This window comes from Durio zibethinus, chromosome 10, assembly GCF_047325235.1.
Source record: "Durio zibethinus cultivar Kanyao isolate XHJ-2024 chromosome 10, ASM4732523v1, whole genome shotgun sequence".
Lineage (NCBI taxonomy): Eukaryota > Viridiplantae > Streptophyta > Magnoliopsida > Malvales > Malvaceae > Durio > Durio zibethinus.
Window position 1 is genome coordinate 27778438 of NC_143171.1, and position 132522 is coordinate 27910959.

The 132522-nt window shown below is 32.8% G+C and overlaps 25 protein-coding genes, 3 long non-coding RNA genes and 2 pseudogenes across 44 annotated transcripts in view; 17 read left to right on the forward strand and 13 right to left on the reverse strand.

The window, feature by feature from the left end:
* Window positions 1-2235: 2235 nt before the first annotated feature.
* On the forward strand, window positions 2236-5530 carry LOC111293186 (E3 ubiquitin-protein ligase RGLG2-like). Its single transcript, XM_022885961.2, has 11 exons — window positions 2236-2865; window positions 3042-3126; window positions 3208-3348; window positions 3431-3544; window positions 3629-3726; window positions 3984-4063; window positions 4145-4250; window positions 4440-4567; window positions 4666-4897; window positions 5092-5148; window positions 5243-5530. The coding sequence occupies exons 1-11, from the start codon at window positions 2602-2604 to the stop codon at window positions 5324-5326; spliced, it is 1389 nt and encodes a 462-aa protein (XP_022741696.1). The 5' UTR covers window positions 2236-2601; the 3' UTR covers window positions 5327-5530.
* Window positions 5531-5802: 272 nt separating this feature from the next.
* On the forward strand, window positions 5803-7199 carry LOC149516634 (uncharacterized). The gene has a single exon (XM_089767099.1). The coding sequence runs from the start codon at window positions 6758-6760 to the stop codon at window positions 7136-7138; it is 381 nt and encodes a 126-aa protein (XP_089623225.1). The 5' UTR covers window positions 5803-6757; the 3' UTR covers window positions 7139-7199.
* Window positions 7200-8751: 1552 nt separating this feature from the next.
* On the forward strand, window positions 8752-12617 carry LOC111293445 (pentatricopeptide repeat-containing protein At4g35850, mitochondrial-like; annotated as a pseudogene). Its single transcript, XR_016345919.1, has 12 exons — window positions 8752-8890; window positions 9000-9120; window positions 9353-9515; window positions 9684-9749; window positions 9880-9977; window positions 10243-10360; window positions 10448-10651; window positions 11199-11275; window positions 11400-11493; window positions 11896-11961; window positions 12056-12133; window positions 12232-12617. The product of XR_016345919.1 is annotated as a pentatricopeptide repeat-containing protein At4g35850, mitochondrial-like (transcript).
* Window positions 12618-13268: 651 nt separating this feature from the next.
* Window positions 13269-15472, forward strand: LOC111291908 (RNA-binding (RRM/RBD/RNP motifs) family protein). The gene is made up of 7 exons (XM_022884038.2): window positions 13269-13821; window positions 13921-13990; window positions 14140-14207; window positions 14332-14421; window positions 14508-14638; window positions 14903-15049; window positions 15134-15472. Exons 1-7 carry the CDS (start codon window positions 13437-13439, stop codon window positions 15149-15151), a joined length of 909 nt encoding a protein of 302 aa, XP_022739773.2. The 5' UTR covers window positions 13269-13436; the 3' UTR covers window positions 15152-15472.
* A 129-nt stretch (window positions 15473-15601) lies between these two features.
* Window positions 15602-18324, reverse strand: LOC111291907 (ras-related protein RABB1b-like). Its single transcript, XM_022884037.2, has 6 exons — window positions 18071-18324; window positions 17827-17966; window positions 16995-17077; window positions 16480-16684; window positions 16281-16349; window positions 15602-15905 (listed from the first exon to the last, which is right to left on the reverse strand). The coding sequence occupies exons 1-6, from the start codon at window positions 18114-18116 to the stop codon at window positions 15813-15815; spliced, it is 636 nt and encodes a 211-aa protein (XP_022739772.1). The 5' UTR covers window positions 18117-18324; the 3' UTR covers window positions 15602-15812.
* A 1772-nt stretch (window positions 18325-20096) lies between these two features.
* On the reverse strand, window positions 20097-23383 carry LOC111292916 (proteasome subunit beta type-7-A-like). Its single transcript, XM_022885554.2, has 9 exons — window positions 23238-23383; window positions 22961-23147; window positions 21920-22061; window positions 21672-21768; window positions 21514-21583; window positions 21309-21413; window positions 20955-21053; window positions 20776-20863; window positions 20097-20389 (listed from the first exon to the last, which is right to left on the reverse strand). Exons 2-9 carry the CDS (start codon window positions 23102-23104, stop codon window positions 20313-20315), a joined length of 822 nt encoding a protein of 273 aa, XP_022741289.1. The 5' UTR covers window positions 23105-23147; window positions 23238-23383; the 3' UTR covers window positions 20097-20312.
* Window positions 23384-26531: 3148 nt separating this feature from the next.
* LOC111292725 (cytochrome P450 724B1-like) lies at window positions 26532-29478 on the reverse strand. Of its 2 annotated transcripts, XM_089767344.1 has the most exons (9): window positions 29019-29478; window positions 28562-28886; window positions 28313-28465; window positions 27956-28195; window positions 27765-27851; window positions 27580-27658; window positions 27350-27456; window positions 27010-27128; window positions 26532-26750 (listed from the first exon to the last, which is right to left on the reverse strand). In XM_089767344.1, exons 1-9 carry the CDS (start codon window positions 29219-29221, stop codon window positions 26639-26641), a joined length of 1425 nt encoding a protein of 474 aa, XP_089623470.1. In that variant the 5' UTR covers window positions 29222-29478; the 3' UTR covers window positions 26532-26638. The 2 variants fall into 2 exon arrangements, with proteins under 2 accessions (XP_089623470.1, XP_022740975.2); XM_022885240.2 differs by lacking the exons at window positions 26532-26750; window positions 27010-27128; window positions 27350-27456 and having other exon boundaries at window positions 27575-27658.
* Window positions 29479-34883: 5405 nt separating this feature from the next.
* Window positions 34884-36151, forward strand: LOC111292988 (S-adenosyl-L-methionine-dependent methyltransferases superfamily protein). The gene is made up of 2 exons (XM_022885664.2): window positions 34884-35667; window positions 35752-36151. The coding sequence occupies exons 1-2, from the start codon at window positions 35125-35127 to the stop codon at window positions 36070-36072; spliced, it is 864 nt and encodes a 287-aa protein (XP_022741399.2). The 5' UTR covers window positions 34884-35124; the 3' UTR covers window positions 36073-36151.
* A 253-nt stretch (window positions 36152-36404) lies between these two features.
* Window positions 36405-40751, reverse strand: LOC111292987 (uncharacterized). 3 transcript variants are annotated; one of them, XM_089767100.1, is made up of 7 exons: window positions 40230-40751; window positions 38989-39324; window positions 38014-38199; window positions 37488-37580; window positions 37285-37343; window positions 36956-37106; window positions 36405-36876 (listed from the first exon to the last, which is right to left on the reverse strand). In XM_089767100.1, exons 1-7 carry the CDS (start codon window positions 40233-40235, stop codon window positions 36778-36780), a joined length of 930 nt encoding a protein of 309 aa, XP_089623226.1. In that variant the 5' UTR covers window positions 40236-40751; the 3' UTR covers window positions 36405-36777. The 3 variants fall into 3 exon arrangements, with proteins under 3 accessions (XP_089623226.1, XP_089623227.1, XP_022741396.1); XM_089767101.1 differs by having other exon boundaries at window positions 38989-39319; window positions 39936-40751; XM_022885661.2 differs by having other exon boundaries at window positions 39936-40734.
* Window positions 40752-41099: 348 nt separating this feature from the next.
* On the forward strand, window positions 41100-45271 carry LOC111292730 (protein SIEVE ELEMENT OCCLUSION B-like). Its single transcript, XM_022885250.2, has 7 exons — window positions 41100-41776; window positions 42179-42277; window positions 42354-42802; window positions 43142-43251; window positions 43340-43482; window positions 43776-44267; window positions 44405-45271. The coding sequence occupies exons 1-7, from the start codon at window positions 41564-41566 to the stop codon at window positions 45020-45022; spliced, it is 2124 nt and encodes a 707-aa protein (XP_022740985.2). The 5' UTR covers window positions 41100-41563; the 3' UTR covers window positions 45023-45271.
* Window positions 45272-46139: 868 nt separating this feature from the next.
* Window positions 46140-50200, forward strand: SEOR1 (sieve element occlusion amino-terminus protein). Its single transcript, XM_022884422.2, has 8 exons — window positions 46140-46392; window positions 46533-47405; window positions 47479-47580; window positions 47705-48153; window positions 48255-48364; window positions 48459-48607; window positions 48711-49205; window positions 49356-50200. Exons 2-8 carry the CDS (start codon window positions 46905-46907, stop codon window positions 49995-49997), a joined length of 2448 nt encoding a protein of 815 aa, XP_022740157.1. The 5' UTR covers window positions 46140-46392; window positions 46533-46904; the 3' UTR covers window positions 49998-50200.
* A 3631-nt stretch (window positions 50201-53831) lies between these two features.
* LOC111292158 (uncharacterized) lies at window positions 53832-57962 on the forward strand. The gene is made up of 5 exons (XM_022884399.2): window positions 53832-54368; window positions 55089-55125; window positions 55252-55488; window positions 55598-55645; window positions 57320-57962. Exons 1-5 carry the CDS (start codon window positions 54067-54069, stop codon window positions 57800-57802), a joined length of 1107 nt encoding a protein of 368 aa, XP_022740134.2. The 5' UTR covers window positions 53832-54066; the 3' UTR covers window positions 57803-57962.
* A 418-nt stretch (window positions 57963-58380) lies between these two features.
* On the reverse strand, window positions 58381-61676 carry LOC111292716 (glycerol-3-phosphate dehydrogenase [NAD(+)]-like). The gene is made up of 11 exons (XM_022885231.2): window positions 61174-61676; window positions 60764-60840; window positions 60607-60679; window positions 60269-60486; window positions 60076-60183; window positions 59800-59863; window positions 59685-59722; window positions 59486-59606; window positions 59351-59405; window positions 59226-59274; window positions 58381-58972 (listed from the first exon to the last, which is right to left on the reverse strand). Exons 1-11 carry the CDS (start codon window positions 61385-61387, stop codon window positions 58790-58792), a joined length of 1200 nt encoding a protein of 399 aa, XP_022740966.2. The 5' UTR covers window positions 61388-61676; the 3' UTR covers window positions 58381-58789.
* Window positions 61677-62130: 454 nt separating this feature from the next.
* Window positions 62131-63980, reverse strand: LOC149516635 (uncharacterized). Its single transcript, XR_016345988.1, has 3 exons — window positions 63325-63980; window positions 62557-63241; window positions 62131-62147 (listed from the first exon to the last, which is right to left on the reverse strand). It is a non-coding gene; the product is annotated as an uncharacterized LOC149516635 (long non-coding RNA).
* Window positions 63981-64122: 142 nt separating this feature from the next.
* LOC111293446 (mitochondrial inner membrane protease ATP23-like) lies at window positions 64123-67957 on the reverse strand. Its single transcript, XM_022886179.2, has 5 exons — window positions 67879-67957; window positions 66140-66261; window positions 65742-65879; window positions 65539-65622; window positions 64123-64768 (listed from the first exon to the last, which is right to left on the reverse strand). Exons 1-5 carry the CDS (start codon window positions 67955-67957, stop codon window positions 64634-64636), a joined length of 558 nt encoding a protein of 185 aa, XP_022741914.2. The 3' UTR covers window positions 64123-64633.
* Window positions 67958-69468: 1511 nt separating this feature from the next.
* On the forward strand, window positions 69469-70337 carry LOC111293447 (uncharacterized). The gene has a single exon (XM_022886180.2). It carries the CDS (start codon window positions 69568-69570, stop codon window positions 70129-70131), a length of 564 nt encoding a protein of 187 aa, XP_022741915.2. The 5' UTR covers window positions 69469-69567; the 3' UTR covers window positions 70132-70337.
* Window positions 70338-71016: 679 nt separating this feature from the next.
* LOC149516636 (putative F-box/LRR-repeat/kelch-repeat protein At1g11620) lies at window positions 71017-72829 on the reverse strand. The gene is made up of 4 exons (XM_089766310.1): window positions 72779-72829; window positions 71813-71852; window positions 71517-71659; window positions 71017-71451 (listed from the first exon to the last, which is right to left on the reverse strand). Exons 1-4 carry the CDS (start codon window positions 72827-72829, stop codon window positions 71017-71019), a joined length of 669 nt encoding a protein of 222 aa, XP_089622436.1.
* An 885-nt stretch (window positions 72830-73714) lies between these two features.
* Window positions 73715-75374, reverse strand: LOC111291951 (pectate lyase-like). Its single transcript, XM_022884092.2, has 4 exons — window positions 75213-75374; window positions 74394-75134; window positions 74179-74317; window positions 73715-74081 (listed from the first exon to the last, which is right to left on the reverse strand). The coding sequence occupies exons 1-4, from the start codon at window positions 75326-75328 to the stop codon at window positions 73860-73862; spliced, it is 1218 nt and encodes a 405-aa protein (XP_022739827.2). The 5' UTR covers window positions 75329-75374; the 3' UTR covers window positions 73715-73859.
* A 7306-nt stretch (window positions 75375-82680) lies between these two features.
* Window positions 82681-85192, forward strand: LOC111292718 (uncharacterized). The gene is made up of 3 exons (XM_022885234.2): window positions 82681-83467; window positions 84544-84771; window positions 84930-85192. Exons 1-3 carry the CDS (start codon window positions 82730-82732, stop codon window positions 84951-84953), a joined length of 990 nt encoding a protein of 329 aa, XP_022740969.2. The 5' UTR covers window positions 82681-82729; the 3' UTR covers window positions 84954-85192.
* A 3084-nt stretch (window positions 85193-88276) lies between these two features.
* LOC149516637 (uncharacterized) lies at window positions 88277-90281 on the reverse strand. The gene is made up of 3 exons (XR_016345989.1): window positions 90176-90281; window positions 89244-89295; window positions 88277-89107 (listed from the first exon to the last, which is right to left on the reverse strand). It is a non-coding gene; the product is annotated as an uncharacterized LOC149516637 (long non-coding RNA).
* A 1789-nt stretch (window positions 90282-92070) lies between these two features.
* Window positions 92071-92853, forward strand: LOC111292851 (17.8 kDa class I heat shock protein-like; annotated as a pseudogene).
* Window positions 92854-93528: 675 nt separating this feature from the next.
* LOC111292870 (BAG family molecular chaperone regulator 2-like) lies at window positions 93529-94742 on the reverse strand. Its single transcript, XM_022885482.2, has 2 exons — window positions 94287-94742; window positions 93529-93999 (listed from the first exon to the last, which is right to left on the reverse strand). Exons 1-2 carry the CDS (start codon window positions 94552-94554, stop codon window positions 93773-93775), a joined length of 495 nt encoding a protein of 164 aa, XP_022741217.2. The 5' UTR covers window positions 94555-94742; the 3' UTR covers window positions 93529-93772.
* Window positions 94743-100154: 5412 nt separating this feature from the next.
* Window positions 100155-104593, forward strand: LOC111292187 (Pentatricopeptide repeat (PPR-like) superfamily protein). 2 transcript variants are annotated; one of them, XR_016345920.1, is made up of 3 exons: window positions 100155-102686; window positions 102830-102924; window positions 104476-104593. XR_016345920.1 is itself a non-coding variant. In XM_089767102.1 (2 exons), the coding sequence occupies exon 1, from the start codon at window positions 100456-100458 to the stop codon at window positions 102676-102678; it is 2223 nt and encodes a 740-aa protein (XP_089623228.1). In that variant the 5' UTR covers window positions 100167-100455; the 3' UTR covers window positions 102679-102686; window positions 102830-103042. The 2 variants fall into 2 exon arrangements, 1 of the variants encoding a protein (XP_089623228.1); XM_089767102.1 differs by lacking the exon at window positions 104476-104593 and having other exon boundaries at window positions 100167-102686; window positions 102830-103042.
* A 165-nt stretch (window positions 104594-104758) lies between these two features.
* On the forward strand, window positions 104759-109434 carry LOC111292189 (putative membrane protein At3g27390). Its single transcript, XM_022884443.2, has 11 exons — window positions 104759-104944; window positions 105077-105249; window positions 105572-105680; window positions 105771-105963; window positions 106065-106201; window positions 107111-107399; window positions 107959-108065; window positions 108146-108281; window positions 108398-108593; window positions 108727-108967; window positions 109051-109434. The coding sequence occupies exons 2-11, from the start codon at window positions 105156-105158 to the stop codon at window positions 109313-109315; spliced, it is 1767 nt and encodes a 588-aa protein (XP_022740178.2). The 5' UTR covers window positions 104759-104944; window positions 105077-105155; the 3' UTR covers window positions 109316-109434.
* Window positions 109435-111067: 1633 nt separating this feature from the next.
* LOC111292707 (zinc finger CCCH domain-containing protein 67-like) lies at window positions 111068-114460 on the forward strand. Of its 2 annotated transcripts, XM_022885214.2 has the most exons (8): window positions 111068-111540; window positions 111658-111714; window positions 111997-112113; window positions 112237-112299; window positions 112406-112540; window positions 112660-112965; window positions 113589-113840; window positions 114079-114460. In XM_022885214.2, the coding sequence occupies exons 1-8, from the start codon at window positions 111181-111183 to the stop codon at window positions 114196-114198; spliced, it is 1410 nt and encodes a 469-aa protein (XP_022740949.2). In that variant the 5' UTR covers window positions 111068-111180; the 3' UTR covers window positions 114199-114460. The 2 variants fall into 2 exon arrangements, with proteins under 2 accessions (XP_022740949.2, XP_022740950.2); XM_022885215.2 differs by lacking the exons at window positions 112237-112299; window positions 112406-112540.
* An 839-nt stretch (window positions 114461-115299) lies between these two features.
* LOC111292406 (succinate dehydrogenase [ubiquinone] iron-sulfur subunit 2, mitochondrial-like) lies at window positions 115300-117274 on the forward strand. Its single transcript, XM_022884792.2, has 2 exons — window positions 115300-116044; window positions 116932-117274. Exons 1-2 carry the CDS (start codon window positions 115362-115364, stop codon window positions 117107-117109), a joined length of 861 nt encoding a protein of 286 aa, XP_022740527.1. The 5' UTR covers window positions 115300-115361; the 3' UTR covers window positions 117110-117274.
* A 362-nt stretch (window positions 117275-117636) lies between these two features.
* Window positions 117637-120167, reverse strand: LOC111292407 (uncharacterized). 7 transcript variants are annotated; one of them, XM_089767106.1, is made up of 4 exons: window positions 119179-119605; window positions 118756-119033; window positions 118568-118624; window positions 117637-118044 (listed from the first exon to the last, which is right to left on the reverse strand). In XM_089767106.1, the coding sequence occupies exons 1-4, from the start codon at window positions 119249-119251 to the stop codon at window positions 118039-118041; spliced, it is 414 nt and encodes a 137-aa protein (XP_089623232.1). In that variant the 5' UTR covers window positions 119252-119605; the 3' UTR covers window positions 117637-118038. The 7 variants fall into 7 exon arrangements, 6 of the variants coding, with proteins under 6 accessions (XP_089623232.1, XP_089623230.1, XP_089623233.1 ...); XM_089767104.1 differs by lacking the exon at window positions 117637-118044 and adding an exon at window positions 119658-119799 and having other exon boundaries at window positions 118365-118624; window positions 119179-119296; XM_089767107.1 differs by lacking the exon at window positions 117637-118044 and adding an exon at window positions 119658-119672 and having other exon boundaries at window positions 118365-118624; window positions 119154-119296.
* Window positions 117697-118169, forward strand: LOC149516638 (uncharacterized). The gene is made up of 2 exons (XR_016345922.1): window positions 117697-117812; window positions 117972-118169. It is a non-coding gene; the product is annotated as an uncharacterized LOC149516638 (long non-coding RNA).
* A 3547-nt stretch (window positions 120168-123714) lies between the features above and the next one.
* Window positions 123715-127448, forward strand: LOC111291711 (protein FAR1-RELATED SEQUENCE 5-like). 2 transcript variants are annotated; one of them, XM_022883625.2, is made up of 2 exons: window positions 123715-123897; window positions 124762-127448. In XM_022883625.2, the coding sequence occupies exon 2, from the start codon at window positions 124772-124774 to the stop codon at window positions 127226-127228; it is 2457 nt and encodes an 818-aa protein (XP_022739360.2). In that variant the 5' UTR covers window positions 123715-123897; window positions 124762-124771; the 3' UTR covers window positions 127229-127448. The 2 variants fall into 2 exon arrangements, with proteins under 2 accessions (XP_022739360.2, XP_022739362.2); XM_022883627.2 differs by having other exon boundaries at window positions 123718-123994.
* A 141-nt stretch (window positions 127449-127589) lies between these two features.
* Window positions 127590-132522, reverse strand: part of LOC111291710 (peptidyl serine alpha-galactosyltransferase-like) — a 5607-nt gene continuing 674 nt past the window's right edge. Inside the window, exons 2-9 of one of the 4 annotated variants that reach the window (XM_089767108.1) lie at window positions 131690-131860; window positions 131200-131443; window positions 130870-131070; window positions 130135-130607; window positions 129405-129569; window positions 129019-129262; window positions 128227-128708; window positions 127590-128155 (exon numbers count right to left, since the gene is read on the reverse strand). In XM_089767108.1, the coding sequence (XP_089623234.1) occupies window positions 128149-128155; window positions 128227-128708; window positions 129019-129262; window positions 129405-129569; window positions 130135-130607; window positions 130870-131070; window positions 131200-131443; window positions 131690-131860 (1987 nt within the window). In that variant the 3' untranslated portion in view covers window positions 127590-128148. Of the gene's footprint in view, window positions 128709-129018; window positions 129263-129404; window positions 129570-130134; window positions 130608-130869; window positions 131071-131199; window positions 131444-131689; window positions 131861-132522 lie in introns of all 4 variants that reach the window. The other 3 variants (XM_022883623.2, XM_022883624.2, XM_089767109.1) reach the window with 3 other exon arrangements.

The following is a 132522-nucleotide window of genomic DNA, read 5'->3' on the forward strand; positions in this document are numbered from 1 at the left end:
TTCATTTTACATATTTATTTTTGAAATTTTATGTATTCAATAAAATGATTAAATAAAAAATTTGATAATGAATAATTTTATGAATTATTAATTATTATATATAAAATTATTGTGATTTATCTATTAAATAATAATAAGATCTACGAAAAATCAAAATAATACGAGAATAAAGGAGAATTTTGGTCTATCTTTACTAAATAACTCAAAATAACTTGTTAGTTATATCAAAATTGAGGATAGATAGTATTTTTAGCTTACGATGGGTAAGGATTAAGAGTGTAATGATATATTAGTACTCGTAAATTATTCGAGTTCGATTCAAAAAAAATTCAAATTTAGTTCGATTATTATCGAGTCAAACTCGAGCTCGAGTAGTTCGACTTATTGATTGAGTCGAATTCGAGTATTCTTATATCCGATTCGAGTAGATCACGAGTCTAATCGAATTTTTATATTTAGATATATTTTTATTATTTTAATTAATAAAATATTTTGAATTCGAGCTTGAGCATAAATAATCAAACTCTTATTAAGTATACGAATCGAACTTATTTTTACATATTAATCGAGCTTAATCGAACGAACTCGAGTAGCTCGAATTTGATTACGAATTGAGTTCGAACTTGAAAAATAAAATTCGATCGAGTCGAATCGAGTATCGAACCGCGAGTTGTAAGTTGAGCTCGAACTCGAGTTTATCATTGTATAAGTTAAACTCGACTCGATTACACCTCTAATAAAGATATTATTACAGACATAATAATTTTTATATAAAATATTTATATGAACAAAAAAGAAATGATTTGAATTGGATTTATTAATATTATTAAAATTATTGTTAAAATATTTTTACTGGAAGATTTTATCAATAATGTAAGGAAACATTAGGAAAGTAATAAATATTAGGACAGAACTGTATAAAATTATTTTAAATTTATGACAGATTAATTGATTTGATTTATCAATTTATTTTAATTATCAATAAATTCCTAAAATTTTTGGCGGAATGGGAATTATAATTCTTTTTATTTTTTGGGATATAATGATAGACCAATAGATTCAACTAAAAAAATCGATTTTGAAATTAAATTAAATTAATTTATATGATTATTTTTAAAAATAATATTTCATAAATTTAAATTTTAATATTTATTTTTTTATTTTTAAATTATAACTTTAAAAAAAAAAATTAACTACAAGCTCAAATGTGAGATTCTACAAGTTGGGTGAAATTTAGTAAATTATTATATATCAGATTGCTCTGTTTTTTTTTTTTGTAAATCCCCTATAAAACAAGTTATTGAGTAAATTCATAAAAAAATTATTATACAGTTGGATAAATAAAAAGTAGTTTTATTTATAGTATTTTTTTTAAGGAGGGGATAAAGAATTTCTGACGACAGGAGCAGGATTATATTTTGGCAAAAGACAGGAACACGATTGACATGAGCTTAGTTTGATCTGTTATCGGTGGTCACATGTGCAGACATGAACACCAATAACTCCCAAACTGCGCAGCTTTCATGTGATGCCCATTCGACAGTTTCATTAATTTAATAAAAAAAAATCACAAAAAGTTTACTTTTAATAAAACTAACATGGAAAAAGATTGTTTCATTTTCATTAAGTTGTTTATTATCAATACCTTATCTCATATTTCAAAAGCAAAAAAGATACCCACATCCTCCATTGAAGCTCTGCAAATTCCTCTGCTTCAATCAAAGGTATGGGAATTTCAATTTCCTTTGACCCAGTTTAAAAAGTTGTTTACCTTACGCTTTAGATCCTGGAAATGTGCTTTCTTTTTTTAGAGTATTAAGCAATTAACAGCCGCCAAGCTTAATGGATCTCTTTCAGAATCCATGGCTTTATTTTTGGTTTTGGGTTTGGCTGAAGTGGCAGTGTTTTTAAAGTTTTGTGGACTGCAGCGGCCCGTTTTACTTTTATTTTCTTTGGAGTGAATTTTTAGCTAATATATGGCGTGTTTGTTGATTCTTTAAGCCATTTAGATTGAGTCGTGGAAATAAAGATAATTTTAGTGTAATGATAGTTCCAAGGAAGTCATTATTGGAAGTATACTTAGCTGGCAAGGCTCTGTGTGCTGTTTTAAAGTCGCTAAAGGGGAAGTTTACGTTTGAGGATTGGTCTCTTAAAGGTTTTGGTAAAGCAGATAAATTTGAATTTTCTTGGAAAGTCTAAATAGCATATATATATCCTTGTAAGTTTTAATTTCTTGCTTGCTTGTATATATTTTTTGAATGCTTGCTTTGGTGGGTTTTTATTTTTTATTGGTTTGTGAAGGATAAAATATTATCTGCTTGTTTTGATTAGTCTAAGATAGATTTCGTGTGCTGAGTCGATATAGTGAAAAGAAGAGGTTTCTGGGAAAGGTTTCAGGAAGTTGTTTGGAGGTTTCATTCCTTAATTGTCATATTTAGTGGCTTCTTGTTCTTGTCGTCGTCGTCGTCTGCGTTTATATTGGGGCTTTTTGTTTTCAGTTATTCTTGTAGTTAACCTGTAGTTGTTGATTTTGATTGGTTTGTGGAGTAAGAAAAACAGTTGTTGTTAGGAACTGGAAATTTCTTGTAAATATTTGAGTTGATGGGGGGTAGTAATTCGAAGGAGGATTCGTCATATCATTCAAATTCATCTTCATGGGATTCTCATCACGGGTATCCTCAATCACCATATGGTCAAGAAAGCCAGAGTTATGCGCCTCAGCATAGCTATGCATCCCCACAGTATTATCCACCTTCGCAACAAGAGCCACAGGATTATCCATCTTCACAAGACCATGGCAGTGATAAAAGGGTACTACAGAGGAGGTATTCGAGAATTGCAGATAACTATAACTCCTTAGATCAGGTAAATATCTATATTGCTTTCTTCTGTTAGAAGTTTTTCATTTTTTTATGCTTTCGCCTTTTCCCTTCCACAATTGGTAAATGTTGCTTAATCTGTTCGGTAGTTTATTTTCTGTTGTTGTTGGTCAAGTTGACGAAGGAAATTGTAAGGTGACAGGAATTTTTCCTTGATTGCAGGTGACGGAGGCTCTTGCTAATGCTGGTCTTGAATCTTCCAATCTCATTGTTGGTATTGATTTCACGAAGAGCAATGAGTGGACAGGTTAAGATTTACTTCTTAATTGCTGGTAATGTGTGTTATTTTAGCCATAGTAGAACTTGCTGATTCTGGTTTGTTTTGTAGGGAAAAGATCATTCAATAGAAAAAGTTTGCACCACATTGGAGATGGTTTAAATCCCTATGAACAAGCAATATCGATCATTGGGAAAACCTTAGCTGCCTTTGATGAGGACAATTTAATTCCTTGTTTTGGATTTGGTGATGGTATGTATTTAGTTTGTTTTCCTTATAAGGATGCCTCTTTATTTAAATGCAGATGCTAACAATTACTTATATGTGTTGGCAGCATCAACACATGATCAAGATATCTTCAGTTTCTATCCAGATGGGAGATTTTGTAATGGATTTGAGGAAGTCTTAAGCCGCTATAGAGAAATTGTGCCTCATCTACGACTTGCAGGTTTTCATAAAACTTGTGTATTTCATCCTTGTTTTTAGTTACCTTTTGAAGTTTATCCAATTAATAATTATTACTTCTTGGCAGGACCTACATCATTTGCTTCTGTCATTGAAATGGCCATGACCATTGTTGAGCAGAGCGGTGGTCAGTACCATGTGTTAGTGATAATTGCTGACGGGCAGGTATTTTGCACTGTGTATGAGTTTACTTCACTAAAGTTTTAGATTAGCTTGAAAGCAAAAATGAGCGGAAAGGAAGCTTGTGTGAGGATGAGCATGGAATAAAATGATCAAAAAATGTTGACATGGTTTACTGTATCGTTTACGATTTTTCTTGCAACGCAATATTACCGTTTTTATTAATTTTTTTATGATGGTTCAGTATGATTTACTATAGTTTAATATATGTTTAATATCACGAGTACTGATGGTTGTTTCAGGTAACTAGAAGCATTGATACTCAGCATGGCCAGCTAAGTCCACAAGAGCAGAAGACTGTCAATGCGATAGTGCAAGCAAGGTAAACATGATGGAGCCTGTTTCATTCAATTTTTTTTTTCTGTGCAACAATTTTCTTTCTTACGCGTTTCTTATATTACAGCAAGCTTCCTCTGTCAATTATATTGGTTGGTGTTGGAGATGGACCTTGGGACATGATGAAGGAGTTTGATGATAACATTCCTGCTCGAGCATTTGATAATTTCCAGGTAAATCTGATTGCAATCAACATGTTTCATGTTAGATATCATCTGTCTTTTGTATGGTATTATCATCATGCTTCAGTTATTAAGGTTTTCTCCTCGTGTGTTTCATGTTAGATATCATCTGTCTTTTGTATGGTATTATCATCATGCTTCAGTTATTAAGGTTTTCTCCTCGTGCTTCACTTTCACCAGTTCGTGAATTTCACGGAGATTATGTCAAAGAATACACCTCCCCACCGAAAGGACACCGAATTTGCTCTATCTGCTTTAATGGAGATTCCTTCACAGTACAAAGCTACCGTTGAGCTTAATATTCTCGGGTAATAGTTAGTTCTCTATTGGTCACTTTAAAAGTTTTTTCTGTTACCCTTTTGCAACTCAAGTTTTGATGGCGATTTTCAATTTATATGTTCTGCAGTGGTCGAATGGGAAATGTTCCAGAGAGAGTTCCCCTACCTCCTCCTACATATGGTGCAGCATCTTTCAACAGCTCAAAATCCCATTCTACCAGTTTCCAATATGGTTCTGCATCTTTCAGCAGCTCAAAACCTTCCCATCCTACCAGTTTTGAACCAAGCGTCCCTCCTTATCCTGAAGATACAACTGTTGACTCAGCTCCCCCAGCTCCAACTTCTACGTATGATAGCCAGGTATGAGAATTTTGATTTTGTTGTTCACATGGTCCATATATCTTCTATCAATAACAAACTTCCTTAGCATTCAACTTTCGAACTGAAACCTGAAAGGAGCGAGACTTAAGATTGCGAACTCTGGGAGGCTCAACTTCCTCCTATTTGGTTATTTATCTTGAAGGCTAATATCCATTTGTGGTTGTTTTCAACAGCTTTGTCCTATTTGCCTTAGTAACTCTAAGGACATGGCATTTGGTTGCGGGCATCAGGTAAACGACTCGTGTGCTTTTTTTTGTCACTTCTTGGTGTAGATAATTGTATAGGAAGGTGCTGACTTGATGCTACCATTTTTTTCTCCCTCAGACCTGTGAAGAATGTGCAACAGACCTCCAAACCTGCCCGATATGTCGAAGTCCAATCCAAACCAAAATAAAGCTCTACTTCTGATTCTTCTTCTGTTTTAAAACTTATCTGTCCCATCATTCTTTGTAATTTGTTGTTGAGAAGATGCAAATAGTGATAGGCTGTTTCTGGTTCCTATGAACCAAAGGGATCTCATCATCCTTTGTACATTCTCTTTTGGCTTGAACCCTTTGTACATTTCTGAGATTTTGATTATTTCATTTATTCCTCCTTGTTGCCCTTTTAAAATCTGATAAATGCCCCTTTCATGTATTTGTCCACATGAAAAGTTATGAGAGAAGCTGATGGATATTTAATAATATCATTTTTTTTGTTGGTCATAAGTTAGGTATATCCGAGTTTTGTTTGGATTTAATCTCCTTCTTAAGCGATTTTAAAGATGTATTTTCTCATGTTGGTGTGTTTAGGATCTTACTTTCGGAGTGATTTTTACAAAAATCAAATCTTAATCGACAAATAAAGGGAGTTCCTTTCTTTACCAACTGGATTAACTCGTGAGTCTAAGATCGAACCCTAAACCTTGTTATTAAACTCTAATTCTTGTGGCCCCAAGTGTTTTTAAGTAAATTTAACCCTGTTAACAATGACTTAAGATGCAGCTGTGGCCCAATTCTGCTCTGCAGTGTAATTGTTTGAAGATAATCACATGCAAATGGTAATCAACCATGTCAATGGGCATATGCCCTTATGATATTATTAGTATAACCCTTTCTTTTTCATTTATTTGGGAATGTTAATTCTGGTTCCAAGAATATACAATCAATGAATCTAACAAATTTCAGTAATATGTTTTACATCAATGTAAAAGAACTCCCAAAATTACTAATGTATACATATCTCAAGATAGATCATAGATAAAAAGATTATAAATATTAAAATTAAAAATCAAGTTTCCCGTTTAATATATTTTAAGAGTGATTATATGAATAAATCAGAAAAAAATTTCAGACTTTTTGAGAGATTTCATCCACAAATGTAAAGTTTATGGCTGACTGACTTGCACACCATCATTTAGCCATTGCATTTCTTTTTCTCGTTGCTAGTCATTTGTATAGAACTAATTTCGGAATTGGTCACACTATAAAAATTCTTTTAGAAACACATATTCCTCCGAGAGAATAATTGGGGCGTGGGCATAAAGATCTTTATGACACAATCAATAATTGGATTCATTTTCAATTAAGCCTTGCTCTAGTCTTTTTAGTTACCTCCTTGGTAGCTCAACACATGTACTCTTTACTTGCTTGTGCGTTCAACTTTTGCATTTGCATTTAATGCACTCAACTGTTCGAGCAAAGCCAACCACTATATTTCACTCAAGATTAGAAGCTGAAAAGGCTAATTCCAATCAGATTCCTTATTCCATTCAAACAGGCTGCCCAACCTTAGTTGACGAACTTATCTGGTTCATTTTCTGTTCATTGTTTCTGCTTCTGAAACTCGTGTACTATTGAGATGGCCTCAGCTGCCAAGTTTTCTTACCAGAGATTGAGACATGAAGGTGATGAACTTGATGCTGATGAAATAGCAGAGAGACTGATTGGGAGATCAAGAACCTGGTACAGGCTTAAAAGGGTACCTGTTAGGAGGAGATTTAGGGTTAAGGTTCCAAGCTTGAAAAGATTCTTGAGGAGGAAAGTTAAGCTAGTCAGGCTTTCATTGGCCAAAGTTATGAACAGACTGAAACAAAGTCAGGCTCATTTTGGTGATCTTTTTACTGGAAACTATATGTTCATTCAAGTCAATCCTACCACCATGAAATGCTTTGAAAAATCTTGTAAAGGCCCTAGCCTTAATGCCTTGCCTACCAGGGACTCTCTCCCTAGGATTGCTTGATATTTTTTTCTATTGTCTTTAATGTAAAAGCTGAAGTTCAACTTTCTTTTTAGGCTTTGAATGTGCCTTCCCTATGTTTCCCTCCCCAGATCTTGACTGACATAGGGTAGATATTACTATTTGCAACCCTCTTTCTGCATTCTTTAAACAGAAGGATGATCAGTTACAGTATGAATCTGTGAAAATATGCAAAATAATTTAATCAAAGAAAAAAAAAGAAATTTCTGGAAAAGATTTCTATCTTAATTTCCTTGGTACAAATCAAAATTGCCTATGTTGTTGTTTATTCATGAATCAATTCCAATTCACAATTCTTTAAGCATTGGATGATGATCCTGAAAATTACTTGGAGCCAAGTAATTGGATAATGTTTAATCTCTTTTACCTGAAACAGAGGTATCGGTTACATATCAGTCATGTTACAATTCAATAACAGATATAAATTTTTTTAATTTTGAACTAGAGATGAGAAAGAAACGGTGCAAGAGATGAAAACAACCTGTGTTTCTTGTTGTTTGTGAGCATTGAAAAGATCGGTACGACTAAAGTAAATTTCAATATTATCAAGTGAGATGTTTCTGAAGTTCTGTCACAAACAAAAAGCATCAATCTCCATCTTCTCTAGCCGTAAAACGCAAGCAAATGAATGAATCATGTGGTCTGATTAGAGTTGGAGGATGGGAGTTAAACTGTTAGAAGTCAATGTCTACCCCAACAAAGTGTACTTAACATGTATTGTTTGTTCTGACACTTTGGCAACATTCATGTTTTTTGAGATGGAATTAGTGATGACAGTAATTAAATTATTTATTCATTTCTAAATTCCAATGCATGGTTTTCATTGAATTCAAGAGAAAATAACATATTAATTTGATCAATTTAAGGATTTACTTTTAAGTCCTTAAACAAAGATGGAACTGTCGACAAAGGGTAAGAATCCTTTTCTTGGTAATTGGATTAACCCATGAGAGCAAAGAAGAGCCATGTCTCTTTCACTAAAAATTCCCATTATTTACTGATCTTTCAAATTCCAACAAGGGCCACAAATTGTCTACTTGGTCTTATTTGCTCGCAAAACGTCTTAAACGAAGAGTAGACTTGAGTCACTTGGACCAAAATCAGACTCAAAACAACACCATCATTGAAACGCACCGGTTTAGCTCAGGAATGGCAACAAGAACGAGTATCTGCTATTTCTGAATTATCAAGATCTGAATTTGTTTATTATTTAAAATAAATGAATTTGTTTAAATATTTATTAAAATATTCATTTATTTAAAATTTTTGTAAAAATATAAAATAAATAAAAATTTAATTTACTCTTAATTAATAATAAATAAAATTATTTTTAAGTTCCAAAACTTTTTATAAGTATAAAATTTTATATTTTTTATATATAAAAATATATAATAAATTTATATATGAATTCAAATATATATTAATATTTATTAAAATTTAAACAAATTTAAAGATTAAAAATTCAAAAAATATTTTTCGTATTTGCTTTCAATCCGTCAAAAATAATAAATTTTTTATAAAATCTTTTAATTATTTATTTATAATTATCTGATTTGAATATGAATTAATTAAATAATATCATATATCTATTTATTTACTATTTATAATATAACAAATAAAAAGTAAAAACCAAAGGGGTTTTGTTTTTCTGGTTTTTTGAGCAAAGAAGAGCAAACCTTTCACTGTTCTTCACTCTGCTTTCACTAATGAAGTTCCTCTTTCGATCCATTGCTGGTAAAAAATTTCGAAACTTTACAAATACCGATTTCTTATTTTTACGAGATTCATCGATCTGAATGCTTATCTCGTTTCTTTTCTTCTTCTTTTTTGTTGTTCAAAACAGGCCCCAACAGGGCTCTACTTCGAGCTCTGGGTCGCCGCCAGTTTTCGGATTCAGCAGGAGTAAAAACCAAACGAAACTATGCTGAAAATGTCTCTGAATACAACACTGTCCTCAACTAAACGTTGGTTCTGTCATTTCACTTGTTTCTTTATCTGGTCTTTTTTAATCTATTTGTTTAGATATGCTTTAGCTTTTGCTTTTGCTGTTCTTTTTTTTTTTTTTTTTACATTTTTGTTATTTTTTCATTATTGATCAATTATGGTTTCGCTTCATAGCAACTTTTAAGGAAGCAAAATCAAGTGTAATAAAAAAACATTGCCTTATCTGTTTGTGAATTGAGTATGGTGATGCAGGCCTTTTTTGTTGAGAGATGTTTATGATGATATGATGGTGGATGGGGTGCAACCAACTGGAGATATTTTCGTGGCTTTGATTATGGGAACCATGAGAGGGGCACGTCTGCAAGATGCTTTCTTTTTCAGAGATGAAATGAGGGCCATGGGATTAGTCCCCGAGGTATGCTATGCTCTTTCCTGTCCTAACTAGGTGTTACTTTTGCAGTTATTGCTTCCCTTTTTTCATATTAACTTAACCATATCGAAATTGGCTATTTCAGTTCCCCGAATTTATCAAATAAAGTTGTTAATTATTTTAGAATGACTCTGAATTTTATTTATGTCATAGGTCGCGTTATAGAACTTTTTGATCTCAACCTGTGGGAAATGGAAGAATTCTATCCTGGCAATTCAGGTATGGCTCTCATGTGTTTGTAGAGATATTTTATTTGTTTAGTTTTTGTCTTCTTTTAGTAACATGACATTGGTATTTATCTTTTCTTTATAGCCTCTAATTATTCAACCTAGTTGTTGTCTCATGTAAGATAGTGGAAGAAATGAAGAGATATGACGTGAGGCCTAATGGACAAACTTATGTTTGTCTACTTAATGCTTGGGCAGCAGCTGGACGATTAGATCAAGCGTATGCTACTAGTTCTTTGGTGTAACTTTGCGTTTTAAAGTACAATGATTGTGCTCAGATTCCTTAGTCTATGGAATGCTTGTTCCTTAGCTGTGACAATATGTTGGTTCTTATGCTAAGAGGTAGTCAGAATGAATATTGACTTCTATATAATGAGAACTTCCAATATGTTCTTGCAAAATAACCATCTGTCTCTCGCTAACTGGCCAAAGAAGATTCCGCAATTTTGAAAATTATTAAACTAATCTACATGTAAATGCTGTAGGTTAGCAATAGTCCATGATATGACTGCTGCTGGTTTTGAACTGAATAAGTTCTGCTATGCTGGACTTATGGTTGCACATTTTAACAAGATGCCTAGAGCAGATGATGTAGCAGCCAGAGTAATTATCAAACATTTTTCTCTAATTTGACTTGTGCTTCATTCATTTCACTTTTGTAGTATTTTGCTATTTCTCTTGCCTCTCTAGATTATTGAGTTAGCCGAGCAGTCGAAAGGTTGGTCATCTCTTGAAGCAAGTGGAAATACTGGAAATGCTATGCTTGGCGTTTCTGAAGAAGAGTTATACAACTTACCTACTGCTGAATTTGTTCATAGGCCTTTTTTCTTATACAGGCAGTTTACCATATACCATGTTGCATTTCATGCTTCTGCAGACCTTAGGAATGTAGATGTACAGTTTCACATCCTCCAGAAATCCACCTTGTACCATCCTCTCTCTCTCTCTCTCTCTCTCTCTCTCTCTCTCTAAGTACATGTGCACAAGTTCTAAGGCATATGAAGTACTAGGTTATTGTTCTTGCTATTCATAATGCTGATAATATATGTATATATATATATATATATATATATTTTTCATCACAAGATGATGTTATTGTTTGCAATTCCCGATCCTTGGTTTGGATGTCGCTTGTTGACTTTGTTTTGGTAAAAAAATTTCAACTTTGGCCTCTATTATTTTAAATATTTAATTAATTAAAATTTACAAAATATATATTTAGGAAATATTCATTTATAAATTTTAACACAAAGAAGTCCAAATTTAAAATTTTTGACCCAAAAAAAGACAACAAGTGACAATTTTATGAGGATGGATTGAGTAGATTTTTTCCCACGACTTTTTAGTAAACCAAGAAGGAGCCTGACTTCGACCATTTTGTTTGCTGAAGCATGTTTTGTGTACTGTGTAACTGTTATATGTTAATCTTTGGTTGTGATAGGCGATTGAAACTTTACTAGAGATGCTCAAGAAGGATGGTAAAACTCCTGACACCTTTATCACCATGCAAACTATGAGGTATGCGTTATGTTTTTCATTTATTTGTTAATGATTTGGCCATTTCAACGGAAAAGGCTTTCAGGTTGTTGACAACTTCCCTTTGTTATTCCGTCTTTCTGTTTTTGCCCCCTTTCCTGGTTAGATGCTATCTGCATGCTGCGGACATCGACCGTGCAGTTCAACTTTTTGAAGAGTACTTAAATGAAGGGAAGCCCCCTGTAATGGAACTTTATGCAGTAAGCTTACAAGCAATATTCGTAACTTTCTAAGATATTCGTCTGTCAAATTTTTCTATGTTCTCAGTGCTGGCTGGATGCTTGCAAGTTGTCAGCTTGTTTCTTTTTCTCTATTTTGGAAAATTTTGAGGATTAATATTTTCTATCTAACATATGATTTTACTGCTTAGAGGGCATTATATATTTCACAATATTTGTGAAGTCAGTTTTTTGTATGGAAGTACAGATAATATGAGAGCATCTCCCTATATTTTTTGTAATATTATGCAGTTATCCTGCTGGCTGTTACCAGTGAGGATGTCTACTTGATAAAAGGGCTGGTTTTAATATGATTAATAGCATTCAGCTCAATATAGTTGAACTAGGATAGTCATTAAGTTATTGCAATTTATTTTGTTGTAGACACTAGTTGAGGGAGCTATGATTGGGCATACTCCCAGAGGAAGGCAACTCGCTCAAGAAACATTGGTATGTATGATGGGGCTTAGTTGATTCATTAACTTTCCGATATCATAATTGTCGTGGTCATGTTGAGTCATATGGTTTCCCTGGCTCAATTCAGGTCAATATGACTTCTAGGAAGTTTTTCTTGAACAATAAAGTAGGAAGTGATCTCCTCCTTGCAGCTGCTGGTGAGAAGGTAAGCAAATACTTAAGTCTAGACATTTTCCGGAAAATAGTGTTTATCTGTCCCTTTTCAATCTCCTTTTCTTAGAACTTTTATGTTTTGCGACACAGACCGGTGGATAAACAAATGCAAACTATATATGGGACACATGATGCAGGCTCGCGATGCGGTTCCTTCTCATGCTGCAGTGGAAGCTTATTACAATGGCCTAATCGAACGAGGAGGAAATACACTTTCTAATGCATCTCATGGTTAATCTTCAAGTACCCAATAATACTGCCATGTTGAAGTAGAAATGTGAGGCAAAATCTTCTTTGTAGTAATTGCTAAAGATGAAGGGATTTGGTTCCATAGAAGAAAAAGATGGATGAGTTAGGCATGTGACAGATATTGGTTGGTTCTCTATTGTATAACTGAAGTTTTGTTCTTAGGCCTTGGCTAATTCGGTTGACACTTCCATATTTCCGGAATAAAACCATTAATTTATTTTTCCCAATATTATTGCAGTGTATAATTCATCAATTGAAAAAAAAATGCAGGTTCTTATACCAGTAAAAGGTACCAAAAATAATAAAGTTCATTATATTTGATTCATTTATATTTTTAAATTAACCATCAATGCTTAGGAATGATAATGGCTTGAATTGGATTAAATTTGAGTCAGTTTTTTGGATAATGTATAAAATTATGAATTTTTAAAATTTGATTTGATTTTAAACTAAAATTTCATATGATTTGAATCGAATCGAATTGATATATAATAAAGATATATAATTTAGTTTGATTATTTTTTTATTCTTTATTTTTTCGAATTAAAATCCAAATAAAAATTAATATATATATATATTTAATATTCAAATTTAATTCAAATTGAATAAAACAATTAATCTAAATTAAATTAATGATTATGATTTCAAGTCGATTTTCGATTTTCTTGAATTTTTTGCTCCCTTCCTAATCATAGTTGCGGGTGAGTTTTTTATTTTATAATCACTAGATGTAATTTAATTTACGTTATAATAAGTTTATTAAAGGTTTTCCTTTTTTTTTTAATCTAACAAATATATTTGGAAATAGGTTAAAAATAATTAATATATATATATATAGCCTAAAGTTGGGCTTTAAAACTATTGAAACCCAATGGTGAGATGGGCCAATAATCTTAAAATTTTCTCTCTTTTGCTGCCATGGGAGTGCCCTTCTTTTTTTCCAAACCTTAGTTATTGTTCGTTGTCTTCCTCTTCCAAGCTGAGCCGACAAAGAGCCTAAAACTGCAGAAACACGTGAATTAGAGAACAACAACAAGGCGAAGAATATGAAAAAGGATAAAAGAGAGAAGCAAAAGTTAAAGGAAACTTCGAGTTTCAATCTCGAGGGGGAAGATGATGAACAACAAGATGAAGGGTATCTGAAATCTGATGATGGGTTTGCTGAAACTGACAGGGAAGCTGCAAAAGGTGAAGAAGAAAAACAAGAGGCTAATGATGATAAAGATTATGGCTTTGAAGATGAAAACAGTGTGCCCAACACAAAGCAGAAGAAGAATAAAAAGAAGGAGAAGTTGTTAAAGGAAGCAGCTGAGGCTGATAACCGTGGGGTTTGTTACTTGAGCAGGGTTCCACCTCATATGGATCATGTCAAACTACGTCAGTTGCTTTCTCGGTATGGGGAAATACTTAGGATTTATCTTACCCCTTCTGGTGAGTGATATCAGTGATTTTCAACTCAAAAATGGGTTGCTTTTTTTTTTGTTATTATCTTTGAAAAAGGATTAGTTTTTATTGGTTTTGTTAATGCAGGTCATCCACCCCAAGTAAAGGGTAAGCGTCCTAGACCCTCCAAGGTTCAAGAACAAGAATTTTCTGAAGGGTATGTCATGTATAGCTTAACAAAATTTGTTGTGAATTTTTAAAGATTTTCCCTTATAAATTTATAGTTCTTTCTTAAGTTTTGGCATTGTGAATTTCTGTAAGGTTGATGATATGGTTCAACAATTGCTATCATGTATTATTCTGTAGGTGGGTTGAATTTGCTAGGAAAGGGATTGCAAAGAGAGTTGCTAATATGTTAAATGGTGAACAAATTGGTATGGAAATTAATTGCAATATCTTTCTTCTTCTTTGTAATCTGTATTAATCTTTTGTCAGTAACATGGTGTGTCCTTTCCGAAGGTTTGTCCTTATATTTATGGTCTTTTTCACTCTGTTTAGGTGGGAGGAAGAGATCGTCGTTTTATTACGATCTTTGGAATATCAAATACTTAAGCAAATTCAAATGGGATGATCTTACCGAAGAAATTGGTAACTCATTGGATTATGTATCTGTTTTTCAATGATTGTGGTGCTATTTTTTTGTTGTGTCTAAGTTGATTTCTTTTCTCATGTAGCGTACAAGAGTGCAATTCGGGAGCAGAAGCTAGCTTTAGAAATTTCAGCTGCCAAGAGGGAACGGGATTTCTATCTCTCTAAAGTTGACAAATCTTGTGCGCTAAGTTCAATTGACGAGCGAATGAAGAAGGTAAACAACTACGTTTTCAATGTAACATGTTGCTTGTCATCAATGTAACTAGTTGTGGCTTAGCTACACCTGCAATTCTACATGATGCTTCATAGTTTATCTGAGTCATGTCACTCCAGTGCATGTTCCACCCTAGGTGATATAACTTTCTAGGCTGAATTTCATGTGCTGATGTGCATAGTTTACACAGTAATTTCCTAAACAAAAATGAGTACGTAATTCTGCATGCATGTTCGATCCCCTCATGTTTCTGACTTTGCACAGAAGCAAAAGGTGCAACAGGAGTCTGGAACAAATTCTGAGCCGCCTGGTAGCCAGAAAAAGGTGATTCGTCAATTCCTGCAGAAACAACCAGTTGCAGCTGATACATCTCGAAGCAAACCACGACTCTCTAAAGATATTCTTGCTGGGGTGAGTGTTACTTGACGAGCAACAACTATACTTGTCTTCTCTTCTAGCTTGTTCCCTGATGCTTTCTTCCAATGTTCGTTGCAGATTTTTGCTGGTTCTTAGTAATCAAGGTTTCCATCCACTACGTCAGCACTTAATGTCAGAAGAGTCATATTCTGAATGCAAGGATACGATTGCAATTGTGCAGGCACTCTCATGTTTGTCATTATTATTTTGTTTAATTAATTTAAAACTACTTTTTGCTCTTCTCTATTTGTTATCAAACAAATGCTTGCTTAGCTTAGCTCCATGGAACTTTTGTAGTCTTCATGCAGAGGTTGGACTGGAAGAAGTTTTAACCTGGATTGCACCAACGTAAACGACACTTTCCTTGTATTTTGGTATGATTTATCTCAATAAGAAACATTTTTGGTTGAGGACTCATCATGATGCACATCTGTTCTGTTTCAAGCATCACTGAAGAATTTTCAAGTAATGCTCAATAACAGATTACAGCTTCACCATAATTAGACTAACGAAACGACTCGAATGAGTCTCTTGGCAATAACTGGAAAACATAAAGGGATAGCAATCGTTTTATATATTACTGTGCAAATGGCTCGGATTAAATTAAAATGTGGTAACATATAAATTCCAAGTTCGGAACGAAGAAAAAGAAAAGACTAGTTTTTTACATTCAGTGTTCTTAATTCAACAACTTTAAGGATGTGTTCATCAAAGCAATGTGATGTAGAAATAAAGGCACAGATTGTTTCCATTCCTATTAACCACAACAGCCACCTCTCTGAGAGACGGCTCCATCTCTTGCACCTGATGGCCCTTGGGCACGTCCATAGCCGATCTTGATACCTGATGACTGCCATAATTTCAAAGAGAAGGCCTTTTAATACTTCCGAGTTCTAATGAAATGAAAATAATGAAGCTGAAACCACCTATCGATTAATGAAACATGCTTCTAGGTTCAAACCATATCACACAGGTTTATAAAGAAAAGCCAAATTTTCGGATGGCCAGATTGACCAATCAGTTAGCTAAGCAATGCCAAACTTCTATAGGAAGAGAGAGAGCCCATGTATAAGACACATTCGAAGCACGCACACTAAATCGTTACAATTATTATCATTGAGTTACTTTTCTAGTATGATGAATTAGAGAAAGAAACATCCATATTCAAGAGAAGGTTATGTCTTTGGTTCTAGACGTCCCGAAAATAAAGTGGCTTGATCATTACCTCATTGGATACATCAAAGACTCCTTCCTGGATGTTCTGAAGGATCTTTGCGGCAGTCCTTGTGAAGGCCTACAAGATAAGACAATATTTTAATTAGAACATTCATCAAAAGGAACAAAAAGAACATTAAGAATTCCAGCTAAACAGGTAACATCGGGTACAAAGCAATATGGTGTACCACTTAGGGGGTAATATTTACCTCCTCAACATTTTGAGCCGTTCTTGCAGATGCTTCCAAGAATAAAAGTCCATTTTCCTTTGCAAACTGTTCACCCTCTTCTTTGCTAACAGCTCTCCGGTGAGAAAGATCACACTTGTTTCCAATGAGCATGGTTGTCATGTTGGGATTTGCATGCTGTCGAGCATCCTCCAACCAACTTGCTAGATGATTAAATGTCTCTCTCCTGGTCAAGAGTACAACTTTGCAGTTCAGTTGAAGAGTTTTCAAATGTTCCAGAACTAGATTTGACCAGAAAAGATAGGCAGATGCGCACGGTAAGCTCTAAAAGTTGTAATAATAAAATAAAACAGTCAGTCTTAGCATTTTAATAATACAATTAAGCAGTTGCTAAAATGAAAGGAAAGGAAAAATGTAGAAGCAAAAGCTACAATGGTGAAATGCCACGCCAGTGGAATCTTCACCTCTTCCAAACCCATTATTTATGCATGCCTGCATGTCACAACCTTTGTTTTAACTGTTTCACTATCTCTCACCTAGTAATATCATAGACCAGAAGTGCTCCTGCTGCTCCTCTGTAGTAAGATCTGGTGATGGACCTGAAGGATTCTTGCCCGGCCTGAAATATAAGCAAACAAAAGCTCTTTGCTCAAATCCATCAATCATTGAATAATGGAACAAAAATGATCATAGACAACCAACAAAAAACATATTATTGAGATAACCTAAGCCATCAAATGCATTAATATGCCGTGTTTCATTGGTTCCACATTCCTTGAGAAGGAAGCAACTCACAAATTAATAACTAACTCATCTTTTCATGAAAGGAGTTACTAAGAAACAACTGAACAAATACCTAATGCATCCTATATTGCCGAATATACTTTTACTTACAAGATTGCTAAGTCCAAAAGCTTTGCCTTCTCTTATCTTCATTCTCACCAATCCCACAATACTCAAAACCATAAACCAACTCAATACCAATCAAACAAAAAACAACTGCACGCTTTTGGTCGTAAACTAAATTCAAATTCTTACAAAATTCTACTCTAAAATAAACTCGTATTCTCTGTCACCATCTTCTTTGGCTCCTAAACTAAATTCTTCCATGCCAAACAGCCAAAACTTCATTATTTTCAACAACCTTTTCTCTAAACAGCCAAAGGAAACAAAAATAGAAAAATTTAACATCAAAGTTGAGATTTTTACAAAATCCCAAATCTTTCCTGACACTCAATTTGGCCCCTATACCTATATCAAGTTATTCATACCCAATAGCTAAAAAACAAAACTTTATACCCTTTTCACCAAAAAACCAAGCAAAGAATCTACAAGGAAGAAAAAAGGATTAAAAGTGAATATTTTTACAGTATCCCAAATTTGAAGCTTGATGGGTCTGCCATCAATGGTGACCATCCGAGCACCAAATTCAACACCGATGGTTAGATCATGAACTGGTTGGAATCTCTTGTCTGTAAACTGCAAGAGCAAACATGATTTTCCAACGCCTGCACCACACCCAATTAAAACCCATAAAAATTATTAAAAAAACGAAATTATTCCTAAAAAAAAAAACCCAGATTGGGATTTTTAAGCAGAGAGATGGACTAACCAGTGTCACCGATGATTATGTACTTGAAAAGATAGTCGTAAGACATGGTTCTCTACGACGTCGTCTCAAGATTCTTCGCTTCCTTTGTAAATATTTTCAGACAAAGAAAGAAGAAAATTGGGGGAAGAGAGAAGGAGAGGAATGTAGAAGAAGGAAATACGTTGACGTTTGATTATCCGACAATACAAGTAATCTGTTTGTCGTTGCTTAGTTCAAGCTTTGGTTTGGTCGGAATTGATAGCTTTTTTTTTTCCTTTAATGGGGAAATTGGATAAGTATCTAACAGCATTTTTAACCTTTTCTTTCTTTAATTTAATACTCTAAGTAATCAATTAATCATGTTTTAATTACCATAATAATAATAATAATAATACAGAATTTATTTGTTATTATTTTTTGTTTTAATTTGGCGTGAGATTGTAAGATAATAATTTTTTTTTTTAATTTGTTAGATTTAGTACATATAAATTGCTTGAATTGATTGAAAAAAAGTGTAAATAAAATTTAAAAATCTTTATCGCACAAAAAAATTATGAGTTTTTGTAGTTTTTCTTGGCCTTATCTGGGCCCCACCTAATGCTTTTTTTTTTTAATTGTTTTAGACTTTTTGTAATTATGGATAAGCATGTTTACATTTATTGTTTTGGATTTGGTACATTAAACCCTTTTTTGATTAAAAAAATTAATATACAAAGATTTTATGTTTTATATATTTATATCATATAAAATAATAAATTTTATGTATTTATATTATATTTTTTATAAAAATTATATATTATAATTTATATTGATATAAAAATATAAAATATATTTTAATTTTATTAAATTAATATATAATTATTATTAAAATTATAAATCATATTATTTTTATATTATATTTATATTCTCATATCGTATTATTATATTATATTTTAAATTATAAGTTTAAATGTACATGATAAACTTAGGATTGCAAAATATAAATTTCATAATTGAGTGTATTTACAAGCAAAATATATTAATGTATATTTTTGACGTATAAAAGACATTGGCAATGGCTTGGAAGGGAATGAGATTGCCATTAATCTTGCCCTCCAAGGCATCCTTGTTCATATTTTTGAAGGTCAGATTCTTCAAGCTATGGCGAATGAATAGCCCAACAAGTTACAGCTTAGTAAGTATTGTCTTATGCTTTGATCCAATCCAGCCCCAATCCTAATCATCTTTGCCCGTATTACTTTTATATATCTCGTTGTCAAAATCAAGCACGGCTTTCCGTTGATCAAAGCTTCCCTAGAATAATCCTTATCCACCATCGAAGATTCTTTAGGGGGAAACCCCATGAAAGAGGATAACATGCCAAAAATGCCATCAATGAAGCAGGGAACAGAGAATAGAAAAGCCATATTAGTAGCATTGAAGAAAGTGATAACATCACTGTCCAGAATGTTAAAGATTTGACCTTTGGATTTTTATCCCTGGATATCGTAATCATATAATTAAACATTGGATTTATGAGTTTACAGGAGAAAGAGAGATTTGATTTGAAATCAAATCTTAATATTTTTTAAAAAAATTTTGTGATCACTAAATCACGAAACAAAAGACATTTATTTCATATTTAATTAATATAAAACACAAATTATCACATTAAAATTCATATAAAAATGTGAAACTCAAAATAAATTCTTAAGTTTTATCAATTTTATATATAAATTGTTATTAAAATTTCAAATTGTATAACTAAACTCGATAATTCATGTCATTATATCGTATATAATATTATATTTATATTATATTTTATATAAAAATCGCATGTCATAATTTGTATCGACATCAAAATATAAAATATAATTTTTTTAATTTTATTAAACCTATTTATGTTTTTTTTAAGTTTTAAATTATGTTATCTTCATATTTTTTATTCGTATCGTTTTCATATCATATTTCAAATTGTTAAATCTACATATAAACTTTCATATGGGGTCATTTTATCCTAGGTGTACTTGTTATAGCTAGTGTGAGACTAGGAAAACAAGAAAATAAGTAGAGAAGGAAATATTTGAGGGTGGTCTGAAATTCAGAACTGATAATTCCATGTGAATCACATATCAGTACTAAAATGTTAAGTCACTTCAAGAGGTTACCCAACAAAATCTTAGGTGAACAGATAACAATTGCAGAACACAGATCAGAAAATAGTTCTTTGACAGAGAACAAGCGGAGATAGAAAACTGATCTAGCAATCAGGTACATAAGTGCATCACTCTTCCATTGCATCTCCTCCTTCAATGATCTCCACTTTCTCCTTCAGTGGTGTGATTTTTGTTAAGAGGACCTCTGTAACCAAAGAAATTAAGGAAAAGAAAAAGGAAATCAAACAACATAACACAGTAACTTGGAACATGATACATAAACAACATACCACAGTAACTTGGAACATGATACATAATCTTGTTTGAAGATAAAAACTGTGCAGAGTTAAGGAGTAATTTCCATTCCTAGTTTATTAAAACAACTATCATGACCATTTGGATGGCCTTGCTGACATTCAAATTCTCTGCTATTTCATGTCGACCAAAAATGCTAGTCGCAAAGTTCAATCATGCTAAATCAAAACCTTTGCTAATAGAAACATAGCATGTTGTTCTATTACAGAAATGAAAACACAGAGAGATTGTTCTTCATAGTTAAAATGGATTGAAATTGTAAAGCACATTACTAACCCGTCTTCTTGGGAAAAGAATAGCCCTTGGAGCTGGTGTAAGTGCGAGGATTAGGTTGTAGATGGTTCCTCAAGTATTCTTTGCCACCCTGAGGCAAAATTCATTAAAATAAGAAACTTGCATCAAATGAACATAGGATGTTCCTTCTAACAAAAAGAGGCTGGTGAGTAACAACAAACCTTGGTTATTACACAAATATCAACATTGCTTCCACTTCCTAGGTCATTGAAGATACCAGAGCATATAGCCTCAGTGACAAGTTCTATTCCTTCATCTCTCTGCAAAGAGAAAAATTAGTGACCCAGATACAATGGATCAAAACAAGTGTAGTTGCTACAAATCGTATAACACTGATTTATTTTACTTTATACCGCAATCGCATGAAACGATTTCTTTTACATGGAAAACACATATCACAAAAGATTCTTACACTGCAAACAAACTCATAGCTGTAGAACATGCTGTAGAACATGTTAAAGTAGTCTATCTCTTCAGTCTACAAGATACCACAACAATGGAATAGGTGAACTTACAGCAAGACCTTCTCTGTATTTTGATTCAAATACTGCCATTGCTGCCAGAGAACCAGAACCCATTGTAGCAAATGGCAACGTGTCAGTTGATCCATGGGGGTATATCTGCAGAATTTATGCATTGTAGTGATAAGAAATCAGACTAATATAGAAGACAAAAAGCTACTGTCATTTTGGAAGTGCCAAACAGTTGAAAAAAACTCACAGTATGCAAATGAGGTCCAGTGACATCAACACCACCAAGTACCAAAGCAGCCGAAACATAGCCTTGATAGCTGGACAAATTGCTAAGCAGTTAGAATCACATATTCTCTACAGACTATGTAGAGGTATATTGAATATAAAAAACAGAAAAAACATTACTTGAAAAGGTGTCGCTTGAGAAGGGTCAATGCAGTAACAACCCTTGACTCTCTACCAGTATGATAGCGGTGTAACTGGAGCTGTGAGCTGACCATGTCTGAGGATAAGTATAACACCTTAACAATGGGTTAGTTACAGTAAAATGAGAATGTGAATATAACAGTTTACAGCTGATGCGTTCAAGCATGCAATTTGAAGAAACGACTGATGTTTGTAGAACCATATTAGACACCAATTTCAGAAATTACCAGTTACTGCCTCTGTATCAGCAGCAGTTCCAGCTCCACAACAGTAAATGTTTGGTGCCATGTAATGAATTTTCTCACAATTCTTATCACAAACTATAGGTCCTTCAGTTGCCCTTGTGTCTGCCCCAAGAATAACACCATCCTATACAAAATTTCAAGTTAGAACAATGGCATTGCATAACTAGCATCAGAACTAAGCTAGACAGGATAACCTAGTTATAAAAAACAAATAAGGAGAGATAAGCTGCAAAAGTCTGCATATGACATGTTTGAAGATGAAGAAAATAAGAAGGCAATTTGCAAGTTCACAATAATATGGTGCCAACTCTTGGTTTTTTAAGTTTTGCATCAGACATTAAAGAACAATCGTCATCTCAGTTTCTGTCTTAAGAGCTATATATCAACAATATAAAACACAAAGAACCATGACCACCATTGAACTTAAAATTGACCAAAAAGCCAATCACATCGGTACACATGCCTGCGAAATTTATTCATATATTCTCTGTATTTCAGCTTTTCAAGGGGCTCATTATTTGTTGCAATGATAAAAATCTCGAGCCTAAAACCTCGCTCGCACAGATACAAATCAAGAAAACAGTCACTTAAGCAAAAATCCTAAAGCCTACAACTATAACCAAACTGTTTCCAAATTCACCTTCACATAAACCCACTTGGAAGAATCAACTACTGGGTAGTGACTAACGACACTCTAAAAATTCAACTCTTCTATGTCTATGGCAAACTATCAGTAGTATAATTCTTCAATTCTTCTGCTCTTTAATCTAAAAATCAACAATAAAAACCACAAACAAAAAGTTGAAACTTCCCACTATCAACCACTCAAAAACCCAAATAAGTATCTAAACAATACACTAAATGTGGCTAAAAGAACCGACTTTTATTGGTAAGATAACAAAACGGATTTAAACCCAAACTGGAATCTAAATTGTAAACTAAAATCAGCTAGGAAGAACACATTTTATGGTGAAACAAGCAAAAAGATTAAAACCAGAGTTTAATTTCCCTCAAATTTAGTACCTGGAAGATCAAGCCAACAATTGTGGTGCCCGTTTTACGAAACGATGGCGGATTAACGCCTTGCTTTGCAAGCATCTCGTTTCTCTTACAAAGATCGAAGCTGAATCCACCCTTTGGAGGCATTTCAATCAACGATTTCGACATGTTTCGTTTTTTTTTTTTTTCCACAAAAAGGTTATTCTTTGACCTAAAAATAAAGGAGAAAATTGAAATTTGAATAAAATTTATGAAAAGTTAGGGATTTCGATTAGCAAAGATTATATGCGGGTGTGCTCACCGGAAAGCTGAGAGAGAACCCAATCGGAGAGCAGAAGTTGAAGTTCAGTGAAGAAGAAAAGTGATCGAACCAAGGTAACCTACATAAGAAGAAAACAATTTTTGTTTTTTTGCTAATAAGGGTCCCATTTATAACTTATTTGTATTTTACACCCGGCAGACGGAGAGATTAGTTAACCGTATATATGATCATTTTTAAAATGAATTAATTATGAAAAAAGCAAAACTTTTAATAAAAATTATATTACAGGGTGGTAAAAATAAAAAAAATATTTTGTGTTTTTATATCTCAAATAAATTATGACTTGTGTTGTTATAATTTCTATGTTATATATATATATATATATATATATATTTTTTGACATAAAATAAAATTAATATAAATAAATGAATTATATCTAATTAATCTAATTAATAATATTAATTTATAAATCAAAATATTATATAATTTAAAAATTCATCTATCAATTTATACAAATTTTTTTATTCAAATATTAATTTGTACATTAATATTATAAAAAAATATGCATAATGTAAGAGCGAAAAAACCCAAAAAATCAAACATGAGGAAAAGAGAAAATACTTACCTGAATAAAAAATTTGTAAAAAAAAAAAAAGAAAATTAAGAAGAATTGTTTGAGCTAAGAAGAACTCACCTAAAAACATATAGAAAAGAGCAAAAAGAAAGAGAGGCGAGAATAAGAGACAATGCAAAGTATTTTCAAATAAAAAAAATTTTTTTTTTTTATCATTTTTTTCTTCATTACGTAAGAAAAAAAAATTATTCAAAGAATAAGAAAAGGAGAAAAGCATATTGATTCATGTTTTTTGAGAAGCTTTTGAAGAAAACTTTTCTCAAAAATTACCCTTTAACTTTTTCTTTTACATTGCTAAGTTGTCATAATTTGAGATTTAAATAGCAGTGAAATAATGGTATAACGGTTGTTTTTTCGTAATAACATTATCATTCATCATTGTTATTGAATAAAAAATGAGAAAAAATTTGAATCTTCATTGTAGCGACGTATCATGATCTCAAATTATGACGTAACATTGAATAATAGTAATAACGATTCGTTATTACCGTTACTTCATTTTTCATTTAAAAATTTAGGAAAAATATTTTTATTTGACTCTAATTAAAAATATAAAATAGAAACAACAAATCAAAAAATAGACATTAATTCAAAAATTCAGCAAAAAAAAAACCTACAAAACTTAAGACTTTCAAGGCATCAATTCTCTCAAATTAAATTTCAATCAAAATCATATACATGCAGTTTAAGATAAAACAATTAATTCGATACTCAAATTATTTTTTTTTAATTTCAAATTTGCTAGAAAAGAGGTAGGAACTACTAAGATTTAAAATGAAAGATAAGAGATGACAGTGAGACTTAAGGTAAAGAGAGACAAGCAAAGAGCATACATTGAAAAAAAAAAAAAAAGGAGAGATGGAGATGAAGATGAAGATAAAAGCCTGGAGAGAAAAATTATTAAATGAAGGTTTAGGGAATGAGAAGTTGTGGGGTAAGTCCGTACAATTTAGTCAAGAGTCAAAAGAAATAAATTTGGAGGCTATTGTTGTTAAAGATTGTCCTTTGCATGAAGGCTAGCAAGTCTAATTTATTGTAAACCCATAAAAAGTAATTCTCTTAACCCATAAATAGTAATACTCTTGTTTAATTTATGAATATCTTAATTTATAAATACTTAATCACTTGTTAGCTGATTTATGCACAACATAAATTGGTAATAATTTGATAAATATGATAATTAAATAATTAAATATATCATTATTATGGTTATCTATTTTTTACATGTTTATTTATCTCTTGTTATTTTTTAATAATCATATGAGTAATTTTTTAAATATTAACATTTTACTATAAATATTTTTTTTAAATAGATAAAACACATGACATGATATAAATTACTTTAAAAATCATAAAATAAGAGTTTTTATGATTAATAATTAAAATTATTATATGTTATAACAAGTTGAACAAAATTAAAAAAAAATTGATGATTGCAATTATCGCAACGACCGTAAAGATCTCCGTTATATCTATAAAAACGATAAATACGATCTGACCGAAAATATAATTATCGTAATTTAAATCCTTGATCACAACAAAATTTAAGAGAATAGTTTTTATATATTGGAATACATAATAACACTATTATGAATCATGACTTCTTCAAGTAAATGAAAGAATGAGGAGACACTTAATTATAATGTTCTTCAAGTAGATTTGACGATTTGCATATTAATATTATATAAAATATTAAAATTCGTGTATTTTAATTTTATTTATATAAAAATTACATATTTAATATAAAAATATAAAAATATTCATTTGATTTTATTAAATTTATATATAATTATTACTAAACTTTTAAATTTATTATTTTTATAATTTTTTATTATATTCATGTCGTATTTTAATATATATATATATATATATTTATATAACGGCACTTGTCCCAACAAATTGCAAAACCATGGCGTCTTCAAGAAACAGAGACAAGCTGGAGTCGTAGTTCTTGACCCTGGAGACGACTATATCAAATCCTTCCGCAGCTCGTACCCAGGAGGTTATCAATGGAGTAACAGGGTTTAGAGTTTTGAGAGCAGAGTGCCAAAACCAACAACAACAGGAAGAATAAAAAAGAGTTAAAATCAATCCCTGATTTCCATTATCGTAAGGATTGAATTGAGTGGTTATATTTATCATGCATGGAAGACAGAAACAACAAGTTATATGGAAACTTACAGGGGTCTCTCATACAAGTTTTGGGTCATATTAAAGAGATTATTACAGGATTGACTTGTGTTATTATAAACAGATCAAATAATTTAAAATATGCTACAATGATATAATATAAAAATGATATGAATAAAATATATAAAAATAATATAATTTAAAATTTTAATAAAAAATCATAAAAATATTTAATAAAATAAAAAAATATTTAACATTTTCGTATCGACATGAATTATAATATATAATTTTCATGTAAAATATTATACAAATACATAAATTATAAGTTTACTTGATGTATAAATAACAATAACTGTGTAGCTTGAGGTTTACACGATACTATTCTTAATGAATGATTCTTTGAATTTGGGTTATATTGATTAGAATAGTTTTGATGTAATAATATTTTATTTTTCTCTAAATAAATAAAATCACTTAACAAAAAAAAGAGTTGAATATCAATATATATATAGTACACCATGGACTCCTACCATAAGGATATTACTGTTTGAGAAGAGAAAGGCTTTCCATACCACTGAACTTTAAATCTGAAATCTTCATTTTATAGCATAAAGATTACAACTATTTTATATATATGAATATATATATATATATATATATTTAAGTAGAACTACAGTCAGGTTTGTTTTCCAGCCATGGCTTCTATTGGCTTAATCTCCAAAAGCAAGCCTCTCCTGAACTCCACATAAGGGTAAGCAAGTGGGAAATCATCTGCCATTGTTTTCCAACTGGTGAACCAAAAAAACCAAATCCCAAATCAAATTATGATTCTGATAAGAAAGTATAGTGGATATATTAATAAATAGAGTAGGATGTAGCTTAAAGTCTATATATGCTGTCTAGCAAGATTAACGAACTATAATCTGAAACCTAAAAGGTAATTATTGTGCTGGTTCCTGAGTGGGGTACAATGGCCTTTCAGGATCCAATTAGCCCGACCAGTTGACATGTTATATATTAATGGGACTTTAGATGCTGAAATTTTACCTGTAATTCAGGACAAGATGATGAAGGAAGAAAGCAATCTCTACTTTAGCTAGCTCAGCCCCTGGACATAGCCGAGGACCACCACCAAATGGCATCACCTTTTTGCTTGTTGCTTTATCCTGTGCAAAATGGCCGACGATTGGATTATACCAGAGGAAGAAAACAAAGAAAATAGCATTGTTTTTGTGGGTTAATGCAGGGCTTTTCTATGTCAACCAAGCACATCAGGGCTATCTAATGCCTGCTTGATCTCTTTTTCCTTCATTTTTCCCCTTTTTGATATGTTCTTTTTAATGGATTAATTTTGCTACTGAGTGCTTTTGGGACATGGTTTACTTACAGTCCATCTCCAAGGATTGAACTCCATAGGATTTTCATGAAGAGATGGATCAAAGTGAGCTGCAGTGAAGACTGGAAGAATCTTCCATCCCGAGGGAATGAAATATCCTGGAATAGATATTTCATAACCAGAGCCATCTCCAAAATGTAAGAAAATCATTGTGAAGCAAATAGAAAATAGTGAAATGATCAACATGAAAAAGAAAACAAAGGGTTGTTGTTAAAGTTAACCTTTGAATTTGACATCTTGAAGGGCTATGCGGTGAACAAATTTGACAACATTTCCACACCTCATAGCTTCGTAAACAACCTAGATACAAACTAGAATTTAAGTTTCCTTTGACAGACAACCTTGTAGATAAGCTCTGAAACTGCAAGTTGCATAGGAAAGTTGGTTTTTCTCACTACTTTCTTACATTGCAGGTGAATTTCATTTTCTGGTAATCTTCCCAGCTCAAGGGTTCACCATCCTCTTTGCTTTTCCTTATTGCTTTATGTTCTTGCTGGCATAATTGTCAGAAAAAAAAATAAAAGAAAGAAAACTTTATTTAGTCAAGTAATATTCATGCATGCAAATGCATGGAAGAAAGAGAAAGAAGAGTATGACCTTTAAATTTTCTAAAGCATTTGGAGCATGGGCAAGAAAGTAGACAATCAAGGCTATGAGTGTTGCTGTTGTTTCATAGCCTCCAAGCAATATGTCCAACACAATGCTAACTGTTTCTTCATCACTCAGACTCCCTTTTGACAAAATTACATCCAAGAAATCTCCTTTTGAAAGCTCTAACTTCTCCTTTTTCCTTTCTTTTATAATCTCTCTAACAGTTGCAGAAAGCCTTGCTCTAGCCTGAAAAAGATAGTGATGAAATAGGAAAAGGGTACCTTTATTAGATGTCAGAATTAATTAGAGAATTTGAAGCATAGCAATTAGCCTAAGTTTGCTAAGTTTTCTTTATATCAGTACCTTCACTGCACTGGCATAAGGTGTTCCAGGGAGGTATACTGGCAAAGACACAAACCCTTTCATGTAAGTTAGAAAATCTTCCAGGATCTTGAAAGCCAGTGGCTCTTCTGGTTCAATACTTAAAAGATGCTTCACCATAAGATTGAGTGTAAACTGTTTACAAGAAAGCAAGATTGATGATTGATTTAAACATGCATGAGAGCTGAAACAAAGATTAATTCATATATGGTTTTCGATATCTGATCCAACCTTTTTAACTTCTTTATAGAAGCCAATTTCTTTACAATTTTCCCATGAATTCATCATTGAGATTGACATCTTTTCGACACAATTAAGGAAGTCTGGCTTTGATTTAGAGGCACTGATGAAGCTGGAGCCAATATTTCGTAGCATTTTGTGAACATCCCCAGAAACAATAAGCAAAGAGAACTTGCCAAGAATGCCATGCATGGCCTTGGGGTAGCTGACCTGAAATAGCTTCTCTTCATTTTGAAGAACAAACAAGTTAAGCTCATAGTCACAGGAAACTACTGTTGGGCAGCCAAACAAATGAGATTTGAACACTCTTCCATACCTGTCTAGCAGCAACAAGACAAGGATTAATTGTACAAATAACAATGCAAGGCTACTTATAGCATCCAAGAAATGAAAAATGACAATGATAACGACAATAACGACGGTGATTCTTGCTTGCATAGCTTGTTACCTAGAGCAATGTTCTTGCAAGAAATTTCCCATGGAGTTTGATTTGTGAGGCTGAAGGAAACCAGGAGTTTCCCCAAACAAAGGCCAGCCCATGCTCCCATGAGGTAAGTTTTCAGGCTCTTGTTTTGCAAAAACTTGTAGAAGTAAATAGAGCCCTAGTCCTAGCAAGAAAGCTGTTAACAGGAAAGGAAAGAGACCAACCATAATTTTTGTTTGTTTGATATGATCTCTTGCAACACATACAAGTGTGTAATAAAGCAAGTCTTGTCTGAGTTTATGTATTTAAACAAATTCCATTGGCTTTCTTTGTTTTAAATTCTGGCTCAGTTGTCTCTTCTAGTTTTATTTCTCAAAAAGTGGTGAAATAGTTAAACCTTTTGGAGACTTTTTTTGTTTTAAACCATGTGAGCTGGATATTGGATCTAAAGCCTTTTTAAGTGTTTTGCTCTAATGAAGACATTGATAAATAAAAAAAAAAAAATTATGTATAGGGAATATTTGTCTAGGATGACTATGAAGAATTTAATGTAGGAAAAAAAAAAGAAATATGAAATCGGGTTTAATCTTATTACTTTATATAATCATTTTTAAAAAATAAATTTAAATTTAAATCTCAATACCTATAATTTTTTTTTTTTTAAATTTTCAGAATGATTGGTAATATGACGGGTTGATTTGGAATGAAAAATTAACTTGGTTTTAATTGGATAATTTGTTTATGACAAGTGAAGAATGACATGAAATAAATCTCTTACCAAAAATGGAGGACAAAAATGTACTATTGTTTATACTTCTTCCAAAATTGTACTTGATCATGTTCTATTAGTATACATATTACCATAAACCAAGATATTAAAAAGAGTTTAAAATGAATTGATCTTTTGATATTTTATCATTAACCTTAGATATTATTATATATAGTAATTGATAAGAGGTCTCAAGGCAAGAGGAGCCCTATAATTATATTCCCTCTAAATTAATGAATTCAAAAGTATTGGCAAATGAGTCTCACCTAACCTTCCCTTATATCCAAAAAGTCACCTTAATGCAATGGAAACCCTTTTTTTTTTAATTTTTTTTTGTATTAAAATTGAAATTCGAGATATTCAATTTTAAAACAATTACAGTATTATTAAATTAACAGCTTATTGATAGAAAAACCATTATCGCTATCTTTCCAAATTACTTATGAATAATTTTCTTCCAAAATGTGACAAACTCTTCTAAAGAGCTTAGATGCTAACAAATTCTCTATTACGAAACACAGATCAAAGGCAGTATGGTGCAAAGGTTTGGACAAGTATAGAAAATAAGAAAATGGAACTAGGGTTCCCTAAAGAAAGAGCAAAGAGGGCCCTTTTGCAAGCTAAAGAGAACAAAACTTTCAAAACCTTTTGATTAGGTTTTTGCCTTTTGGTGCTCTTAAAAATGGTGTTTGAAAGCGATGTTTGGCATAGACACCCGACCAAAACCTTGCTGCCACAATTCAGAAACACATTTTTAGGCTTTTGCAATTGAATTCTATAAACCTGAGATGATTTTTTATTTTACGAACACAATTTTACGAAAATTATTATGAAATTTTGACGTGATTTAATCAGATTATTCTGACGAAATTAAATCAATAAGATCAGAACTCTGTTGGGGCAATGAAGAGGCAAAAATGCAAAGAAAAAAAAAAAAAAGCTTGATTTAGTTGGTTCAATTTTACTCTTGCAATAATTAACTCTCTTTGCATGGTGCACGTGCAAATGGATAATGGTGCCATTGACAATCGAATGGTTGGCATCTAGAAGAACTAATTAGCTGGATATCATTATTTTTCAATTTTCATGATTGCATGCCTCCTTTGGCTTCGAATTCCTTTTTTTTTTTTTCACCCCTTAAGTTTTTTTTTTACATGTTAATTTTTTAGCCTATTTATATGTTACAAGGAAACTTGGAAACCTCTTTTGTTTGTGTTGAGGCTGTTGGCCTGTCTTGTTATATATTTTGTTTTATATTTATTTTCAAACCTTGGTAAGTAGGATAATTACAGTTCATTTTTTTTATATTCAAACTTAATTTAAATTAAATTGGATACCATAATTTTAAACAAATTTTTAATTTTTTTAATTGTTTTCTCAACCGATTGATAAGGTCGATGGAAAGTAATAATTCTCTCCCACATTGATTCCTGTCGGGTTTGTTTTGTCTCATTGTTGGCTGTTGCTGATGGTTTGGTCTATCCCACTATGTTTGGAAACTTTGTCATTGCCCTGTATAATTACAATAAAATCTTTGTCTTGCTTTTCAAACAATAATCTTAATTGTTTGTAATTTAAGATTGGGATAGGAGGCGTGCACATTTTCAAATGAAAGTCATGAAACTACCTGGCCCATGCATTGCACATGGTAACCAAACTTCATTAACATAAGTTATATGATAGCAATCTATACGAAAATTTTGGAGTTTTAGGAATAATTTACAAAAAAATTTGCGGTTTAAGGTCATGGTTTTGTTAGAACAAACATTGAAAAATTGAAATTACTGTTTTTGGTAAATTTAAAATTTTGAACAAAGACTCCAAGACGTGTAATAGTACTACTTTCTTTAAGATTTTATTTATTATTATCGTATTATTTAATTAATAGGTATATAAAAGGGTTGCAAGCAATAAATTTTGAGAATACAATGAAATCCAATGATTGATTATGTTTTGTATTGATGAAATCAGTCCATCGAATAATCATGAGTGTATCACAAGATCATTGAACTTCTATAAAAATTTTCTGCAACAAAACTTTTATAAAAGAAATTTGAAATTTGAAGAAAAGAAAGAGTTCCAAGAATTCTTTTTGTATATTTTCAGAAAACCAAATGAGCATTTTATAAACAAAAAAATATTTTTTTTACACACATAATTATATATTTTGAATAAACAAAAATTGTCTATTTTTGAACAGTTAAAATTATTTATTTTGAACAGACTTATTTTTTTATTTTGAACAAATTTAACTATCTATTTTTTTTTAATGTGAAATTATTTTCTATATTTTATTTTAAAAATCTTTAACAGGTTTAAAGATAGAAAAGAAATTATAAATGTTGAAATTTAAATTTTAAACTTGTTAAATATTACTTTAAAGATGAATGTACGAGCTAATTAAATTTTAATTATATATTTTTTAGTTTTTGATAGCAATCTATAGGAATATTTTGGAGCTTTAAGAACAATTTTTTTTCTATAATTTTCTCAATCTTTTGACAATTAAGGCAGCAAAGTCTTGGTTTTGAATCATGCTTTATGCAAGTTGTTTGCCTTTCAATGAAGTGGAGGGTGATTCTTCATCTCTTTTCTTTATTAAATAATTGTAACATCTCAAATCCACATTAGAAAATTGTAAGTATATGATACGTTGCAAGATATTTTTATGATATAAAATCATAAAAATTTTAGATCAAAACGGATAATATTTTATAAATTAAATGCGAGTCTCTTCAATAATTTTACTACTATTAGTTATGTATATTTACAAGAAAGGTTGTGACTTAGGGATTACAATTTGAGAATAAAAAAAAAAATTATAAGTGTCGAAATTTAAATTTTAAATTTTGTTAAATATCACTTTAATGATAACTATACAAATTAATTAAATTTTAATTTTATATTTTTTTAGTATTCAATAAGATCGTGGAATTCAAACCTTATAATTTAGTTTAATAAGATCTTATACATCACTCAAATTTCATGCGCTAGAAATCCATGAATATATTTTTGTATGGAATGAGTCGGCCAAAAGTAGTACTAAAAGAATTGGCCTCCCTTCACTTTTTTTTTTTTCCCACTATTTCCAATATGGTTCCCTGTCTACCCCAAGAATGCATGCTTCATCCCTCGTGTAAATCATATTACAATATTTAAATTCAAAATTTGTGTTCATTAAATTTGGTAGCACAAATTTGATTTTATTTTGATTCAAAGCATATTTGAATTATAATTTATTTTTATTCGACCCTTATTATCTTTTCGTTTGATCGATCTAATGTGTTTCAAGATTTTATTTTTAGAATAATTTTCACGAAAATCGAATCTGGATTGACAAAGATAATACTCTCTTTAATCAATTAAAGTTAAATAACGTGGGTGAATTATGATTTAATTACTAATAATTTTTTTCTTTGAAATGAAAATAAAATATTATCGAAATTTTATAAAGTGTATAAAATTTAGAGAAATAGATTTATAATATAATTTAGACACAGTGATTGGTATATTCGTGTCATAATAAATTTTAAATTTAGTATATTTATATCATATTTTACATAAAAATTATATGTCACAGTTCGTATTTATATAAAAATATAAAATATATTTTTTTATTTTATTAAATTTATATATAATTATTATTAAAATTTTAAATCGTATCATTTTTCGTATTTTATTTTTATATTATATTCATATTAAATCATTATATCATATTTCAAATTATCAAATCTAATATAATTCCATACTTAGGCCTTAAAGAGTGCATGATTATTCATGTACAAAGGTCGATCATGGTTTTGAATCCTTCCTTCACCTTTTTGTCTGAAGAAAAGATGAGGAGACCCTTTGTCTCCGGGAATGGGTGGGAAAGCAATAATCATTTGAGACATTTTCTCTTACAAAACATCATCTCCATGATGTTTTTTTATGAGACCTCATTGCACGTTTGGTGCAGCTAAATCATGATTTCTTCTTGTCTTCTCTTGTCACTTTGAAGTAGACTTTCATCCCTTCTTTGCAAAAGAATTTTTTTTCCCCACTTTTCAAGAAAACTTTTTTTCTTTTTTGAATTTGAATAAATGGAATCTTATAGGGTTTTTGATTCAAAAAATTCGGCTCATATGAATGGAATTTAAGCTCATTTTTAGTCTTGATTGCCGCTATGCTTTCATGATTCATCACTTTCAAAAGTAAAATGGGTTTTTTTGCAACTTAAGCAATATCTTAATGGGAATAAAATAGTACTTTTCAAATAGTCATTCCAATTCAAGCGTCCCTTTATCTTACTTGCGCATTAAAACCGAGAAAACAAATTAATATTGATAAGTATCAAATTTTTTTTCATTAAGACAAAATTTTAGTACAAGTAAGAGAAGAAGAAAGATTTGATTCGAAACCAGACCCTTAATATCTTCTCAAGCGTCTTTAGCCACTAAACTAAAGATTTAAAAATAAATATAAACTTTTAGTTCATTTGATAGTCCCATTAAGATTCAAATAAAAATTGTATTCTCATATGCACTGACATTGAAGTAGGAATAGCATCAGAGCATATTTTAGTTATTTTTGAAATGTTCATATATGAATTCGTTTAATATTTATAATATTTAAAATTATTTAAATATTTATTTAAGTTTAATATTATTATTCAAATCTAAATTAATTTAAATAAGTATTATTTATTTCAATATTTGAATTTATTAAAATATATGTTTGTTTAAAATTTTTATCAAAGTATAAAATAAATAAAAATTTAATTTAAAATTTAAATTTATTCTTAATTAATAATAAATAAAAATTATTTTTAAGATTCAAAACCTTTTACAAGTATAAAATTTCATATAATATTTTACATATATAAACGGATAACGAATTTAAATATCTATTACTATTTATTAAAATTTAAATGGATTCAAATATTAGATATTTAAAAAATATTATTTATAGTTATTCTAAATCTATCATAAATAATAAATTTTTTATCCAAATCTATCAATTATTTATTTATAATTATTCAAATCCAATATAAATAAATAAAATAATAACATTTATTTATTTATTTATTTACTATCTATTCACATCCCTACATTGAAAATCTTTCGGACGAACTCTCAAATGGACCCTTTGAATGTTTGTCCCCTCTAATTAATTACCAATCAAATCATGGGCCTTCATGACATTGAGCCATTAGTAAGATCGATAAAGTAGTACAAAGAGCCTAACAAGGGCCCATGTATAACTTATTTTTGTGGGCCCGAATGGATACCTGCAAGTGTTTACAGCCATAAATCAGCAAGCTTTTCTGCAATCATATGAATCAGGAAAACCTGGAACGTGTTTTTCAAGTCCTGAAAACAAATGCTTCCTATTCACGTACAACCCAAGCCATGGCAGCCATCAATTGCAGCAAATCCACAAAGTTCCTCTTCTCTTCTGTTAAAAAACAAGATTCTTCCAGTAAAAATTTCAAACACTTCGAATGAAAACAAGGAAGCAAACCAATCGAAAGCAGGCAGAATCAAACGCCTGGTTCTTACCAATGAAGGCAGAACCAAACTAAACACATTTCCTGACAGGGAATTCTATGCTTATCCACGGTTTGTGACTCATGTTGATGATGGCTTCATTGCCACATTAACAGATTTGTATAGGGACAGATTAAGGCCTGGGTCAGAGATTCTTGACCTCATGAGCTCATGGATTAGCCATCTACCAAAGGAAGTTGTTTACAAAAGAGTGGTTGGTCATGGACTTAATGCTCGGGAACTTGCCAGGAACCCTAGGCTGGATTACTTCTTTGTCAAGGATCTAAACCAGGATCAAAAACTTGAGATTGAAAATGGCAGTTTCGACGCGGTGTTATGCACTGTCAGTCTACAATACCTTCAGCAACCTGAAAAGGTAAGCTGATGCTATTTTGTTCATCAGAATATGAAGTTATACAGGAATCAATGAAAGGGTCTGAAAGTTTTTCGGTTTTTGCAGGTATTTGCAGAAGTTTTTCGGGTGCTTAGGCGAGGAGGGGTATTCATTGTAAGCTTTAGCAATCGACTTTTCTATGAGAAAGCCATCAGTGCCTGGAGAGATGGAACTGCATATAGTCGAGTACAACTTGTTCTGCAGTATTTCCAGTGCATTGAAGGATTTACTCAGCCAGAAGTGATCCGGAAATTACCAACTGCTGGTAATGCTCAAGATGACAAATCACCATTCAGTTGGTTCATGAAGTGGCTTGGTTTATTTTCCGGTTCAGACCCTTTTTATGCCATAATAGCTTACAAGAACTTCAAACCTGTATATGAATGAAAGAAAACTAAAGCAGATACTGCTATCTACGTTTGAGCTTAACTACATCAATGATGCATAGATTTCTCTATTTAATCAATGTTCTCTCCTTTGAGCAGTCTGAATTGGCTTAAATTTCTGTCATTTAGCATTAAACTAAGAATGCGTGCATTGTTATCAACTGGAAAACTAACTAAAGGTTGTTTTGTACTAAAACTTATGAGGCTGAAATTTTCCTGGAGTCCAAAATTTAACTGGAATGGACCCCCAAATTGCATGCCTTGAAAATTTTGTGCTTCCCAAAAAGCATATAACATGCTTGCTAAACACTTGATATAAACCAAAAACTCAAAAACTCAAAAACTTTGATCTTACTGCTTTTCTAAGGAATTTACAAACTTGTGTCAATCTATACTGAATAGATCAATCAAAGACTAATCAAGAGGCCGCTTCATATTGAAATCCAGAGGTGCTGTGGCAAGAAAAAATTGCTTCATGCCAATCCTAAAGTATCAAATATATGGGTTAATGCAGTGTTGTCAAGTTCCTAAAGACAAGAATCAAGTAACTAGGGTGAAAACCAATCTGCAGAGCATCTCTTGAAAATCTTCTGTGATCAACAACATCTACAAATGTCCATATAGCTTCTTTAAGCAAGGGGGAGAGTCATATAATAGTCTTGATAGAAGGCTTGCAGAACTGCTTTCATGGTCTCAGAAAGGATGGCTATAATGTTGGGGTTTTGCTACGTTGTAAATTTGCAAGCATTTTGGCTTTCTCAACTGCTTCCACGTAGTAATACAATCTCCAGAGTGTTGTATTTTCCTGCAAGACATTGTCTTGGAACATGTCAGAAATTCTAAATTAACTCAAAAAACCATGTAACTTACAGATATTGCTTTACCTCTTTTTCCAGATCAACAAAGATTTCTTCATCACAAGGTTTTCCAGCTGGCCTACCATGTTGGATAATTTCAACAACATGGACCAGATTTTCCTTAGGTAGCTTCTGAATAAATTTCTGAAGCTGCCGCTTCTCAGCACGTGTCATGGGCCTGTAGATTGAAGTTAGAGTGTTAAACTGGTTGAGGTTAGGTGAAAAAAGGCGGCACTATAACATTTTATGCATATTTGAAAGGTAAAATTCATAATAGGTGCCTATTATCTAGTTGCTAAATAGCATCATCCCTAGAGCACACTCAAAGCTATAAGTTCCTCGGAACAAAACCATACCTACACTTGGACATTATAGTATCTAAAGTTTCTTCAAGCTTCTGCTCCATATGCAACAGCTGAAAAAAGAAAAAAAAAGGAAAAAGAAAGAGAGAAGATGCCACCAAAGTTCAGCTACAAACAATTTGCCAAAGAGGCATACGTGACAAAGAAGGTTATGAAACTGTTATATATTATGGAAAAATACAATTTCAGAAAATCACCGTTGAGGATAGTTCATCAGAATATTTTTTCATTGTTTCCTCTACCATCAGTTGGTTATCATTCTTTAGAAGGAACTCCAAATCATCTTCCACCTAGAAAGAACAAGAAAGTAAAATGAAACACATTTATTAATAAGTTACTAATGATAATGCCTGATTTTTTGGCACATGCTCAAGAGTCAAATACCTCTGTTGATTCAAATAATATATGCATATATCAACATAGATACATGGACGTACAAAAATATGTGAATATGGGTGAATAAATTGGTTAGTTGCAATTTACATATAAATAAAATGCCACCCGAAATTCTACAGACAACAAACTAATCATATATAGCTGTAACACTGCAAAAGCATTTATCTATCTAGGACTAGGCCATTTTCAATATACATACTTGGGATTTCTTAGAATCAAATTTTTTATTTCAAGAAAATGCATGCACTCATTCTTTTATCATGCAAGAAATATTGGAAGGTGAATCGATACCAGGATTCAACAATGAGAAGAAGAGTAAAATATAACCTCTTCACAAGATCCAGATTTGATAGGACAAGAATTTCTAGTGATGCTGGCTGATGTGCAGGAAGATCGTATCTTAGGTTTCTTACTGGGAACTTCGGCAGCATCACCATCTGATGCTGAAGTCACCAAACTGTTGCTTCTGACCTTATACCGTAACTGACACATATCCACAACAGGATCTAACATCTGCAATAATCACATTATTTAGTTGTTACAATTTTTTTATCTCTGAAAGATGGGAGCCAAAAAACAATCTACACGATTATATCATCGTTCATTTACTTTAAAATAATTATAAAGAAAGAGACATGAAGACCCAGCAATTCAGGTAATAAAAAAAGAAGGGCACCATTGAGGTAGCAAGCTAAAAGTTGCCACAAGGTGATAAGAGCCAGAAAAGGGCTTAAGTAAGTGAGAGTTGGCAAGAACATGTCTGTACAATAAAGATAAAATGACATATCGAATGCAAGAATTTTTATACCAACAATGATAATGCAGTTTCCCTTACCTGCTATCAGGAACAAAATATACCTTAGTGATTCAGCCTTAGAACAGCTAAAAGGGGATGAAAAAAAAAGAAAAAGAAGAGAACAACTGAACCTATAAACTATTTATGTCTCTCTTCTGAATTGGGGCCTATTGAGATCATTAGAAACAAGGTTATGCTTTGAAGTAGCTGAACATAAAATATATTGACGAAAGCAAGATGTTGTGCAAGTACACAAGCACGAGGGCAATGGGACTTCCAATTTTATTCATTAATGTTTTTCATTTGTCTTAGGAGAGAATATAATTGTTGGATATTACTAAAAACCAGAGAAATAGCATATCTTAATCTATACTAACTCTAGAAGTTATGTTAGTACAAAAACCATAAACATTCCTTATAAATTAAATTCCAGAAGTCCCCAACAGTTGGAGCCATTAGTTATTTATCTTTAGAAAATCGGAGTAGAAATGAGCTAGAATCTATACCTCATCAACTTCCATTGAGAGATCACTCACGGTCTGCTTAAGTAATCCCTTCAATCTTCCATTCTTGAAATCTGAAAGCCCAGCACCAATGCTGTTTTCAAAAGGTGAATCAGCACATTTACGACTGCAGTCCATAGCCTCTTTACCATTGATGACCCCATATTTCCCTTGAGACAACTCAGATGCATCGGAAGGGGGCAGGGTCTTTTCATCTTGGGACAACAGATCAGCTATTTCACGAGCGTATAAGCTAAAGAAATCTGGTCCACCTTTACGCTGCTCACTCGAACCAACTGAATTTTTCGGAGCTTCTGACATTACAGCAATACAACTGCTCTGCACACGACAACTACATTACATTAGCAGAAAGGCCATAAAATCAGTTCAAATTAACAACTAAAGCATAATAGGAAGAAGCATCATGATATCTAATGTACAGAATTCTCTAAAACTTTGAAATCCTTATTAATAGTGGTAGTCTTGATGAGTTCAAAGGTCGTACTAACATCAAATATTGCACCAATTCCCAACCCTAGCGAGAGAAAATTAGCCAAAATCACTTCTAATTGAACCATTTGTCTCAAATTTAATATCAAATTAATGATTGATCACAAAAGTATGATTTCACCAAACTAAATAAACAAACTCGTACACATACATAAGCAACTTTCATGCAAATTCTTCAATAAACAATAACTAAAACAACAAAAAGGAAAAAAAAAAAAACGTTTTTCTCATAAATTCTATTGAAAAGCAACAAACTTTAACTATTGCATTTTACCAACTGAGCAATTCCACGAAACCCATGTTTAGTTCATGGAAAATATGAGGAAAAGAACAAGAAATTCAAGATTCTCATTTTCCTATGGTGGGTTGATAAAGATGAACTAAAAGAAAATTGGGATATGGAAAATATGGGGAAAATTGCATAAAAATGTGTTCCTCACCAAACTGTTGACAAACCGCCACTACTATCGAACACCTGCGCTGACTAATTGAGGGGATTGATAGTAGGCGTTGAGAGCAACTGCGAAGAGACGGCGGCTAAAGCAGAGAAAAAGATAGGCGGCGGCCCAAAGGAGGAATAGATGGGAATAAAGGCAAAGAGCAACTCTTGGGATTTTTTTTGGATTAAAAATGAGGAAAGTTATTTATTTATAGGCTAAGAAACGGATTGGGCGGATGCCAAACAACATTAAGAAACCAAACAGAGGTAGGGCATTATAGTTGGCGGGCCATACCGTCATCTATATATAAGCTCAAGGAAACGATGGCGAGAGTGGAGGAGATTGCAGGACTGAAGAAGAGGGACGGTGGTGAAAATATCTGTCTGTTTCCATAGGAGAGCAGTTCATCTAAACACGCCTTATATGTCATGAGGGGGATTGGAAAGAGGTTGTTCCGAGATGGGCTTTTGGCTCAAGTAGTTGCCCTGGACAACAAGATTTATGCTATGGGTTTTGGTTATGGGAACGATAAAGAGTGACCTTGCGGCTAAGTTTTCGACCCTGCCTTAAAATACATGGAGTTCTGTGCCTGAACTTCCCTCTAGCACCTTTCGGCCACGTGATTTTACACATCTTGATGATGAAAAATCCATTCTTTTTGCTGCTGACTATTAAAATATCTTACATGGCTACGATGTCACAGTCAATTCTTGGTTTGTGTTCGACAATGATATCAATAAAAAAAAAAAAAAAGATTCATGGCTGCAAACGAAACCCATGTGTGTTTATTGTGTCAAGTTTCAAGTTTCCGAAGGTATGATCAGATGCTCTAAGGAGGGCAAGCTGGTAAAGGATTCCAGTTTAAGTTTGGATTATGTTGGATCCAAGTAAGTGTCATTATTGATTTTTTTTTTAACAGAGTTTGAACTTCATTGGTTTTGCATCTAGTGACATTCCAATTCTATGCTCCATATCTGTGGACTATAGTTGTGTTGGAATTTATTTTGAAAGCTATTTTTCTATAAATATAATCATTCTTACGTCATATACACAATATCAACAAAGCAAAGACTTTTATTATTACAAATTTGGTTTATCTAGCCACCATTCAAGCTTTAGTTTTCTAATATTTATGAATAGTTATAACCTTTCCAGTGCTAAAAGAACAAGCAAAGAATAAAATCCACGTAATTTGTACCTTTCCCTTTCTATTCACTTTGTTTTATTCCCAATCATGATATTGGAACAAATCGGTCAAGTAAGGAAGCATAAAGCTTTCTCTAAACCAAGCAAAGCTTTCTCTAAACCAGTAGTGGGGCTAACAGGACGGACATGGATCGCTTTAATCATTGATATATGCTTAATTACTAGGAATAGCCTGTTTGATAATGCAGATTTATTATAGTTTTAAGTTTAAACATATTGATGCAGATTTATCGGCCTGTTGAATATGCTAATTTTATGTGCATTCTTTGAGTTTTCAAGAATCAAACCACATCAGAAGCAAGCAAGGAAGTAGATTCAACTTTTCTTTATACTTCATCTGATATCATACAAGCACATAACCTTTGTTGTTTCCTTCCCACACCACCCTAAACATTAGTGTTTCTGCATTAGAGGCCTAATAGATGGAGTCAATGCTAACACCTACAGCCAAAATGCAGCAACCTGTCAGAGGTGAAAGACTTATGATTTCAATGTCCAATGACAGTGTGATGTTAAAACAAATTCAATCAGTTCATGCTCCTGATGGACGTGTCATTGATGTCAGACCTCTTCTGCATATTGTTGAAGACATCTTCAACTGTGCCGACTCAAGTTCTAATGCTGTTGATGCACCGGTAACAATTCCTAGGCTGACTCTTTTTGTTCTTCTATTTTACCTTAATTTCCTACTCTAACTAGGGCAAATAATATTTGCTTCTGAGTAACAAAGAAAAAGAATCATGCAAAGTAGTAGAAGATTAAAAAAAAGATCAGTTTAATGTATGGATATACACTCCTGAAATATATGTTTGATGATGCTACCATCATGGGCATTTGAGTATAGTGTAGGTGTCTGAATTTTGTTGGTAATTGCTTAGATAAGTAGAACTTGGACTGGATTTGTATCAAAGAAAATTTTGATGCTGTAGAAGTTAAAGCTTTAAAGATCTTTACAATTATGCAAGCCATCTTCCTTCTTTTATTTTTATTTCTCTTCAACAGTGCTTATGCTGTTAATGCGTTTTTTTGTCTTACAGGGTATGCAAGCACATACCGAAGCATTTGAAGACCAGACCTACAAAACCAATGTAACTGACATGCTTGACGGTTTTCTCATTGACCGAATTTCTTGTGAGGTTATTATAAATCTCTCTCTCTGATTTCTGTGAATGTTTGTACATATATTTGTGACTAACGGTGCAGGTATTGCAGATGGCATTTAAATGCACTGAAACTGGGGAAGCACATGCAGCTACAATGTCCATATTGAACATGGTATCCTACTATTCTTGGGATGCCAAATTGGTGATAGCTTTATCGGCTTTTGCTGTTAACTATGGGGAGTTCTGGCTCCTTGCCCAGAGTTATAGCACAAACCAACTAGCCAAAAACCTGGCTATCCTCAGACAAGTACCTGAAATAATACGGCACTTAAACATGCTGAAGTCTCAGCTTGACACAATTAAGAATCTTATCAGAGCCATGCTAGATATTGCCAAGTGTATAGTTGATTTCAAGGAGCTACCGTCCAAGTACATTACAGCAGATGTGACTGCAATGTCCAAAGCCATGGACCTTATACCAATAGCTATCTACTGGACCATCAGAAGCATTTTGGCCAGTGCGTCTCAGATAACTGGCCTTTCAGGATTTGGAAATGAGTATGTCTTCGATATCTTTAGCATAAATTATGTTATTGATGCTCTAATTTATGAGATACAATCACCTAGACAGCTCCAATTTTGAAGAGCATTTAGCCACTTTTCCACCATTGAAGACCATTGGTTACATTTACTCTGCTAGATGCCACAACAAGTTTTAGGATTTATGTAATAATCAGATTAAGTTGTAAACTATTTTGATATATGTTTGAGGATATAGCTTATCTAGCCTTGATTTCTCTTATGAATAAGAAGAAATGGATAAATAATTTAAAATGAATTCTTTCCATGCAGATATTAGAAATACGAGGGTTTTTTCTTTTTTTTTTTTGGTTTCAGGTATCTTTTATCTGCTACAGAATCTTGGGAACTATCAAGCTTGGTTCACAAACTCAGTAACATGCACAGCCATCTAGTAGGTCTTCTGGCTACCTGCTATAAACACATAGGTGAGCTTACCGTGGCTAATACAGTATTATTATTAATGATGGATAGAACATTTATATGATCAACATTTTAATGAGGCTCCTCATACAGATGAAAGAAAATTTATTGAAGCCTACCAGAACCTTCTATATTTGTTTGAGACAGCCCAAATTGACAACAATAAGGTTCTCAAGGCGTTGATTAACCCAAAGGATGATCCACTACCACTTGTTGATGGAGCCACCAAGAAAAGGGTTTGCTCATGTTTTTAATTATTCTCTGCTTTATTTTGACTATTTCTTTAAGCCATTTAAGAAAAAAACTAAAATTATATACTTTTGTTGTGTAACATACAAATTTATCCTCTTAGTCTTATATCCCAGTACCAAAAAGCACTTACATTATATGCTCATAAACTAATAGTTTGGGATTAGTTTGATAGTTAAAAGAAAATTTGGAAAGGATTTTTCTAGTCTTTAGAGACAAAGCTAGTTTATTGCTTTTCGACATGCTGACAAGGCATCAACCTTTTACATGACAAAACCAGGTTAATGTTGATGTTCTAAGGAAAAGAAATGTTCTACTGCTCATATCAGATGTAGACATCTTGCAAGATGAAGTTGTAATTCTTGAACAGATATATAATGAGTCCGAGAGCCAACCAACAAGGCTGGAAAATCAATATGAGTTTGTGTGGCTCCCAGTGCTAGACCCGTCCGTCCCATTGTCTAAGATCAAGCAAGACAAATTTGAGAATATAAATGGTATTATGACATGGTACACATTGCACCACCCTTCAATGCTTGATGGGGCAGTATTCAAGTTCATTAAAGAAGTGTGGCATTTTGAGAAGAAGCCTATTCTTGTGGTTCTAGATCCACAAGGACGGGTTGCATGCCCAAATGCACTTCACATGATGTGGATTTGGGGGGCTTTGGCCTTTCCTTTCACCACTGCAAAGGAAGATACTTTATGGAAGGCAGAGACTTGGAAACTTGAGTTGCTTGTGGATGGCATTGATCCTGTGATTTTGAACTGGGTATGTTTATTTTCACAAGTCTTAGAAAATTGTATGCATGGAATTGTTACTTTTTAAGTGTCTAGCACTGATTTTCTTCTGCTGTATTCATATATACTCCCTCATGCTTTAATATATGAACTTCTATGATTTATCAGATATCAGACGGAAGATTCATATTCCTGTATGGAGGAGAGGATATAGAGTGGATTAGAAAATTCACAAACACCGTACATGATGTTGCAAGAGCTTCTGGTCTTGCCCTGGAAATGGTTTATGTGGGAAAGAGCTATCCAAAGGAGCGTGTCCAAAGAAATATGGCTACTATTACTGCAGAAAAACTTAGCTATTGCTTGCCAAACCTGACTGCAATTTGGTACTTCTGGATTAGAATAGAGAGCATGTGGTACTCAAAGCACCAACTTAGCAAAGCAGATGACAATGATCCTATAACTCAGGAAATTGAGACGTTGCTTTCATTTGATAGCAGTGAAGGGGGATGGGCTTTGCTTAGTAAAGGTTCATCAGAGTTGACTAGAGCCAAGGGAAGTGCATTTCTAACTTGCTTATCAAATTATAATCTGTGGGCAGAGGATGTGCAAACAAAAGGTTTGGTTCTGGCAATACATGATTACTTTCTGCAGCATCCAGCCCCACACCATTGCAATCGACTAGTTCTACCAGGTACTGCCCGTGGGATACCAGAACGAGTGATTTGTTCTGAATGTGGACGTACCATGGAGAGGTACATTTTGTACCAGTGCTGCGATGAATAAAAAGAACATAAGCATAGATGCTGCATTCTATGTATAAATTAAAGGCTTGGAATCGTTTAAAGAAGTGTGAGGTTTAAGAACCTATGTGCTTCAAAATGCTAAAATTATTATGTGTTCTGTATTAAAATGTATATAACAAGTCTTTTAAGTTTACATTCTAGTTTGTCTCAGATGTAATCATTGATATAAAGGAGAAATCAAATTGGATGTATAGGAAGTTGTTCTCATACTTTGTTTGGATCTAATCTCCTCTTTACGGATCTTAAATGCACTATTCCATATCTATTTGAAGCATTTAGGATTTTACTTATGATGTGCTCCAAAAGGGTAAAACCTTAATAAGAAAGAGAACTCCTTTTCTTACCAATTATGAGATTGTAATCTCATGTGGATATATGTTACTTTGATTAAGATGGTGACTCAAACTATACACTATGTTAGGACTTAGGAACCTACTTCTTTTTGGGATGATATCATGAATGACATTTGAATTAAAGTGGTACCTAAATTTAAAATATTTTTAATGTAATGTCTAAATTATTATGATATTCATACTAACATGATTAGCTTCAAATGATAACATATGACAAACAATAACCCTTTAAGTAGCACTAAACATTAGTTTATAGATTCAAAGTTTAGGTACCATATTAGAAAATTTTAAAGTTTATGTATCACATCGAATATTTCACTATAATCATATGAATGTAATGACTTTAAGATTTTTCACAAAATCCTCACATTGTATGGTTAATTAGCCAACAATGGATGAAAGGTAGAAATGTCAATTTCAAATAGAAATTATCAAGAGTTGAGTCTTAATTTTCTATGCCTTCCAGTTTCATTTATTTTATAATAATTTTAAGACAACCGTGCTTCATTCAGCATGCATGAAATAAATCAAAAGCAATGGTAAAAGTAGACCCCGATCGTGTATAGTTTTGGTTGATCTTGAGCCTTCGAATTCAAGTATCAATGTTAATTCCATGGACTTACTGTAATAAGGCAAGCCGAGATGCTAAAGAGAAAAAGATATGGAATTTCTTCGGAGCAGTAAAGATAAAGCCTGTTGATGTTCGTGAATAAAAAGGAAATTCAAACCATGACATGAATTCCTGTTCCAGATAATTCTTAGGTTTGCTCAGCTGTTAAATCACAATTTTGTTCAACTTACCTTAGAAAAAGCAAAGAATCAAATCTCTTACTTTTCTTCATGTCACTCCTTGTTTGTTACAGGAGAAAAATTCTCAATCATGGTCACACGTAAAAAACAGAATCAAGTAAGGATGCAAAGCACAACACTTGCCTATCAGCATGTTTCTCGTTCCATTTTTGTTTGACGGCCAAGATTATTTGAAGATTTTGGTACTGTATGTTCTCTCCCTGGGACCATTTTCTGATAATATTTTAATCCGTACTCAGTTCATATATGAAATGTTTAACTAAAAATTGGCAATATTTGAGCGCTTTTTTTTTATTCTGGTTTCTGGCCTGACTTTTGTATCTCTAGAAGTTCACCCTGGAGCTTAGGAAACTCAAGAACCTGGATTTAATGACCGCCCATTTCCTATCAGAGAGGCTTGAACTACATTAAAATCAATCAACTATGTTAAACACTGCGCAGCAAGGTCCCAGACAAGTACCGTAATAAAGGGAGAGGGGGTGCGACAGGAGGACCACTTAAAGTAATAGGCTTCTTGTTAACGATCCAACAATTTAATTGGATATGAAGCAAGGAAGTTGATTCAAGTCAGCTTTATTCCATTTGCGATGGCTATAAATAGGTTTGTCTGATGGCAACAAATATACAAGCCATCTTCTCCCTCTTTCTGCAACCAAAACCCCAAGTTTTTATCTTGCCTTTTTTTTTCTGTAATATTCAATGGATCAGCAGAAGACAACCCCAGGGCTTTTTAAGCCAACAATGATCGGACCCCTCAACAATCCCGCTGTTGCTGCTCAGGCACTCCTCCGTGACCCTGCTGCTCCTCAAGCACTCATTAGCAATCCTGCTGCTGCTGCTGCTCAGGCACTTCTCGACAACCGTGCTGCTACTATTCAGCCACTCAAACCAGGTGTTGGTCAGCAGCTCATTAGCCATCCTGTTTCTGGTCAGCCACAAATCATTACTCCTGGTGCTAATCAGGCACTAATCAGCAAACCTAGCACTACTCAGGCAATGATGAAGAGTCCTAGTGCTAGTCAAGCACTCATCCGGGCTGACCGTGGGGGCATGCTAAGCATGTCAGATGACAATGCGATGATGAAGCAAATTTGGGCAACCCATGCGCCTGATGGCCGAGAAGTTGATGTTCGACCACTTCTCTATCTGGTTGAGGACATCCTCAATCGTGCCACCCAGCATGTTGATTTCATTGTCAAGGTATAACATATGCTGCATTTATCCTGCTAAACAAATGGTTGAAAAATGCTCACCTTCCTGATGTTTACTGCAGGGTACTCTAGCTCAAATTGAAATGGAAGAAAAAGCCCAGCAAGCAAATTATATAGCAATGCTTGAAGCTCTTACATATACCATTGATCGAATTGCATGCGAGGTTCTGCAAATTATAACATAAATTTGTTCTTTGTTAAAAATGAAAATATAATTAGTACAATCATGGCTTATCTGATATTCATATATATTAACATCTCGATGTTACAAACATTTTTCACTGCCAGCTATCATACAAGGCTTTGGGAGGTTCAGATGCACATGCAACAACAACTGCAATATTCAATTTGCTATCAAGCTATACATGGGATGCTAAGCTAGTGCTGTCCCTATCAGCCTTTGCTTTGAACTATGGAGAATTCTGGCTTCTTGCTCAGATTTACTCAACAAACCAACTTGCCAAGTCAATGGCAATCCTGAGGCAACTGCCATCAATCCTGGAGCACACAGCTCCTCTGAAACCCCGGTTTGATGCACTCAACAATTTGATTCGGACAATGATGGATGTGACTAGATGTGTTGTTGAGTTTAAGGAGCTTCCATCAATGTACATTTTACCAGACGTACCGGCATTGGCCACTGCCTTGACCCATATCCCAACTGCTGTTTACTGGACCATCAGGAGCATGGTGGCGTGTGCAACTCAAATTACCAACCTTACTAGCATGGGTCATGAGTATGTTTTGCTTCTTCATCTTATATTGCAATATTTAATTATATAGGGCCTGAGTTTGGAAAATTAAAAATAGTTGGATTAATAGTTTGCATTAATTACAGGTTTGGAATATCAACTACAGAGTCGTGGGAGTTATCCACCTTGGCTCACAAACTCAAGAACATATATGAACATCTAAAGCAGCAGCTGAACTTTTGCTACCAATTTATTGGTTAGTGACTCACCCCATGAAACATTGTTATGCAATAGCCCAAAAAATTGATTGAAAATGCTCATTGATTTGATTGGATCATTGTCAATTGCAGAGGAAAGGAAAGATGTTGAAACTTACCAGTTGCTTCTGAATCTATTTGATCCGAACGTGATCCACATTGACAATATGAAAATTCTCAAGGCCTTGATTTATGCCAGGGATGACAGATTTCCCCTTCTTGACGGTGCTACAAAGAGACAGGTATGGCTCTCTTACCAAATTATAACAGTTTCTTTCTCAGTCTTTTTTAGCCTGTGCTTATTGTAGGATATATTTCAACATTTTGTTGTGGGATATTGCACAGGTTGGCCTGGACGTGCTGAGAAGGAAAAATGTGCTCTTGCTCATTTCAAGCCTGGAATTCTCCAATGATGAGCTTTCTATCCTCGAGCAGATATATAATGAGTCCAGGGTCCATCCAACAAGGCTAGATAGTCAGTATGAGGTTGTTTGGATCCCAATTGTGGACCGTACCATCGTCCCATTGACCGCTGAAACGCGAACCAAATTTGAAAACCTACGAAGCACCATGCCATGGTACTCAGTGGAGGACCCTTTGCTCATAGAGAAGCCAGTCATCAGGTTCATCAAGGAGGTTTGGCACTTCAGGACCAAGCCGATCCTTGTGGTGCTAGACCCTCAAGGGAAGGTGGTTTCCCCTAATGCAATCCACATGATGTGGATTTGGGGAAGCACTGCATTCCCCTTCACTAGCTTGAGAGAAGAAGCTCTCTGGAGGGAAGAAACATGGAGGCTTGATCTACTGGTTGATGGCATTGACCCAATGGTCCTCAATTGGGTACATACGTCTATATATTTTCAAACTTCACCAATTTTTTTCATTAAGTTGTTAGAAATAACAGTACATATATGTTTAGTTTTACTGCAAGTATACGGATCTATTTAATATGAGATTTTGAACTTGAATTGTTCTGTTTAACTTGATCAGATTAAAGAAGGTAAATACATTTTCTTGTATGGAGGTGATGATGTTGAGTGGGTGAGAAGATTTGCAACCGCAGCACGCAGTGTTGCATCTGCATCTCGCATTTCTCTAGAAATGGTCTATGTGGGGAAAAGCACCAAAAGAGAGCAAGTCAGGAAAGTGACAGGAATTATCAATTTGGAGAAGCTTAGCTATGCCTGGCAAGATATGGCCATGGTTTGGTTCTTCTGGACCAGGTTAGAGAGTATGCTGTTTTCCAAGATTCAATTAGGCAGGGCTGATGACCAGGATCCAATGATGCAACAAATCAAGAAGCTGCTTAGCTATGACAGAGAAGGTGGATGGGCAGTGCTTAGTAGAGGGTCTAATATAGTGGTGAATGGCCATTCCACCACAGTTTTGCCTGCTTTGGGTGGTTATGATGAATGGAAAGTGAATGTGGCAGAAAAAGGTTTTGATTTGGCATTCAAGGAGTACCATGACAAGCTTCATGATGTTGCTCACCCTTGCTGCCGATTCGAGTTCCCAACTACCACAAGGATCCCGGAGAGCATGAGGTGCCCTGAATGCCACCGCCTCATGGAGAAATACACCACTTTCCTCTGCTGCCATGATGAGCAAGGCATTCCAGGCTCACTGTTTTAAGCTGGAAGGCCTTCATCACTGTCTTTCGTACTACTACAGCCACTAAATAATGATGTCCTATGGGGCTCAAAATCTAAATTTTTCTTAAAAATTTTCACTTGGCCTGTCAAGGTTTGTGTTTGACATGTAAGCCAACGGCCACTATGTGACCAAAGTTGGCAACCTATAATTGTTAAAAATAAAATAATCATGTTTGATTTCTACATTGTTGTCAAGTATATGATATTATAAAGAGCAAACTTTATCTGAGTGTGATGCTTTGGAAACTCATTTTGCTTTGCTTTTCATTCCTGCATTTCTTAAGAAGAATATACCTTTCTTGGTTTCAAGATGAATAAGTCCCTATCACAATATCACATGAAGTGAGCCAATTAAACAACAAATTCTAAGTTGAACTGCTGGTTCCAAAAGCCCCTATAGCTCAGTGGTAGAGCGTGAGTCTTGTAAACTGAAGATCTGTACTTCGATCCTGCATGGGGGCAGAACCTTTTCTTTTTGATAGGAAAAGGAGAAAAGCATCATAAGCTGAAGTTGATTATAGAAATGGTAAAGAGTAGCTCTATTGTGTCAAAGTCTGACTATGCAAACCTTGTTCTGGATGGAAAGGAAGCTATGTGAACAACTCTTCAGCCTACCATGAAACAACAAACAATGGTCATTTTCTATCCTTTTTTTTAGTCAAATCTTGTTTTCTGTTTACAACTTTGAGAAAATGGTTCATTTTAAGTTAACAGAGTGGTAAAATTCATCAGACGAGAATACTGAAAATGAGGCTTAAGGTGACTGTTATCATGATGGATTAATTATAATCTATGGAGAAAGTTTTGGGAGATGACTGGTAAGAAATTGGCAAGTGCCTGTGCAGTGTGGTATAAATGTATAAAACTACAATATGTAAAACCTACTGTTAATAATTTTTTTTCATGGCAGTTGAGCTTGATTGAACATGATCCAAATGCTTCATTTCAACCTCATTCAGGACTTTTGATGTACATTTGTGACTTTCTGTCGATACATGTGTGTATGTATTTCTGCATTATGGCCCACTGTTCTTAATAAAGGAAGCAGCATCTCCTATAATTGACCAATTTAAATCATTCCAATGCTTATTCTTTTCATTAGTCTCATCTCTCATTATCCTTTTGATTATATATCAGGTGTTAATTGTTATTGGGTCATTTTCTCCCCCCCACCCCCCTCCCCAACAAAACTAGGGCTTCGTCTTTTTTGTGACCTTGGTTCCAAGGCATAGTCCTGAAATTAGGGTCCCTCAGGCTAGTGGTTAATATGTTGCACTTGTCTTTTAGAGGCAGGGTCTCCCACTACATTGGCCCTACTTTGAAGCATTTCTAGACCAGAAATCCAACATGATTTGTTCTGAGTTTTGACCAAATTAACATCTAGCTAGATTTCTCATCAACTTTTTTTTTCTCCCAGGACTGTCTTGGGATCTCAGATCAACAGAAAAGATTTCCTTACCAGGTTCATTATGAGCATGATATCAAATCAAATCATATATCCCTTGCTTTGTTTTTTGCCATGTTGATTTTGAATAGCCCTTCCTAATGGTAATTTCGAAGATGGTACTTTAACACAGGGTTAAAATGATTGAACAAGCACTAGGTCCTGCCATTTTTATCCTCTTCAACATCATGATTCTTTTCCAGGGTTGATGTCACCACTTTTTGCTTGGCAGCTAAGCCAAGTTTTTGACCCATCCTTGGAGCTAGGGTTGTTATTTGAGGCTTGCACGTGCTAGGCATTTAGTGCTGGTTTCAATACACCTAGAGATTGAAGCAATGCAAAGAAAGAAGGATTTTGCTATCAACATGCAATTATGTCCTCCATTTAAGCTGAAAGGAGCTTGAGGCCATGTGATATTTTCCCTACTTTGCATAGAAAAGTTTATTAATAAGATTTCCATTTTCACTTGGCCAGTAATCTAAGCCAGGTTTCTCTCTCTCTCTCTCTCTCTCTCTCTCTCTCTCTCTCTCTCTTTTCAATCAGTGGGTTAAAAGTTATAGACCTTTCTGCACTTCTAGTTGTTTAAATATCGCTAAAATATGTTCTGCTACCCCACATTGAACATTTAAATCACTGTTATATTTTTTATACTACAATGAGACCGCAATTTAGATATAAAGAAAAAAAGTTACGGATATTAAGATTTTAAATTTCAAATTTATTGGATATCACATTTTAAAGATAATTGTATAAATCAATTGAATTAAATTACGAATTCAAATCACTTCAAATGAACAATTTCAATAAAATCTTTTAATTTATTATTTTACTACATTCAACTCTAGGTATTCGTTTATCTATAAAGTACATTGAATGTAAATGGTGATAATAAAGTTTCTATTATTCATATTAACAGTTACTCTAAGATAAAATATTTTTATGTGGTACTAATGATTTAATAATTATCTTTGTAGCTCCAAAATATTTTAGTTTATGGTCTTATCTATTATCTGAATATACTAAGAAAGATATATGGTCTAATGAGATTATTACAAAATATTTTTTCATGGGTGGGGCAAGCTCTTCTATTCTAGTTCATGGTGCTGCATTTTGGACTAACTACTAGTATGATTTAAACAAGAAATCTAGCAAAATTTGTAATTATGATATAATTTTTTAATTTATCACTAATTACGGTTACAATCGTAACCCGTGATAAAAGCGTATTAAGTATCCTAATTTTGTAAGTTCTAAGAAATTGGTCCCATTCCCATTTGTTCATATATGTCACTCTCACCTTCATTTCCATTTAGGTTCAACCTATGAAGTTGTAAGAAAAATATAGAAATTGTCTTGTCCAAAAATCCTTAAAACTGAAGGCTTTTTCTCCTTTGAGCTTGGGATTTTCTTTCTATGGGTGTTCACGGATAATGAGATTAATATGTCAATCAAATTCTCAAAAAAAAAAAAAAAACCCTGGAATCAATATTAGGAGTTTACAATGATAATCCTCAAGCAATGCTGGAAAACAAGAAATTTAAGGAATATCAGTGATGAAAGACAAACAAAAGCTAAAGGACATTGTAGGTGGTTCTAGTCATTGAAACTTAACTTATTTGTTTGGAAGTTACTTAATTCCTCATTAGCTACCCAAAACCAGCCTCTTAATCCAAAATGGAACCATAATCAATCAATTTCTTTATGGTTTCAAAACAAAATGTTTGGATTATATTTTGTTTAAGTTATACTTTTGCAATGATCAATGTATGCATATATACAAACAAAATTCTTATTTCATTCGAATTTTTTTAATCAATAGAATTCGAACATACTTTTAAATTGAAAATACATATATTTATTATTAAATCAAATGTTTACGTGTGATTTAACTATGATGACATAAAACAACAAAATTTGGACCTTTTTCCTTGGTAACCTTATGAATAAAATCATTTCAAACAACTCTAATGTTATATCCATTCCTTTTGCATTAGGACTTTAAGAAAAGCATATTAATCACCTTTCAAATGCAATCTTAAAGTTTTTTTTTTTTAATAAAAATACCATAATTTGAATATAAAAAAATTTTAGGTTTTAAAAACTTCAAATCTATTAGATATTACTATAAATAATGAATCTTATAAGGTTTTGATGTAATCAAAGATTCAAAGATCAAATGCTTCAATTAATCAACTGTATCCAAATGGGAGTTCACGGGGATGTTTAGGTATATTAGTAGGAACCCTTTCTCTATGCCATTTTTGCCACCAAATTTTCCTGTCCATTTCCCTTGACCCTACAACAGATTATACAAAATAAAAAATTTTTAAAAAAATCCAATTTTTATGACACAACAAAGAAAAAAGCAACCCTCCCATCATTTTCTCTCTCTTAAGTCCTCCTGATAGGCAACAAAGACCAAAATCCTTTCTGTCTTTTCCTCTGAACAAAGTTTTAATCTTCTGGAGAAAATAATAACTAAAAGCAAAAACCAAAAGAAAAGCAGGGAATGTCTATCTGCATCAATTCCAACTTCTGACCAAAACTAACAAAAAAGCTGGAAAAAGAGCAAAAACAGAGGAAAAAGACAGAGAAGAAAGCAGAGATGGGAGGAGTAACGTCTTCAATGGCTTCAAAGTTCGCTTTTTTCCCACCAAACCCACCTTCATACAAGCTTGTAACTGATGAACTAACTGGTCTTTTGCTTCTAAGTCCTTTTCCTCATAGAGAAAATGTTGAGGTTCTTAAGCTACCAACTCGGCGTGGTACCGAGATTGTGGCTATTTACATCAGGCATCCTATGGCTACTTCCACTTTGCTTTACTCTCATGGAAACGCTGCGGATCTGGGTCAGATGTATGAGCTTTTCATCGAATTGAGCATCCACTTGAGGGTCAATCTAATGGGGTATGCTCTGTTTTCAGCTGCGTTTTTGCTTATTCATTTTTTTTTAAAATTTTTTGTAAAAAGTTTGAAACTTTTCTTTTTTATTTGATGGGTGTTTTGTGGTTCTTGGCACCTGGGTTTTTGGTTTTTGTGTTTGTATAACTACATTTAGTTTGGAGTTGATTGCCTTTATAAGAAATGGAGATTTATATGTGAAAGGAGCTTGAGTGGGTGAAGTTAGCTGGAAATAGAGAAATGATTGGTGCTATGCAAGTTTTATTGGTCCCTTTTAACAGTGTGATTTAATTGGAAAGGAATTGAGGGATATGCTTCTGGAAGATAATGTCGCTAGATGGTGAACATGGAAATCAGTTCATGGTGTTGAGTGTAGGCAAACTGATATGCTTTTACCAAGTTTAGGTGAGAATTGTACAGATTATGGCTTATTTAGCGGTTAGTCTTATTCTAGTTGATACTTGATAGTTATTAGATTGCTGGTTTAACCTGATAACTTGTTTGTTATTGAAGCCCATCTCGCAATTAACGTTGTCATATTCTCATTTTAGCAGTAGCAGATTCTATTGTCTAGTGCTAGTAGTTATCACCTAGCCAAAGAGAGAGAGATGGAGTTGTTTGTTCATTTCTTTAGGAATTATGATTGATGTCTTTGAATTTAGTTTGGTAGTTATTAAAGAAATTAAAGTTAACAGTTTCTTATAGATTTACTGTGATATTGTGCAGCTATGACTATTCGGGGTATGGGCAATCTTCTGGAAAGGTATATAGCAAACTTGATATTGTTAAAAAAGGAAAGAAAAAAATGTTATCTTTCTGTAAAAAGGATATGGTTGTAATTGTGGAGCTGATAGGATTGTCTAAAGCCCATATTTTTCTTGTGTTATAGCCAAGTGAGCAGAATACATATGCTGATATTGAAGCTGCATATAAATGTCTTGAAGAAAGGTATGGTACAAAACAGGAAGATATCATCCTTTACGGCCAATCTGTTGGTAGTGGTCCCACTTTGGATCTAGCAGCTCGGCTGCCTCAGTTAAGAGCTGTTGTACTGCACAGTTCCATACTTTCTGGCTTAAGAGTAATGTATCCTGTAAAGCGTACGTATTGGTTTGACATTTATAAGGTAACAGAAAGGTTTATCAATTTGCTTGTCCAATTTATTCGGCTAATAGGATTTATTTATGTGAATATTGCATATATAATGTGTTCTTTATTGGGTTGTTTGTGTGCAGAATATTGATAAAATTCCACTTGTCAATTGTCCTGTTCTTATCATTCATGTAAGTATCTACAACCCTGACATTCTACATTATGATTTTATGTGTTATAAATTTCATAAATCTACCACATGCACGTATATCCCCTAGGTTTTTGATATTTAAGCCATTATATTATTTATATGATTCTTATCTTTTTCCATTGAATTCTTTGCAATGATGATGGAACTTAATGAACTCACTTGTTTTTCTTTTTCCTTTTCCTTTTCTTTTTTGAAGACTGAGTTCATCTGAACTTGGTTTACGTTGAATGTGAAACCGATATTGGGAGATTAGATACTTATGCACTACTTGATTTGTTCTTCGTCATATGATGTATTCTGAATTTTGAATTTTGAATTTCAGTATTTTGTTTTTCCTACATGTTCTTTTGATCTGTTTTAATAACTTGGCTGTTCTTACCAAAAGTCTCCAAAACCACTTTGATTGGATAACGAACTGAGCTTTTATCCAGCAAGTCTAAACAAAAATATGGGGATATCAATGAGTTTTCCACGTCGTCCTTCAATGTTAGTTCACATACTGTCATACCTTATCATCGATTTTTCCGTTGAATGTTTCTTGCTTAGGAGTTCCTTTTGAAGGTCCATTTCTTTCAATCAAGTCTGACAAATCTAGATCTGCAGTGGTCTTTGGCCCATGCAAGTGTCTCAAGTACAAACAAAAAGTTAGCTATCATGACAGTAGGTAAAATTGCTATTTTTGGAGGATTTGGCAATCCAGGCAAAGTAAATTAATTGCAGTCCATATAATTAAGAATTCTTGCATCTAAAACATGTATTCATCTTCTCAAGTGAGTTGGAGGTATTTTTGCTAGAGTAGTGTGATTGAACCATTTTTTGTATAGGATTTACTTAGTATTTCAATATTAGTTATTCTTCAGGTAGTCAACGAACACGTATGGAAAACAATGAAGGCCCAACAGCTCTTGTTTGATACCTCGAAAGAAGAAAAGATAATAATCTCTGCTATTACTCAGCTTTTATTGGGGCCAAAGTCAAATTAGATCAGATTTTCTGTATGTGGGGAAGATTTTAGTCTGGTTCGAAGTGAAAAGAAGTGATCTATCTGGACCCCATTGGTGGCTAACCTGGATTACTATGCTTGATTTTTGGTTTTGAAAATCATGCTGTATGTAGACATTGCTGAATTTTTCTGTATGTCTCTATCATATATGGTTTGGCTTTTTTGATTTTTTTCTTTTTAAATTATAGTATCATGGATAATTCCATTAGGTAGTGGATGGAATATCTGCAGTCACTGAAATTTAGTTTTCTTGGCTCCTTTTGCATAGCTTTTGTTTAATTAAAGGTAAGTTTAGTTTTCCTCATCCTGTATCTAATATCATGTATGAGCTGGGATTAATATTATGACCAAATTATTCAATTTGTTGATTTCCTTGAATATAGGTTCACTTTCATAGTGTATAGAATGATTTGAATATGCCTTTTACCAAAATTTTGAGGGATCGGCGGATGAAAAAGAAATCAAAGAAACCAAAAGTTCTTTGGTTTGTAAATATTATAAGATTTTCTGTATCTGTCTTCATTCATTGATCACTAAATGATAACTGTCTAGAAGATTGTTTGCAAGTTACCCCTAAAAAGTAAGGTGAAAATGATTTCCTATACCACTAATTATAGCTTTTGAGGCCAGTCTTTTTATATCATTGTGTAGGGAACTTCAGATGAAGTTGTCGATTGCTCTCATGGTAAGCAACTTTGGGAACTGTGCAAAGAGAAGTATGAACCACTTTGGCTTAAAGGAGGGAACCACTGTGATCTAGAGCACTATCCTGAGTATATAAGGCATCTGAAGAAGTTCATATCAACTGTTGAGAAATCTCCTTCTCAAAGGTACAGTTCTAGGAGAAGCACAGATCAATTTGGGCAGTCTCGGAAAAGTACGGATGTGTTTGAGGTTTCAAGGAAGAGTACTGATCGAAGAGAGAAACCAAGAAAGAGCACTGACCGGCTGGAGAAGTTGAAAACTCAGTCTAATAATATGGATAAGCTAGAAAAATTAAGAATCTCTTTCGATCAATTGGAAAGGTCTCGGAGGAGTGTGGATTGCCTTGAGAAATCCCGAAAAAGCATTGATCACCAGTTGGAAAGAGCTCGGAAAAGTGTTGATCGGTTGGATAGAATACGAACTGGGTAAAACACTTTCATGTAAAGATATACATGCATGCATACGAACTGGGTAAAACACTTTCATGTAAAGATATGCATGCATGCATGCATGCAAGTGTTTGGTGTTGTGAGAAATTCATTCAGGTTTTCTTCTTTTCAATTTATTATTATTATTATTATTATTATTATGGTGTTTGGGGCTGTGCAGTTGGCTTGTCCTTTCATAACACTGGCATGAAATATGGGTTTGGTGTTATACTGCAACTCTTATGTTTGGCTATGACATTGACCCCTTCTTAACCATTGTTATCACAATCATCTCGTAGACACAAGCCAGTTTTTCATCGTCGTGGCATTTCATAGCAGTTCTATGTAAAGTTGAAACAGGCCTGACCAATGACCACCCTAGCTAAATGGTAAACTACAAACAGGCATTTTCATCTATGGAGAAAGAATAGATGAAGGCTCCAATGAGTTCATGCATGTTATTCACAGGATTTATGTATTAAGCAGAACAAATGGTTTCCCATTTGGAGATGTTCTAGGTGGAATGGAGGGCAAGCAGTAACATAAAACCAAACCAAGTTTGAATGAGAAGGTCAGACATTTTCATGAGCGAAATTTTATTCAACTTTTTTCATAGTAAATTATGTATTTCACTTGGGTATTTCAACACTCGATGATTATTATGCAGGCTACAAGGCACAGCCATATTTATCTAACAATCATAAGAGAACAACCAGTGGAAAAAAAGAAAAGAAAGAAAAACACCAGACTTTGGAACCTTCATTCAAAAGTGTCAAAAGGCCACCTTGAGGCATCTCAGAAGCTTCCTAGAATGTGAATTTCAACCCTCCAATCCATTTTGTTGTCATTGGCACGACATTTTGCTTGATTACCTGTCCAAAGTTTTTGTTGAAGTCTTCTCTTTTATACTTGCTGACTGATGAGCAAACTAAGAAAGCCACTTCTGTGAACTGAAATTTAAGATATTTTAGTTTTATCCAAGAGCATTTCAAAGGTAACGGGTGGAGTCCTCTAATAGGGATAACTTTGGTTTCTTCTCACTATATTCAACTATGGCTGATGGTGGAAGACGACCAACACAGATCTCATGTACTGTTGCAAATAGAGGAAAGAACTCTAGCCATCCACGGTGGCTTAAAACTTCGTAGAACTCTCTTGCAGTGGATACACCCTAAGTATAAGAGAAGAAAATCAGGTTAAAGATTAATTCAGAATCAACGTAACACTGCTAGAGAACTTAAACATTTTTCTATCTGTTAGATTCCCCGGATACATATGGACTCTTATTCTTTAGCACAAGGATAAGAACTGTTGTTGTAGTGAAATGTCAATCCTTTCTTTTTTCTTTTACCAAGACATATGTTAGCGTTTGAGATTTACTCAGAATTTTTTTCAGGACCATGCTTTGCTTGTTTAAGATCTACCTGTAATTTCTGGCCCTGCAACATCTCGGCCTCAAGCTCGTCAAAAGATCTGTAGATGAATAACAGTATGGTCACATTTGCATTTTATCCTGGTAAAGCTTGTTCACCAAATGGTTAAGACTAACCTTTTTCCTCCATTCTTAGCAAATGCCTCAGCAACTTTTCTGTTTCTTCCTCCCACTGCCACAAATGGCGTAATTTTAGCATGAAAGTAGACTGATTTTCTCAAATAGAAGGTATGAAGATATCTGCTTTCTTACAGCATGTTGTGATGACATCAGCAACTCCACAGCTTTCAAAGAAGGTACTATCCCTAACAGATGAAAATAACAGCTTGGAGAAAGCTCTCATCTCTCTCAGGCCAATTCTCATTATTGCAGCCTAATAATATGTATAACAGTGAAAAAAGAGACAGCCAGATAGAGGTAAGATCTAAGTTAGAAAACCATATGTACGAACCTTCGTGTTATTTCCCATGTTAAGTCCATCCACAAAACCTGTAACATTTGGAAGTAGGATCGCTATTAGTTCACAATTTAGAAGGATGAAAACAAGACGTTCTTGTGCTATGTACCAGCTGCTAGGGCCACAACATTCTTCAAAGTCCCACATAGTTCAACCCCTTCCACATCCTGTACCTGTTTGTTCATAAACACAAAAAGCAGATATATTTCTTAAAAGTGCATTACAATTTTGATCTTTTATGCTCTCTTCTATTCAATGATTCGTCCAAGGCTTTATACGACCATTACGATTTATAGTTACATGTAGACTAGTAGTAGCTGTAAACAAATCCATAAATTTGATGTTAATTGAAACTTGAAAGAAAAAACATATCAATAGTACTCACAGGAGTGACCATGAAATAAGGGGTACTGAATAATTGAACCCATTGTTCTGCAATGTCTCTATTGTCTCTGTACCCAACTGTTGCTTCACTGAACTTCTCCACAGCAATCTACAGGCTCAACCGATTGCTTTTGAGAAAATCAATGGCAAAATTACATTGTATGTGAATTTCTCAAGTAAAATCAGCTGATTACCTCGTTTGCAATATTAGCCCCCATCAGAACAGAGCAATTGATGCCAAGAAGCTCGGAGATAAGAGTGGAGATCATGCAAGGGCCTTCCATCTTGACCTCCATCCCTTTAATAAGGGAAATAGCCTCAACATCTCCCCTCACTTTACCTACAAGCCTCTTGCATATACCCTCCATAAATTGATGGGGGGTCACAAAAACCAACATGGTTGCATCTTTAACTGCACAATTTCCATTATGACCGTAAACAAAGTAAACATCTATCCCTTAATACAAGCACTAAAAAATCTAAATCAACTAAAATATTAGAAGAAATTTAAGGAGAAAAGGAAACTAACTACCTGCACTGTCGAGGTCTGGATCCGCAATGACATTTTTACCAAGCTTAATACCAGGGAGATACTTAACATTCTCCTGTGAAAGAAAACAAGTCCAGTTACAAGTTGAGAAAGTACAAGCGCAAAAAAGAATTGCGAACGAATTTCTTCAACTGCTCACATTAGTTCTGTTAATGACATCTGTAAGCTTCTCACCACTTGGCAATGTCTCCTCAAACACCCACATCCTCACTTCATCTGAATTTTCATTACAATAAATTCAATTCAAAACTGAGCTTTGTAGAGATCCAAATTATCTAAAGCCTTAAACTTCCAAAAAATATTATCATTCTCAATTTCTCAATACTTTTTAAAACATGGTTTATTGAAATTTCAATCATTCAACTATATGAATTTCACAATTTAACACCTTTGGTGATCTTGTCCTCAGTTTCTAAATCAACCAAAGACAAGTTATCATGCAAAATGAAATAGAAAAAACCAAGTACAACAAATTCTATTTAGTACCATTCAATCATTGCATGAAATCAAAAAATGAAAAAAGAAAGAAAGAAAGTGGTGGGCACATACCGTGAAAAGAGTTGAGCTTGAGAGTGTTAGAAGCAATGAGTTTAGCAGCAACACTACCCCAATTGCCACTACCAACAACAGTGACCCTAGATTTATAGCCAACTCGACCATCATTACCAAAACTGTTTCCGGTGACATTGTTATGGGATGTTGCAGTTTCAGTCTCGCCCTCCTGTGGGACTGTGACTGGGGCTTGTTCAAAGGCAGGAGCCATGAAAAGAAATGGAGAGAATGAAAACAAGAAAAGATGAGTGGCAATGAGGAAATGAAGGAGTTAGAAAAGAGAGAAAAAGAAGAAGAAGAATATAAGGGGAAAGGAGAGGGCATGAGGGCGGAGATGACAGACAGGTTTTCGTGAGAAACTATGAAACAGTGTTATCTTTATATGCTTCCTGTTGTTGAAGCTGACGATGTACACTATGCTTTCTTAACTTTCTTCTTCTGTGTTCGGTTTCTCTTAAAACTACCTGTTTTTTCCTGTTTCTCTCTCTGTGGGACACCTTATTCTGAAATTTTGTTTTTTTTTTTAATTATTTCGGATTCAGATTTTTTGAATTTGACATTTGAATTATTCAAGTTGGAGTTATCATGGAGCCATTTGTCATTTGATGGCACAAATTTAACCTTAATGAAAATGTCTTCAATCTATGGATGTTATTAATAATATTAATCTTAGACAAAAACTAGTTCTCAAACTCAAAGCTGTTAAGGCTAAGAAAGAGACAGAGTGAGAGAAACAAGCAGTGATCCTGGTTCATGGCCTAATGAATCGTCAAGGAACTTGACTTGGGTCCATAGTCCATAACAGAAATATCTGAGCTTGCTAATTGAGAGGATGCCAGGCCCCCTTCCAGTGGCTCAATATTATATTTTAGCCCAACAGGGTGGGTCAGATAAACCAGCAAACAGGCTACCTTTTTTCCACATGGTTCATGCTTCAGCATTTTCCTGCTATTCCCTATCCACATGCAACTCTACATACAGCACATTTCAGAACCAACTTGATTGGGAGAAGAAATAAAAAAGGAAGGGCAATTGTTAAATATTAACGCTATTAGCCAAGAAGATCCAGGGAAAATGCTGTTATTATTATGCCTAACATTTAATAATGAAAAGTACTAGGCAGACAGAATTTGTGGCTATTCCTTTGGTAACAAGGGTCCAGGGCCTTTTTCTTTCAGGCATGGGACCTTTTTACTGTTGTTAGGAGTGGGAGATAGAGACACAGATTTCATTTTAAGCAGTTTATTTTCATAATATATGGTGGAAACATAAAGCAAATGAAAATCCCCTTTCGGCGGTTGTCGGTCAGGGGTGAATCAAAGTCTGCACTTTTGAGATAAAAGAAAAAAAAGTTCATGCAGATTCAGTCAGGTATAGGACCTGGATTGTCTTATGAATTGCTCATTATTGGTTCAAACTGTGTGAAAAACAATGATGTTTCTTTCTGCAATTTGATAGGAGTCCTTGCCAAAGAAAATAGGCCTTGCTCCGGACTTGACTGCCATAGCCTTTAATTTGGTTTGGAACTGTCCTTCACTCTGGAAGAGATCTGACAGAAACACTTGATTTACAATCTCCATTTGATGTTCACAATAAGAAAACGAAAATATTGCAATTGATCATCTCTGCTTCCAGTTTAAGTATTTATATTAACAAAACTGAAGATAAGAAGAGGAATTCTTCACTTGAACATTGCTCAGGTGCCCACAGCGGCGTGTTCTGTTGGTAGAGTGCTAGTTCTTATGATTAGGGTTCAAATCCTGACAACTTTAAGGATAAAAAAGACATATAGCCCAGGTGGCAAGAAGTAACCTAGATATAAAAGCGATCAAACAACATGCTTATAATTGAGTCATGACAAGCTGACAACACTTAAATTAGTTCCCTGTATGAAAAGATGGGGGGGCAATGGGCCTCATTTAGGGATCAAACTTGTTGTGTACAGGCCGTCTCCTGTGAGGAAGCGAATAATCCTCAGTCCACAACAGAGACTGAGGCACTGGCTCTTGTTCATGCACTTGTTTCCCTCTCATTTCTTGATGCTGCTCCTCCATCATTCCTGCAACTGCAAACAAAAACCAGTAAGCAGTAATTAAGCCTCATTGCTTATCTGACTCTCAAAACCACGCAGAAAACAACCTCAAATACCTGGCCTGGCAGCTGATACTTGGTGTTGACCAAGCAAGTAAAGGCAAATTATAAGCCTGAGCACCAACCCTGCCATCATATCAATCCTTCCCCATTCTCCTTCACACTCCCCTGCTAATATGAACACTTTCTTGTTTTGCAACAGATATAAACTTACTGGCCTCTATATATATTAACCATATCCTACCTGGATAATGTGATAAAGACTAGAAAGGGGTCCACAGAGGAAGAAAAGGTCAATAGAATATTGAAGGGACATGTAGCATATAGCTGAATCTAGCTACCATGGAAAGTTTGAAGAAGCATGTTGGAGGGTTTCTTTTTGTTCTTTCTGAGCTTCTAAAGCGATCCATTTTTCAAAAAAGAAATAAAGCAGTGCCGCTGCCATCATGTGGTCCATAACTTTTGAAACAAAACTCTGCTTATTTACACCTATCTACATTTTGGATTGAAGCTTCATCCGTTCATGATTTCATGGTTTTGGATTGATGACTATCAACGTGGAAGGAAACACAAATGTGAATGCAACGGATGTAGTCTTTGACTGACAACTACAGGTAATAGCAAAGTGCATTTTCTTGGTCAGCATGGAATAGCAAAAGTGTTTTTCATGATATGAATAGATTTTGCCCTTTGCTCAAATTGACTAGACCAAGCAAAAAATATGAATGACCACGTTAGCTTTAATTATTTAAACATGTAAATTGGTTCATTCTTGATAATTTATTCCTTTTTTTTTTTTTGACCATGAACCTTGATTCCTAAGACAAATACAGCAATCATCACTCTGAAGGGCTACTGCAATACAGGAGATCAAAATATAAAACTCCATCAGAAATCAGTTATAAAAGGACAAAGTTCAGATGCACAGGTCACTAAAAAGCAGAACTCCCTTTGACTTGTGAGGTCATTTCTGAAGAACATATGCATATCTTATTTGTCGTGCATGAAAATGAATGAATCGAGAACCAACAGCATGTTATTAACCCAACTAGAATCCACAAAAGAAAAGGGATTTGGGGAGAGTGAAAGTTAATGAATCCAGCAGAATTGGTATAAACAAGAATTCTTATTCTCTTAATCAGACCTCAATAACCATTAGTGTAGAATTTGTATAACATTTGGAAATGGTACAACCCTTTTCTTTCAGTCATCTCCAAGAGAGAGAAATGAATATTAACTTTAGATTGAAATGCATGCAATTAAAGAACCAGGGCTTCTTCCTATTCAATACAAAAATAGGATTCATTCCAGAATCATTTGAAATGAAATGCCAGGCTTAACTGTGGGGGATTGATATGACTGAATTTCATGGAGCTCTGTCAAAGGGCTTTGTGTCATTGTAACAGATATCCCACATTGCCTCCATGGCATCCTTTGCAGCTGCTTTGGAACAGAAAGGGTTAGCAGTCACTGATTTCATAACTCTTCTTCTCAGACATTCCTTTAAAACCAAAATATAAATTACTTAGATTCTACAGAGAATACAGAAGAAACTACATCAGAAATACCATAACTAAGTTAAAGTAAATGAAGAACAGCATATCTTCAACAAAATGTAGAGAAGATCACATAAGGTAAAACACAAAAGGAACTGAAAAGAGTTTTGCATAAATAAATCCCTAGTGGATAAGGTCTGTTTCCGTCACAAATTTCTTTATTTCTAGCTCTAAAAGTGCAACATTATAACAAGCTGGAACCAAGGGTGGGTAACTGGGAAGATGAAGCTATGAAGGGCTGGTTCAACATTGTATTTCTCAACATGAATCTGTTATGCACAGAGGTTGCCACTCCTCTTCGTCTTCCACATCTCTGCCTCATGGAGATATTTTGCTATTTTACACAAATAAAATGGAAGTATGAACAAGGAATTGAGAAGCAGATGATGAGCTCTTCTTAGAGAACTCAACCCCTTAATGTTTGATTTGAATTCAACTTCATAGCACAACTCCAACTTAAGACTTCGGTTTATAGGCTAACCCTCTTACAAGATAAGAAACCTTTTGAAATAAAACCAACTGATAGACAAGCTAGAGATAAACCTAAAGTAATTTCAAGGAATTGCGCAAGTAAAATACGATAAAATAACAAATAACTAAGTTCAAGAGATAAAATCCACCACCCTTACACTTATTTAAATTTAAAATACCACTTGAGACAGATTTTAAATATAAAGTTTTCTACTGAAACAAAATAAGGGGGAAAAGAACTCACTTGTTCATGGCCCCTTATCTTCATAAAACCCCGCAGCAATTCCCGTTTGTAGTGGCAATCATCACTTAGATGGCCAGCACGAATCTGCAATAATAGAAGAAAAAGTTAAGACCTCCATTTACCAAATGTACCAAGAGTGTCCAGAGGTGAGGAGAACCAAATGCAAAGCATTAAACTATGGTAGTAGTCAGTTTGACACACACCTCACTACAGGCATGATGAGCACAATTTGTCCAGTCCAAATTTGCTGCGCGGCATTCATCATATGCATGAATAAGACCATGTATAACTACTTGATTGACCTCGTCTCGCAAGCTGACATACTTGCTACACACCACTATCTAGAAACGCATACACGTAAAAGTTTAAAAAAAGAAAATGCATTAGCTATAATGAACAGTTACATCAAGTTCAGAATCCTTGGAAATGATTTAACCAGAAAAAAAATGTTCATACCAGCTTGTCAACAGATAGAAAGGCACTATGACTTGAACTCATTCTTTAACAGTCAAAATTACCATGTTCAATAAGCTGCCTTAGTTGGACTAATTCTCAAAGCACTATTTCTAACATAAAGGAAAATAAGCAAAAAGATTCTTACTGCTTTACCAGGAACATAGCCTCCACCCATCTGCCTATTGCAATGAACTGCCTTGATGAAATTATCCCCTAACTTACACCCATCTTTCTCCATATGCTTCTTCAAAATTTTCACCATGGGAGCTACTCCAAATATATACATACACAAAAATAATAAAAATAATAATAAATGGCTCATTCAATCATATATAGCAATGTTTGGTATTATAGATTTGATAATTCGTATATTAATGTCATGCAAATTATTAAAATTTATTTATTAATATCTAATTTTACACGAAAATTATTTTTCATTGTTCATATCAATATGAAACTTGAAATATAACATTTTTGTTTTATTAAATCTATATATAATTATTACTAAAATTTTAAATTATATTATTTTTTTATTTTATATTTATACTATATTCATGTCACATCGTTATGTCATCTCATTATGTTGTACTTTATATTAACATAACTATATAAAATGCAAAAAAAAAAAAAAAAAGAAATTACACAAAACTTGGAAACTGACAAATTCAGTCCAAGCTGGAAAAGAAATTACAAAAATCTTGAATTCTTTGATTTCCTTCATGATAAATCTTGGAAACTGAATTGATTAAAAACAGAACCTAAAACCCAGAAACCCTTAAACCCAGAACCTGAATACTTCAATCTTGAAAGCAACAAAGTTTGACATTTGCAAAGAATTAACATCAGTTCTGAACTGGGTATTAGCCAAAACCCCAGAAAAGGAACAAAATAACACTAAACCCTTAACACTCCATTCTAGTAAAGCAACAAAGTTGAACCTTCCCCAATAATTCTGAAATGAGTATTAGCCCAAACCCAAAAAAGAAAAACACTAAAACAAGGGCCCTTTGGAGATGGTTTTTCTTGTGTTTTTTGTTTGTTTTTTTAATTGGAAGCATATATGTTTAATAGGTTTTTTTTTTTTTTAAGTCTCCAAAAATCGAAAATAAAATTTGAAAAAGTTTTAAAAATTATTGAAAATATATATAAAAAAATTGATGTAATTACAATTTTGGTAACGTTTGTTATTTTGTTACCAGGCACTGTTCATCCGTTGGGCTATGTTACATTATAGTTATCATCTTATTCCTTCCCTCATAAAATATTTGGACTATATTGATTTTCATAAAATTAAAAAAAAAAGTTTTGACTATTAAAATTAAATTTTTAATAAAATTTAAATTTTTTATATTAAAAAATTATAAAATTAAAATATAATTATAAAATATAAAAAATAAAAATTTTAAATATTAAATATTAAAAATATATATTATTTTAAGACTAAAAGAAAGACAAAAAAATAGAACAGAGATAGTATAATTTATAACTTTAAGCATTTTTTTTTATAATTTATAGCTTTAAGCATTTTTTATGTTTTTAAATTTTTAAATTTTTGCAACCAAATATTTTATCAAATTCAATAAATTAAAAATAAAATAAAAATAATATGAGAATCAATATTTAATACAAAAGATAAATTTTTAATTTTATTAAAATATTTATATATTATATTTATTTTTAATTTATTTTTTTAAATATATCTTAAAAAATAGATATAATTTTTTAATCCATCAATAAAATCTAAAAATTTTGAAAATAAAATAATTTTTCATAAAACAAAACAAAATTTTCAAAAACATAAAACATACAAACAATTAATAATTGAAATCCATGAAAATTATAAATTTAACAAGGAAAAAAAAGATATAAAAATGAAAACTTTACTCTGGAGACTTGTTTGAATCATGTCTTGGCATTCCTTAATGATGCATCCTCTAGATTTCATGTAGGATTCCTCTTCCATTTTTCTACGTTGGGTTTTTGGGCAGAGAATCAAGCAGCTCATTAGCCCGTGGGTTTGGTTTTTTTTTTTTTTTTTTTTCTCCTTCCCTTTTAAAGAGCTGTCAGTTAGCATTTTTATTTTATTTCGTTTCTAACGAGATGATTGAGATGTGGTAAGTAACACGTAGGTGAGTCACATACATTTTTTTTTTTAATTTTAGATTACATTAATTTTGTTTTCATTCATGATATGCTTAATTTTATCTAAAATGATGAAAATATTATACTCAAAATTTGACAAGAAATAAAGCATGTCATTTTAATACAAGGTTTGTGGTTGCTTCTCGTGTGGACGAAAACGTTATTTGTAATAAAAATAAATGACATAAAAAAATTTAAAATTATGATCTAATTTTTTTTATTTTTTATACAGTCGATTTTAAAATTACGAGAGGTAAAATATAATTTATTGTTATTATTGTTATTTTTTAGGGTTTCTGATGTAAAATGCTTAAATTAGATCAAGGCAAAAGGGTAAAGCCCCATCACCATATATAAATAAAATGACAAGTAAAAGTACAACCCTTAATTTTTGAAGCATTTTTCTATCTTATACTACTACTCTTGAGTTTAATATTGATTCAACACATAATAATCGTGCTCTTAAAATAAAACAACGATTTCGTTGTTCATTGTCTATGCACATGAAAATTGCATTGTAGGATAGATTAAAAATATTATCTCTTATTAGTATTATTTTGAGTAGACTTAACAATTCATATGTTGATATCGTATAAAATATTAAAATTAGATATTCATATCATATTTTACATGAAAATTATGTATCACAATTCACGTTTGTACAAAAATATAAAATATAATTTCTTTTATTTTATTAAATTTATATATAATAATTATTATAATTTTAAATTATATCATTTTCATATCTTATTTTTATATCGTATTATCATATTTTATTTTAGATTCTCGAGTCTAATATTTTTTAGCTCTGATTTTTAATATACAAATCTATTGTCTAAGGTTGTTTGATATTTTACTAGGAAAGATATTTATATTTTGACACAAAGGTAAAAATGAAAATTTTATTGCTACTTATCATTTTTTTTTTTTTTTGTGGTGGTAAATTTTGTCTCTATGATAGCATGGGATATAACCTTAAAACAAAATATTTTTTATTCATGTGCTATAATTATAATTCAATTATGATGAAACTTCAAATCAATTTTGATTAACTCATGAATATTTAAATCTTTATAATTTTATAATATGATGTTTTATTTTATTTTATTTTATTTTTATCATTGATCTCCCAAGAAAAGCAAAGCCATGTTTTAGGCAAGTAATGAGGTGTTAAAGATTCAATTTGTCCCACAAATAAACCCATCAAACTCGGTCAACCAAATTGTTCATTTCTAAACCATTCATTTCCCCATCGTGTTCTTTGCCAACTATTTAAACCCTCAGCCTCTTGTTTCTTTCAAATCATTCAACAGCGTTGCAGTGTTTTTCTCTATATATGTTAGAGAAAGTACTGCATTTCTTTTGAATCACTTCCATTTTTCAATAAAACAAGGAAACGACGCACCAAAAATTGTTAAATCCTGAATAAAGATGGCTCGCCAGGTTATTGTTGTTGCACTTGTTTTCATGGCTGTTGTCGGGGCATTTGCTGCCGATTCATCACCTTCACCAGCCCCTTCAAGTGGTTCTAAGGCTTCCTCACCTTCAAAGTCGCCATCTTCTTCCCCTGCTGCCGCCCCAAAGTCCTCCTCCAACTCCACTTCCTCTGCCCCATCGCCATCCCCCAGCACCAACTCTAGCAGCAGCAGCAGCAGCCCTACCTCTTCACCATCAAAATCCACCGAGGCACCCAAGTCCTCTGCTGAATCCCCTAAGTCTTCTACCGCTCCTGCTGCTACCCCCACCAGCTCTAGCCCAAGCGAGAGCCCCAGCAGCGAGGTACCCTCTGCTGAGTCCCCCGAGCTCGCATCCCCTCCTTCACCAACCGGTGATGCTCCTGCTGATGGCCCTGCTGCTGCTGATGGCCCTACAACCGATGCTGCGGCCAGTGATGAAACTCCAGCAGCCGCACCAGGCACATCTAGTGCCGCTGCTCTCAGGACCTCTGGCGCCATTGGTGTTGCAGCTATTGCCGGATTCTTCTTCTTCTTCTAAGCTTAACATGCACATGCATGGAAGGTTTTGACATGATGTTTTCTAATTTTTTGTATGTAATCAAATTAAAACAGTTGTATCCGTTTGTGAAAGCTGTTCTAGAGGCCTCAAATAAAGGCTCTGATTCTTAAATATACTATGTGTTTCAATTAATCGTTCATAATACAAATGTTACTATTATAGTATTATACTACATATAAACTGATTCCATCCATCATTTTTACACATCCTATTTCCTATTTGTTTTTTTTTTTTTTTCTTTCCTGTAATGCAAAATTATATGAACATTTTATGCATTGAGAAAGGTTCATAACCATGAACATGGAATCCTTACAGATAAACAAACAAATCTATGCTTGAAAAGATACACAGATAATTAATAAAAACAGTGATAACAGTATTTTTCAATACCCATTTTCACCAAACAATCATATATAGAATAGAGTTCTTGCAATGATTGAAGAGAACACACCAGATCGAGTAAGCTGATCAAGTCTTCAACCATTTGGTGAAATTAAACTCTCCATAAATGGCATTAAAGTCCAAGATTGGATGCCATTGACAGCAAGTTGGCGGAAGGGTTTATCTTTTAGATCGTTTAGGAAGAAATTATTTCGGTTCACAGTAATCAAGAATTTGCCATTCCCAGTAAAACATACAGGAAAAAATGACCGAGAATTCATCAAATATGGTTCTTGAGACATTTTGAAGGATTTGGACCAAGATTTTGTCGCCCCATTGTCTTTCAACACCCAAACATCAATGTAGACAAAATCTTCGTAGCTTAAAACCCAAAGACTCCCTTCCGAGATCCTCAGGCCACATTTATGAACTTCTATGTCAGTAGGTGGAAATGGCAATTCTTTCATTTTGTCTTTTACTAAATCAAAGCATATAATCAGAATTCAATTTTGTAAGGCATCGTTTTTCAAGGCAAACCAGTAGAGAAAAGCATTGACAAATGTTGCTTGAAAAGAACTCCATAAGGTGCATTCTCTCAACCCTTTTCCATGAAATGGTTTCCAAGCTCAAGACTTCAATGTTACAAAAATCCAATCCTCTCCACAAATGTTGATCAGAAGGGACTCGTACAACTTTGTAAGTATCAATTGAGGAATCATAACCTAACCCAAAAGCTTCAACAGAAGTCAGCAAAGCTCTGGCAGAGGCAATTCCTTGTGATCCCCAGTAGCCGGATTCCATAACATGAGAGCAAACAACTAAAATGCCTGTACAAAATAAGCCATCACAATGTCCTAATATGTTAAGAATCTTCCTTGGGGGCCTTGGAGTAGATTTCAGCTTTATTGCTCGAATGCCCTATATATGAATCACGTCACTGATCCGTATAAATCATGGTCCCGAAGTTTTTACAACAAAATCACGTCATTGATGGCTCTCATGTTTCCAAGGTGCTTTGTAATGAAGGTTGGATCAGCAAATAAAGCCATCCATATCTTGCATACACATTCGAATCGTTTCAACGTCTTGACTGGAAGTACTAACAGGATTTCCCCAACAAGAACACCTGGAAAATTCTTGTGTTCAACACCAAAATATCCAAAATCATGATCAGTTAACAAGCCGAAGCATGAATCATAATAAGTAGCTCATCCAACTATTATGGGCTCGATAAGTTGTATTTTATTTCCATTGGGGTTCAAAATAAAAGATAAATTACATTGATAGCTTATAAATATGTAGGCTGCATTTGGATTCAACTGCACCCACGGTGAGGTGCAGTTGGAAACCAAAAAGTCAGCTTTGTGATCCAAATGAAATCACGGTAAGGCACGGTTGAAAGAATCTATCGCACCGCACCTCTAATTCGGCCAGTGAAAAATTATTTCTTCCACCCCAGCTATGTCTTTTAATATTATCCATGTTTTTTCTTTTTTGCCCGTGAAGATATGGTGTAAGGACTAAAATATTCTTGTCATTTTATCTTTCATTTTTTTGTTCAAAGATTATAAATAATTTTGTCAATTCAGTATAATAAATAAATATATATTTTTACAATTGAGTAATTAATTAAAATAAATAATTACATTAATTAAAATAAATAATTACATAAAAATATTTTTTAACATTTTTTAATTAAATAATTTAAATTTTTATTACATATAAATTTTAAATTAATGTCCTTAATGATTATTTTTTATCTTGTTAAAATTCATCTCACTGTAATCTTATCGCTACAGTAATTAATCTTATCACTATTATTGTTTTTAATCTCACTGAAGCTAAATTCTAACACCCATTACATAGAATTTTCAGCAACTTAACGTCAAGTTTACTTAATTTTTTAATTAAATATTATATTATTATGTTGCATTTAAAATTATCGAATCGATTTTTGTTATCTTAAAACTCTTTAAATATAATCCTGAAAACACGAACATGAAACAACTGTAACAAGATTCATCTATTCGGTCCTATGAATTTGGATAGAAAATTTTCTTTTTACTATTAGGCTGATAATAATTCATTTATTCTTGATTTATGATTCTTTGCATCCTGATTACATTGGCTAAAACAATTTTGATGTAACATCATTTTAATTTTTTTTAGATAAATAAAATCACTCACTTATAAAAAATATACATTGCAGGATATATATATATATATATATATATATATAATATACCTGCCAGTTGATCTTTCCCTTGATGATGAATTGCATAAAATTAACCTTCATGCTTTATATTTCTTGCTTTTATAGGACAAAGAGGATGACCATCATAAAATTAAACTGATACCACCTTGGCTGCAACCCCACTTTCTAGTTGATTTTCACAGTGAACTGCAAAAGCAAAGCCCTGCAACATTAGTTAGAAAAGAAACCTGGGTTTGCAGCAGAAATAACATTACATGTTGGAGAAAGAGAAAGCATAACTTTGTAAAGAACTCAATTGAGTGTGACACTGTGACTGACTTTAATTACAAACCAAAAACTGACATTATGAGTGCATGTCTCTGCCTGCGGGAAATATAGTACTTCAACCCCCACTAGTTCAATTATTGTATTATTGAAGCCAGCCTGATCAAGCCTTCTCCTAAAGCAATAACTTGCCTTTGTGGCTGAAGTGTTTAGTTCTCCATGATTGACGGAAAAAGCTGGGTTTAATTTCCCTTTTATGTGAAAATTTTTCCTCTTATAATCACTGGTTTCACACAGCAAAACTAGTCATTAGAATCCTGATATTTATCAAATGAAGAAAATGGTGGCATCAATATAGAAAATTAACAATTTGAAAAAAAAAAAGTACTCTACATTCATTGGCCAGCATTTGAAGAAACTAATGCAGCAGACTCATATTAATCCTAGTTGTTATAATTTAGAATTCTTTTCTGATATACAATCTCATTTTTATCTTCAGATTACGATTTATTTTTAAAATCTAGATACTTGCCGGCCCCTTGACGGGTTATTATTTAATTTGTCAAAGTGACAAAGAATATATTAATGTGTTTGCATGACTTTTTTGGGTACTTCTAAAGCAATAATTTTTTAAGGGATATTAAGTCAACATATAGATCTTAGATCAAATAAGCAAACTCTCTTATGAATAATCAAAGACAGTCACCATCATGAAAAGTGAATAGCCATTCATAGGAGATAACAGTAAATCAACATTAAACTGCAATTGCATGCTTTGCTCGATCATTTCAACACAGTACAAGCTGTTGAATATAAATATCTATCTGGTTTAATGCTAAGTCAAAAACTAGCAGCGGGAGCCCCTCCTACAATTAAGTGCACCAGCAGTGACGGTCATTGAACCCACAAGAGAAGATGGTCTAGCACTCAGACTAGAAGCCCTGGCAAAGGTTGAAGATGCACCTGCCCCGGTTTGCCTGAAGAAGGCTCCATTCAACATCAAGTCCCCTTCCGACCTCCAGTTCCAGTTTCTCCACTCACTCTCCGGCGCATCCTCATGCTTGGTCACCTACATATGAATTATATATTATTACAAATTAATTTTTTCATGATTGTATGCAAATTCTTGCTGTTTCTGATGATTATGTCTTAAGTAATTTTATTACCTCTTTCTTTGATCTATCATCAGGTGCAAGAAATCTATTCCCTTGGCTGTTGATAGTAGGATTAGCACTACCACCAATGGCATACATTTCCCAGTGAGTGTAATCGTTGTTCACCACATGGAAATATCCATGTCTACACCTGCAATTTAGAATAATACATATATATGAGTTTCATCAACATGCATGATATGGAAATTAATATTTAAGACTAAGACCTTGGCATTCTTTGGACCAGCCCTTCCCCGAAATGGTTAAAGGCAACAGTGACTTGCATGTCTTTGTCTTGTGTATAGGCATCATTGTGGCCCAAAAGCATGACTTTGTCATGATGAGTCATGTAGTTGTTGGAGATAGTCACGGCTGTGGATCCATGGATAACATCAACGAGTCCATCATGACAATTAGACAGTGAACAGTGGTCAACCCATATATTCTTGCTGTTAAAGATGGAAACGCCATCACCGTCCGATGGAGTCCAATGGCCGGCATGGTTAGGAGAGTCTCTTATAATGGCACTACCCCCGGGCTTACAATCATGTATGTTAAGGCCATGGATGATGATGTTTGATATATAATGGATGGTGATGCATGGTCCTCCCGAAATGTGAACACTTGCACCTCTACCATCAATTGTCTTGAAAGAGTTCATGACTAACTCTTCCTTCAACGTGATCACCATATCACTCTTGAATATGATCCACAATGGCTCATCTTGAATCACAGCATGCCTTAAAGCACCGGGCCTAGGATTCACAGGATCATCATCACCAGCATCCGTAACAACATAAATTCGACCATTTTTCCCTCCCATGGCATTCTTCCCGAACCCAATTGCACAATCAGCTAGCTTTTGCCGGTTACTCTCCCAATTCGGGTCACACCTCCAACAATCATCAATGGGGTTCCCCGTTCCACACGACAAGTAACCCAAGTTTCTCCTCGAAAAATTGATACTCCTGAAAAAAGCATATAATAATCTTATACATATACTATCTGTGAATCATAAAAACGGAAATTTATAAATAATAAATTACTTGTGGACTTGTTCTACAACCAATTCAGGGTCTTGAACAGCCGAGGAAGAAACAAGATTTGAAACAAGGAGGGAGATGAAGAGAATATGAAAAATTGAAAATGTTGACAAATCCATTTTTATTCTTGATTTGGATAGTGAAGCGGGAGCCAAAGGAGGAGGTGGTGTGTAGCCATGACTTGTACAATGTGGGGTTTATATAAAGGGTAACCGTAAAAGCCGAGAGGTATGGCGTGATTAATCTGAGCAAGTGGGTCCATGTGACTCGTAATTTCAGGGTTTTTCAAGTCATTGGGGTAGTTTAAACCGTTAATCAAGCCTAAAGAAAATTCAGAAACCCTTTAACTGAAGTCAATTTTATTGAATTTATTGAGTCTTGTATTTATCCTTTTTTTTTATAAAATTGTGTTTAATATATGTTTAATATATGCTATACTCAAATTTTCAACAACATTTTTTGTTTACCACATGAATCAAAATTCAAAGGGAAAAGATTTAGACAAAATTTTTCAAGTGAAATTCGTGAAATTTTTTATTAAAAATAATTAAATCAAAATTAAAAATTGAAATTGAAATTGATAGAATGAAAAATCTCATTACATAAATTAAATGTATAAAATTTGAAATAAAATTAATAAATTTTGATATATTTTTAGATAGATATTTTTAATAAAAATATTTATAAAATATTTATGATTTATTAAATCATTTAAAAAAAATTTATAAACTTTACCTAAAAAGCTTTGTACAAGTTTTGTCCAATCCAAAGTATCAATCTACATTTGTTTATGTCCCAAAATTAACTTGAACAAAAACAATTCCAATGTATTTTGACATAGCTAGTTAAAGAAATCATTGTGGAAAAAATAAATTAATTAAAGGAATCAACAAACTCTTTTAATTAGATCCATAATATGCTCAACAAGATTATTGGAACATGTTTTGCCAACCATTTCTTGAAAAATCATGATGCTAGTTGACTACTTTTTTTACATTAAGAGATGAAATTTTGGAATTTTTGATGTCTTTATTTGACTTTATAAAGATGTGATTCAAAGCCACCCAGGAAAATGTGTAAAATGTTCAGCATCTTTTCTCATTTTTCCTCAATATCAGCAAAGAATAAATCTCATTATCAACGTCACCAAATGGGTAATATATGTCATCTTTTTTCAAATATTCTATTGAAAGGTTCGATTATAATTAGATCTAATAATTTATATATTCGTGTTATATAAAATATCGATAATTATTATGTTTTATATGAAAATTATATGTTACAATTCATATCGACAAGAAAATATGAAAATTTTTTTAATTTTATTAAACCTATTTATGATTTTGTTAAAATTTTAAATTGTGTCATTTTCATATTTTTTATTTGTATAATTTTCATATCATGTCACCGTATCATATTTGAGATTATCAAATTTAATTATAATGCGATAAAAATCCTTTACGTTACGTTGTTTAAGAACCCCTTAAGATGAAAATTCTGACTTTAGAGTCTATATTATCATCTTTGATGGCATTAATCCCTACATTCATGTCCATGATGTGCATGAAGGGATGCTTTTCTTACCAGATTTTAAGTGGGATGAGATTTTTTTTTATAGAAAAGAATTATTGTTTGGGGGATTTTAACTAAGAAATTTAGAATGATGGGTTTAAAGTAGGAAATTAATAAACGTTTTTCCTACTGAAAACCCATTAAAACCTAATTACAAAACAGCCAAGTTCTTTGGATTCATAATCAAATTAAAAACTTGTTTATTAAAAGAATGATATTGAAATGGGCAAGTAGCATTTGAAATTGTCATGATTTATTGTTCAGATAAAATTTATATGAAGTTTTTAAAGTAAATTTTTGAAGTTCTTTTTTAAAAATGATTTAATAAAAAATATAAATTGATATATTAATAGAGTTGAATATAAAAATCAATAATATGTAAAAAAATTATTGAAAATATTATTTATAATTTAAATTTGATCGATATTTATTTAATGATAAAAATTTTATCTATATTTTTACTAAAAATGTCTATCTAAAAAAATACATGAAATTTATTAAAAATTTTAAATTTTACTCACTTGATCTATTTAACAAAACTTTTCAATCTATCTTTTTTTTTATTTTTAATTTTTATTTAATCGTTTCTAATAAAAAACTTTATGAATTTTACCTAAAAAAATTTTATCGAAATCTTTTCCTAAACATATGTTTAGAGCATGAATTAATTATCTAAATCTTTCCCTATGTTTAGAGCATGAATTAATCTTAGTACTTGTCCATATTTTATTTATTTATTTATTTTTTATATTTTGTTTTGGTCGATATAGTTTGCTTAATTTGCATACTTAAATATATTAATTTTTTATATAAAAGATCATAAAAAAATTAAATAAAAAGATTATAAATAATAAAATTTAAAATTTAAATAGATTGAATATTATTTTTTTTAAAAATAATTAAATAAATCAATTAAATTTCATATTCTCAGATATAATAATTTACATATCAAGACAACATTAATTCTTAATATCCTATCTTTTGAGTCACAATTGTAATTATTGTCCTTGCATCTACCAGTCAATGAACATCAAAGTACACTTACTAATTATGATCAACAAAGAATAATTTTTAAGCATAGCTAAAAAAATCCTCTCTTTTAGTCAATGCTATATCAAGAGATTAGATAAAAATTACTACAATCGAAAATTAAATCAATATTTATTTAATGATAAAAATTAGATTAAAAATTAAAAATATTATTATAATTGAAATTTAAATAATATTTATTTAACGGTAAAAATTTTATTAATACTTTTCATAAAAATATCTATCTAAAAAAATGAAAATTTATTAAATTTTATACATTTGATCTATTAATAAAACTTTTTAATTTATCGTTTTTTATTTTTTATTTTAATTTATAAACTTTACAAATTTTACTTAAAGAATTTGATTTAAGTCTTTTCGTTATATTTAGAACATGAATTAATCTTAGTACTTATCCATATTTGATTTTTTTTTTTTTAATATTTTAGCACATTTTGGTTCAAGGATATGCAAAATTAGGAAGCTGAATTCTTGACCATGAGTCCTTGACTTTTATTGGAGGAATAAAAATAACTACAAGTGCCTAACATTCTTTTATTAGGCTGTTTGTTTTGGTCTATATAGCTTGCTTAATTTGCATACCCAAATATATTAAATTTTTATATAAAATATTGTAAAATAAAAATAAAAATATTATAAATAATAAATTTTAAATTTTATATCTATTGAATGATATTTTTTTTTTAAAAATTATAAATTAATTAAATTAAATTTTATATTTTTAAATATAATAATTTACATGCCCCTATTTAAGTCAACCTTAATTCTTAATATCTTATCTTTTGAGTCACCTTTGTAATTATTGTCCTTGAATCTACCAGCCAGTGAACAACAAAGTACACTTAATAATTATGATAAACAAAGAATAATTTTTAAGTATAGCTAAGAAAATAATCAATTTTAGTCAATGTTATATTAAGAGACTAGATGAAGAGCTCAAGTTAAACTCTTATTTAACATGATGAAAATTACAAAAATGCACTTTAATTAAATATTATTTTTGAAAAAATAATTATATAAATTAATTATATTAAATCTGTTAAAAAAATTTTAAAGTTCATTCTTTCATTTAATGGTGATAATGATTCGATTTAGATTGGATTTGATTCAATTTTTTTATATTATATAATGTTATAAAAATTTAAAATTCAATCTGAATTTAAATCAAATTTTTATTTGTTCAAATCGAATTAAATTGAATTTTATTGGTTTAGTTCGGTTAAATTTACTAGTTTTTAATTTTTATATATTATTTTAATATAAAATTTTAATATATTTAAATAAATTTTGATATAAAATTATTATTTTTATTTTATAAAAATTTAAAATATATATAAAAAATAAAAAATATATATAATTCAATTCAGTTAGATTTTTTATCTTTTGATTTAAAATTTGATTCAAACTTAATATATATATTTAATATCTAAATTTGATTCAAACCAAATAAAAAAATCGATCCAAACTAAACTAAATATTAAAATTTCAAATCGATAAAAAAAATTTTTACCCTTGCTTCCATGTGATGAATGGATGAAGGTCCAAACATATTTCATATGAGAAGAGACGCTATATATGTTGGCCCATGAAGCTAATGTTCATATGGCAAGCCTACTATTGAACAAAAGAGAGTCATGGCCCAAGCCCTTGTCAATTTCTAGTTAACCTCAGATTATAGAAGGTCCAGGTGGCTTAGCACCTGAGTGGCTAAGACCTAATCCTATTGTCCCCCTCACATTGTGGATGAAAAAATCAAAACACTAAAAATTAATTTTAAATTATAGTGTTTGATTTAGTTTAAATTAATTTTTTTATCAAATTTGGATATTAATTTTACATGTTAAATTAGGTCAGATTTTAGATCAAAATTTAAAAAATAGAATCATTAAATTAAATTATATATTTTTATTAATTTTTTACATATTTTAAATTTTTATAAAATAAAATAAATTATTTTATATATAAATCTATTTAAATATATTAAATAATATATAAAAAAAATAAAAAATTTAAATTTAAAATCAATAAAACTAATCGAATCTATAAAATTCAATTTAAATAAAACTGATTTTAAAAAAATTAATTTAAACTCGAATCAATTTTTAAAAATTTATAATACTATATATTGTAAAAAAAATCAAATTAAATATGATCCAATTCTATATGACTTTCTCTTTCTCTATCACTTTTTTTTTTTTTGGAGGTGCAACAAAATTTTTTTATTACATCAAAAAGATAAAGTCTTAGTACAAATAAAAAAAATGAGAGACTTAGATCAAAATCAAATCCTTGATGCTTCCTCAAATATCTCTAACCATTAGACTAAAGGTTTAGGGACGAAGTGCAATAATTAGTTAATGAGTTATTAGTTAACAATTAATTACTAAAATTATTAAATATAAGCACATAAATGTCGACCATATAATGTAAATAATAAAATTTAACTGTTGAGATATCCAATTTACGACTCATTATACCTTAATTTTATTTATAATATGATTAGAAATATACTTATTTATATTTAAATTTAGTTCTTTTTCTTTAAAATAATTTTAAAGATATTACTTTTTATCTTCTTGATGCATTCAATATTTTATTTATTTTATACTTCCATCGTCACTTTATGCTAATTATTTATAAACTATATTAAAATATTATATTTAAAAAAAGGAGTATAGAGTAAAAAATAAAATTTTCACTTTTCTTTATAAAAAAATTTTTCCCCCCTCCTCATAATATCTTATACCATAATGTGTTTCGATTTTCATTTATTAAATTTTAATAAAAATTTTAATTAAAAATCTAAAATATTAATTTGATAGAGTTTAATGAAAATATCAATAATATATAAAAGGTTTTTAAAATTATCATTTATTATTAAATTTAATTGATATTTATTTAACGGTAAAAATAAATATTTTTACTAAAAATATTTATCTAAAAAATATAATAAAATTTATTAATATTTTTTCAAATTTTGTATATTTGATCCATCTAATAAAATTTTTCAATTTATCATTTTAATTTTTATTTGACTAATTTTAATAAAAATTTTGTGAATTTGATCCAACAAAATTAATATAAATCTTTTATTCATTCACAAGCTGACCCACGTTCATTTACATTAGTTAAAGTAAGTTTAAAACCTTTTTTTTTTTTGGTTAGAAAGTTTAGGAGCAAGAAAGATTAATCTATCTTCAAAATCAGGGTAAATCTTCAACCTATAATAAAATTTATGGATTTATAGATTTTTTATCAAAAATTTTTAGACTTACAGATTGTCTACAAACAAGTGATCATGAAAGTCGAATTTAAGTGCTTTTCCTCTAAACCTTAAACTTTAATAATTTATGATAATCTCTACTAACAAAGTAAGTTTAAAACTCACCAAAAAAACAAAAGGGCACTTGGTCTATTGGTACGATTTTTGTATAAATTTAATAATTTTAAATACGATAAAATGAGATAATACAAAAATTATAAGAATAAAAAATATTAAAATAATATAATTTAAAATTTTGATAAAAATTATAAATATATTTAATAAAATAAAAAATATATTTTATATTTTATGTCAATATAAATTTTAATATATTATTTTTATATAAAATATAATATAAATATATAAATTATTAATATTTTACATAATATATATATATATATATTGTCATGTCTATCGAAAGCTATCAATGCTATTAACTCCTTCCAATTTTGCAGCCAAATTTTTTATGTCATTGATATAAGCATGGCCTAGTAATCAGCAACAGCGACGGAACTGACTCCCCCATAGCCGCCGAACTTCGTGCTATAAAAAATTAATAAGAAGGTGGATAGGATTCAAAAGATCTTTAAGAACCCATTTTGAAGGTTTGTCCAAGTGCCAAAAAGTGTAGACAAAAGCCAAAAAGGGCCTCAAAAAATGGACCCAACTCGTCGCTTTCTTGTGCCAGTCGTTGCTGATATTGTCTACTCGAACCTGCCCTAATTGCCGACCTTTTTCATTAACCTAATTGAAGAAGATCAAAGAGAGAGACATGAGAAATATTGGCCCTTGGGGCTGGTTTTCAAGCTCACGGAAGAGTGTGAGTTGACAATGACAGTTATACAATGACAGTTATACATCAACTATTGTTAATCTTATCTTTCTCCATTGATTGTATTTTTTCAGTTGATTAAGAAATACTCGTGACATATCTTTATATGATATTCATCCTTATGGCTAGAAGTGAAAAAAATAAAAATAAAAAATCGATTTAAAATTTTAATATTTACTTTGATTCAAATTAATTTTTTTATTTAATTTAAATTAAAATATGAAAAATTTAAAAAAATCAAATCAAATTATATATTTTTATTAATTTTTATATATTTTTTAAATTTTTATAAATAAAAATAATTATTTTATATATAAATATATTTAAATATATTAAAAAATTTATTAAAATAAATAATAAATTAAATTTTAAAAATAATAAATTAAATTAAATTGAATCAATAAAATTAAATTTAAATCAAATTAAATTTAAAAAAATCATTTTTTTTCGAATCAAAATTTTAAAATTTATAATATTATTTATTATTAAAAAAAATAAATCCAATTCAATCTAATCTTACTCGCCAGCAAATAAATAAGTCACCAATCAAATCAAAATTCCATTTTCAACCATCTTGGCAAATGCCAATTGCTATGTTCCCAATCCCATCTACAGTGAAACGAAATCCAGATAACAACACTTATCTATTCATTTACCCAATCATCTTCCCCCACGTGTCAATAAAGCACCAACCCATCAGCCAATCAACCACACCCAAGCCCCTTCCCCCCATATAGTCCAGGCTTTCCTTTCCCTTCCCCTATCACTTTTCCTTCTACTTTTCTTCCCAAATCAAACACAACAATGTGTAACAAGAACATTACATGTAGAAGAAGAAGAAAATCGAAGTCCAGTAGTTTTTCTCTGAAACCATCTCGTAAAACCAGAACAAAAACAAGAAAACCAAAGTACCTTAGCCTTCTTCACCTTGAAGAAAGCCTACCTCAAATGTCCCTGATCAACAACAGCAGCAACAGCCAAATCAAAGAACAAGAACAGCTTAACTTGTTTCCGCTTCACCCTGGAAACTCAGATGAAGACAGAGATACCCAGTACGATAATGTTTCTTTACTTTTCAACACGACAGAGAAAGACAACTTCCATGCTGTTACTCTTCATGGTCTTTTAGACGAAAAAAGCAGTGATAATTATAAGAATGAAACAACAACGACAACGGTAACGTCTGACGAGAGTCCTTTGTCGTCGCCTTCTTTGACGTACGGGTATAGTTGTGAAGATCATGCAAGGCTGTCGCTTGTACGGTCGGCTATGAAAGGGAGGAAGGAGAGAGATGAGAGTGAAGAGAAGTGGGTGGTTTATTCTGAGGTTGTAGAGGAGGTGAGTAGCTGTGGCGCCGGCGGTGGTGGCGGTAGTGGCTGTGGAGACGGTGGTGCATGGTGTCGTAAGAAGAAGATGAAAAAGTTGTTGGCTTTGAAGCTTGATTATGACGAGATCATGAATGCTTGGTCTGATAAGGGCCCACTTTACATTGAAGGAGACTCCCCACAGACTGTACCTGATTTGCTTCATCCTTCTACACATGTAAGATCTTTAGCCCTTAATCAAACAGTTCAATTTTTTTCACCAATCTTTTCCGTTGTACTATTACCTGAACCATTTATTTTATTGATAAATATGTGCATGAAACAAGCACATGGGGATTTTTTTAATGCTTTGTTTTGAATGAGTGGAAATTTTTGCCCATGCTTGTTTGTTTTTGTAAGAGTGATGATAGGCACAGTGAATAATTGGGATGGGTAATAATATTATAATGGAATCTGTGGGATTTGTGGTTTTGCACTTTTTGCTTTTTGTGGGACCCATGGCTGGAGTTTTGGCCCAGCTTGGCAGCATTTTTTTTGTCTATAAAATAGACTATATACCATTTCGGTACAGACAAGATATAAGTAAAAAAATATCTTTAACATGTCATAAAAGTTAATTTCTTTGATAGGAATTAAAACTGGGTTTTACAAGTACTTCATGAAATATGATTTTGCTTACTAATTTCATGCTTCAAACATGCTTGGATTGCTTATTAATTGCTAATAACTACCATTTCAGTTACTTTCTTAATATTGCTTCTGCATGGTTTCAGATATTTTTAGTAGTAAGAAACAACAGTTGAGAGTTTGATTTAGAATTAACAGTTCCTGCATATGTTTCATGTTAAGTACATGTAAAATACGAAAATTGCTGTATTAGAATTCATGTTGACTACATGCAAAATAAGTTTTTTGGTTTTTGTCAAACTCATATATGATTTTTATTAAAATTTTAAACTAAATCGCTCTCATGTCTATTTTCACATCATTTTCATGTCGTGTGTAATAGTACAGGTTTAATCCGAGATCTAGGGGCAGCAGCCTGTAATTGTTTTCCCAGAACAAAAAGTATTGTAAACAAATAGCAAAAGTCATAACTAAAAAATTGGCATAGCCAAAACAGGACCCTGCTTTTCCAATATTCTCATATGCATAATCAATCTGTCATGAGCTATACCATGGAAAGTGAGCATTCATTTGTAAATTCCTTGTGAAAATGTTCTCCAGGAAACGAGATGGGACTCACTTTTACCATTTGTTTAACAATTCAAGTAATCTTTTATATTGTTGCAGGTGCTAATGGATGGTGTTTCCCATGTGTGGATGGTCCCCGAAATGGTTAGTAACAATGCTAATAGCTTCAAGATTAAGGAAGAATTTGATGGGAAAGAGGATTGGAAAAGGGGGCATAGAGAAGCGAGTGTGCTGAGATACAAGGAGAAGAGGCAAAATAGGCTTTTCTCTAAGCGTATTCGGTATGAAGTCAGAAAGCTCAATGCTGAGAAACGCCCCAGGTTGAAGGTACTATTAACCTCATATTTCTGATTATGGTTGAGTTCTCTGATTATGGTCAGTGGTTCCCCTCCCCTCCTTTCCCCCCTTGGTTCAAGTTCAAACTCTATTCATTATTTGATTTTACCATGTTGAGGCTAACAGATCTTTCCATGTCTTTTTTTTAGGGTCGATTTGTGAAGAGAGCTTGAGATCTGAAAACAATCCTGGAGATGATCTTGCTTCTTGGATGTTGGAACAGTTGTGGCCTTGGATTGTTCATGTTAGCCTCTCTCCTTTTAGCTTCCACGTGTGCATTTTATGTAGAATGGACATTATGCTATTCTTTGGAACACAAATGAAAATTAAAAAAAAAGAAGAAGACATAATCCAAGGAATGAGAGTTTGCATAACTCTTTGGAATACAAAAAAGAGGGAGGAAAAATAAAAAGTGAAGCAGTTGTAGGAAGCTTTACTGAAGTGTTAAGGAATGTTGTTTTTCTCTATAGGGGAGACTTAAACCTTTGAAATTTGGGTTTTCAACTAGAAAATCACAAGTTCAGATGGAATAGAGAGGAGGGCTTTTGTTTTTAAGATGAAAAAGGGTTATACTTTGTAGTCGAAAGCATAATGAGCTTTTTTTATCTGTACAAATAAAAAGTAAAGAAAAAAAAATAAATGATGGATTTGAGTTCAAGATCAAATCACATGGTGGAGTTTATTTTAGCAAATAGAAAATAGAAAATAAAAAAAAACTTGCGAGTTCATGAAATCTATAATTTAATTCAGTTGATTTTTATAGTCATCCAAAAAAAGTAATATCTAACACATCTGCGACTTAAATCTTAATATTTACTAGTTGATTCAAATCTTAACATTTATAAGTTGTCTGTGATTTTCTTTGTTGCGATTTTCTTTGTAAAACAAAATGACTATTTCATTCAACGGTCTAGAAAGCTACATATGATCAAGCACTTTTCATGTATGAAATGTTCGTAATATGAATTATTAGGTTTCAAGCATTAAAGTTTTCTTAGTTCTTATCCACCTATAAAAGTTGTGATCCAGCAGTGGAGCAGCAATGCGACTTTCAGAAGGAATCTGCAAACTGATGGGCAGCCATCAACATAACATGATTTGTGAAACAATGATATTTTCTATAGGTTAGCTTATTAATATCAAGTCAAAATCATTATTAGCAGCGAAAAAGTTTCTTTTGTATATCAATTCTTAGATGTTAGTATTTGATTTTGGATCAAAGTTGCCAAATATTCTCCCGACAGGAGCTTGACTGTTCAACTCATTGGTTTGGCTCACTCATCGCTTGGTTGGGCTCAAGCTGAGTTTTGCAGTCAAGCTTTGGACCATGTGCAGCAACGGTTCTAAAAGGATGGAGAAAAGGAAAATGGTCCCCCAATCGAATTGTGCAGCAACAAGTCATTTCAGTCAGCGTCATTTGTTGGCTCAAAAGAAACTGATTACGTAAGGCCCGGCAGCAGGCAAGTATGCCATTGTGAAATTTGTTTTACCATCGATAAAATGTTGGACTCCTACAGTTTTAGTGACGGAAATTCAATTTTTGACAATCTCAAATACGAAAAAAATTTGTTTCTTGCTGGCTGTGGACGAAGTGTTAGAGCCATTTTCATCATCAAAGATGGAGGGCCATATGAGAACGTGCTTTTCACGGTGGCAAACATGTTTTAAGCTATGAATGGCAGTGTTGAATTAATGAAATTATCTGTATAGATTGACTTGTTTCTCAGATCTTTCTTTTGTCTACTGTTTGATTTACTATCTTTTTCCCATGTTAGGGGGTACTCAGCAATGGGAATGGGACCTATTTTGTTTGGCATTATTTTCTTCAACATAGCTATCATCCATTGTGCTTTATATTGGGTTGAAACTATTTATAGTGCTATATCCCCCCTCCCCAACATTAGCAGCCATGAAAAAGGGGTCATATGGCTGCTAAGGGTAAGGGTCATAGCTAGTAGGAAATCAATTTCAAGTGTAAGAAAGTAATGAAAAGAGGTTATCAGGTCAATTTTTTAATAATCTAATCCTTTTTTCTTCATTTTTCTGGTTTTGGTAGGCACGGGAGGAGAAAATGGAACTTTTGAGAGTACCAAAGATTGAAAAATTGTAGTAATAGACTCTGCCTGTGTTGGAGACTTGCATGTTTTATTTAAGTTTTGACTGATGTGTTAACTCATTTAGCAAGTGGTGCACTAGCCTCCCTACTGATTGGAACTTGTATCAGTTCATCCAAGAGTAAGGATTGCTACAGATTTTGGGTTTGAAAAACATGCCTTGTAGAAAAAATAGGAAAAAAGATGATGCTTGTGCAAGCTATTCATTTGTCATCCATTTGAGATCAGTGCGGATGGTCAAGTCCTCAACCACCCTTCTGGCACAGAAATTAGTCACAATCACAAGTTAATTAATAATGATCATCTGAACAATTCCATACTTTCAAATGCATTGACTTACCATTTTTTTTGCATTTTTGAAAACTGAAAAAAAAAAAAAAACTATTTTTTATTGTTATGGAATCACAAAGAATTAGATGGAGCTGTTTATGTTAAAGAGTCAGACAGTCTTAGCCAACAGATTCCATCCTGACAACTACTATCTGATCAGAATCGTAACCCTAAGACAAGAAGGAAGATATAGATTCCAGAAAAGTATCAAGGAATGGAAGCCTTGCATGCAAATTCTTATGCTTACCTGAAACATTCACAAAAAGGTAGTTTAAAGCAGGAAAATATGCAAGATAATTACCATACCTCAGCTTGGATGAAGTTGGAATGACAGAAGGAAAGATATATCAACAAAGTGAAGCAGTGGCAGAAAATTGAGTTGACAGAAGAGTAGAAAGCACAAGACTGCTCATACACAGGCCTTTTCTGGGTATGTTCAGCTGTGCTCTCTATCTTCTGTCAACTAAATGCATCATCAATCATGGCCTGTCATTGGAACTTTCTTCACCTTTGTACCAAGGAGGAACATCCCTTTTGAAAAGACAGAAAAAAAAAGTTACATATATTTACATAAGATTTAGAACTAGATTGTTTATGTTTTAGTGTAAGAGAAATTTCATAGCTGAAAAATGAAATAGAAGAGGGAACAGGGAATTCTCTTCATGTTTGACAATGGAAGAAGATGGATGAGAAAAGTTGGTTGAAAGGATGGGATGAGAGAAATTAAAGGGAATAGTCTTGTGAAACCAAGTTGTGACTTGATAACCTTTTGTTTATCAACATCACATTGATTAAGCAATATCAAGTGATTATCTTCTTATCTTTCATTTTCTTGGTAGATGACTTTCAGTTGGAAATTAAACTAGGATATTCAAGTGAGTTTGTCAATTATATAGATTTGTCGATCCTGACAGTGTATTCTGATAATAATATCAATATTGACATTAGTTCTTTAGCAGAACTTCATAAACAAGTTGTAGTTGATTCATTGAAATAGAAAAAAGTTAAAAAGTGAATTTTTTTACCCAAACTGTTGAAAGAAAAATGAAATAATTTTATCTTGTAGGTGAATCTCATTAACCATTGCTATTGAAGGCTTGAACTAGTACATTCAACTACCTACCCCTTCAGTTCTCATTAAATTTTCATGGGAAAACAGCTTTTACCTTTTATTTTATAAGACCAGATGAACAATCTTGATGTTTCAGCTTCAGTGATAGGAAATCCGTTGGAATTCCGCCGGTAAAGAGTGCTTTTATTGACAGAAAATTTTCATCACGGAAGGGTTGTCTTCTTGTAGTGACAAGACCAAGAACTCAAAAACAGATCATTCAATGGAACATAATTGAAGCATCATTTTGCAAGAAGTACTATAGCTAAGAAAGGATTGTTGGCATCCTACCTTATCTAAATCAGGTTGATCAGTCTCTTGCACTTCAGAGTAATAAGAAGGTGGGGGCCTGGCTATTAGTCCCTATTAAGTGCCTGTCTATTCTAATATTCATACTCAATATGAAGAAAGCTCAGATCTCCAATAGGAAACCATAGCAGTATTATCTTTCTCCCCCATGGAAAATACATGAAGAAGAAATAATTGCAGGGCTGCTGCAGATAAAGTTTCTATAGCTGGTGCCTGGTGGGAATTGAAGTCAAGGATGGTTAGATAACAATATTGTGTTCATTTTTATCCAAGTTAAAAACAAAAAACAAAAAATCAACAGTGTAAAAGAGATTTTGACTTGAAATATGTGACAATAGATGGCAACTGGATCATGTAATATATATGTTAAGTAATCAAATGCGAATTAAAATACTAAGAGGGTCCAATAATAAAAACCAAAACCCAGTGTTGTGGAAGCCAAATGAACTGTAAGTCATGTCACCTGCACATAAAAAAATTAAGGTTTGAACAGTAAAAACAATTGTTTTTCAAACTGATCATGCATGAGCTCAAGTCTAAACAAATAGTAGAGATCAAAGAGAGGAGGACAAACAGGGAAAAAGATAATAGCTATTCACCTGTCATTCATCAGTTTCCATGGGACGGTCAAGTCCTGATCCAAACTCCAACCTAACAATTTAGTCAACAATCATAGTTAAATAATGATCAACTAATCAAAATTCCTTAACCATCAAATTAATGCATTGACTTCCAATTTTTCTTTTATTTTGAACAAAACTCTTCTGCAGGGAAACTCTGCTAACTTTTATCAATTATCATTGGAAAGCCTAGAAAGAACAGAATTTGAGAACTATAACTCTTCTACAACAATGAAGATGGTGCATGAAATAGATTCCAATAGTTAAGTTGAATAACAACAACTATCAAATTTGTAGCATTAATGGCATATATAGTCTTCTTTCAGAGAACAGAAAGTAAATGGTCTTTTTTTAAATATATATATATATATATATATATATTGTGTTGAACTTTTGTTTTCTCCCTCCCCATTCATAGGTTTCATGATTGATTTTTTTCCTTATCTTTTCATCACCTAGCTAGGTTGATAAGATATAGTATAAGCACTGGATCAAACCTGGTAAAAGAAGAAAATTAAAATTCCCATTCATCCTTAGCAGCAAAAGCTGTAGGGTGACATACTTAGCCAAAGCATGGCCGTTCAGAATAAACATAACAATTTCAAATATGATATGGTAATATGATATGAAAATAATACAAAAAAATACGAAAGCAACGTGGTTTAAAATTTTAGCAAAAACTGTTTATGGATTTGGCAAAAATAAAAAAATATGTTGCGTTTGACGTGTTTATGTAATTTTCATATAAAACATGTGTTTCACATAAAACAGAAATGAATAAACAAATTGTCAGTTGTAATTTAGAATAAAAACAGAGGGTTGCAATATTTTCTAAACATATAAATGGTGCAATTTCACAGATATATATAGTACAACTGAAAAGATTTTAAGGGTTATAATCTTATCTTTACCTTGGGTTGAACTTGGTATGTATACTGACAAAAGCCAACGAAATGAATCCTGAGAGAAAATTCGGTTGACAGAAGAAAAGAGAGCACAAGGCTGTTCATACACAGGCCTTTTCTGGGTATGTTCAGTTGTGCTCTCTATCTTCTGTCAACAAAAGCATCTTCATCCATAAAAATAGTCAGCTTTACATCCTTCTTCACCTTGCAGCCTGCCAGAAACAAAATCCTTTTAAAGAAAAAGAAGCCAGGTAGGAATCTAAATCCATGCATTTTTTACATATCAGAAGTTCAGAAGTAATTAGTTGATTTATTATCTTCAAGTATAGTAGTTTATCTGAATTTTCAGGCTAGAAAAAAAGAGAAATTGGAGTTTTTTTTTTGTTTGGAAAACTCTAGTTGGTCAAGGGAAGAAGAAGGTTGGAGAGAAGATTCAGTGATGTTAAAAGAATACGGAAACTCTGATATAACTTGTCGATCCTAGCTAGACAAGTGATGATAGATAGGGAAAATCAAGTGAAACAAGTGGCTAATTTAATACTATTTATCAATTTTGTATCAACATCATAGTGATAAAGAAAATAATCCATAGTGATCTTTTGATTAGTTTTCATATTTCTATTGGTAGAGGAGTTTCTTGCGAAAAGTGCCATCCAAGGGAGTGTTGTCCAGTATGCATTCGTCCTTTTTAATTAGGATTTTACTGCTTTGATTTTTAAACTACTTGACTAGCAGCTAGCTAGACATAGGAAATTTATAATAATTGATCAAATACATAAGTAAACATGTTAGTTGAATGATGCATAAATGAAAGTTTTATTCCTGAGTAAATTTAGACCACTTAGAGTTCATTTGCATGCGTGATGGGAGAATTCTCACAGTGCTATGCATATCGTTTTATTTACAGGACCTTAAGAGATTCAATCATAAAACGTAACTATAGTGTGGTAGGAGGGTCAAATGATCAATCAAAGTTTGAGAGCTTGGATGAAGTGCGTGCACTACCCTTCTCAATTTGACATACAAATTGTGACCTTAGATCAGATGATTTAATTAGAAAAGCTATATTATAAGTAGACACTCACCTTAAGTATATTTTCCTGCAAATGAAAAGTAATATCTTGTTAACTTTGTAGCATGTTGGTTGAGGAAATCACCATTGAATACATGGTCAAATAATGTTTAGTTTCAAACCCCAAGAACCGATAACTCCCATGCTTGGTTGCCAGGGAGACAAGGTCTGAAAACCATATATATACAAGATCAAAAATGACCTCCGACATGTTATATATGCACAATGTCTGGCCGCATTCTTGCATTTAAGAGTGATACTCAATGGTTGGGGTTCCCCGGCAGGCAATTGATTTCGGATTCTGAAAGAAGTCAAGCACAGGTAAATGACAGATGCTTTTGCTAGGCTCTGATCGCTATTGAAGAACTTGTGTCAGCATTGGTTTAGCCTAATGAAAAAATGAGCTGACTTTGATGATTAGATTGCCTACTCTAGCTATAACAGAAAGGATTATAGCAATTATAACAGTAAGTTAGATTTGTTCTTGAGAAACGCTGTCTGCACATGAGTTTGGCACAAAGCAACAAAACCAGAATGGGCCTACAGAGGATGGCAGTTTTTCAAGGCTGAAAACTGACATTGGTCAGGGCATGGGCCTCCTTTGGGTTGATAGTCCAGTTTCTTTTTTCTGGAACTTATTCTAAAATAACTATGGATGTATTTGTCTACATGTTAATGCATCCATAACTTTCTAGAGCTTGCATTTAGTTTAATTCTTTAATGATGAAAAAGGAAGAGATCCATTCCAGACACTACCATTGGCAATTCTAGGGAATGTTCAGGTCTGATTAACAGAAGATAGTAGAAAATGAAATTATTAGTTAGAAGAGAAATCAAGAAAAGAAGTCCCAAGAAAATTCAGTAGACAGCTTAATCATCCTTTATATATAACCAGAGAGGCAGATCAGATACATCAATCAATATCATCATCGCATTTTCCCTAGCTATTAGATTCTTTTCATATATCCAAAAAATGGCTTTCATCTCCCAACTGTTTGGTGATGAAATTTATGACCCTTTTCTTAGTATGATTAACAAATGTCCTGTCCTTAACACTCCAGCAGATTTGAAGGAAACCCCAGAAGCCCATGTGTTTGTAGCTGATCTTCCAGGGCTGAAGAAAGAAGTAGTGAAAGTTGGGGTTGATGATGGAGAGGTGCTTCAAATAAGTGGAGAAACGAATGTGGAAAAGGATGATAAAAATGATAAGTGGCATCCTAGGCAAGTTCCATAGGAGTTTTTAGGCTGCCAGAAAATGCAAAGACGGATGAAGTTAAGGCATCAATGGAGAATGGAGTGCTTGTGGTGACTGTCCCCAAACAAGAAGTGAAGAAACCAGAGAAGAAGGTAATTGAGATTGAGGAGATCAAGGGTTGAGAATATGAAATAAAACTTGTTTTCATGTTTTCTCCAGACATGTGTTTATGTGTGTGTTTCTGCATTTTCATGTCATGTACTAAATGCATTTGTGCCTTGTTCTTGGAAATGCTTAATTTAAGTCCCAAATATACAGAAATCTCACAAGAAAAACTTTTGAAAACATATTAGAATTGGAATTTGAAGAACAAATTAAAGGATAATGTGACAGGATTTAATCCAATTCAATTTCACTTAATAACCAAAATTAAAGACTTAACAGAAAGAACTCAAAATACTAGGCAATGATTCATCCCAAATATGAACATGCCAAAATTTGCCTAAAACTTTAAATAAATCATAAAAACCATTTTGCATATGCATGTATAATTGTGTTGGCCACTTATAGATTATAGAATTCTAAATTTTCTCAAAGTAGCTTCCCTACATATCAGATTTGCTTCAAGCAGAAGGTATTTAATGCCAGTCATGGGACCACATGTGCTTAAGCATGCAAATGTACAACCTAGGAATGACTTTGAAATCTTTTCTTTAGTTGTTAATGGAAATGATTTTATTGCAAGCGTTATGAAATCTGCCTTCTAAGAGAGATAGGTGAATCACTCGAGTTAAATCTCAAGATCAAGTTTATGTAAGAAAAGATTATCTTATTTCAGGATCATATATAGCATACTGCATACAAATCCTCCACTAAAAACGATTGTTATTAACCAGAATCAAGTTTAAATCTTACGAATCTTTATCAACTCAACCAACCCTCTTGACTGAGGGACCTTACTTTTGCCATCAATTGCCAGCCCTTATTCTTTAAAATTTTCTCACTTTTAAGTGTTTTTTTTCCTTAATTATGACAATTATTTCAGCCTGACTGTGCACATGGATTAATATAAAATCAAGAGTAAGGAAAAATATTAGTAACATTTTACATTAAAATGAGGAATCAACATTTTTATAAACATATCAAACTATGCAAAATGATGTGAACATGCATCAGATTTCAGATTAAATTATGTAGTTCTAACACAACCAAGTGCCCTAATCTAATCAAGTGAAAAATAAAAAATAAATTAAAAAAAAAACACTTCACCATATCTTTTAGCATTTTCTTTTTTGGTGGTTAGTGAGTACAATCATAGTGTTTTTAACTAGTAATGTCATACACTTATGGTGTGGTAAGCAGTGCCAATTTGTTGGGTTCCTGCCAATCTATGAAGCTTCATTTCCTTGATAGCTGGATCCTCTAGCAAAAGCACTTTGTCTTTGTCTCTAACACCAACCATGTGTAAATATTCATCATCTTCCCTTTCTTTCCCTTTGAATAATAGCCTTTGCTCTCTTGGCTCCAAACTTGTTACCAATGACAAAATCATCTTCAACTCCCCTGAAGAAATAAATTTGCCACAAAATTTCAATAACAACCCAAAAAAAGAATAAAAGACTAAATTATAGAAGGCTGCATCCTAAGAATAGAGAAATTGATTATCTCAAACGTACTCGTATCATCTTTTAAGGGTGACTATATCAACCAAATTAAGCTTCAGGTTCTAATAGACATAGTTTAAACATGCTCCTATATATGATCATATGCTAAAATATGCATTTCTTAAGTCAATTTCTGATATGAAAATATATGTTTAATCACAAAATATTAGAGAAAAGAAGGCTTACCAAAAGTGGAAGTTGCTTCAATGGAAATATCATGCCAATGAGAAACAGTTGAGACTCTGACAGTGATCACCCCTTCTCCAACACTTCCACCAGTTTCTCTCTTTTGAACAAGCATGCCACCAGGCCTGAGTTCCCATTTGATTTCACTAACATTATTATTGTTTCCACATCCCTTTTCACCACCTTTTACATTACCATTGCTACCATTCCCACCACTACAAAACTTAAAGCTGCCTCTGCAAAACCTCTTAGACTTCAACTTGATCATTTTTTTTTTCCTTTTCTTATTCAGCCGAATCTTAAAAGCTCAAGAAGCTACAAATGGGAAGAGGAAGAGTTGGGGTTTAGCTAGTTATATAATAGTAGTGAGCATGGGATAGGGCAAAGAAGACATAAATAAAAAAACAAGCCGCCTAAGGCTGATTGAAGAGCTTCTGAAAGTGAGAGACAAATGAGATGAAGACACATGGAGTATACTATGGGCGTTTTTCTCTGCTGATTTTATGGGGGGCTAAAGCACATGGCTGGTGGGTGCTATGGAGTTACACGCTTGCTTGATTAGCGGGCCAAATTACATAATCAAAAACAGCAGTCGGTTGGCAAACATTGCTGATCAAATTGATGGAAGTGAAGGCTTTTTTATATGATTTTAGGGGACTTGTTTCGTGGGGTCAATTCTATTGAGATATATAGGCTTTGGTTTAGAACAATTGTTAAAATTTAAAGGCCTTGTCTCCCACGGCCAAAATCAAGAAAAAAAAAAGTAGCCATTGAAGCCTTATCTCAATTCGAATGAGATCAATTTTTATCGTGTAAGGTGATAATGAATTGAATTGAATTGAATTTAATTTTTATGAATAATATATAATATTTTGAATTTTTAAAATTTTATCCGAACTTGAACTGGTTTTTTTTAAAATTAATTTTATCTAAGTTGAATGTTATCGGTTGGTTCGGTTTATCGATTTTTAAATTTTTTTGTTTTTAATATATTATTTAAATAAAAATTTTAATATATTTAAATAAATTTTTATATAAAATAATTATTTTTATTTATTAAAATTTAAAAAAAATATAAAAACTAATAATAATATATAATTCGATTTGATTTGATTTTTTTTTATTTTTAATATCTTAATCAGAAATTCAATGTAAAATTAATACATACATTTAAAATCCAATCTTACTCCAAACCAAATAAAAAAAAAAAAAAACCGATCTTTTCATCATTTATATGCATTTAATATTTGACTTTGAAATAGAAAATACTTTTTCTTATCATCATGCATTTCTTTTCCATGTTTTCTTTGCAGCAAAGGCTTTTCTTCATCCTTTCATCTAGGAGTAAAGCTGAAGCTCTTAGGTTAGAGAATGTAATGATTATGTTTGTTTGATCAAGTGGTTTAATAATGATTTTGGGCAACAATAAATTCAGTAATAAATTAAACCTTCCACCAGATCTACCAAGTTTATACCCTCTCTTAAAAGTTTCAACTGTACAATGTGCCAATTCTTGCAAAAATTCCACTCCAAGACATAACTTGTTTGACAATTTGTTTATCTAAATTAACCTCTTTTTGTGATTTAATTAGTTCCTCAATAAATATAATTAAATTTTCATGATCAACTGTTATTTAAAAAAAAGAATCTAAAATTTAGCATAGATGATTCATCTATCATTTCTATGAAATAAATTTTCATAAGTAGGGATAATAACAGTTTGGTTTAGATTAAATTCAATTTGATTTTTTAGGATATTAGATAATATTATAAAAATTTAAAATTCGATCCGAATCCGAATAAAATCTTCATTCAATTTGAATTGAAATCAATCCAATCAAATTGGTTCAATTGTTTATCGGTTTTTAATTTTTATATATTATTTGAATATATATAATTTTATTTTTATATAAAATTTTAATATATTTAAGTAAATTTTGATATAAAATTATTAATTTATTTTATAAAAATTAAATATATATATATATATACTAAAAAATATATATAATTCAATTCGATTTAGTTTTTTCTCAATTTTTAACCTCTTAATCTGAAATCCGATCCAAACTTAATATATATATTTAATATCCAAACTTGATTCAAACAAAATAAAAAAAAATTTGATCCAAACCAAACCAAATATTATAATTTCAAATCAATTTTGGGATTTCTCAATTTTTTTTCCTCCCTACTCATAAAGTTGGAGTTAAATTCTCAATACATATAATTTAACGTAGACGATTCATCTATCATTTTTAAGAAGTGCATTCTCATAAATAGAGATAATAATGGTTCAGGTTGGATTCGGTTTGATTTTTTCGGATATTGCATAATATAATGAAAATTTATCAGTTCGGTTCAGTTTATTGGTTTTTTATTTTTAATTTTTATATATTATTTTAATATATATAATTTTATTTTTATGTAGAATTTTAATATATTTAAATAGATTTTGATTTAAAATTATTAATTTTATTTTATAAAAAATTTAAAATATATATAAAAACTAAAAAAATATATAATTCGATTTTATTCGAGTTTTTTTTATTTTTTATCTCTCGATCTAAAATTCGATCCAAATCAAACACAATAATTTTGAATCGATTTTTTTTATTTTTTAATTTTTTTCTCACTCTTACTCATAAGTTGGAGTTAAATTCCTAACACATGTAATTTTATTCTGCCAATTCTTTAAGTTTCGTTTTTTTTTTATTTATGTATATAAAAAATTACTGTTGAAAAATTGTCATGTGTGTAATTACTAACTTAACTCTTTTTCTATTAACAAACTATGTTAAACTAAACATTTGGTTGGTCAACAACTAAAGAGCTCTCATGATTCTTTTTTTCTTTGCTTTTACTCTTTTCTACTAGTGACAACAAGTAACTTTAGGTAATCATCTAAAATCCATTCATTTAACCTCTTCCAACATTGGTTTTTCAACAAGAGAGAGCTTTCATGATTACATCAATTAAAAAGAAGATTGCTAACTTGAGCAACCCTTTTGCTCCTTTTTCCATTGGTAACAAAACAACTTGATAAAAACAATTATATATATATGCAACTATTTGAGATTAGTTCAAGTGATAAATGTAGGATAAGATTTAAGTAGATTTAATCTTAAATTCAAGCCATAGCGCTCATTTTAATATCGAAAATTTTTTTAAAAAATTTATAATTTGTTCATTTAAAAATTTCTTTAGACCTTGATTTTTTGACAACCAAGAACTTCATGATCATATGACATGTTTTTGAATACTATAGCTATATCATCATTCACTTCAAACAAAAGGTGGTAACATTATCAATATGCAAATTTTTGTTCTTCATTCATCTTGTTAGATTCCCAAAGATAGCACAAAAATAAAAGGGTGTAGGGATCTCAAATATTTGATGGAATATATGTTACGAAAAAGAAAGGAAGCAAAGATGTTTTGTCTTGACTTTCTAACATGTTGTTTATGGTTTTGTTAGGTTAGTTGGGTGGGTCTTGTCCTGTCTTTTGAGATGTCTTTGGGGTGTTTTACCTTTTTGTATGGGTGGTTGGGTTTTTAGTTAGTTCTATGCTTTATTCAAACTAAAATTTTCAATTTCGAAATCAATTTCAATACCATATGGCACGCGAAAGGGACGAAGATTCTCTTATCTCTCAAAAGTCTCGACTCAATTAATGTTTCAATTTTTTAAGTTAATAATGAATTTTATAAGCATTAAACTTAGTTAATCTCTCATTAAATCAAGGGACGAACATCCCATTTTAAACACAAGATTCCTTAAAAACATGATAAACTTTTTCTTAGTGGATGACAAACTTAAAAATGAAACTCAAAACTTATAAAGAAATTGATTGACCAAGGTACTACAAATTGATTCTAAATAATTTTTCTTGCAAAATTGAAGAAAATAGTTGACGATGATACCCCCACATGTGTTGCAAGAGAGAGACAGAAAACATAGGTGGTTGTTAGCCATGAGGAGGAGACACAATATTCCTCATTTTGCCATGCATGAATCATATATCTTTTTCGGTTTGAATCCATGATCTCCCAAAAAATTCATTCAAACAAAAATTAATATTAATCACCTCCTCCCAATACATAGAAAAGAAAATTTTATCGGAAGAAGATCAAATCAAAATGTGTTAAAAATCAAATAGTTTTAAGTTTAAATCGAATTTAATATGATTTATTCCCTCATAACTTTATGTTTCTTACATGTATATTAATGATTTATCATATTTATCAAACCTGATGATTTAATTGTATTACAGTTGATTTAGATGTGTGGTGAGAGCTCTCCCATCATGTCGAGATTTTCGATAATATTTATACTAAATAAATAACTACATGTCGATATATTATTGTCCCCTAGAGATTAGTAGTAAAAAAATGAGTTACGTTTAGCTAGAAACATGTGAGGATATAATAGAAAGGCAGGCAAGGCATGCCCACAAAAAGAGCAAGCAAGCACAAGATAGATACTTTCACACCTCCCACAAGATATGCTTCTTGTTGGCATATTCCCAAGCCAAAGATATGTGTAGTCTGCACAGATTTTATGCTCATGGAAGTGATTTGAAGCTCAATCATGGAGTTGCATGAATGGCTATAAATATATATGTATATGTATCAATCTTTATTAATCTTTTGAAATTAGAAACAGATAGATATGATTCCATTATTGTTTACCTGCTTATAATCATAGCAAAAAGAAAATGATGTTCCATTTGTCTTCTTATCAACCTGGAAGGATATAAAATCAACTAATGAACCCAAGAACCTTCTTTATGGAATCTAGGGCTATCTAAAATGTGTAGTAATTTCATAAGAGAATGTAACCAATGAAGATTTTTATTCTTTCATAGAATAACTAATTAAGATCCAACCAAGAATTTTAAAGAATAAAGATGCAAATCGATGAGTTTAAAGAATTAAGATCCAACTGGGAAAAATGCTTTATATATATATATATGTATATATATATAACAACACACAATGTGTATATGAAAAAATAGAATATAACTAAATATTCAATGATTGTCATAGATAGGGACGGCAATCAACCCCGTCCCCGACGGGTTCCGGCCCGATCTTATAGGGTCGGGTTTTTTTTTTTTTAATTTCGATTTTCGGGTCGGATCGAGTATAATTAAGGAATAATCGGGGTCGGGTCGGGTTCGAGTATGTCTAAAACCCCACCCGACCCGATATTATATAAAAAATTATTATTTAATTAATTATTTAATATATATTTATATAATGATATTTTTAAATATTTATATTTAAAAAATAATATTTTATATTTTAAAAAAATAATATTTTATTAATTTTGGATCGGATCGAATACAATTTACATAGTGTTGAATCGGATCGAATTTGAATATGTTAAAGCATAAAATCGAATCGGATTTGAGGTGAGCAAAACTCGACCCGATGCCATCCCTAGTCATAGATTATGCTAAGTGAAAGAAATTTTTTTTCATTTCTTTGAACATGTTATACTGCACTGACTTGAATTTAAAATTTCAAGAAAAAAAATCTACTTCAATGAACAGATGTGTGTTATATTGATAAAATATTAAAATTTTAATCTTAGTAATCTTAATTCAATTTTCGATAATTCAAAGTTTAAAAAAAAAAAAAACCGCTTCAATGAATAAGATTTGCTATGCTAATAATTCAATGGGTTGCATTTTTTGGGCATCTTGGAGCTGGATTCGGGTTAATGCCTTTAAGGTCCATTGCCAAAGCTCGTTTAAAGCAAGCTTAGGCTTATTGGAGCATAGCCCATTTATTTGGCATGGAAAGTCTAAACGACGCAGTTTACTCACTGATTTTTGCTTCCCTCAAACCCCTCCAGCTCTTCTTGTGATTGAATGGCTGTGAAGAGACCGAGCAGAACACACAACCATAACTTGTAACGAGCAAAGCTTTCAACTTTCTGAAGAATAAGCCTTGCTCTTCACAAAAATTTCATTTTTCAGTGTATATTTCCAGTTTTCTGTCAATTTGTAGAAACTCCAGTCAGTTCAGAACTGAGGTCAGTTATCGCTTCTTTTGAAAGGAGCATTGGAGAATCTATCATGAGATTGTAGTAAGATGTTTGCTTGCTTTTTCATTGAATTTTTAACTCTGGGTATTTCTTATTTTTGTTAAATTTTGTATAAAAATGCAAGCTTTAAGTATCTGGCCATCACATGGTGGCTCTTTGGTTGTACCCCATTTGGATTTTGAGATTGGTTCTTCTTGTTTTGCATCTAGTATACCTAAAAGGAGAAAAAAATGGAGTCTTGTTGAGAGTAGAGGTTATAATTTTTTATTTCTCTCAAGCTATTCAAGGTTTAGCGGGAGTGGGACTTGTTGTAGGAGCTTGAATTGTAGTTTGAGATGTGGGTTCCTCTGCTGGTACTCTAAACTGAAAGTTGTTCTCTTTTGTGAGCCAAAGAAAGTTTTTTCTAGTGGGTTGGTTGCACCAGCTTGGGCAATGGAGCAACAAGAAATTGGGAATGGACTTGAAAGAGGAGAATCACATTCAAAGGATGATGACAATGGCAGTGAAGATGAAAGTGAGGAAGTGGATGTTAGTAGTGAGGGAGAAGTTGAGTTGAAGGAGAGTGCAAGGGTTGATGTTCGGGCATTGGCATATCGTTTACGGTTTGCTAAAACTGCAGATGATATTGAAAAGGTTCTTAAAGATATGGATGAATTGCCCCTTCAGGTACATTCAAGCATGATCAGTGGTTTTGGGAGGGACAAGTACATGGATGCTGCAATGGCCCTTGTTGAGTGGCTCAAGAGAAAGAAGGAAAGTGGCCGTGGTATTGGCCCAAACCTTTTTATATACAACAGTTTATTGGGTGCTGTGAAACACTCTAAACAATTTGGTGAAATGGAGAAAATCTTGGAGGATATGGTCAAGGAGGGGATTATTCCCGATATTGTTACTTATAATGTTTTGATGGCAATTTATTTAGAGCAAGGAGAAGCTACAAAAGCCCTTAATGTTCTTGAGGAAATTCAGGAGAAGGGCTTCAGTCCATCACCAGTGTCCTATTCTACCGCCTTACTGGCTTATCAGAGAATGGAAGATGGAAATGGAGCTTTGAAGTTCTTTGTTGAATTAAGAGAAAAGTATATGAAGGGAGACATAGGAAAAAATGCTAATGAAAACTGGGAATATGAGTTTGTTAAGATCGAGAAATTCACGGTTCGTACTTGCCAACAAGTAATGCGGCGATGGCTTGTGAAGGATGAAAATTTGAGCACCAATGTGTTGAAACTCCTGAGAGATATGGACAATGCTGGGCTTAAACTTTGTAGGGAAGATTATGAGCGGCTTATTTGGGCTTGTACCCGTGAAGAACATTATGTTGTTATAAAAGAACTGTATAGCAGGATTAGAGAAAAACATTCTGAAATAAGTTTATCTGTGTGTAACCATTTGATTTGGCTAATGGGGAAGGCTAAGAAGTGGTGGGCTGCTTTGGAGATTTATGAGGATCTATTGGACAAGGGACCAAGTCCTAATAACATGTCCTATGAATTGATCGTGTCTCACTTTAATATATTACTTACAGCAGCCAGGAAAAGAGGAATATGGAGATGGGGTGTTAGGTTGCTTAATAAGATGGAAGATAAAGGCCTTAAGCCTGGTAGCAGGGAGTGGAATGCTGTCCTCGTCGCATGTTCCAAGGCTTCAGAAACTACTGCTGCGGTGCAAATATTTAAGAGAATGGTGGAGCAAGGAGAAAAGCCCACCATCATCTCATATGGAGCATTGCTCAGTGCCCTTGAAAAGGGTAAACTCTATGATGAGGCCCTCAGGGTGTGGGATCATATGATAAAGGTGGGTGTTAAACCCAACTTGTATGCCTACACAATTATGGCCTCAATTTTCACTGGAAAAGGAAATTTTAAAATGGTTAATGCAGTCTTTCAGGAGATGGCATCATCTGGTATCGAGCCAACAGTTGTCACATACAATGCAATTATTAGTGGTTGTGCTCAGAATGGCATGGGCAGCGCTGCATATGAATGGTTTCACCGTATGAAAGTCCAGAACATCTCACCAAATGAGATCACATATGAGATGCTGATTGACGCTCTTGCAAAAGACGGTAAACCAAGGCTAGCATATGAATTGTACCTAAGAGCTCATAATGAGGGCCTTAACCTCTCCTCGAAGGCTTATGATGCTGTTGTGCAGTCATGTCAAGTTTATGGTGCAACTACTGACTTGAGTGTTTTGGGACCTAGGCCACCAGACAGGAAGAAGAAAGTTCAAATTAGGAAAACTTTGACTGAATTCTGTAACTTAGCTGATGTTCCTCGGAGAAGTAAACCCTTTAATAGGAAGGAAATTTACATCCCAAAGAAACAAGGAAATCATTGAGAATTTAGGTACTGTTCAAAATATAACCTGTTGTAATCATATACCTCACATGCTTTTGCTGATTTCAAATCTGGTATTGTGCTAGCATCTTCTAACTTTGCAATTTACATTTTTACCTGTTTGATTGATGATTGGATTGCAATAAGAAAAGATGGCAGCCATTGAAGACTCAACTAAAAGGTGACATTTATATAACGGATTCCTATCATGTTGGATGTTGCCTGCCATTGAAGCTTTGGCATCAAGGTAAGTTTTTTATTTGTTTCCCAGTGTACATGGTGGTTTTTTTTGTCATAATCCCAGAAAACTGGTTTAATGGTACAGCTTAACATCCATTACCCTTTCTGCAATCTGTCACATATACAAAAAGGAGAATCAGGGTTATGCATTTCACATCTTCCTTCCATTACCAAGATCATGTTATCTAATACTACAACTACACAAATACAACTGGAGATTTTGATCATGTAAGATTCAGGAATATGACATGGAACCCACAGAAAACAAGAAAATTTCATAGTTGTAGAACTATAATCAATGAATTAAAGTGCAAGTGACACAAATGTCAAAGGAAAATCAGAATATAATCTAAAAATATTATCTTTGGAAGCTAGAATCAGGTGATTATCTTAAGGGTCAAAAGCTCAAGTGCTGATATCTGGTATTATCTGCATAAAATTTACTTGTTTTTTAGATATGGGAATGCGAGGATTGGATCAACTCATTTCCTAGACTCAAGGATTGGGAAATTTCCACTCTTTTGAATCTTGATTCAAATGGCACAATTGGACCATCTTTCCCTCTTTCCATGGCCAAGTCGTAACCAAAATTGGAAGTGTGAAATTTACCAAATACCAAAAAAAAGTTACTTGTTGCTTTAAAAGATAAAAAAACAAAGTGAGAATGAACAATTTTGAGAAACCAAAATTCATGTATTTCCTAATTTTGGGTGAGAGAAAGCATTTTTGTGAAGAAAAAGGTATGATTAACAATTGGAAAGTGTGAAGGGGGATAAGTCATTTGGTGATTAAAGCTAGTGTAAACTTTTTCATAAGTAAGAAAACATTTGAAAAAAAGTCAATTACCTTCTTACTAAATTTAATAATTTAATAATTTATATTATATAAAATATTGATAATTCGTATATTTATATTATATTTTAAATAAAAATTATATGTTACAATTTGTAATGGTACGAAAATATTAATATTTTATTTTATTTTATTTATAATTTTTATTAAAATTTTAATTTGTTCATTTTCGTATTTTTTATTTATATATTTTATATCATATTATTATATCATATTTTAAATTATCAAATCTAAATAAAATATTTAAAAAATTAAACAATAAATAAAGAAATCTTAATCACCCACAAAATGAAAAAAGATAATTAATATTGTAATACTAGTAGATAATGGAGCACTTACAACTTTTATCATTTGCCCAAAAAAAAAAATGGAATCTCAAACAATGATGCCTCCAACTAAAAAGGATTAAATTAAATATTTATTTACTAATTCCTTAAATTAGGGATTTATTTATTTATTTATTTTCAAAAAACATTTAAATCTTAAAATAAAAAAGTTACTTTCTTTATGTAATTGTGTTTATTATACATTGGTAAAATTTTTTAAATTTAATTTTATAAATACATTTTAATAAGGTGGTCCATCATTACAAATGTAAAGTACAAAATAAATAAATAATTAGTATTAGGTAATAAAGCAACACTTAAACTTTTCTTCTGTCAGCTGCCTTTCTTAAAGCGATCTTCTAACAATTTTCGAAAAGCAGAGATTATGTCCAACCATTTAGTCCCACGCGCTCTAGTAATCACGGGTCTACCCACGTATTTGCTTTGCAACGTGGCAGCATCATAGTGAAGGAGCGTGCAGTTCAATAACGATGTCAGGTTTGCGGTTAAATTTAAACTCTGACTTTAAAAGGATGTTGCCATAGTGTTGTTTTGATGTTTCCACGACTTGGTTTAGTTCTGTTCACGAATCAAACGGTTTTCCTCGGAGTGGAAATAGTATTTTTTAACATGATTAAGACAGATAAGCCAGTGTTCGAATTCAATTTTTTAACGTTATTTACATTGCAAAGACGGCCAATGTATATTTTTGAGTCAGAGGTGCCAGAGAAGGACAGATTTCTTTGCTTATTCCAGACTTTTAGGTTTTATTAAATCAGGGTCTCAAATTTTTTGCTAGTTTCATTGTGATTTGGAGCCAGCAACAGAGATAGACTATAGTTCTTCTTTGTAAGTTTTTGATGTTGGGTTTTGAAGCAAATTGGTTTTAGTGAACTGGGTTTACATTTTTTTTTTTTGTTTGTTTGATATTTTTTGGTAACTGGAACATGATAAAGTTGGGACTTTGCTGGTTTTTTCCAGGGAGGATTAGGGGTTGAGTTCTGAGATGGGGTTATAGTAAATTTTGTGGAGATCTGGAAAGGGAATAGATAGGAGAAATATGGAGCCCCCAAAGGGATTTTTGGCTACTTTATGGAACTTTATATGCTTTCTACCTTACTTCATTGGCTTGCTGCTGTTAGGCACAATTAAAGGTGTGTGCCTTACAATTGTTTTTCTTGTTTTAAGGTTGTTTTGAATCTTTCTTGTTCACTAAATTGGTCTTTTGTGGATTTGCAATTCATGGAAATATATTCCACATGTATAACTTTTGGTTTAAATTGAATTTCCCTTTCTAGGCCTTTGGTAATGTTAGTTCATCTGCTTGATAAGAAGTAAAATCCAAGCCTGATAATGGTGTTTGGCATTTTAGTGATTAAATGCAATGCATTTTGCCTTTGATCTGTATGAATCTACTAACATATGAAGCATCAGTACTGAAACAATTCAAACCTTTCTATTGCACTGCATCTTCAGGAATCATTTTCTGCTCATTGATATGTCTTATCATGACAATTGGAAACTCATCTATCATATTGGCCCTTCTACCGTTTCACGGTTACTGGACTTGTTATAGCGTTCTGAGGTGATTTTCTTGACCCTTGACTTTCCCATTTGCTTTACCTCATTAATATTGTATTCTGTTTCTTATTCTGTTAATTTCTGTAATGGGCAGAACTAAACTATTAGGGCCTTTTTTGAAGCTCATTATTTGCGTATTCCTACCAATTGTCTTGATATTGTGGGTGGCGGTTGGCATTGTTGGAAGTGTCATAGGGGGGATATTATATGGCTTTCTTTCACCAATATTTGCCACTTTTGATGCTGTAGGAGAAGGAAAGACCAATGTGTTTATCGACTGCTTTTATGTATGTCTTAGATATCCATGTTCTGATAATCTTTTTGCATAGATTAACTTCTCTTCTTCTTGTATTATAAGAGGGAGACTTATATTTTGCTCTGTTTCCAGGATGGTACTTGGAGCACTATCAAGGGCAGCTTCACTGTTGTTAGGGATTTCAAGGATGTTTGTTTCCATTCATACATCTCGTTTATGGAAGACCTGCAACAGAAAGGGCCTCCAAATGGAAATTACTATGAGATCAGGTAGATATGTAGTTCTTGCTGCCCATTTTAACCTTTAAGTCATGTTGCTGTCAGGTTCAAGAGAATCAGTGATGCCATGATTCACAAATCCTTTATCACTGAAGATGTTTGCTGACTATGGAACCCTCAGCAAGCCACATGATAAGTCCTGAAATTAACTGGAAGCCAGTTAACTTATAAGTTTAAGTCCTTGCATCATTCTATTGCTATTGACTCGTTGATTTTAAACTTCCTCAATTTTTATGCATATCTTTCCTAAAATTCTTAGGATCAGAGACAAGATTCTCCCACTATCAGCAGTCAATAAATTGATCAAAACTTATGGTCTTTTCTTTTTGAGTTCACTGGTGTTTTTCACCCGTGGAGTCAAGCAAATGCATGATAGATTCTATTGCCAAGAAATTAGATCAAGTAAAGTCTCCTGTCCATACTTTGTTGATGGCTGCATCTGGCTAGGGCCCAAGTTTATTTCATCATTTAGGTTACTCACAAAGAATATGGTGGTGTTATGAATGTTATATTGGTTCTTCTTTCATTTGCTTAGAGATTGGCAATAATGTGTGCTAAATGATTTAAGTTCCTCAAATACATGGATATGTACATGAAACTGATCATTTTTCCTTTAAGTGCTAAAAATACCAAATGTTTCATCAGAAATGCTGCGTGGTTAAATTTGATAAAAGGATAATTGTGAAATTGCAAAGTATACATGTGGAAATATTGTCCAAGAGCTAGTTGGTTTAAAATTTAAATTGTAGAAGGTAGAAGGCCAATTTTGAATGAAGAGAGTTTGACAAGTGTGCTTATATTTAGGTTCCTATAGGGAGTTAAGCTATGTGGAGTTTTTTTTTTTTAAAGAAAAGAAATCCCTTTTTGTTTGAACTGAATTTTCTATGAACTCCATTGCAGATTTCTTTATCTTCCTCCAGCTCTTATAGCTGCAGTGCTTGGATTCATGGTTGATTTGCCAGTGATTTCAGTTATTGCTCTATGTAAAAGCCCTTACATGCTCTTTAAGGGGTGGCACCGATTATTTCATGACCTTATAGGTCGAGAAGGCCCTTTCTTGGAGACTATATGCGTACCATTCGCAGGCCTTGCAATCCTACTCTGGCCACTGGCCGTTGTTGGGGCAGTTTTGGGCTCGATGGTCTCCGGTATCTTCCTTGGTGCCTATGCAGGGGTGATTGTTTATCAGGTTTATATCTTCTACATAGCTTTAGTGCCTTTGCTAAGTCTTCCTATAAAATATCATTGTCCATTAATTTTCGTTTGATTAAGCATGTGGAACTTCATAAATGCAGCATTTAGTTTGAGCTTATAAGTTCATATGCTCAGTTTGGAAAAAGAAAAAAACACTTTGTATCTCTTATTATTATTATTTTGTTTCTTGAAATGGCACCTTTTTTTTCGATTGACACTTTCATTCTTAGATCTCATTGATAACCAGATGAAGTTATAAATGTGATTTTCAAAAAAGGCAAATCGTGCTGTTAGTGCTTGTATTGGCTTCTATCAATTGTTGTTGTCTCATCAATGGTTCTACTTAATCTTGGAATTTCGAATTTATTGTGAACCATTTTCTTGTTGAGCTTCTTACTTTCTTGAATATATGCAAGTATTTTAGAGCATTGGTACCTGTTTCAGTACCACTATGTAGACACCTGTTTTGAATGTACATTAGATGCTAAATCTTTGTCATCTTTGTCCTCATTTCCATTCAACATATAACTTGATTGTGCGGGCTTTGGATGCAGGAGTCCTCATTTTGGTTTGGGCTTTGTTACATTGTGGCTTCCTTGTCCATATATGACGAATACAGCAACGATGTCCTTGACATGCCAGAAGGATCTTGCTTTGCCAGGTTTGATTCAGCAGTCTAACGATTTATAATTGTAATATATACACCTTGACGAATTTTTATAAGTTTTCTTTTATAAACAGGCCTCAGTATCGTAAAAACCAAAAGGAATCCACCTCTAATGCAAGCTCGTTTGCGAAATCTGACTCCTTCAAACCTCATCCTCCTGGTCGCGTTGATTCACTTACAAATACAAGGATTGATTGGAACCCACTTGAGGTGACTTGTTTGTTTGTGGATGTTTCCATTTTGAATAAAACCAACATTTCCTTGCATGCATCTAATGATTCTTGGATACTAACTTTTGAAGATGTTCATATTTATGATTAATGTAGCTACTTGAGGGCTTATTTAAGGAGTGCCGCCGCCATGGGGAGAAAATGGTTTCTGAAGGGTTTATAACTGCTAAAGACATTGAAGATGCCAAGTCTAACAAAGGAAGTAGAGCGGTAAGCATTGGCTTACCAGCTTATTGTCTTCTTCAGGCACTCTTGCGCTCTGTGAATGCCAATAAGTCTGGCATATTGTTGGGTAAGTAAACACCATTTCCGCTAATGCAACTCCCAAGGAAGTGTTTCTTGTGAAAGAGACTTATAATGGTGGTGATACTTGTTACAAACTTTCAAATGGCATTGACAGCATCAAATGAATTGTTTTTATATAGGTGACAATACTGAAATAACAGCCACAAACAGACCAAAAGACACCTTCTTTGATTGGTTTCTTGACCCCTTTTTGATACTAAAGGAGCAAATAAAAGCCGAGGATCTTTCCGTTGAAGAAGAGCATTACTTAGGCAAATTAGTTTTGCTATGTGGTGATCCTGCAAGGTTGAAAGTTTCAAATATAGGCTCTCCACCTGAATCTGAGCGTAAACGAGCCGAACTTGATGCATTAGCCCGAAGGTGAGTATGCAACTAATATATTCTTCTTCCTTGATGTTCTGTCATGCTTCCTACTGTAACCCCATTTTTGCTTCATAATAAAGGTTACAAGGTATTACCAAATCTGTGTCAAGGTATCCAACTTTCAGGCGTCAATTTGAGAACCTTGTCAACACACTATTGGAGGATCTGTCGGAAAAGAATGGTGGTAGCAGCAAATCGAGTAACAGGGCTCGACCAATTCAGAGATCAAAGAGCGCCTTTGCTCGGATATTTAGTAGTAAATCATTCAAGCGGAATACAAGCTACAATGACATGTCTGATCAAGAGTCACAATCAGTTATTGCTAGGGATATAGAAACTTCGTAATGTAGGAATGTCAAATTGTCGATATCATAATTGGACTAATTACTTCGACTTGCTTGCTTCACTGTTTAAGTTGCCAATTCTTGATAGTTCAAGTCATAAGTACATATTAATTTTTCATATATAGGAAGACTCAGTCCCGGGACAGAAAAAATATTGTATGTGTTGAAATTCAAATCTCGTGATCTCATGCGAGTTTGATGCATCGAAAATTTTAGATACAAAAGATTCTTTAGAAAAATCAAACTTAAATTGACAAGAAAATAAAGGGTTCTTTTTGCCAAGTTGACTAGCCAGTACCAACCAGCATATTGAAATTTATTACTTGTAAGTGAAAGTTAAACCAATTGATTAAGACTTTGCTTGGTAAAGAATGTGAAATGGCAAAAGATGGAAAATATATTAATTTATAAGGTTAAAATTTATAATTATATTTTTTATTTTGTAATTTAATTATTAAATTAATAAATTTTTTATCGCCAATCATTTTCAATTTTTCTACCAAGTAAAGCTTTAAACTTGGTAATTTTAAACATCATATAGTAATATCACATAAAAATGATATAAATAAAAAATAAAAAAATAATATGATTTAAAATTTTAATTAAAATTATAAATAAATTTAACAAAATAAAAAAATATATTTTATATTTTTATATCGATATAATAACATAATTCTCACATAAAATATTATATAAATATATAATATTTTAATATTTTATACTATACAAAATTCATGAATTATTATATTTATAAAACTTAAATAAAAAAAACTATCCCCCGTAGCTGCTTCCCATTATCTCCATGAAAAGACAGGTCAAAAACCACTCTCCGTGTGGTTTGGACTAACTTGTCAACCAGGTTTTGTACTGAAAAACGCCCGAAAAGGCTGAGCCAATGGCTTCCAAACTAAATGCCTTACCACGCATCATTTTGTTTTCTCTTCAATATTCATTATTATTCTATTTTATTTCATTAATTAAAATAAAATTTATAATTTCTAAAATTTAATCGATTGAATTTAATTTGATTAATTCAATTGATTTTTGATTCAATCAAATTATAAAGTGCTTTTAAGTTAAATTATATTTCGAATTCTTAAATTTTTATAATTTAAATAAATATAAATAAAATTATTCAATAAAATATTTAAAAATTAAAATACATTCATAATATATTTAGAATTTTAACAGTATAAAACTTAAAAAAATATATATAATTTGTTATATTTTGACTAATAATTTATCTCATTAAGTTAATTCTATTTATCAAACCAATTAATGAAAATTAAATTTTTCTTTAAATCCCTTTCTATAACCAATGAATTCAATTTAATAATCATCTAATTAATCAAATTAATTTGAGTTAATTAATTAATTCAATTAAAATTAAATCATGAAGATTCTTACTTTTTTAATCTTCTTAATTAAATTAAAGAAGATTAAAAAAAAATTTAACATCTTTTTTTATAACCAATGAATTTAATTTGATAATCGATTAATTAATCAAATTAACTTACTTTAATTAATTAATTTGATTATAATTTAATTATAAAGGTTCTTACTTTTTTATTTTATTTTTCATATAAAAATAATTAATCTTTGACCAAATTCTGAAAAAAGATTAATATTCCAAGTATAGTAAGAAAAAAAAGTTTGTAATAAAAGTAATTAAAAGGAAAAAGAAAAAAAAAATTGCTCTAGCAAGCGACAAGTTTAAAAGAGGATCCCTATAAAAAAGGCACAAAGGTTGGTTAAAAGGTCATAAAAACGGGTACCAAAATATTGTAAGTTCTGCACGTGATCTAGGGTTGGAAAAAAACGTGGCTGAGAAACTGAAGGAATTGAAGGGAAAAAAAGAACAAAAGAATGGGAAGTTGTGAAGAGTACTCATCATCACTGCCAGAAACCCCAAGCCAAACTCAACCGGAGTCTCCTTCAAGGTTTAACCTAGATACCCTTTTGTCTGATCTTTACCCTGGAGCAGAAAAAGAGGAAGAAAGCCTCGTTGAAGTTCTTAAAAGTGTGAGCTTGGAAGAGAATGACAGGAATAGCTATGGAGATAACAACAACGGCAGTGAAAATCTTCAAGCGGAGTGGGAGGATGGGGAGAATTATCAGTACCCTTTAAGGCCTTGTGCTGAAGATTGTAGCTTTTTTCTTAAAACTGGCACGTGTAAGTTTGGTTTGAACTGTAAGTTTAACCACCCAGTTGGGAGAGGGTTTCAGGTATAAGTTTTTCTTTTTCCGGGGTTCTGTTTGTTTTCTGTAAGGGATTGATCTTTTTTGTTATTATTGTAGTGGAGTTATGGTTTTTGTGGTTTTCCCTTTTTATTGTTATTGAAGGATGAGGAGAACTATAAAGGATGGACTGCTGAGCAAACAGGGCGAATTGAATGCAAGGTTAGGCTCTTGCGGCAACAGGAAATTGTTTTATGCTAGTTTCCTATTATTTACACTTTCATCATTCTTTACTACCTGTGTTTCTGTTCAATTCTTTATTTATCAATATCTGATTTAAGTTAAATAGCTAGTACTGATTTTCTAAAAGAAATCACTTCTAATATCTTGAATGTTTAAGGATAATGCTGTCTTTGATGTGATCTCAGCCACTTTTTGTTAGACCAAGCATTATCATAAACATGGCATGAAGTATTGAGTTCCTCTATGTTATGATGTTTGTAGTATTATCGAGCCACTGGAGGTTGCAAGTATGGAAATGCTTGCAGATATAGGCACTGTAATGAAGATTATGTATTAGCTCCACTAGAAGCCAACTCCTTTGGCCTGCCAGTACAAGTGGTACATCTATTATAAAAATTTCACTACTTTTTTAGATCGTTTCTACCTTATTGATTATCCATGCAAATTTTCTAGTAAATTTAACATCATTGTCTTCCTTCCATTTTTGGTTGTAACTTGAAGGTTATAAAAGAGAATAGGGAAAAGGATGGCTTTAAGGAACAGACAGGGCAGATTGAATGCAAGGTTTAAATATTAGTCTTGGCCCATGGCAATGCTAAAGAGTCATTCTAAGCTTTGAATTCGAAAGTTGTTATTGACAATCTTGATTTGCATATTGTTGTTTTGGCAGTATTACCTAACTTCAGGAGGATGCAAGTATGGAACAGCTTGTAAATATAGTCACTTCAAAGAGAAGTCTAGATACCTGGAAAAGTCTGAGTTACCTTTGCCAGAACTTAACTTTCTAGGCTTGCCAATTCGAATGGTTATAATTTTATGTTTTCTCACTTGGTTTTTAAAACAGGCTTGTTCAATGAATACTTTGCAATTGGATCTATCTTGTTGGTGGCAATGTGAACTAACTGAAATTCTACGTCATTTCAGCTAGAGAAAGAGTGTCCTTATTACATGCGTACTGGTTCTTGTGGATATGGGGCTAGTTGCAGGTTTAATCATCCTGACCCCACTTCTGCTGAAGGATCCAACACTTTCAGCTCAGATCCTTCTGGCTTTGGAGGCCATTCTTCGGAAAATTATAATGGTGAATCCGATGCTCTGCCATCATCACCCAAACCAACTGCAGCTTCATCGTCTTTGAACATGATGTCAGATAAGCATGTTCCATACTTGAATCATAATTCATCATCTGCTCATGTCACGCATCTGAATTCTGAATGGAACGGACATGAGGTAGTTCTTCTTTCACTCCAGTCAACCAAGTTTGTTTTATATATTGCTGCTTTTATATAGTTTTTTTCATAAAGAAATTTTGGTTTTCAAACTTCTGCTGTTAGTATGATGGTTCTTTATTTCTGATGTAAGGTTTCTAGATTCGTAGGAAGTCTGGATGATGGTGTTTCTCTTTAATCCAAATCTCTCACTCTCTCTCTTGGGTGATGATTTGAGCCACCTTTGCTGTTAAGTTTATATTGAAGAAGGACGGGAGATGATAGTTATGAATTGTTTAATCTATGATTACCTCTCTTCACGTAATTTTCAATGTATTTTCTATGTCAACTTTCTTCATTGTCTCTTTTTGGAGTAATTACAGTCGGCATTATATCTATTGCTTCTGTATAAAGAGTAAAAATGCTAGAATTTTCTATGTGCCTCGATTTGGGGACAGGGGAGCACAGGTTATTTACTATTCTTCAGTTTTAATTTAGCTTGCACTCTGTGTGTGTGCTTGTAGAGACATTGGCTGTGTCTGAGGTGGTTTATGCTATTACATATTCTGGCGTGATCAAGAAATTTTGTGTGTTAGAACTCTTACAGGAACTTATTTGTGGCTTGGTTTGACCCTTAATGCACAGGAAAAAACCAGTCATCCTTATTCATCTCGTTCAATACACAGTGCAATGAAGACAGAAGATATCTCCAAACTCCATCAAGAGCCGATACAAGTTGATGAATTCCCTGAGCGACCTGGTGAACCTGAGTGTCCTTACTTTATGAAAACTGGATATTGCAAGTTTAAAACTGCATGCAAGTTTCATCATCCCAAGATTCGATCTTCAAAGCCAACTGCCTTTATCCTTAGCAGTGCAGGCCTGCCTCTAAGACCTGTAAGTCTCCATCATCTTCTGTATATTACTCTTACCTATTTGCAATATCCATTCATAAAGAAAGAGATAAAAGTTTATTTGAGCATGAAATTGGTTATTCCCGGTTGATAATTGCTTTGAAAATCAGCCAACTCAATCACATTGGCGATGGAACTAGCAGCAATTCTTCATCTCCCTTTGATTATTCTGCTCCTGTTTGGTACATTTGTTTACCTTTCAATATTATGTTGCCCAACAGGATAGAAAAATCTGCTGGAACTACGAAAAATTTGGTGTCTGCAAGTATGGAAGGAGCTGTTATTTTCACCATCCAGAGAATCTTTTCTCATCAGATTTCTGGGTTGACTCTATTCCATAGTTACCATTAGGCATCCATGCTGCAACTTTTGGACAAGTGACTAAAATGGTGGATTATGAGATATGATGTAGAATTTGTACAGTAGGCCCCTAGTTTTCTGCTGACAATTTGTTCTCTCTTTTTGGGTCCTGCTTGGTTAATATGATCAAATTTTCGGGTTTTTTTTTTAGGATTTATATGCCCTACAACCATATTATTATGATTATTGCTCCATGAATGCTGAGGTAAAAATGTATCAAAGATCTGTTCTCATCTTTATTAATTTGTAGTATAAACTATAAAGATTATATGCTTGATTAAATAATTGATAATGATCAAATTATGCGATTAGTTCTTGTATTCAGACAAAATGTGAGATTTAATCTTTATACTATAATTCATATAAATCGGCTCTTGCTTTAACGGTTTGTTAATGTCAATTCAATATAGCTGGCATTGTTGTTGGCCTTGTTGACATGTTGACTTTGCTTATTGCCGTGTTAACGTGTTGTTGACTTTGCTTGTCATTTTTCATGAATTTTGAATTGCAATGAATCTATGTTTGTGTCGATTTGAATTATGACATGTAATTTATGTGAAACACGATGCAAAATATAAATTTTAATATTTTATATTATATAAATATATAAATTTTAATATTTATTTTTATTTATAAAATACGAACTTTGGGAATAAGTTTAGGCCCTTAATTGAACCACATAAGCCCAAACATGAGCCCAAACACATCTCATTCGGTCCTAATGGTACCATCTCAAGTTTGTCATTTTTGAGCATTTGTTTCAAAACACAAAACACCAAATTTTAGCCCACGTCCCTCACACTTGCCAAAAAAACTTTGTCCACTCATAATCCACCACGTGTAAACTGTTGTTAATGGACCATTCTGAGCACACGCCCTAGAAAAACATAGAAAAATCGAAAGCAAATGAATGCTCCAAGCCTTAACCTACGATCCATATTCATCCACGTCATTGTAGCGACACTTAAAGGTCCACCAAATCGACGGCAACCAAAAATCAAAACTTAAACTCCACAAACTGCCCCTCGTACCAACCTACCTTCGCTTGCTATTTAAAGCCCATTTCCGTCATTCAACATTATACATTGGACTATTTTTGCCTCTGTCTTTCGTTTTCCATTTTTCATTCTCTTTTCCCGGAACAATGGCGACGAGTTTGGTTCGGCGAGCTATGAATATGGCGTCACGCGTGTCGTCATTGACGGTGGCTCCGGCATCGAGGCTGGTGTTGGAGCGACCCTATGCCAGCGAAACACAAGCTCAAAAGGTGGAACCAAAAGCCGCCGCCACGCCCAACATGAAGACCTTCCAAATCTACCGATGGAACCCAGATAACCCAACGAAACCGCAACTCCAAGACTACAAAATCGACCTAAAAGAATGTGGACCAATGGTTCTCGACGCCCTACTCAAGATCAAGAACGAGATCGACCCATCACTCACCTTCCGTCGCTCCTGCCGTGAAGGAATCTGCGGCTCTTGTGCAATGAACATCAACGGCTGTAACGGCTTAGCTTGTCTGACCAAGATCGAATCAGGTCCGTCGGAGACGATGATCACGCCTTTGCCACATATGTTTGTGATAAAAGATCTGGTGGTTGATATGACGAACTTTTATAATCAGTATAAGAGTATTGAGCCTTGGTTGAAGAGGAAGAATCCGCCGCCGACGGCTGGGAAAGAGATTCCTCAGAGTAAAAAGGATAGAGCTAAGTTGGATGGCATGTATGAGTGTATTCTGTGTGCTTGTTGCAGTACCAGTTGTCCTAGTTATTGGTGGAATCCTGAATCTTATTTGGGTCCTGCTGCTTTGCTTCATGCTAACAGGTAATCAAAGTCATGAGCTTTTTGGGGTTTCATTGGTTAATTTGATTTTTTTGATGATTTTTATGGCTTGGGATTGGGTTTTATTTGATTGGTTGATAGGAAAAGACCTAGATGGTTTAGGGTTTTCTATTCTTAATGATCATTCCAATTCATATTAATCATTTCAAAATTGGGGTTCTTTGATTGATTCATTAATGTTTTTTTTTTATTGATTGATGATTGGATAGTTGAAGCTTGAGGACTGTATTAGGCTCTTATAGTTTGGTAAGAAGGTTTGTTTTGGTTTATGTTCTGTCTTGTGTAAGGGAAATGAGGTATAATTGTAGCTTTGATATGTTAATTCAACATTGGGAGTGGCTTTTGATGACTCATTTTGTAACTTATTTTTTAAGTTTTTGGTAATTCTACTATTTGGTTCGGTTACTTATGTTCAAATGTTCCATGAATGTCGGTTGAAAATGTGCAAAAGGTTCTGGTTAAACATGTAGTAGCTGAATTATCGCATTAGAAAGTTTCAATTAGTGATGCTTGGTGAGTTATCCATGTTTGTTCATCTGGTTCATTCAACTAATTCTTGCCGCCTTCACACAACCCTCTACCATTAAGCATATTATATCCAAGTTTGGTGTTAGATCTTGAAGGCTATCCCTTGTAAAAGGACCTGTCAGTTATATTACACTAAAAAGTTTTTTGCTCATTGATCTTAGTTCTTTCCCTTTTGATTATGTTTAGTTCTTATGTTGTTTGGTGTCTTTCAGAGCTATAAAGTATAGACTCTTCCATTTTAGATTTCTATTTTAAATCTCTGAAGAGAGCATAGCGAATGCTGAAGATTATTGATTACTTTTTGAGTTTATAAAGCTTCTTAACCATGTTCTTACATGCAGATGGATAAGCGACAGCCGTGATGAATACACAAAGGAGAGATTGGAGGCCATAAATGACGAGTTTAAGCTGTATCGTTGCCACACAATAATGAACTGTGCTCGTGCTTGCCCAAAGGGTCTGAGCCCAGGATTGCAGATCATACACATCAAGCAGCTTCAGCTTACTGGTGGTGCTTAAAGTTTCAAACTTCACAATAATGTGTATTTAACCAGTTAATCTGGATTGTTTTTGTGAGGACTCCTCAGAACAATTTGCTTTGAGTTAATCATGCCAATAATTGTATTCTCCCTCACAATTGTACTTAATTTTGTTATAATTTGTTCTAGGTCCATTTGATTGTCATTTCTGTTTGTTGCATATTCAGCATATTGAATCCTGTTTTTATCAGAGATTATGGAGTTTGGATATCCATCTACCACTCAACTAACTGAAGTCTGCAGCAAAACAATATGAATAGAAAACAATTAATTTCTCATTTCTACTTCACACACACATAGCATTCGATCTATGTGGCTCTTTTTTTAACATGTTGCAAAAGGATAACAGACCAGAAAGTTGGCATAGTTTGCATAATTATCATCACAGATTTGAGATGAATCATTCTTATAAAAGTATTCAAAACGAAAATTTCCAGTTTCCAAATCTTATGTAATGAGTTAGGTCTATCACCCCTGAGACTTGAACCGCATAAAAAGCCTGCATATATATGAAAACAGCCCCTGCTTTTCCTTATGTCCTAGAATGGTTAAGATAACAACAACATGGATTTTTGTGCTCATAATTTCTGCTATCCGAACTAATGTCGTTGATGCCAGCAACCGGCTTTCAGTTCCCATGGAAGCTCAAGTCCTTGAGCCACCAAAGTATGTTACCATCACAGGTGAAGTAATTTTCCATGAAACTTCTTTCTGATAATTATAAACTTGGAATTGATTCATATCAGTAGAATGAAAACAACTACTAATTTTTCATGCTCGTAAAAAATTTTCGGTTATCCAGAAGAAAGGCTATAATAGTATCTCTGTTTCCTTTTCAATAGGTTGCAACAGTGACTGTGATACAGCTTGCTGTAATTGTGACATCGAGAGACAGCCACCAATGTGCATCTATTGCTGCCAAGAAGAGACATGAGTTACTGCCAAGCATGATCACAAGAATGGATGAAAGTTTGAAGGCATTAGGCATACATCACCTTCCCTACATAACACATAAAGGACCATGGTTTCATGGAAGATGAATCTCTTAGCTATGAAAAAGCCATGAATGAGAACAGTGACATAGACGTTTGCATTCCACACATAAAATGTGATATAGGATTATTAAGAACTCTGCCTAGAAGATGGATACAGTAGCATTACAAAACATTCTCGCTGCATGAATTCTCTTTCCTCACAAGTTCAAAAGCATTTGAAAGTTGATCTCTCAATACAACTTGGAGAAAAGCACATGAACTCTTTTATATTCAATGATTTATTATGTCAGTAAAGTCATCAATTTTACAAAAATCGATGAGCACATCAGGATATACAAATCTATAGTACCCACAAAAAGGTCCAGTAGCCTTGAGACCTCCTCAATCAGAAATGGAGATCCTCCTCAAAGACCAAGGAATACAGTAGCTGATGAGATTAGTACCTTGAGATCAGCAATATCAACATCATGGCCGCCTTCAACCAGACCCCATTTATCCACCTAGATATATACAAGAGAAGTCTCAAGTTAATTCTACTGGAAATAATCACAATATGTTAAAATATAACTATGTTAATATGTACATGCAAGTCCGTGTTTTTGCAAGAGAGATTTACTAAGATGAAGAGAACCTGCAAATCTTCCTCAAGTCTAATCAACTCGATTGCTTCCTCAATCTGCAATTTACCCTGAAAAATTCCTAGAGCGATAACCAAAGAGTGTGCTGCAGCCGCAAGGGCATCAATTACTGCCAATTCACAGTCATCTGTCTTCTTTAGGAGGTTTTCAATAGCCTTTGTGAGACCGTCCCCTTGTGTCCCACCAAAAAAGCTGGAATACACTATAGGCTTAAAGCCAAATTCTGAGTTTACCCAAGCAAGTAAAGGATCAACTTTCTCAACTTGCCCTGCTGCAAAAATAAATAAATAATGTGGGATATTATTGCATTTTGGTTTTCACACTGAATCATGCATACAATAATGAGAATAAACTGAAAGGAATTCAGTTTTTCATCGAGCATATGCCTTACAGTCAAGAAGGAATAAGCTACACACCATGGAGATCAACTGTCAGAGAATTATACTCTGGAGCACTACAGAATAATAAATCTTGATCAAATTTCTTCATCAGATGTTCAATGATCTTCACGCGTGAGTGGAACTCTCTCCAGCGCTGTGCAAGCAAGTTTCATCAGTGGCATAGTAAAGGGTCTGATTCCATCTGTTTGCTACAAAAATTAACATCTCATTACAGAACTCACTAAACCTGTTGGACCTATGATCAACTAAAACATATACGACATATCATTTGGGGTCACCTTATCCACTTTCTGAAGTTAACATAACCAAAAGACAACCAATTCAGACAAGCTTAAGCTACCAGTTGACAGAGATGCAAAAACACCCGACCAAACACTAAACTAACAACTTATTCAATCCCAAATTAATGAACTTTTTTCAAATTCAAAAAGAACCCACATTTTTAAAGCACAAAAATGAAACTAAAAACAAAGAGTAAAAAGAAAAGATGGTACCTGATAAGAGTCTGATAATCAAGCATCACCGTCCATCCAACTCCATCACCAGACTCTCTCGTACTAACTTTCTTATAAAAACTCTTCCCAACTATCGACCCAGTCATGAATGACATCGGCATCGTCACCGACGATGACGTCGTCGTTTCTGGCATCGCATTTGAAGTCGGTAGCTTTAAGTAAATGATATTATTGTCTTGTTCTTTGTTGTTGATGGTGCTGTCGAAAGTGAATGACGATGAAGAAGATGGTGAGTCATGGGCGGTGGTGATGGAGGCGAAATTTACCGAGCGGAGAGTTGAGGCGAAGTTGGGTCGTTTTATGGGGATTAAGGCTTCGTTTAAAAGTAAAGTGGCCATTGATTTCTCTGGTTTTTTTTTCTCTTTTCTGAGCTTTGCTGTAAGGTTTTTCCACTTTCCAGTGCGAGAAGAATTGGGAGGAAAATGCCAGAGAAACATTGACTGGGCTTTGAGTTCAGGCTCAATTAATCTAAGCTTTGTTCGGTTGTTTCACTTATGGGTTGGATTGCTGCATTGATTGGGGTTGGGTCAATTCCGTGAGTTATAACATATTGGATTGGATCAAATTAAATTTAAATTTTTAGATAATTAATAATATTACAAATTTTAAAATTTTGATTTGCATTTGAATAATTTTTTTTAAATTAATTCGAATTTTATTCATTCATTTCTTTTCAGTTTATCAATTTTTAAAATTTAATTTTTTTGCTTTTATATATTATTTTAATAAGTTTTTTAATATATTTAAATAAATTTAAATATAAAATAATTATTTTTATCTTAAAAAATTAATAAAAATATATAATTCTTATTCGGTTCAATTATTTTTTTATTTTTCACATTTCAATTCAAAATTCAATCAAAATTTAATATATACATTTAATATTTAAATTTAATTTAAATCAAATAAAAAAATTAATTCAAATCAAATTAATCAAAATCAAATCGAATAATACGATTTTAAATTAATTTTTGAATTTTCTAGTTTTCTTTCTCAGCTCTGATCAATCCCATTCACCTTAGGAACTCTCATAATTGATGCTCTATATCGAGCCAAACAAATATGCACAACTACCATCTTATCAAGTGTTTAAATAGTTAGTAGTATTAATGACAAGAAGAATACAAACTTACAAAACACAAAGCTATTGGAAGACTAAAACAAAGAAAAAAAGTGAATATATGCTAAAATAAAAGTCGAGAAATTTAAATTTTAATATTTGTAATCATTTTTTTTATTATCAGATTGTGACCTTTTATGTAAAAATAATAATAATAACCGAAAGTTTCTTCATTTTCTTGGATCACATGAGGGCATGTTCTATCAACCGACATCAATGTGCAGTAGTGTCATTGGCCACACACCTAACATAGGATGATTCTTGGTGTCTAAATTGTCTTTACATCATGATATGACTGCAGGAAGTTGTTTGATCTTAATGCTTTTAATGCTTACACAATTTAGTCATAAAATTTCAGGTAGTAATGAACTTTGCATAATACAGATGGGTTTTGCATTGGAAATTGTTTGCTTGATTTTGTAGTAGGATTGACTAATTCTGCACAAATGGCTGTACAGTCTATAGAACAAAGTATGATCTCCTCCATTTAGCAATCAATCTTGCTGTCTAAAATCATGCTCCATGATATGATGTTAGTTGTGATATTTTTTTTATTTGCAAACTAAATTTCCTTTTTATACTTATCAAGATTTGAATCCTGATTATTAAAATTAAAAATTTAATATTCTATCAATAGATCACGTGACTGTCGGTTTATTACTTTAAATTTGGTCAATGTTAATGCATGATAAATCAGATCCTCTCATATGTAGTTTTTTTATGTTCTTTATCATGACATTTGGTTTGTGGTGGAATTTATTTTGCAGGAAGAACAATTACAATATCATATGTAGAGGTCATTCGATCTTTTTGCCTTGTTTTTCCATGTTGCATATAGAAAGACAGATACATCTGAATCATTGTGAAACAAACAAAATGTATGACATTTTTAGAAAATTTCTCCCGAATCAATTTGCATTTTAGCTTTGTTATGATCTTTTGTGGCGGAGGAGAAATTAACTCTACAACAGTTACCTTAATGCATGCTCAATCCCCTTGTTCTGTCCCTGAGATCATGTCATTGACAACTCAAAAAATACAATGAATTTGGATTCAATCCAAATCGAAATAACCCAAATTTAAAATATTTGAATTAAAAATGTTTATTTGATCGATTTGATTAATTTTGAATCGAATTATTTAAATTTATTATTTTATTTTCGTCAATCGAATCAAATTTATTAATTTTGAAAATTAATTTGATCAATTTAGTTAATTTTTTTGATTTATCAAATAATGAATGTATTTAAATTAAATTACATTTTAAATTCTTAATTTCTCATATTAAATAAAATTATCTAATAAAATTTCAAATATTAATGTATTATATTGCAAACTCTAACAATTTATGAAATAAAATGAAAATTTTATGAAACAAAATGACACATTTCATTTTTTTATTTTATATTTGAATTCTTGCCAAAAATTAAGAGGGAAGGTCGCTAACATGGTATGGTTAGGACTTAACTGATCCTTTCAACTCCATGAAATTCAAGACCCAAACCCTGATTCGTTCAACAGTTCGATTCATCTTCGACTGCTAAATTATTCATCAAGGTATCGGTAAAACCTACTAATCATTTCAAGTTTACCGGACAATGCAACAGGCCAGGATGCCTAAGGTGTCGCATGCACCCGGCTTGTAAATCCAAAGATAAGACCAAGGGTGCTCATAAGTTAAGGTCAAGTGATATTGGCACGAATTATAGGTTGGTGAGTTGTTGATTAGGACCATTTGTCTAGTGACTATGAAGATTATTATGATCAAGGTCATGATAGTTACATAAATGATGATGATCAATGTGGTATAGTCAATGATGATTTCAAACTGAATTACCAATCTCTAAAAGGCAGAAAATTATGAGGGTGAGATTAAAGAAAAGATTGTTGATCATAGCAAGATGATGATGATGATGATGATGTGAAGTTTGTTTTTGGATCATGATTTGGAAGAGGAAGGTTTGTTTTTGGTTGAGGAAATTTGATGATCAATATTTCTCAAATTTTATTTTTTTTATTAATTTATGTTTGAGTTTAATATTTAGGTATGATTGTAACTTTGGTTTTGGGGGTTGGCTATAATTTTACTAAAATAGTCCATATTCAACTTTCCAATTTTTCTTAATTCAACAACGTAAATTATTATTATTTTAATAAAAAAATCATAACGTGAAAATAAAAAAATTATAATTATTAAAATTTAAATAATAGACTTGCTAGATATTATTTTTTTAAAGAACATTGCATCAATTAATAATTTTTTTATATTTAATAATGAACAACTTCATTAGACAATTATTTTGGTTTCAATGTAACAAAGATGGTGTTCACATGGTAAAAAAATTATTAAATATTTTAGATAAGTGTGGGAGTTAAAATGAATATAAAAGAGAATTAATTAGAGAAAAAAAATTTTTTTTGTTTAGATGGAAGTTAAAATGGATATGCCTATTGATCAATTATTTTGGCTTTTGAAAATCAAACTTATCTAAAGCAATAAAATTCGAAATCAAATTACAGCAAAAATATTATTTTATTTTTTAGTATAAAATAAGTTATGATTTTAGATAATAAAAAAAAATTTAAGTATTAATATTTGAATTTGAGACCTATAAATTATTATTTTTCAAAATTAATTATATGAATTAATTAGGTTAAATTCGTATTAAAATTATAAAAATTAGTTCAATTTTTTTACAATCAAAATTTTTTGCAATTATTTTTTCATTATCTTTTAATATATACAAATATTAGATTCAATTATTTAAAAAAGTAAGTAATTTGACCAAAAATGGAGTTTAGTTAACCAATCAAAGGCAGCCACCTGCGCAATATAGCCACGTGGATCTATTAGCGTGCTGTACTTACTTTCCGTTTGCGTACTATTATTCGAGTAACCGAACAGCTCGAAAGAATAGCAAACAAAACAAAAGCCCTAATCTCTACAATTCTTCCAATTCCTCTCTTCCTTCTGTGCAAAACTCTCTTCGTTTTTTTTTTTACTTCATAATCTCTCCCGCCATTTCTTCAAACCATAAGAAACATCTCAACCGTTGATTTCTGCCGGCGCACCACGCTGTTTTGCACCTTATATTCACTGTAATTTCCTCTGTTTTTCTTCTTTGGATTGAATTTGGGATTTTCTGAAATAAAGAATCCAAAATTTTTTTCTATTCACTTTTAGAAACACAAGCGGGTAATTATGATGAAGTTTTTATTTTTGTTGGTGAATTTTGAATGTAATTGAGTAATTTTTAATATTTAGATATGTTTTTCTTCTAATTTCTGGTTTGTAGATTCTTGCTAAGAACTTTGAGTAATTTGCTTTACAATTTACTCATTTTTATTGGTTTTTAAACTTGCTTTGAAAGAAGTTCAATGTATGTTAAATTGGATATGTAGATAAAATGACATATGTATCATTTTTGCATATATATGTATGTATTTGTGTATGTTTGTATTGTATGCATGTGTGTATGTGTGTGTGCATGCATGCATGCATGCATGTATGTATGTATGTATGTATGTTTGTTTGTTTGTTTGTTTGTCTGTGTGTGTGTGTGTGTGTGTGTATGTGTATGTGCACATGTGTGTGTTCCATTGTCATGCAATCACATTTCTACATATATATGTATGTATGTGTGTATGTATGTATGTATGCATGCATGCATGTATGTATGTATTTGTGTGTGTGTGTGTGTGTGTTCCATTGTCGTGCAATCACATTTCTTCAAGATGGTATGCCAACTGTCAAGTTCAACCTACTTGTTGGGTGCTTTTTATAGAAATTAGAATCTGTTGAATTCCATCTTGAACTTTTGTAATTTATGTTAAATTAATCCTGAGCTGGTTTTATAACATTAATCATGAGCTGGTTTTAGTGAAATTCTTGTTTTTTTTAATGCTATGTGCATCCATTTGCTGCTGCATGTTCTTCTCACTCTTTTTTATTCCCCTCATCAGCTGAAGGTCAATGGATAGGAGTGACCCTGACATATTAACTCATGGACAGAATTTGGGAATTCATAATGAGCTTCAAGAATCAAATCGGGTGGATATTGATGTGGATCAAGAGTATAAAAGCTTGGAACCTTCTGCTGCGGAAAAGAGTCAGGAAGCTGCTGAAAGTGAGAGTTGTAGTCATAGCCCAAATGCTTCTTCTGTTGAGAAGAGCGATGTGGAAATTAATGGGGCCGAATGCCAGGCTCCACAAGTTCCCTTAGTCAACAAGTGTGAGATGGATGTTGATGGTGAGCAGGAGTCTCAGAGTCCAAATCCTCTATCTATTGATGCTTTAGGATCCAGAGTTTCTTTTAAAGATGAAGAAGATATATTTGTGGTTCCAGCAGTTGGAGTGGAGTTTGAATCAGAAGAGCATGCATATAAGTGTTATGGTAGATATGCTGTGTTGGAAGGCTTTAGTATTAGGAAAGATTTTGTCAATAAAAGTCGAGTAAATGGTGCAGTTGTATCCAGAAGGTACACTTGTTATAGACAAGGTTATAGGCCTAGCAAGCATAATTCGAATGTGAGAAAGCCCCGGCAAGAGACAAGAACTGGTTGCTTGGCTCATATGACTATTGCAAGGCAGCCAAATGGAAAGTTTCGTGTCACTAATTTTGAAACAAGACACAACCACGAGTTTGTAAACCCATCAACAGCTCATCTGTTACCGTCACAGAAGAGGTTAACCTTTGCTGAAGCGGTTGAAGCTGACTTAGCTAGTAGTTCTGGGAGGGATGGGGTACCAAAGCTTGGAATGGCATTTGAATCAGAAGATCATGCTTATGAATTTTACAATACATATGCAGGGCGTGTTGGTTTCAGTGTTCGAAAAGATTATGTGAATAGGAGCAAGATAGATGGTGCTGTGGCATCAAGGCGGTTTACTTGCTTTAGAGAAGGATTTCGGCAAAAAGATAAGAGGGATTTGAATATAAAGAGACCTCGAAAGGAGACAAGAATCGGATGCTTGGCACAACTAGTCATTTCTCGTCAATCTGATGGTAAATACCGTGTCACTCATTTTGAAGAAAAACACAATCATGAGCTTGTTGCACCATGTCGGGTTCGAATGTTACGATCACAGAAGCGCTTGGCTGCACCCCAAGTTGCTGAAGGCAATGCATTGGAGGGCTACAAGATTCAAGAAGAATCAGCATGTGAACTATCATGTAACTCAATTGGAGATTGTGTCGACCATGGATATGATCCAATAGATCTCAGAAGTAAATTATCTTCCAAACGTTCCAGAGAAATGAGAGAAGGAGAAGCAGAAAGGATACAGCAACATTTTCAAAGTAAGAAAATGAAAAATCCGTCTTTCTTCTATTCCATGCAACTTGATGCTGAAAATCAAATAGCTAATATATTTTGGGCTGATGCAAAGATGGTCATGGACTATAGTGACTTTGGTGATGTACTTTGCTTTGATACAACCTACAGGCTACACAAAGACTGTCGACTGTTTTCACCATTCGTTGGGGTGAACCATCATAAGCAAATGGTGATCTTTGGTGCAGCACTTTTATATGACGAAACTGTTGATTCTTTCAAGTGGCTATTCCAAAAGTTTTTGGAGGCAATGTCTGGTAAGAAACCAAAGACAATCCTCACAGATCAAGATGCTATAGTGTCTGAAGCAATTAATTCTGTATTTCCAGACATACATCAACAAATGTGTGTTTGGCATGTGTACCAAAGTGCACTCAAGCAGCTGAGTCACTTGTTTGTAGGTTCACTGTCTTTTGTGAATGATTTAAGCAGTTGCTTTTTTGATCATGAGGAAGAAGAAGACTTCATTGCTGCATGGAACCTTATGCTGGATGTACACGGTCTTTGGGATAATGAGTGGTTGAACAAGATTTTTGAAAGCCGAGAGCAATGGGCCATAGCATACAAAAGGCATATCTTTTCTGCTGACTTAAAATCTGTGCAACTGCGTGAAAGTTTTATAGTTACTCTAAAGAAATACTTAAAGCCCGAGTCTGATGTGCTTTCATTTTTCAAGCATCTTGGTAAAGTGGTGAATGATTGGCACTACAAAGAGTTAGAAGCTAATTATGATATGAGCCAAAATATGCCAAAACTAATGGGTGATGTGATTCTTTTGAAGCATGCAAGGGATGCCTACACACCAAGAATATTTGAATTGTTTCAGCAAGAATACGAAACATGTCTGAATATTGTTGTTAATCAATGCGTTGAGAGTGAAAAGCTGTTTGAGTATAAAGTGAGCATTTATGGCCAACCAAGAGAGTATTCAGTAAGTTATAACTTGTCTGACAACATAGTTTTTTGCAGTTGTAAGAAATTTGAGTTTATGGGAGTATTGTGTAGTCATGCATTAAAAGTGCTAGATTACAGGAATATCAGGTTGCTTCCGAGCCATTACATCTTAAAGAGGTGGACAAGAGATGCAAGAGCTTAGAGGTCGGATGCCATCTTTTGGTTGTTCTACATGATAGGACTAGGTGGGGCTTAGAAAGGTTTCATTTCTCCTTGGCTGCTCTATGTGATGAGCAATTACACTGTAAAGAAACAGCAGTCTGTTGTTGGATTTTGTCTTTATGTTTCTAAAATCCTTCTTGATACCTCCATTGATTTGTATTATCCTACAAATAAAAATATGAAATTGTTATTGGATTTAACCCTTTTTCTTTCCTTTTTTATATCATGCCATATTTGATCATTTAGCTGGTGTCTGCCCAAAAGGGCTCAGCTTTGCAAAGAATTATTATGGTGAACAATCTAACACAGCTGGAAGAATGATTATAAGAAAGCCAAGATCATAGAGAAAATTTCTTCCTCAGCTTTTCCTTCTTCCTAAGGAAACAAGGCAGAGTTCGAAATTACCACATCTTGAAAACAATAGCCATACATTTCTCTTTGTTTTGATTGATGTTCCCTTTTAATATGCAAAAGCTTCTAAGTAATATTTTACAATTCCCAAACCAAACTCTGACCAAAATAACATGTCAAAGTAGTTCTCTTGGGAGGAGCTTCAGAACCAAGTATATGTAAAAAAGAACTACAATGTCAACCAATGATCCCAGTTGCCTGTTAGAAAACCACTGAAACATTGTATTTTCCTATTGCGACAAGAAATTTCTTCAGATCTCCAAGTCATTGACATTCACTTCACCATGTTCATCTCTCAATTCTGTATTATGATCAGGCTTGCTCCAACCTATTTAAAATTTAGTATTTTTCTTCTCTACCAGCAGCTTGTGATGTTACAAAGATACCTCAGACTTGCGGGTTTGCCGATCGCCGATGTTCATTTTTAAGAACCCTGTATAAGATCTTCTCCTGTTTTTATTACTTTTACCTTTCGATGATCCCTTGCCTTTATAACCTGAAAACACCACTAACATTACTAACATAAAACCCAAGCCAGAAAACACCCATAAAAGAATGATCCAGAACCTTAAAGTACTAAAGAGCCTATCTGTAACTTTAGGTAGAGATGATTCCTGAGAATGATTTCTGGGCACTGGATTGCTTCTCATATCATCATTCCCAGCAAACCTACCAAATTTCCTTGAACTTGTGACATCCTTTATTGTATCCAACTTTGGATCGGATAAGGTAGTAGGGTCAGGGCATTTCCTCCTCTTGTGATGCAAACGCAATGCTTCATTTAGAGTTTTCACACATTCGATGCTAAGCAGGTCTCGTTGAAGCAAGTTCTCATCTGGTTGTTCAAGTGTTGAAGGATCAGGTGGGTCTGGAAACGTAGCCCAGCATCTGTTGACCAAATCAACCTCTCTCCAGTTTGCCTTATCAAAGCTCCAATTCCCAACTTTAAATTCCAAGCCATAGTGGAAAACTCTGTAGTTCACACCAGGTTCAGGAACATATCCGGGGTATATTAATATCTCACTGCTTACGTGATGTTGTAACTTCAACTGCATGATAAGAGAGAAACATGAGAAATTTTATTTAATCTATTGCAACAAAATCCTGAAAAAAAAAAAAAATCAACTGGACCAGGCATCGTTGAACAACAAATATGAAAATTCTAACTAAGACTATCTGGGGCAGTAAATTAATTGTTCAATACAGGACTTCATTTAGTCAGGACACCATTAACAATAAAATCAAATAGCTATGCAATTCCTCAAAGCATATTATTGTCTTTACTGCATAATCTCATGACCAGGAATGTACACAGAGTTAACTGAAAATGGCCAAAAAAGGTTGAATGAAAAAGAATACCTCTGCTGCACCAAATGAGTAACCGTACATTTCACTGATCCAACCAGATTGGTATATATCTCCAGTGATGTTTGTTGCATAATGTGCTTTGTCAGCTCGGACCTCCTCAGTTTTAAGCAACCACAGCAGTGCAAATTCCCGGAGATCATCAATATGCATGATAATAACACCTCCAACTTTGTCACAAGCCTCAGGATGGCGAGTATGAAGTTTAGCAAGCTCATTGTCACAGCCAATAAGGTATCTATAATGCACAGCCACAAACTAAGTAAGCAGGTTCATATAAACACATGGAATACAGAGAAGGGGGAGGGGGATAAGATGCACAGAGAGTACTCTAAAAAGAATTTGAAGAAAGACATTAATCCTTGTTCTCCCTGACTTACTCATAAGGGGTTGAAACCGGTCGGCCACGTGCTGCTTTAAACTCCCATGGTGTAATTGGGCCTCTCAAGATCATGTCAGCATCAAGAATAACTATGTACTCTGCATCAATGTTTACATGGTTGAGCCAATGAACAACAGCAGCTGGTTTATTAATTGCTGGATACCTGACATGGATCACGCAACAACAAGAGATTTATTCTTTTTGTTTTTTAAACCAACAAGAGTTTATTCTCTGCCTTATACTTCATGAAGGTTCGTCATCTAAACATTTTCTTAATATCTTCCTTGACTTAGTGGGTCTAGGATGGTTTATTGTTTGCGAAATTAACTTTATATTACCTAACTAAAATGCCAATTTCAAAGAACATAACCCAATACCCATTTTAGCATGAGGTTGTTAATATCAAGATGAAACCAGGATACTCGCACTTAGCTGTTTGAGACTCCAACCACTTCACTGGACAGTAGTCAAGTGAACCAATTAAAGGGAATATGTTAAAGGAAAAAGGCATTGTGAAATGAGCTATTCCAGTGTACCAACTTAGAAAGCAGGTTGGTCATCAAAATATGGCAAAGATAACATGCAAACCCTAAATTGTTTACACAAGATCTCAAGGTTTAACAGAATATATAATCCTAGAACAAAGCAGAATTATTGAATAAGAACAGTGGCGCAACTAAGAATTCTATTGTCTGGGGCAAAGAAAATTATCATAGATCTATAATTACCAGTCGCCTGTTAGTGGATGGAGGCTCATAGAAGGGACATAATGGGTGGGTGCCAGGTCATGGCCTTTGTATTCCTTTAAGTCTTCATCCGTACAGCTGAGAAGACGTGTGATATTTCCGGGCTGGCCACTGAGGTGGAAACTGTGCATGAATCCTACAGTCTGCCAATCAAAATAAGGAATACATTCTGTAGAAAATAAAGTGTGAATTTTTGGATATTGTCTTATGGCTTCATCGATTTCCTTCCCCTCCTCGGCCACCTCAGTCTGTATCCTATGAGGAGTAAGAAGCTTTGGCTGAGTTAGTTCTGCAAAAGTTTTACTTTTCAAAAAACTTAGATATTTTGACCACTTTGGCTTCGGACATCCATTTCGGGCATGTTGTAACAGAAGACCCTCATTCATAGTATTAATACACTCTATACTCAAAAATAAGCCACGCCTTTTATTTGGATCAGATTCCATCAATTTCACCTGCATAAGAAAAGGATATACTAAATTTCCACTATAACAGGAAAGTTTTACACACAATTTCTAATAGGAATAAAACAGTTTATATGGACAAGCAGCATTGATTCATGAATAAAACCAATGCCAAGCCTCAATGTTATTTGGTTGTAAGAGAAAATTGCATTACATGGAAATATATAAGCACCGAAGCAGGCATCTCTTAGTGCAAACAATTTTTCTACCAGAATTAACGATTCATTTCCCCAAGGTTTAGAGGTTAACATACTTCTCTAGGATAAGGAGGTTCAGGAAAGAATCGCCCACACTCATAAACAATACCATCTTCATGATGATCTAATTTACTGAAAGACCAGTTTCCCACGCTAAATGGCAAGCCATAATGCAGAAGAATAGGCTCAACACCCGGTCGTGGAGTATAGCCTGGGTAGATCATCAAGTCATCATTAATCTTGTGCCTAAGTCCAGCCTGAAAATAAAAGAACATAACCAAAATAAAAAGATGGATATAAAAATATCCCATAAAGCAGGACTGAAGGAAAAAAAAATTTTTTTTCTATTCTTTTCACGATAGGATAACATGAAGAAAGTAACATACTTCTGCTGCACCAAATGAGTAACCATACATCTCACTAATCCAGCCTTTCCCATAGATGTCACCAGTTATATTGGTCGCCCAGTGAGCTCTGTCTTCACGTACTTCTTCAGTCTTGGAAAGCCACAAAGGAGCCAGAACTCGAAGATCATCTATGTGCATGGCTAAAAGCCCACCAACCTTGTTGCAAAGTTCTGGGTGCTTTGTGTGCAATTTAGCCAGAATATTATCACATCCCACCAAGTACCTGAAGTACCAAACAATTATGAATATCTAAGTGAGAAAATTGAAAATGAACACAGAAAATATGCAAGATGCATCTATATGCAGCAACAAAATGCAAAAAAATAAAATATTCAATGTCTTTCTCAGTATCTGCTTTGTGTCATGATATTACTAAACCAAAAAAAGTTTCCAAAGACTGATGTTGAAGCAGTGTCACAAGTACAATCCTCAGTTTTTGCATATTTTAAAAATAATGAAAGTTTAATACCCATAATAAGCAGCAACAGGCCTGCCTTTCTCTGCCCCAAGTTCCCATGGTATAATCGGACCTCGGAGGATCATGTCAGCATCCAAAATCACAACCCAGTCGACATTCTGTGCATCTTTACTATGTTTTAGCCAGTGGACAATTCCAGCAGGTTTGTTAATTGCAGGGTACCTGCAGAACAAAAATTGTCTTTTACTCCACCAGGAAGTTCTTCCAGACTCCTATGATCTCAGTTGTATTGAAAGTGCTGTAAAAACTTCTTAGAGCCAAACCATGTGAAAAAAACGAAAACAGGATGGAAGTTATAAATGCACTCCATTACTGTACAATGAAAGAATTTAAACAGAAAGGAAGCCATCAGAAGACTATTCGCTAGAAGGAACGGGAAATAAGCATGAAACATTAGAAGATGTTTATCATTCTCGAACCTTCAAACATATGAAAACGAAATTTACTGAACATTCTTTCATAAGGTAAACAAATTTGTTGTTTTAATTTTAAATAAGAAAATAAACCACAGACAGAAAGAGAAAGCCTCTAACCTTGAAGCATCAAAATGTTCAAAGCATGAGCATTAACTTCTTTTGACAAACCAAAATCAAAATAAAACCTATCTGACTACTTTATTTGAGTTAATAACAACAATTCACAAACTTGATCAGTCCAATAGCAGCACTTCAACCAAAAACAAGAGATTAAAATTCAAGGCAGCATACTTCATTTGTATTATGATAGTTTTTAGATCAAACACATTGATATTAGACAATAAATTGCACCCAACAACAATTAAAAAGACATGCAATCAAAGCCCAAAATTAACCAAACAGAGCAGA

What these genes read in the sequence shown, in the direction of transcription:
- LOC111292718 (XM_022885234.2), top strand. Translation starts at nt 82,730, where the DNA reads ATGTGTAACAAGAACATTACATGTAGAAGAAGAAGAAAATCGAAGTCC. An exon ending in TGCTTCATCCTTCTACACAT is followed by an intron (nt 83,468 to 84,543) that starts GTAAGATCTTTA and finishes ATATTGTTGCAG; the next exon opens with GTGCTAATGGATGGTGTTTC. An exon ending in AGAAACGCCCCAGGTTGAAG is followed by an intron (nt 84,772 to 84,929) that starts GTACTATTAACC and finishes TCTTTTTTTTAG; the next exon opens with GGTCGATTTGTGAAGAGAGC.
- SEOR1 (XM_022884422.2), top strand. Translation starts at nt 46,905, where the DNA reads ATGGATCAGCAGAAGACAACCCCAGGGCTTTTTAAGCCAACAATGATC. An exon ending in ATGTTGATTTCATTGTCAAG is followed by an intron (nt 47,406 to 47,478) that starts GTATAACATATG and finishes TGTTTACTGCAG; the next exon opens with GGTACTCTAGCTCAAATTGA. An exon ending in CTTTTGCTACCAATTTATTG is followed by an intron (nt 48,365 to 48,458) that starts GTTAGTGACTCA and finishes TGTCAATTGCAG; the next exon opens with AGGAAAGGAAAGATGTTGAA.
- LOC111292730 (XM_022885250.2), top strand. Translation starts at nt 41,564, where the DNA reads ATGGAGTCAATGCTAACACCTACAGCCAAAATGCAGCAACCTGTCAGA. An exon ending in CTTTCAGGATTTGGAAATGA is followed by an intron (nt 42,803 to 43,141) that starts GTATGTCTTCGA and finishes TTTTGGTTTCAG; the next exon opens with GTATCTTTTATCTGCTACAG. An exon ending in ATGGAGCCACCAAGAAAAGG is followed by an intron (nt 43,483 to 43,775) that starts GTTTGCTCATGT and finishes TGACAAAACCAG; the next exon opens with GTTAATGTTGATGTTCTAAG.
- LOC111292189 (XM_022884443.2), top strand. Translation starts at nt 105,156, where the DNA reads ATGGAGCCCCCAAAGGGATTTTTGGCTACTTTATGGAACTTTATATGC. An exon ending in CAGGGGTGATTGTTTATCAG is followed by an intron (nt 107,400 to 107,958) that starts GTTTATATCTTC and finishes CTTTGGATGCAG; the next exon opens with GAGTCCTCATTTTGGTTTGG. An exon ending in CTTGATGCATTAGCCCGAAG is followed by an intron (nt 108,968 to 109,050) that starts GTGAGTATGCAA and finishes TTCATAATAAAG; the next exon opens with GTTACAAGGTATTACCAAAT.
- LOC111292988 (XM_022885664.2), top strand. Translation starts at nt 35,125, where the DNA reads ATGCTTCCTATTCACGTACAACCCAAGCCATGGCAGCCATCAATTGCA. An exon ending in ACCTTCAGCAACCTGAAAAG is followed by an intron (nt 35,668 to 35,751) that starts GTAAGCTGATGC and finishes CGGTTTTTGCAG; the next exon opens with GTATTTGCAGAAGTTTTTCG.
- LOC111292406 (XM_022884792.2), top strand. Translation starts at nt 115,362, where the DNA reads ATGGCGACGAGTTTGGTTCGGCGAGCTATGAATATGGCGTCACGCGTG. An exon ending in GCTTTGCTTCATGCTAACAG is followed by an intron (nt 116,045 to 116,931) that starts GTAATCAAAGTC and finishes TCTTACATGCAG; the next exon opens with ATGGATAAGCGACAGCCGTG.
- LOC111293446 (XM_022886179.2), bottom strand. Translation starts at nt 67,957, where the DNA reads ATGGAAGAGGAATCCTACATGAAATCTAGAGGATGCATCATTAAGGAA. An exon ending in GATTCAAACAAGTCTCCAGA is followed by an intron (nt 66,262 to 67,878) that starts GTAAAGTTTTCA and finishes TATTTGGAGTAG; the next exon opens with CTCCCATGGTGAAAATTTTG. An exon ending in GCTATGTTCCTGGTAAAGCA is followed by an intron (nt 65,880 to 66,139) that starts GTAAGAATCTTT and finishes ATGCGTTTCTAG; the next exon opens with ATAGTGGTGTGTAGCAAGTA.
- LOC149516636 (XM_089766310.1), bottom strand. Translation starts at nt 72,829, where the DNA reads ATGAAGGTTAATTTTATGCAATTCATCATCAAGGGAAAGATCAACTGG. An exon ending in AGGGAAAGATCAACTGGCAG is followed by an intron (nt 71,853 to 72,778) that starts GTATATTATATA and finishes CCGTGGGTGCAG; the next exon opens with TTGAATCCAAATGCAGCCTA. An exon ending in CATATTTATAAGCTATCAAT is followed by an intron (nt 71,660 to 71,812) that starts GTAATTTATCTT and finishes AGAATTTTCCAG; the next exon opens with GTGTTCTTGTTGGGGAAATC.
- LOC111293447 (XM_022886180.2), top strand. Translation starts at nt 69,568, where the DNA reads ATGGCTCGCCAGGTTATTGTTGTTGCACTTGTTTTCATGGCTGTTGTC.
- LOC111291908 (XM_022884038.2), top strand. Translation starts at nt 13,437, where the DNA reads ATGAAAAAGGATAAAAGAGAGAAGCAAAAGTTAAAGGAAACTTCGAGT. An exon ending in GAACAAGAATTTTCTGAAGG is followed by an intron (nt 13,991 to 14,139) that starts GTATGTCATGTA and finishes ATTATTCTGTAG; the next exon opens with GTGGGTTGAATTTGCTAGGA. An exon ending in GTTAAATGGTGAACAAATTG is followed by an intron (nt 14,208 to 14,331) that starts GTATGGAAATTA and finishes CACTCTGTTTAG; the next exon opens with GTGGGAGGAAGAGATCGTCG.
- LOC111291951 (XM_022884092.2), bottom strand. Translation starts at nt 75,328, where the DNA reads ATGGATTTGTCAACATTTTCAATTTTTCATATTCTCTTCATCTCCCTC. An exon ending in CTGGTCCAAAGAATGCCAAG is followed by an intron (nt 74,318 to 74,393) that starts GTCTTAGTCTTA and finishes TCTAAATTGCAG; the next exon opens with GTGTAGACATGGATATTTCC. An exon ending in ATGATAGATCAAAGAAAGAG is followed by an intron (nt 74,082 to 74,178) that starts GTAATAAAATTA and finishes ATTCATATGTAG; the next exon opens with GTGACCAAGCATGAGGATGC.
- LOC111291907 (XM_022884037.2), bottom strand. Translation starts at nt 18,116, where the DNA reads ATGTCTTACGACTATCTTTTCAAGTACATAATCATCGGTGACACTG. An exon ending in CTGGTCTATGATATTACTAG is followed by an intron (nt 16,685 to 16,994) that starts GTGAGAGATAGT and finishes ACTCTTGACCAG; the next exon opens with GAGAGAGACATTTAATCATC. An exon ending in CGGCTCAAAATGTTGAGGAG is followed by an intron (nt 16,350 to 16,479) that starts GTAAATATTACC and finishes CTTATCTTGTAG; the next exon opens with GCCTTCACAAGGACTGCCGC.
- LOC111292716 (XM_022885231.2), bottom strand. Translation starts at nt 61,387, where the DNA reads ATGGCTCCTGCCTTTGAACAAGCCCCAGTCACAGTCCCACAGGAGGGC. An exon ending in CAAGCTCAACTCTTTTCACG is followed by an intron (nt 60,841 to 61,173) that starts GTATGTGCCCAC and finishes ATGAAAATTCAG; the next exon opens with ATGAAGTGAGGATGTGGGTG. An exon ending in TGATGTCATCACAACATGCT is followed by an intron (nt 59,406 to 59,485) that starts GTAAGAAAGCAG and finishes CATTTGTGGCAG; the next exon opens with TGGGAGGAAGAAACAGAAAA.
- LOC111291711 (XM_022883625.2), top strand. Translation starts at nt 124,772, where the DNA reads ATGGATAGGAGTGACCCTGACATATTAACTCATGGACAGAATTTGGGA.
- LOC111292187 (XM_089767102.1), top strand. Translation starts at nt 100,456, where the DNA reads ATGCAAGCTTTAAGTATCTGGCCATCACATGGTGGCTCTTTGGTTGTA.
- LOC111292707 (XM_022885214.2), top strand. Translation starts at nt 111,181, where the DNA reads ATGGGAAGTTGTGAAGAGTACTCATCATCACTGCCAGAAACCCCAAGC. An exon ending in CAGGGCAGATTGAATGCAAG is followed by an intron (nt 112,300 to 112,405) that starts GTTTAAATATTA and finishes TTGTTTTGGCAG; the next exon opens with TATTACCTAACTTCAGGAGG. An exon ending in CTGAATGGAACGGACATGAG is followed by an intron (nt 112,966 to 113,588) that starts GTAGTTCTTCTT and finishes CTTAATGCACAG; the next exon opens with GAAAAAACCAGTCATCCTTA.
- LOC111292407 (XM_089767103.1), bottom strand. Translation starts at nt 120,115, where the DNA reads ATGTTTCTCTGGCATTTTCCTCCCAATTCTTCTCGCACTGGAAAGTGG. An exon ending in GATTATCAGACTCTTATCAG is followed by an intron (nt 119,352 to 119,657) that starts GTACCATCTTTT and finishes TAATTTTTGTAG; the next exon opens with CAAACAGATGGAATCAGACC.
- LOC111292916 (XM_022885554.2), bottom strand. Translation starts at nt 23,104, where the DNA reads ATGTCGAAATCGTTGATTGAAATGCCTCCAAAGGGTGGATTCAGCTTC. An exon ending in CTGGACCTCATTTGCATACT is followed by an intron (nt 21,414 to 21,513) that starts GTGAGTTTTTTT and finishes TAAATTCTGCAG; the next exon opens with ATATACCCCCATGGATCAAC. An exon ending in ATATTTGTGTAATAACCAAG is followed by an intron (nt 20,864 to 20,954) that starts GTTTGTTGTTAC and finishes ATTTTGCCTCAG; the next exon opens with GGTGGCAAAGAATACTTGAG.
- LOC111293186 (XM_022885961.2), top strand. Translation starts at nt 2,602, where the DNA reads ATGGGGGGTAGTAATTCGAAGGAGGATTCGTCATATCATTCAAATTCA. An exon ending in ACTATAACTCCTTAGATCAG is followed by an intron (nt 2,866 to 3,041) that starts GTAAATATCTAT and finishes CCTTGATTGCAG; the next exon opens with GTGACGGAGGCTCTTGCTAA. An exon ending in GAAGAGCAATGAGTGGACAG is followed by an intron (nt 3,127 to 3,207) that starts GTTAAGATTTAC and finishes TTTGTTTTGTAG; the next exon opens with GGAAAAGATCATTCAATAGA.
- LOC111292987 (XM_089767100.1), bottom strand. An exon ending in AATCTGGATCTTGTGAAGAG is followed by an intron (nt 37,581 to 38,013) that starts GTTATATTTTAC and finishes TGTTCTTTCTAG; the next exon opens with GTGGAAGATGATTTGGAGTT. An exon ending in TTGTTGATCTGGAAAAAGAG is followed by an intron (nt 36,877 to 36,955) that starts GTAAAGCAATAT and finishes AATGTCTTGCAG; the next exon opens with GAAAATACAACACTCTGGAG.
- LOC111292725 (XM_089767344.1), bottom strand. Translation starts at nt 29,221, where the DNA reads ATGGTTGGTCTCTTTCCTTTCCTGTTAACAGCTTTCTTGCTAGGACTA. An exon ending in CTTATGCCAGTGCAGTGAAG is followed by an intron (nt 28,196 to 28,312) that starts GTACTGATATAA and finishes TATCTTTTTCAG; the next exon opens with GCTAGAGCAAGGCTTTCTGC. An exon ending in TCAATCCTTGGAGATGGACT is followed by an intron (nt 27,129 to 27,349) that starts GTAAGTAAACCA and finishes CATTTTGCACAG; the next exon opens with GATAAAGCAACAAGCAAAAA.
- LOC111292870 (XM_022885482.2), bottom strand. Translation starts at nt 94,554, where the DNA reads ATGATCAAGTTGAAGTCTAAGAGGTTTTGCAGAGGCAGCTTTAAGTTT. An exon ending in TGAAGCAACTTCCACTTTTG is followed by an intron (nt 94,000 to 94,286) that starts GTAAGCCTTCTT and finishes TTATTTCTTCAG; the next exon opens with GGGAGTTGAAGATGATTTTG.
- LOC111292158 (XM_022884399.2), top strand. Translation starts at nt 54,067, where the DNA reads ATGGGAGGAGTAACGTCTTCAATGGCTTCAAAGTTCGCTTTTTTCCCA. An exon ending in ATTGGTTTGACATTTATAAG is followed by an intron (nt 55,489 to 55,597) that starts GTAACAGAAAGG and finishes GTTTGTGTGCAG; the next exon opens with AATATTGATAAAATTCCACT. An exon ending in GTCCTGTTCTTATCATTCAT is followed by an intron (nt 55,646 to 57,319) that starts GTAAGTATCTAC and finishes ATCATTGTGTAG; the next exon opens with GGAACTTCAGATGAAGTTGT.
- LOC149516634 (XM_089767099.1), top strand. Translation starts at nt 6,758, where the DNA reads ATGGCCTCAGCTGCCAAGTTTTCTTACCAGAGATTGAGACATGAAGGT.